The 144,179-nt window shown below is 44.2% G+C and overlaps 5 protein-coding genes and 1 long non-coding RNA gene across 8 annotated transcripts; 3 read left to right on the plus strand and 3 right to left on the minus strand.

Moving 5' to 3' along the window:
• Positions 1-11,323: 11,323 nt before the first annotated feature.
• Positions 11,324-62,687, minus strand: si:dkey-32e6.6 (extracellular matrix protein 2). Its single transcript, XM_042304120.1, has 10 exons — positions 61,752-62,687; positions 61,335-61,558; positions 60,245-60,457; positions 59,951-60,143; positions 53,368-53,483; positions 46,079-46,211; positions 45,114-45,271; positions 44,855-44,994; positions 17,773-18,099; positions 11,324-11,677 (listed from the first exon to the last, which is right to left on the minus strand). Exons 1-10 carry the CDS (start codon positions 62,080-62,082, stop codon positions 11,503-11,505), a joined length of 2,010 nt encoding a protein of 669 aa, XP_042160054.1. The 5' UTR covers positions 62,083-62,687; the 3' UTR covers positions 11,324-11,502.
• A 3,217-nt stretch (positions 62,688-65,904) lies between these two features.
• On the plus strand, positions 65,905-77,114 carry srpk3 (SRSF protein kinase 3). Its single transcript, XM_042303582.1, has 16 exons — positions 65,905-65,960; positions 67,423-67,594; positions 67,677-68,052; positions 68,320-68,428; positions 68,629-68,716; positions 68,996-69,083; positions 69,721-69,827; positions 70,378-70,543; positions 71,238-71,263; positions 72,974-73,172; positions 73,301-73,570; positions 73,733-73,830; positions 73,977-74,084; positions 74,233-74,302; positions 75,729-75,821; positions 76,412-77,114. The coding sequence occupies exons 1-16, from the start codon at positions 65,905-65,907 to the stop codon at positions 76,594-76,596; spliced, it is 2,211 nt and encodes a 736-aa protein (XP_042159516.1). The 3' UTR covers positions 76,597-77,114.
• tsr2 (TSR2 ribosome maturation factor) lies at positions 76,973-78,994 on the minus strand. The gene is made up of 5 exons (XM_024385119.2): positions 78,889-78,994; positions 78,512-78,602; positions 78,213-78,304; positions 77,932-78,084; positions 76,973-77,818 (listed from the first exon to the last, which is right to left on the minus strand). The coding sequence occupies exons 1-5, from the start codon at positions 78,964-78,966 to the stop codon at positions 77,696-77,698; spliced, it is 537 nt and encodes a 178-aa protein (XP_024240887.1). The 5' UTR covers positions 78,967-78,994; the 3' UTR covers positions 76,973-77,695.
• Positions 78,995-88,201: 9,207 nt separating this feature from the next.
• LOC121840462 lies at positions 88,202-89,712 on the plus strand. The gene is made up of 4 exons (XR_006079657.1): positions 88,202-88,315; positions 88,479-88,674; positions 88,764-88,812; positions 89,244-89,712. It is a non-coding gene; the product is annotated as an uncharacterized LOC121840462 (long non-coding RNA).
• Positions 89,713-91,900: 2,188 nt separating this feature from the next.
• cdk16 (cyclin-dependent kinase 16) lies at positions 91,901-119,028 on the minus strand. 3 transcript variants are annotated; one of them, XM_042304121.1, is made up of 18 exons: positions 118,618-119,028; positions 113,466-113,688; positions 109,759-109,935; positions 107,281-107,414; positions 107,016-107,141; positions 105,700-105,756; positions 105,178-105,292; positions 104,813-104,907; positions 104,581-104,643; positions 100,579-100,702; positions 100,169-100,289; positions 99,956-100,053; positions 99,680-99,785; positions 99,536-99,578; positions 99,305-99,395; positions 99,119-99,196; positions 95,818-95,910; positions 91,901-92,442 (listed from the first exon to the last, which is right to left on the minus strand). In XM_042304121.1, the coding sequence occupies exons 2-17, from the start codon at positions 113,584-113,586 to the stop codon at positions 95,873-95,875; spliced, it is 1,587 nt and encodes a 528-aa protein (XP_042160055.1). In that variant the 5' UTR covers positions 113,587-113,688; positions 118,618-119,028; the 3' UTR covers positions 91,901-92,442; positions 95,818-95,872. The 3 variants fall into 3 exon arrangements, with proteins under 3 accessions (XP_042160055.1, XP_042160057.1, XP_042160056.1); XM_042304122.1 differs by lacking the exon at positions 91,901-92,442 and adding an exon at positions 94,247-94,331 and having other exon boundaries at positions 95,201-95,910; positions 118,618-119,027; XM_042304123.1 differs by lacking the exon at positions 109,759-109,935 and having other exon boundaries at positions 118,618-119,027.
• A 5,815-nt stretch (positions 119,029-124,843) lies between these two features.
• On the plus strand, positions 124,844-131,441 carry comta (catechol-O-methyltransferase a). The gene is made up of 6 exons (XM_024385121.2): positions 124,844-125,153; positions 128,766-128,937; positions 129,145-129,262; positions 129,664-129,857; positions 130,022-130,153; positions 130,265-131,441. The coding sequence occupies exons 2-6, from the start codon at positions 128,767-128,769 to the stop codon at positions 130,442-130,444; spliced, it is 795 nt and encodes a 264-aa protein (XP_024240889.1). The 5' UTR covers positions 124,844-125,153; position 128,766; the 3' UTR covers positions 130,445-131,441.
• The last annotated feature ends 12,738 nt before the right edge of the window (positions 131,442-144,179 follow it).

The following is a 144,179-nucleotide window of genomic DNA, read 5'->3' on the forward strand; positions in this document are numbered from 1 at the left end:
TCCATTGCCAAACTGGCTGGCAACGTTCTTATCCCTTGCTGGCCAACTACGGCTAACTTAGAGTCACGTCAAACAGTGGTGACAGAATAACAACAGTAGCTGCATTTGTTAAAGCTGTTTTCTAGTGACATTTATTTGGATACATCCATAAAAATGAGCTAATGAGGCACGATTTTGCCTGGCATAGAAATGTGCTCTCTCGTTAGTACACTGTTGTTCATAGGAGTTAGCCAACAACACAGCTACCACAATAACTTCAAACTGAAGCTGGAAAGACTGCAAACTAGCTTTGTTTGACCTTTCTTTCAATTGACATTTCTTTGTATATATTCATAAAAATGATGCCAGCTGATTCTTGATTTTTGACTGGCTGAGAAACGCTGCCTTCCTCTTTCTGTCTCTCTCTCGTCCCGACTCCCGAGCCCTACACGTTCATTACTATTGGACAGTTGGAGATCGACTTTGAATATTAAAACAGTATTGCAAATGTCGGAGAGACAGCCAGCAAGGTTTATATCCGCTGTTGAAAACTAAATGTCAGTCTAAAAGAAATGTGAGATCATGTCTAGATGCTTTTCACAGTGGAGATCAAGTTTATCATTTACCTTCCTGGGCTGATGACACAGTGGATTGCGCTGTCAGATGGAACAGAGTAAATAGGCATTTTAACATCATAGATTTAGCAGGTGGTTCCAAAACGCATTCCAGCATTCAGTATTAGACCCACCCCTTGTATAATGGCAGATCATTTGAAAATGAATGTAATCATTACACTAAAACTGTCTGGCTAGTTAGCTAATGAACATATAGTGCAGATAAATTGTTCAATTGCATTGTTTTACACTATTTTAGACCAACTCCCTTACCAAAATGGCTGAACTTTTAATCCATCAATAGAAGGTTCATGTCCATTTTAGTATTCTAATTCCTAATTATTGGTATGGATATATCTCTGTTTTTACATTAACTGTCATGTCTGTGGGGCTCATCTACCTGTCCCAGTCCCTCTCCTTCTCCCTGTCCCCGTCCCTCCCTCCATCCCTGTCCCTCTCATTTTCTCTCTCCCTGTCCCCGTCCCTCTCCATCTCCCTCCCTGTCCCTCTCATTTTCTCTCTCCCTGTCCCCGTCCCTCTCCATCTCCCTCCCTGTCCCTCTCATTTCTCTCTCCCTGTCCCCGTCCCTCCCTCCATCCCTGTCCCTCTCATTTTCTCTCTCCCTGTCCCCGTCCCTCTCCATCTCCCTCCCTGTCCCTCTCTTTTTCTCTCTCCCTGTCCCTCTCCATCACCCTCCCTCCCTCTCTCTCTGCCTCTCACTGTCCCTCTCCATCTCCCTCCCTCCCTCTCTCTCTCCCTCTCTCCCTCTCTCCCTCTGCCTCCCTCTCCATCTCATTCCCTCCATCTCCTTCTCTCTCTCCCCCCACCTCTCTCAGTCTGTTTTGTATTTGTCTTTGGCAAGCTGTAGTGTTATTCTATGACTGGTCTTTTGATTTCCCCCTCCTCCACAATGCCAGCAACACCCAGATCCCAAGATAAGAGTTAGTCCACAACACTATCCTCTATGTTGGCACCAAGCATCCCATACAATGAGTTAGTTCACAGCACTATCCTCTATGTTGGCACCAAGCATCCCATACAATGAGTTAGTTCACAGCACTATCCTCCATGTTGGCACCAAGCATCCCATACAATGAGTTAGTTCACAGCACTATCCTCCATGTTGGCACCAAGCATCCCATACAATGAGTTAGTTCACAGCACTATCCTCTATGTTGGCACCAGGCATCCCATACAATGAGTTAGTTCACAGCACTATCCTCTATGTTGGCACCAGGCATCCCATACAATGAGTTAGTTCACAGCACTATCCTCTATGTTGGCACCAGGCATCCCATACAATGAGTTAGTTCACAGCACTATCCTCTATGTTGGCACCAGGCATCCCATACAATGAGTTAGTTCACAGCACTATCCTCTATGTTGGCACCAGGCATCCCATACAATGAGTTAGTTCACAGCACTATCCTCCATGTTGGCACCAAGCATCCCATACAATGAGTTAGTTCACAGCACTATCCTCCATGTTGGCACCAAGCCTCCCATATAATTGTATTTTTTATTTCACCTTTATTTAACCGGGTAGGCTAGTTGAGAACAAGTTCTCATTTGCAACTGCGACCTGGCCAAGATAAAGCATAGCAGTGTGAACAGACAACAGAGTTACACATGGAGTAAACAATTAACAAGTCAATAACACAGTAGAAATAAAGAGAGTCTATATACATTGTGTGCAAAAGGCATGAGGAGGTAGGCGAATAGTTACAATTTTGCAGATTAACACTGGAGTGATAAATGATCAGATGGTCATGTACAGGTAGAGATATTGGTGTGCAAAAGAGCAAAAAAAGTAAATAAATAAAAACAGTATGGGGATGAGGTAGGTAAAATTGGGTGGGCTATTTACCGATAGACTATGTACAGCTGCAGCGATCGGTTAGCTGCTCAGATAGCAGATGTTTGAAGTTGGTGAGGGAGATAAACTTCAGCGATTTTTGCAATTCGTTCCAGTCACAGGCAGCAGAGAACTGGAACGAAAGGCGGCCAAATGAGGTGTTGGCTTTAGGGATGATCAGTGAGATACACCTGCTGGAGCTCGTGCTACGGGTGGGTATTGCCATCGTGACCAGTGAACTGAGATAAGGCGGAGCTTTACCTAGCATGGACTTGTAGATTACCTGGAGCCAGTGGGTCTGGCGACGAATATGTTGCGAGGGCCAGCCGACTAGAGCATACAGGTCGCAGTGGTGGGTGGTATAAGGTGCTTTAGTAACAAAATGGATGGCACTGTGATAAACTGCATCCAGTTTGCTGAGTAGAGTGTTGGAAGCTATTTTGTAGATGACATCGCCAAAGTCGAGGATCGGTAGGATAGTCAGTTTTACTAGGGTAAGTTTGGCGGCGTGAGTGAAGGAGGCTTTGTTGCGGAATAGAAAGCCGACTCTAGATTTGATTTTAGATTGGAGATGTTTGATATGAGTCTGGAAGGAGAGTTTACAGTCTAGCCAGACACCTAGGTACTTATAGATGTCCACATATTCTAGGTCGGAACCATCCAGGGTGGTGATGCTAGTCGGGCGTACCGGTGCAGGCAGCGAACGGTTGAAAAGCATGCATTTGGTTTTACTAGCGTTTAAGAGCAGTTGGCAGCCACGGAAGGAGTGTTGTATGGCATTGAAGCTCGTTTGGAGGTTAGATAGCACAGTGTCCAAGGACGGGCCGGAAGTATACAGAATGGTGTCGTCTGCGTAGAGGTGGATCAGGGAATCGCCCGCAGCAAGAGCAACATCTTTGATGTATACAGAGAAAAGAGTCGGCCCGATAATTTAACCCCGTGGCACCCCCATAGAGACTTCCAGAGGACCGGACAGCATGCCCTCCGATTTGACACAATGAACTCTGTCTGCAAAGTAGTTGGTGAACCAGGCAAGGCAGTCATCAGAAAAACCGAGGCTACTGAGTCTGCCGAAAAGAATATGGTGATTGACAGAGTCGAAAGCCTTGGCAAGGTCGAAGAAGACGGCTGCACAGTACTGTCTTTTATGAGCTGAGGGGGTCGGTAGCAGGCGGCAACAGTGAGAGACTTATTTCTGGAGAGAGTGATTTTTAAAATTAGTAGTTCGAACTGTTTGGGTATGGACCTGGAAAGTATGACATTACTTTGCAGGCTATCTCTGCAGTAGAATGCAACTCCTCCCCCTTTGGCAGTTCTATCTTGACGGAAAATGTTATAGTTGGGTATGGAAATCTCAGAATCTTTGGTGGCCTTCCTGAGCCAGGATTCATACACGGCAAGGACATCAGGGTTAGCAGAGTGTGCTAAAGCAGTGAGTAAAACAAACTTAGGGAGGAGGCTTCTGATGTTGATGTGCATGAAACCAAGGCTTTTTCGATCACAGCAGTCAACAAATGAGGGTGCCTGGGGACATGCAATGAGTTAGTTCACAGCATTCTTCTCCATGTTGGAACCAAGCATCCCATACAATGAGTTAGTTCACAGCACTATCCTCTATGTTGGCACCAAGCATTCCATACAATGGAATTACTCCTCGGAACTCTCTATACCAACCAGACCTACTTAAAAGTATTTGAGGTGCGCTTGATTTGATGATGGAGGAACTTGAATGCACACTCACAGTAATTTCAACTGCTGTATACTGTACTGTTCTCCCTTGTTATTGCTCCACCTCTCTCTCTCTCTCTCTCTCTCTCTCTGTCTCTCTCTCTCTCTCTCTGTCTCTCTCTCTCTCTCTCTCTCTCTGTCTCTGTCTGTCTCTGTCTCTTCTCTGTCTCTCTCTCTCTTTCTCTGTCTCTGTCTGTCTCTCTCTCTCTCTCTCTGTCTCTGTCTCTCTGTCTCTGTCTCTGTCTCTGTCTCTGTCTCTGTCTCTCTCTCTCTCTGTCTCTGTCTCTCTCTCTGTCTCTCTCTCTCTCTCTCTCTCTCTCTCTGTCTCTCTCTCTCTCTCTCTCTCTCTCTCTGTTGCTCTGTCTCTCTCTCTGTCTCTCTCTCTCTCTCTGTCTCTCTCTCTCTCTCTCTCTCTCTCTCTCTGTTGGTTGATGATACAGGTCTGCTCTTTTTGTCTTCTGTTCTGTCAAAAGTACATTTCTCTAGAGATAAGCATAACTGTGTGTGGTATTTGGACCCCTCTGTGTGACCTCTCACTTTCTCTGTCAGTTTCTTCTTTTAACCTCTCTCTCTACTTCTCTGTCCTCTATTTATTGTCCTCTGAGTCAAATTGAGGAATGCTTTGCCAGCCCCACTAGCTGCCCTTGTGTCTCTCTCTCTCGCTCTGTGTGTGTGTGGTGGATGTCTGAGAGAGAGGAATGCTTTGCCAGCCCCACTAGCTGTGTGTGTGTGTGTGTGTGTGTGTGTGTGTGTGTGTGTGTGTGTGTGTGTGTGTGTGTGTGTGTGTGTGTGTGTGTGTGTGTGTGTGTGTGTGTGTGTGTGTGTGTGTGTGTGTGTGTGTGTGTGTGTGTTTGTTTGAGAGAGAGAGAGAGAGAGAGAGAGGAATGCTTTGCCTGTCCTGCTAGCTTCCCTGCACTGTGTGTGTACTGACCATTTTTTATTTTATCAGTGAGGGCTCCCCTCCTCCTCCAATAACAAACACAGGAAGCGGCTGTCGCCGGGTAGAACAGACATGGCGAGGGGGAAGAAAAGCATGTCGTTTCTCAGGTCAAACTCTGACTAAACTCTGAAACACTGTTGCTCTCTCTTTACGACAAAATTAAACATCTGTTCAGAGCTGGAGAATGTTGGTTCAACACTAATATGTTAATTGGATGTGTGGAATGAGTAAGGTTGAAGTAGCAGGTCTGTTAAATTACAATTATTTCAATTCATATTCAGTTCAAGTTACTGTTTTGGCCATTTACTGACATTTTTTGTGAGTAGAAACGAGAGGTATGTGTGTGTAGTGTCTGTGTGTGTAGTGTCTGAGATTGCGTGTAAATGTGCATGCATGCTTGTACTTGTATGTGTGTGTAGTGTGTGTGTGGAGTGTCTGTGTCCAAGTTTGCGTGTGCGTGTGCGTGTGCGTGTGCGTGTGTGTGTGTGTGTATGCGTATGTAGTGTGTGTGTATTGTCTGTGCGTGCTATGTCAGGTGTGTAAATGTGGATGCGTCGCGTGGTGGTTTCTTAGACAGTAGTGTACTCTGCCTCAAAATGACTATAATTATGGAGACTTCACCACATGCACAAGACTAAGAGGTCAAATATAACGACGTGTGTGTGTGTGAGCGTGTGTAGAACGGAGAATAGAACTAGACAATGAGACGCTCTCACTGTACTCACCTCTCCCCTCTCCCTTTCACATACTGTACTCACCTCCCTCCCTTTCACATACTGTACTCACCTCTCTCTCTCCATTTCACATACTGTACTCACCTCTCTCCCTTTCACATACTGTACTCACCTCTCCCCTCTCCCTTTCACATACTGTACTCACCTCTCCCCTCTCCCTTTCACATACTGTACTCAACTCCCTCCCTTTCACATACTGTACTCACCTCTCTCCCTTTCACATACTGTACTCACCTCCCTCCCTCTCACATACTGTACTCACCTCTCTCCCTCCCTTTCACATACTGTACTCACCTCTCTCTCTCCCTTTCACATACTGTACTCACCTCTCTCCACTCTCCCTTTCACATACTGTACTCACCTCTCTACCTCCATTTCAAATACTGTACTCACCTCTCTCCCTTTCACATACTGTACTCACCTCTCTCCTCTCTCCCTTTCACATACTGTACTCACCTCTCTCCATTTCACATACTGTACTAACCTCCCTCCCTTTCACATACTGTACTCACCTCTCTCCCTCCCTTTCACATACTGTACTCACCTCTCTCTCTCCCTTTCACATACTGTACTCACCTCTCTCCTCTCTCCCTTTCACATACTGTACTCACCTCTCTACCTCCATTTCAAATACTGTACTCACCTCTCTCCCTTTCACATACTGTACTCACCTCTCTCCTCTCTCCCTTTCACATACTGTACTCACCTCTCTCCATTTCACATACTGTACTAACCTCCCTCCCTTTCACATACTGTACTCACCTCTCTCCATTTCACATACTGTACTAACCTCCCTCCCTTTCACATACTGTACTCACCTCTCTCTCCCTTTCTCCCTTTCACATACTGTACTCACCTCTCTCTCTCCCTTTCACATACTGCACTCACCTCTCTCCCTTTCACATACTGTACTCACCTCTCTCCCTTTCACATACTGTACTCACCTCCCTCCCTCTCACATACTGTACTCACCTCTCTCCCTCCCTCTCACATACTGTTCTCACCTCTCTCCCTCCCTTTCACATACTGTACTCACCTCTCTCTCCCTTTCACATACTGTACTCACCTCCCTCCCTCTCACATACTGTACTCACTTCTCTCCCTTTCACATACTGTACTCACCTCCCTCCCTTTCACATACTGTACTCACCTCTCTCCCTCCCTTTCACATACTGTACTCACCTCCCTCCCTTTCACATACTGTACTCACCTCTCTCCCTTTCACACACTGTACTCACCTCTCTCTCTCCCTTTCACATACTGTACTCACCTCTCTCCCTCCCTTTCACACACTGCACTCACCTCTCTCCCTTTCACACACTGTACTCACCTCTCTCTCTCCCTTTCACATACTGTACTCACCTCTCTCCCTCCCTTTCACATACTGCACTCACCTCTCTCCCTTTCACACACTGTACTCACCTCTCTCTCTCCCTTTCACATACTGTACTCACCTCTCTCCCTCCCTCTCACATACTGTACTCACCTCTCTCCCTTTCACATACTGTACTCACCTCTCTCCTCTCTCCCTTTCACATACTGTACTCACCTCTCTCCCTCCCTCTCACATACTGTACTCACTTCTCTCCCTTTCACATACTGTACTCACCTCCCTCCCTTTCACATACTGTACTCACCTCTCTACCTCCATTTCACACACTGTACTCACCTCTCTCCATTTCACATACTGTACTAACCTCCCTCCCTTTCACATACTGTGCTCACCTCTCTCTCTCCCTTTCACATACTGTACTCACCTCTCTCTCCCTTTCACATACTGCACTCACCTCTCTCCCTTTCACATACTGTACTCACCTCTCTCCATTTCACATACTGTACTCACCTCCCTCCCTTTCACATACTGTACTCACCTCCCTCCCTTTCACATACTGTACTCACCTCTCTCCCTCCCTTTCACATACTGTACTCACCTCTCTCCCTCCCTTTCACATACTGTACTCACCTCTCTCCCTTTCACATACTGTACTCACCTCCCTCCCTTTCACATACTGTACTCACCTCTCTCCCTCCCTTTCACATACTGTACTGACCTCCCTCCCTTTCACATACTGTACTCACCTCTCTCCCTTTCACACACTGTACTCACCTCTCTCTCTCCCTTTCACATACTGTACTCACCTCTCTCCCTCCCTTTCACATACTGCACTCACCTCTCTCCTCTCTCCCTTTCACATACTGTACTCACCTCCCTCCCTTTCACATACTGTACTCACCTCTCTCTCCCTTTCACATACTGCACTCACCTCTCTCCCTTTCACATACTGTACTCACCTCCCTCCCTTTCACATACTGTACTCACCTCCCTCCCTTTCACATACTGTACACACCTCTCTCCCTCCCTTTCACATACTGTACTCACCTCTCTCCCTCCCTTTCACATACTGTACTCACCTCTCTCCCTTTCACATACTGTACTCACCTCTCTCCCTTTCACATACTGTACTCACCTCCCTCCCTCTCACATACTGTACTCACCTCTCTCCCTCCCTTTCACATACTGTACTCACCTCTCTCCCTTTCACATACTGTACTCACCTCTCTCCCTTTCACATACTGTACTCACCTCCCTCCCTCTCACATACTGTACTCACCTCTCTCCCTCCCTTTCACATACTGTACTCACCTCTCTCCCTCCCTTTCACATACTGTACTCACCCCCTCCATTTCACATACTGTACTCACCTCTCTCCCTTTCACATACTGTACTCACCTCTCTCCCTCCCTTTCACATACTGTACTCACCTCTCTCCCTCCCTTTCACATACTGTACTCACCTCTCTCCCTTTCACATACTGTACTCACCTCTCTCCCTTTCACATACTGTACTCACCTCCCTCCCTCTCACATACTGTACTCACCTCTCTCCCTCCCTTTCACATACTGTACTCACCTCTCTCCCTCCCTTTCACATACTGTACTCACCCCCTCCATTTCACATACTGTACTCACCTCTCTCCCTTTCACATACTGTACTCACCTCTCTCCCTCCCTTTCACATACTGTACTCACCTCTCTCCCTTTCACATACTGTACTCACCTCCCTCCCTTTCACATACTGTACTCATCTCTCTCCCTTTCACATACTGTACTCACCTCTCTCCCTTTCACATACTGTACTCACCTCTCTCCCTCCCTTTCACATACTGTACTCACCTCTCTCCCTCCCTTTCACATACTGTACTCACCTCTCTCCCTCTCCCCCTCTCCTCTACTCACCTCCTCTCTCCCATTACTCACCTCCCCCTCTCATACTATTCTCACCTCCTCTCTCTCTCTCCCCCTGCCTCTCCCATACTATACTCACCTCCTCTCTACCTCCCACATACTATACTCACCTCACCCCTCTCCCTTTCTATACTCACCTCCTCTCTACCTCCCTCTCCACGGTAAGGGTGGTGTGTATGTAACAATTGTGTCCGTGGAGGTCCTTCTGTTCTTCATTTAAACCCTGACAGAGAACTGCTTATGAAACGCAATGCCTCAACTTTGCCAGAGCAATTGCACCGCCTGTATTTTTTTATTTAACCTTTATTTAACTAGGCAAGTCAGTTAAGAACAAATTCTTATTTACAATGACGGCCTACCCCGGCCAAACCCAGACGGCGCTGGGCCAATTGTGCGCCGCCCTATGGGATTTCCAATCACAACCGGATGTGACACAGCCTGGATTTGAACCAGGGACTGTGGTGACGCATCTTGCACTGAGATGCAGTGCTTAGAACGCTGCACCACTCAGGAGCCTGTAAAGCAATGTACATTTATTTCATGTCCATGACAGTATATGTGGATTCTGATCATTTGTTATGTAAATTATATAATTTATGCACACACTCACACATGCACGAAAACACACACAGCTCAGCTAGGATGTCCTACAACTGGGAAGCACAGGCAGAAGAATGGGTCATTGTGAACTTCTTTATAACTGTTGAATACATGTAACAGAGAGAGAGAGGGGGAGGGAGAACAACCGAAAGAACATTGAGATTCGTAAAGTCACTTTGTCAATAAGGTTGGCAGGACACCAGGGCTCCTGCGGCTTCAGTTCCCAAATAGGAGAGCAGCTCAGAACCCACTCCAGCTGTCCAACTCCCTCTGTCTCTCTCCTCCCTTCTCACTCTCCTTTACTGCCCACTTAACTCTCTGTGAGAGAATACTGCTCCAGTTCTGAGCTCAGAACACATCTCCTCTCTTCCCTCCTATCTTCGCTCTCCTCTGCCCTCTTCTCCTCCTCTCCTCTGCCCCCCTCTCCTCTGCCTCCTCTCCTCTGCCCTCCTCTCCTCCTCTGCCCTCTTCTCCTCCTCTGCCCTCCTCTACTCCTCTCCTCTGCCCTCCTCTGCCTTGCTCTCCTCCTCTCTTCTACCCTCCTCTCCTCCTCTGCCCTCCTCTCCTCCTCTCCCCTCCTCCTCCTCTGCCCTCCTCTCCTCCTCTGCCCTCCTCTCCTCTTCTGCCCTTGTTTCCTCCTCTCCTCCTCTGACCTCCTCTCCTGCCCTCTTCTCCTCCTCTCCTCTGCCCTCCTCTCCTCCTCTGACCTCCTCTCCTCTTCTGCCCTCGTTTCCTCCTCTCCTCCTCTGACCTCCTCTTCTGCCCTCTTCTCCTCCTCTCTTCTGCCCTCTTCTCCTCCTTTCCTCCTCTGACCTCCTCTCCTCTTCTGCCCTCTTTTCCTCCTCTGCCCTGCTCTCCTCCTCTCCTCCTCTGCCCACCTCTCCTCCTCCTCAGCCCTCTCCTCCTCTGCCCTCCTCTACTCCTCTGCCCTCCTCTACTCCTCTGCCCTCCTATACAGTGTATTTGTATTCTCTCAACAGGGCAGCTAGTCTGAACAGCTCCCTCTTTCTTGTCTTTCTATGTTCATGTCTCTCTCTTTCCCCTTTTCCCTCTTTCTCTCCAGCTGCTAACACAAATAATGAATCCTGCTCACACACTCCCTGCCTCTAACCCTCTCTGACGTGCACAAACACACACGCACACATACACACAGACACAAAGGTGCACACACACACAAACTGTCTTCCGCCCTTCCTCCAACACAAACACACTCCCATCCACCACGTGCCACAGAGAAATGATGCCAGCCCTGTCAGCTCAGACACACAGAGAAAGACTCCCTCCCCAACCCTAACCCTGCCACCCAGGCTGACCTGACCTTCTATGTTTTCACATGACAGGACGCGTCAGATGCTGCAGGAGATGTTTATATGGCTGGACTCAGGGTGGAGAACATGTATGATGTTTATATTCTTTCCCAATGTTCCCTCAGATCTCCCACTGACACTGTTACCCTGTTGCCCCTGGTATACGTCTAACCTGCCCCAAGACTAACCACCCCCAGACCCTTAAATACACAGGTTGGAATAGCTGTTTTTTAATATTCTCTCTCAACCGCTAGAGCATTTTCATACACAGACATCAGTAGTTTAATTTCTGTTAGAGTAAGGTAACACAACTGTACTGGTACAAATTAGTATCTTTATCATCATCATCATCATCATCGACTGTGACATCACAAACACGAGTTTACATACATGACGAGATGACATAGGTGATTAGTGAAGAAAGGGAGGTGGGGAAATAGGGGGAAATAGGGAGGTTTAATGATGGTTCAGTGGAACATCTATACATGGAGAAGCTGGTCTACACTTCCTGTATGTGTTCCTGGGGCTGTGTGACCACACTACTAGGGTCTTGAATACAGTTGAAGGTAGTGGAGGGGATGTCTTCTTCTATAAGGTTGTTCTCCAGGTGGAGAGAGGCCAGGGCCGAACGCACCGCCACACGAGAGTGACACACCGACCCCACCGCCACAGACCTGCGAGCAACACACACAGTGTAAAAACGTTATTTAATGTGTACTCTTGTGAATACGTGTCTGTCCTTGTCTGACGGCCCCTCTGGGCACCCTGCCAAAACAATCATTCTGATTGGATAATTAGCCTGAGATTAGTTCTGTGCTCTAACAGGACGGCAACGTGAGTTCACTCACCGATACTGGGCTCTGTGATTGGTTCTTACATAGCCTCGGGGAGAGGGCAGTGCCAGACGAACTCAACTGATCCTGACGCTGTGGTTGCTTCAGTCTGAGGTTTTCCTTTGATTTATTGTGGTAATAGCTAAAGCCATCATGGTCTTAATATACTCAAACCTGATTTTACATTTATACAGTACCAGTCAAGAATTTGGACACACCTACTCATTTATATATTTGTACATACTTTGAATACACAGTGAATACATCAAAACTATGAAATTACACATATGGAATCATGCAGTAACCAAAAAAGTGTTAAACAAATCAAAATATATTTTATATTTGAGGTCCTTCAAAGTAGCCACCCTTTGCCTTGATGACAGCTTTGCACACTCTTGGCATTCTCTCAACCAGCTTCATGAGGTAGTCACCTGGAATGCATTTCAATTAACAGGTGTACCTTGTTAAAAGTTCATTTGTGTTTTTAATGCATTTGAGCCAATCAGTTGTGTTGTGACAATGTAGGGGTGGTATACAGAATATAGCCCTATTTGGCAACAGTCCATCATTACTTAAGACATGAAGGTCAGTCAATACGTAAAATTTCAAGAACTTTTAAAGTTTCTTCAAGTGCAGTCGCAAAAACCATCAAGCGCTACAATGAAACTGGCTCTCATGAGGACTGCCACAGGAAAGGAAGACCCAGAGTTACCTCTACTGCAGAGGATAAGTTCATTAGTTACCAGCCTCAGAAATTGCAGCCCAAATAAATGCTTCACAGAGTTCAAGTAACAGACACATCTCAACATCAACTGTTCAGAGGAGACTGTGTGAATCAGGCCTTCATGGTCAAATTGCTGCAAAGTAAGCACTACTAAAAGACACCAATAAGAAGAGGAGACTTGCTTGGGCCAAGAAACACGAGCAATGGACATTAGAAGGGAAGAAATCTGGTCTGATGAGTACAAATTTGAGATTTTTGGTACCAACTGCCGTCTCTTTGTGAGACGCAGAGTAGGTGAAAGGATGATCTCTGCATGTGTAGTTCTCACCGTGAAGCATGGAGGAAGAGGTGTGATAGTGCTTTGCTGGTGACACTATCGTGATTTATTTAGAATTCAAGGCACACTTAACCAGCAGGGCTACCACAGCATTTTGCAGCAATACGCCATCCCATCTGGTTTGTGCTTTGTGGGACAGTCATTTGTTTTTCAACTGGACAATGACCCAACATTTTGTCTGTCATAGTTGAAGTGTACCTATGAGGAAAATTACAGGCCTCTCTCATCTTTTTAAGTGGGAGAACTTGCACAATTGGTGGCTGACTAAATACCTTTTTGCCCCACTGTACAGGTCTCAGTGGTGGGTAGTATATGGGGCTTTGGTGACAAAACGGATGGAACTGTGATAGACTGCATCCAATTTGCTGAGTAGAGTGTTGGAGGCTATTTTGTAAATGACATTGCCGAAGTCAAGGATCGGTAGGATGGTCAGTTTTACGAGGGTATGTTTGGCAGCATGAGTGAAGGATGCTTTGTTGTGAAATAGGAAGCCGATTCTAGATTTAATTTTGGATTGGAGATGCTTAATGTGAGTCTGTAAGGAGAATTTACAGTCTAGCCAGACACCTAGGTATTTGTAGTTGTCCACATATTCTAAGTCAGAACCGTCCAGAGTAGTAATATTGGATGGGCGGGGCGGCGATCGGTTGAAGAGCATGCATTTAGTTTTACTTGCATTTAAGAGCAGTTGGAGGCCACGGAAGGAGAGTTGTATGGCATGAAGGAGAGTTGTATGGCATTGAAGCTCTTCTGGAGGTTAGTTAACACATTGTCCAAAGAAGGGCCAGAAGTATACAGAATGGTGTAGTCTGCGTAGAGGTGGATCAGAGAATCACCAGCAGCAAGAGCGACATCATTGATGCATACAGAGAAAAGAGTCGGCCCAAGAATTGAACCCTGTGGCACCCCCAGAGACTGCCAGACATCCGGACAGCAGGCCCTCCGATTTGACACACTGACCTCTGTCTGAGAAGTAGTTGGTAAACCAGGCGAGGCAGTCATTTGAGAAGCCAAGGCTGTTGAGTCTGCCGATAAGAATGTGGTGACTGACAGAGTCGAAAGCCTTTGCCAGGGCGATCAATACGGCTGCACAGTATTGTCTTTTATCGATGGCGGTTATGATATCGTTTACGTCCTTGAGCGTGGCTGAGGTGCTCCCATGACCAGCTCGGAAACCAGATTGCATAGCAGAGAAGGTACGGTGGGATTCGAAATGGTCGGTGATCTGTTTGTTAACTTGGCTTTCGAAGACCTTAGAAAGGCAGGGTAGGATAGATATAGGTCTGTAACAGTTTGGGTCTAGAGTGTCTCCCCATTTGAAGAGGGGGACAACCCCCTCAGCTTTCCAATTTTTGGGGATCTCAGACGATACAAAAGAGAGATTGAACAGGCTAGTAATAGGGTTTGCAACAATTGCGGTGGATAATTTTGAAAAGAGAAGGTCCAGATTGTCTAGCCCTGCTGATTTGTAGGGGTCCAGATTTTGCAACTCTTTCAGAACATCAGTTATCTGGATTTAGGTGAAGGACAAATGGAGGAGGCTTGGGCAAGTTGCTGTGGGGGGTGCAGAGCTGTTGCCTGGGGTAGGGGTAGCCAGGTGGAAAGCATGGCCAGCCATAGAAAAATGTTTTTTGAAATTCTCAATTATCATGGATTTATCAGTGGGGACAGTGTTTCTCAGTGCAGTGGGCAGCTGGGAGGAGGTGCTCTTATTCTCAATGGACTTTACAGTGTCCCAGAACTTTTTGGAGTTTGTGCTACAGGATGCAAATTTATGTTTGAAAAGGCTAGCCTTTGCTTTCCAAACTGCCTGTCCCTAACTTCTCTGAAAAGTTGCATATCGCGGGGGCTATTTGATGCTAATGCGGTACACCACAGGATGTTTTTGTGCTGGTCAAGGGCAGTCAGGTCTGGAGTGAACCAAGAGCTATATCTGTTCCTGGTTCTATATTTTTTGAATAGGGCATGCTAATGTAAGATGGTGAAGAAAGAACTTTTAAAGAATAACCAGGGATCCTCTACTGACGGAATGAGGTCAATATCCTTCCAGGATACCCGGGCCAGGTCGATTAGAAAGGCCTGCTCGCTGAAGTGTTTTAGGAAGCGTTTGACAGTGATGAGGGGTGGCCGTTTGACTGCAGACCCATTACGGATGCAGGCAATGAGGCAGTGATCACTGAGATCCTGGTTGAAGACAGCAGAGGTGTATTTAGAGGGCAGGTTGGTCAGGAGGATATCTATGAGGGGGTTGTACCTGGTTTGAGGTTGTACCTGGTTGGCAGACTGCTAAAGCAGTGAATAAAACAAACTTAGGGAGGAGGCTTCTAATGTTAACATGCCTGAAACCAAGGCTTTTACGGTTACAGAAGTCAACAAATGAGAGCGCCTGGAGAATGGGAGTGGAGCTAGGCACTGCAGGTCCTGGATTAACCTCTACATCACCAGAGGAACAGAGTAGGAGTAGGATAAGGGTACGGCCAAAGGCTATAAGAACTGGTCGTCTAGTGCGCTCGGAACAGAGAGTAAAAGGAGCAGATTTCTGGGCACGGAAGAATAGATTCAAGGCATAATGTACAGACAAGGGTATGGTAGGATGTGAATACAGTGGAGGTAAACCTAGGCATTGAGTCACGATGAGAGAGGTTCTGTCTCTAGAGACACCATTTAAACCAGGTGAGGTCACCGCATGTGTGGGAGGTGGAACAAAAGGGCTAGCTAAGGCATATTGAGCAGGGCTGGAGGCTCTACAGTGAAATAAGACAATCACTAACCAAAATAGCAATGGACAAGGCACATTGACATTAGGGAGAGGCATGCATAGCCGACTCATCACAGGGACCAGTGAGTAGCTAGGCGAGCTGGTGACACGGCGATTCAGACAGCTATCGGGCTAGCAGGCTAGCAGAAGGGTCTCAGGGGGGGGGGGCGTCGCGATGAAAGAGTCTTGTAGCCCCCTCGGACGGTTACGTCGGCAGACCAGTTGTGATGGATCAGCAGGGCTCTGTGTAGACAGTAAAAGGTTCCAGGCCAATTGGCAAAATAGGTATTGTAGCCCAAGAAATTGGCTGATGGACCTCTTCAGCTAACAGTCTGATATGCTCTAGGCAGCTAGCAGGGTAAGGCTAGCAGGCTAGTGTATGGTCCATCAGGGGAATTCGCGACAGAGGGGCCTGTTGAAACCCCCTCGGGCGGATTACGTCGGTAGACCAGTCGTGATGGATCGGCGGGGCTCTGTGTCGGCAGTAAAAGGGGTCCAGGCCAATTGGCAAAATAGGTATTGTAGCCCAAGAAGTGGCTGATGGACCTCTTCAGCTAGCTGGGAGATGGGCCTAGCACCAGGCTAGTTCCCGGCTAACTGGTGCTTGCTTCGGGATAGAGACGTTAGCCAGGAGTAGCCACTCAGATAGCAGCTAGCTAGCTGCGCTGATCCAGGTGAAAAGGTTCAGAGCTTGCGGAAGGATGAGGAGATGTGGAGAAAAAGCAGTCCGATATGCTCTGGGTTGAATCGCGCTGTGGAGACTGGCAGGAGTTGACCGGGCTAAGGTTAGCTGATGACCACTGGCAGTGTCTAACTGACTACCAGCTAGTAGCTAGTTAGCTGGCTAGCTTCTGTTAGGGGTTCCGGTTCGTGTTAATGGACAGTCCAGCAGGCATCAGCTGTGTGGCCGAGTGATCATAGGGTCCATTGAGCAGCATTAGATGAAACAAGGAACAGTTCGGTAGTCGATTACTACGTTGAGCAAGCGGGAGACACAGCGTTTGGTGCTAGCAGATGGATCATCACCAAACATCCTCGACGCAGAGGCCGGTTGAGAGCACATCGACCGAGTTACGTCAGCAGACCTGCAGACCAGTCGGGATGGATCGGCGGGGCTCAGTGTCGACAAAGGGTCTAGGCCAATTGGTAAGAGAAGTGTTGTAGTTGGTGTTCTTCGTTTGCTAGCCGGGAGATGGGCCTAGCTCAGGGCAAACTGTTGCATGCTTCTGGACAAGGGCGTTAGCCAAAATAGCTCCTCTGTAGCAACTACCTAGCTGCGAAGATCTGGTGTAATGGTTCAGAGCTTGCGGCAGGAGTCCGGTTTTGTAGTGGAAAAAGCAGTCCAATATGCTCATGGCTAGTATCGTGCTGTGCAGACCGGCAGGTATTACCCGGGTTATCTAGGCTAAAATGTCAGGAGTCCGAGCTAAAGGTAAAGACCGCTAGCAGTGGCTAACAATGACTAAATAGCTAGTAGCTAATTACTTGGCTAGCTACTGATGGAGGTTCCAGTTATAAGGTCTAAAAAAAATAGCTGATCCGTACCACATTGGGTGAGGCGGTTTGCAGGAATGTATATTTCTTTCAAAACTTGAAAAAAGAGACTGAAATGTATGCAAAAAAATTTGAAAAAGACCATATTTACATGGGACGAAAACAAACACGTCTTACTGCTGCACCATCTTGGATATATTGAGATGGTTTGGGAGGAGTTGGACCGCAGAGTGAAGGAAAAGCAGCCAAAAAGTGCTCCGAATTTGTGGGAACTCCTTCAAGATTGTTGGAAAAGCATTCCAGTTGAAGCTGGTGAAGAGATTGCAAGAGTGTACAAAGCTGTCATCAAGGCAAAGGGTGGCTACTTTGAAGAATCTCAAATAAATGATTTGTTTTAACACTTTTTTGGTTACTACATGATTCCATATGTGTTATTTCATAGTTTGGATGTCTTCACTATTATTCTACAATGTATAAAATTGTTAAAATAAAGAAAAACCTTTGAGTAGGTGTTTCCAAACTTGGTACTGGTACTGTAGGTGGTGGTTCAGTTTGGCCGCATTTACCCTTGGTGAGCACAGTACCTACAGCGGTAGAGAAGATTGGTAACACTGGAGTCATACCTGATTTGGTTGTAGTCGAGCCTCAGCACCTGCAGGTTCCTAAACTGCCACACGCTGTGAGGCACCGCCCCCAGACGGTTATTGTCCAATAGGAGCTCAACAAGCGATCGGTACATGCCCACAAAAGAAACTCCTTGCACTCCTTCGTCCCCTAGTGCATTGTGGGATAGACGGAGGGACTCTAGGCCGGGGCGCAGGTGGCCAAAGACATACGCAGGGATTCGACCAATGGAGTTGTGTTGCAGGGTCAGCTGACGCAGAGGGCGGGGTAGGTAGAGGGGGACTGAAGTGAGGCTGTTATGAGAGAGGTCCAAGGCTTCAAGAGAACTAAGAGAGAGAGAGAGAAACAGAAACATATTTGGTTATTCAATATACTAAGTTTTATAAAGCAGCATCAGAGCTATAGGACCAGTCTAATGGCTACTCTAACTACGTATTATAAAGCAGCATCAGAGCTATGGGACCAGTCTAATGGCTACTCTAACTACGTTTTATAAAGCAGCATCAGAGCTATAGGACCAGTCTAATGGCTACTCTAACTACGTTTTACAGAGCTCTTGGGTCAGATATAATGCGGAAAGTAGAGTTTACTGAGAAGCAGTAGACTTGGGAGTTTCCAGTGTTTTGGCTGTTAGATTGAGGAGTGGAGAGGTGTTGTTCTCTACAGAAACACATGCACGCTAGGAGTGGAAGGGTGTACTCTCTCCCCAATGATTTGGCAGGAGAGGGCCCCTTGCTCCATCATTAACACGGAGCCATGTGGGAGGTAGTGAGGGTCCATAGGACGTGGAAATTGAGTGGTTAGGGCTATGTGGCCAAGTGGAGTAACAGAACATAGACCATTAAAGCCAGGGGGTGAGGAACGGGATGCTGTGTTTGGGGGTAGTAGTGGGGTAATATAACACAGGAAGACAGGGGGTAGAGGGTGGTAGGGGGTAATATAACACAGGAAGACAGGGGGTAGAGGGTGGTAGGGGGTAAGAGAACACAGGAAGACAGGGGGTAGAGGGTGGTAGGGGGTAAAAGAACACAGGAAGACAGGGGGTAGAGGGTGGTAGGGGGTAAAAGAACACAGGAAGACAGGGGGTAGAGGGTGGTAGGGGGTAATATAACACAGGAAGACAGGGGATAGAGGGTGGTAGGGGGGTAAGAGAACACAGGAAGACAGGGGTAGAGGGTGGTAGGGGTAATATAACACAGGAAGACAGGGGATAGAGGGTGGTAGGGGGTAAGAGAACACAGGAAGACAGGGGATAGAGGGTGGTAGCGGGTAAGAGAACACAGGAAGACAGGGGGTAGAGGGTGGTAGGGGGTAATATAACACAGGAAGACAGGGGGTAGAGGGTGGTAGGGGGTAATATAACACAGGAAGACAGGGGGTAGAGGGTGGTAGGGGGTAAGAGAACACAGGAAGACAGGGGATAGAGGGTGGTAGGGGGTAAGAGAACACAGGAAGACAGGGGGTAGAGGGTGGTAGGGGGTAAGAGAACACAGGAAGACAGGGGGTAGAGGGTGGTAGGGGGTAATATAACACAGGAAGACAGGGGGTAGAGGGTGGTAGGGGGTAATATAACACAGGAAGACAGGGGATAGAGGGTGGTAGGGGGTAAAAGAACACAGGAAGACAGGGGGTAGAGGGTGGTAGGGGTAAAAGAACACAGGAAGACAGGGGGTAGAGGGTGGTAGGGGGTAAAAGAACACAGGAAGACAGGGGGTAGAGGGTGGTAGGGGGTAAGAGAACACAGGAAGACAGGGGGTAGAGGGTGGTAGGGGGTAATATAACACAGGAAGACAGGGGGTAGAGGGTGGTAGGGGTAATATAACACAGGAAGACAGGGGTAGAGGGTGGTAGGGGGTAAGAGAACACAGGAAGACAGGGGGTAGAGGGTGGTAGGGGGTAAGAGAACCCCAAGCAGCTGGTGTGAGTTTACAGGGCAGGTCAAAGCAGGACAAATATCTAATTTCCTGTTACCTTACTGCCATTTACGCACAGCAAGGTGAACAGCCAATGAGCACAACACACTGGAGGCTGAACAACCAACAGGCTCAAAGCAGAGTAGGGTGTATAGCCAATGAGAAGAAAGATAAACAGGGGCCCCTGGTGAGGTTGATAAGAGAGGCGTATGTGTGACTCACGTTATAATGTCAATTTCATATACGGTACCTCAACCCTCCTGCTCATCGTGACCATCTTTGTACTCTTTGGGACATTAAGCAACAAAACGTTCATGTTTCTCCACATAAATCTGTTTTTATTTAAATAAACCCTAATTGTTGTTGTGCAGGGAAATCTGGGATTTGATTATTACTGTTTGTATTAACAAAAGTTTGTTCTCTTGTTCAAGCTGTTATTCATATAGCAGAGGCTCAGCGAGGTCCAAAAATGATTTCAGGAATTCTTTGCTGAGTATTAGGGGTATTAAGTCAACAGGGGTGTCGTAAAATCCTACATTAATACAGCCGTAAAGGTTTTACTGAAAACAGTGCAGCACCACAGGGGACTGAACACAATGACAGATTTAACCAAAAACACACTAACACATTCGCAGATATGAAAACACACACACACAGTACACACACACACACACACACACACTATGTGTTAAAAAACACATTGCAGATAGACTGTATTGTCCCAAAATGTAAGAACATTATATGTAGAATCATGTTTTTTTTAAATGTACACCGGAAACTCTGTGACCAGGATTGATGGAATGGAGCTCTAGCATAGAGTGAATTTATGACAGCTTACTAAACTCTGTTCTGAAATATAGCCAGCCAGGCTGCATCTGCCTATCTCCATATGCTATTAATGAGAGGAGAGGAGGAGAGGAGAGGAGAGGAGAGGAGAGGAGAGGGCGAGGCGAGGCGAGGCGAGGCGAGGCGAGGCGAGGCGAGGCGAGGCGAGGCGAGGCGAGGCGAGGAGAGGAGAGGAGAGGAGAGGAGAGGAGAGGAGAGGAGAGGAGAGGAGAGGAGAGAGAGAGGAGAGGAGAGGAGAGGAGAGGCGAGGCGAGGCGAGGCGAGGCGAGGCGAGGCGAGGCGAGGCGAGGGAGGAGGAGGAGAGGAGAGGAGAGGAGAGGAGAGGAGAGGAGGAGGAGAGGGAGGAGGGAGGAGGAGAGGAGAGGAGAGGAGAGGAGAGGAGAGGAGAGGAGAGGAGAGGAGAGGAGAGGAGAGGAGAAACACCCAGTCCCACACACTTGTGCTGCCTTTTGACTGGTGTCTACACCCTAATGTTGTTCTGGAGACATTGTGTTTCCATATCTAGGGCTGACAATGAAGAGCAGAATCAACAGCCTCTGCATCATCAAAAACAGTTGCTTTGTGAGAAGGTGTTACAGTTCGCAGACATGTAAATGTCATCTCAAAAGTACCAGTGGTCTCTGGCTTTGGCCCCGAGGCAGAGGAGGACCGTTGTAGCCATGGCCCAGAGAGACACCAGTGACGGCCCGCACAGATGGTGGCTTTTGGGGTAAAACATTGTGGTAAATCCTGTATGGAAATGCACCATTGGAATCATCTTATCAACTTAATTGTCTGATTATGTTAAACAGGTTAGAGTGAGTAGGAGAGATTACTATTGAATCAATACTGTCTTTGTTGATTGTTTTAGATAAGTGTTCTTTCCCATTGACTTCAAACCAGGGATGTTTACTGACTATCAAGTGGACCTGGCTAAGGCTCTGTGTGTGCTTTGACACGGACAAGAGTAATCAATCTGATGGTCCGTTCCTCCTCAGGGAGCTGAGATCTAATGAGAACCAGGAGAGGGAGCTGGTGGCGGCCACACACAAACACACACAAAAACACACACACACACCCTGTCTCCTCTGTTTCATCTGCCTGGGGCTGAGACGTACCATGCCAGTGTTATACAACCAGGCTTATGCAAGTTGCTCGCTAGCCAGACTAACCACACTGCTCCCGAGTGGTGCAGAGGTCTAAGGCACTGCATCTCCGTGCTAGAGGTGTCACTACAGACACCCTGGTTTGAATCCAGGCTGTATCACAACCAACTGTGATTGGGAGTCCCATAGGGTGGCGCACCATTGGCCCAGTGTCAACCGGGTTTGGCTGGTGTAGGCCGTCATTGTAAATAAGAACTGACTTGCCAAATAATACAAAAACTAACCAGGATTAACTACACTAAACAGGTTAATCACACCAACCATGTCCCCCCCAAAAATGTTGGGGACTGAGCAAATGTCAGGTCTGCTGAGCACAAACTTGAACGTTGTGCAACTTCCAGAGAGCGTTTACTGTGAACACTGAGGCTCTACCCACTGTAATGTACAGTTTCAACAGAGGTCGAGTAGGCTACTGTGGCTATTTGTTCATAACGAAGGCCTACCAGAGTGGCCTACCATCAAAAGAAATGGAGAAAATACATCCCATAACATTTTAACATGGAAATAGCTTTTCTATCATTCAGCCTACAGTAGCAGCTAATGTGTGGTGTTCAATGTAGGCCTACGGTCCATGAGCCTTTTGAAAAAACATGCATGGCTTTGCATCAACCTGTTTATCCACTTGTCCTTCAGACAAGGAGGTGACTGAAAATGTTGCCTTGTTTGATGCAAGAATCTACTTTACAAAATAAAATGCATTACTATTCCCATACCATTATTACAGAGAATCAGACAAATCATGCTACCCTCTGCCTATTGGCTACTTAGCTTATTCAAACCAGTCTCAAAATACAACACTGCCCCTTTTAAGACAAAAAAGCTCCTGACTTGCTTTTCAAAGATGTCTAGAAATGTACATGTTTTGTGCTCTTGTAGGAAGCAATCACTCCCCTATTGCTGACTACAAATTAGCAATAACTGGGCTACTAACTCACTAACTATTAAAGGATATGAACAGAATGTGCAAACGTAGATACAAGCAGCTCTCGCTTTGATCTCAAAACAAGCACATCTACTCACGACCGCTCATCCTGTAAACACAGTCCAGTTCAAAGTAAATGGCACAGATCCATACACTACCAGTCAAAAGTTTGTACACACCTTCTCATTATAGGGTTTTTCTTTATTTTGACTACTTTCTACATTGTAGAATAATAGTGAAGACATCACAACTATGAAATAACACATATGGAATCATGTCGTAACCAAAATTGTTATAATGATTTGTTTATATTTTATATTTGAGATTCTTCAAAGTAGCCACCCTTTGCCCTGATGACAGTTTTGCACACTCTCAACCAGCTTTATGTGGTGGTCAACTGGAATGCATTTCAATTAAAAGGTGTGCTTTGTTAAAAGTTCATTTGTGGAATTTCTTTCCTTCTTAATGCGTTTGAGCCAATCAGTTGTTTTGTGACAAGGTAGGGGTGGTATACAGAAGATATACCTATTTGGTAATGCTGATGCTCCAGATACTCAACTAGTCTAAAGAAGGCCAGTTTTATTGCTTCTTTAATCAGAACAACAGTTTTCAGCTGTGCTAACATCATTGCAAAAGGCTTTTCTAATGATCAATTATCCTTTTAAAATGCTAAACTTGGATTAGCTAACACAACGTGCCATTGGAACACAGGAGTGATGGTTGCTGATAATGGGCCTTTGTACGTCTATGTAGATATTCCCTAAAAAAAATAGCTGTTTCCAGCTACAATAGTCATTTACAACATTAACAATGTCTACACTGTATTTCTGATGAATGTTATTTTAATGGACACATTTTTTTTTGCTTTTCTTTCAAAAACAAATACATTTCTAAGTGACTAAGTGAACTTTTGAATTTTAACCACACTAACCAGGCCAGTAACACTAACCACACTAACCAGGATAACCACACTAACCAGGATAACCATACTAACCAGGCCAGCAACACTAACCAGGACAACCATACTAACCAGGCCAGCAACACTAACCAGGATAACCACACTAACCAGGCCAGCAACACTAACCAGGCCAGCAACACTAACCAGGACAACCATACTAACCAGGCCAGCAACACTAACCAGGATAACCATACTAACCAGGCCAGCAACACTAACCAGGATAACCACACTAACCAGGCCAGCAACACTAACCAGGATAACCACACTAACCAGGCCAGCAACACTAGCCAGGATAACCACATTAGAGACACTAACCAGGCTAGCTAGGGTAGTCAGGATAAGAGGGAACATTGCACACAAACCATACTAACCAGGCTAGCCACAATAACCAGGCTAGCCACACTAACCAGGCTAGCCAGGATAACCACACTAATCAGGCAGGCCACACTAGCCAGGATAACCACACTAACCAGGCTAGCCAGGATAACCACACTAATCAGGCTAGCCACACAAACCAGACTAGCCAGGATAACCACACTAACCAGACTAGCCAGGATAACCACTCTAACCAGGCTAGCCAGGATAACCACTCTAACCAGGCTAGCCAGGATAACCACACTAACCAGACTAGCCTGGATAACCACACTAACCAGACTAGCCAGGATAACCACACTAACCAGACTAGCCAGGATAACCACTCTAACCAGGCTAGCCTGGATAACCACACTAACCAGACTAGCCAGGATAACCACACTAACCAGACTAGCCAGGATAACCACTCTAACCAGGCTAGCCTGGATAACCACACTAACCAGACTAGCCAGGATAACCACACTAACCAGACTAGCCTGGATAACCACACTAACCAGACTAGCCAGGATAACCACACTAACCAGACTAGCCAGGATAACCACTCTAACCAGGCTAGCCTGGATAACCACACTAACCAGACTAGCCAGGATAACCACACTAACCAGACTAGCCAGGATAACCACACTAACCAGACTAGCCAGGATAACCACACTAACCAGACTAGCCAGGATAACCACACTAACCAGACTAGCCAGGATAACCACACTAACCAGACTAGCCAGGATAACCACTCTAACCAGGCTAGCCTGGATAACCACAGTATCTAGCCACTAACTGCGATAAGGATTTCATTAAAAACAGGAAGCATCATCAGGATGTGCCAGGGATTACCACATGCCTATTCAATTAAACACTGTAACCAGATAGCCATTACTAATAAAAAAAACATCCAAGCAAATGTGTCATCATCACAGAACTTGATATTAGTTCTTTGAAGCAATAGTGACAGAGATTAAGTTTCATAATAACTTACATAAACACACAATCACACAAACAAACATACACACCCATGAACTGTACACAATGTAAAACACAGAATGAGTTATGTTATGTGAAGACAGCAAACTTTAGGGGATAACCATGGCTCACCTTTTAGTAGGTGTACAATACATAACACAAACACACACAGAGTGGATGGATTCCTCTGATCAGCGCTCTTATTATTGGAACCAGACTCTTCATCCAACCGGGCTCAGCCTACGGCTATGATAACTGCTAGGAGCTTCTATAGCCTCAGTAACGGCTGTAGTTTATGGGGGTATTTAAGGGGGTAGGTGGTGAGGATATGACAGAGATTTTTATTTATTTGTATGTATTAGGGGATTCCCATTAATCTTCCTGGGGTCCAAACACATTAAGGCACTTACATTACACAAAACACAAGATACAACAGCATTCATAGAACGCTAAACATTAGAGATTGCAGGGTTATTTAGATGGTTGGTGATTGAGAACGCTAAACATTAGAGATTGCAGGGTTATTTAGATGGTTGGTGATTGAGAACGCTAAACATTAGAGATTGCAGGGTTATTTAGATGGTTGGTGATTGAGAACGCTAAACATTAGAGATTGCAGGGTTATTTAGATGGTTGGTGGTTGAGAACGCTAAACATTAGAGATTGCAGGGTTATTTAGATGGTTGGTGGTTGAGAACGCTAAACATTAGAGATTGCAGGGTTATTTAGATGGTTGGTGATTGAGAACGCTAAACATTAGAGATTGCAGGGTTATTTAGATGGTTGGTGGTTGAGAACGCTAAACATTAGAGATTGCAGGGTTATTTAGATGGTTGGTGGTTGAGAACGCTAAACATTAGAGATTGCAGGGTTATTTAGATGGTTGGTGGTTGAGAACGCTAAACATTAGAGATTGCAGGGTTATTTAGATGGTTGGTGGTTGAGAACGCTAAACATTAGAGATTGCAGGGTTATTTAGATGGTTGGTGATTGAGAACGCTAAACATTAGAGATTGCAGGGTTATTTAGATGGTTGGTGATTGAGAACGCTAAACATTAGAGATTGCAGGGTTATTTAGATGGTTGGTGATTGAGAACGCTAAACATTAGAGATTGCAGGGTTATTTAGATGGTTGGTGATTGAGAACGCTAAACATTAGAGATTGCAGGGTTATTTAGATGGTTGGTGATTGAGAACGCTAAACATTAGAGATTGCAGGGTTATTTAGATGGTTGGTGGTTGAGAACGCTAAACATTAGAGATTGCAGGGTTATTTAGATGGTTGGTGGTTGAGAACGCTAAACATTAGAGATCGCTGGATTATTTAGATGGTTGGTGGTTGAGAACGCTAAACATTAGAGATCGCAGGGTTATTTAGATGGTTGGTGGTTGAGAACGCTAAACATTAGAGATTGCAGGGTTATTTAGATGGTTGGTGGTTGAGAACGCTAAACATTAGAGATTGCAGGGTTATTTAGATGGTTGGTGATTGAGAACGCTAAACATTAGAGATTGCAGGGTTATTTAGATGGTTGGTGATTGAGAACGCTAAACATTAGAGATTGCAGGGTTATTTAGATGGTTGGTGATTGAGAACGCTAAACATTAGAGATCGATGGATTATTTAGATGGTTGGTGATTGAGAATGCTAAACATTAGAGATTGCAGGGTTATTTAGATGGTTGGTGATTGAGAACGCTAAACATTAGAGATCGATGGATTATTTAGATGGTTGGTGATTGAGAATGCTAAACATTAGAGATTGCAGGGTTATTTAGATGGTTGGTGGTTGAGAACGCTAAACATTCGAGATTGCAGGGTTATTTAGATGGTTGGTGATTGAGAACGCTAAACATTCGAGATTGCAGGGTTATTTAGATGGTTGGTGATTGAGAACGCTAAACATTAGAGATTGCAGGGTTATTTAGATGGTTGGTGGTTGAGAACGCTAAACATTAGAGATTGCAGGGTTATTTAGATGGTTGGTGATTGAGAACGCTAAACATTAGAGATTGCAGGGTTATTTAGATGGTTGGTGATTGAGAACGCTAAACATTAGAGATTGCAGGGTTATTTAGATGGTTGGTGATTGAGAACGCTAAACATTCGAGATTGCAGGGTTATTTAGATGGTTGGTGATTGAGACTGACAGGTTCCAAAGGAGAGAGAAGTGTGTGTGTGTGTGTGTGTGTGTGTGTGTGTGTGTGTGTGTGTGTGTGTGTGTGTGTGTGTGTGTGTGTGTGTGTGTGTGTGTGTGTGTGTGTGTGTGTGTGTGTGTGTGTGTGTGTGTGTGTGTTAAGATGAAAGCGAGCAGAGGGAGTTGTGCCCTAGAGGAGGAATGGCTAATTTCACAGCTTTCACTGCAACAGGATTTATGCCTGGATAATAGAATGTTACTGCAGGGGCCTGGTTACATTACACACCTACTGTATATGCACACATATTATCACATGCACACAGGCAAACTTAAGAGCTGTGTGTCTCACACACACACACACACACACACACACACACACACACACAGAAAACACAAATAAATAATGAGGGAGAGAGAGAGAAACAGAGACGGAGAGAGAGAAACAGAGGGAGAGGGAGAGAGAGAGAAACAGAGGGAGAGGGAGAGAGAGAGAAACAGAGGGAGAGGGAGAGAGAGAGAAACAGAGGGGGAGAGAGAGAAACAGAGGGGGAGAGAGAGAAACAGAGACCGAGAGAGAAACAGAGGGTGAAAGAGAAACAGAGGGAGAGAGAGAGAAACAGAGGGAGAGAGAGAGAAACAGAGGGAGAGAGAGAGAAACAGAGGAAGAGAGAGAAACAGAGGGAGAAAGAGAAACAGAGGGAGAGAGAGAAACAGAGACCAAGAGAGAGAAACAGAGGGAGAGAGAGAGAAACAGAGGGAGAGAGAGAGAAACAGAGGGAGAGAGAGAGAAACAGAGGGAGAGAGAGAGAAACAGAGGGAGAGAGAGAGAGAGAGAGAAACAGAGGGAGAGAGAGAGAAACAGAGACCAAGAGAGAGAAACAGAGGGAGAGAGAGAGAAACAGAGGGAGAGAGAGAGAAACAGAGGGAGAGAGAGAGAAACAGAGGGAGAGAGAGAGAAACAGAGGGAGAGAGAGAGAAACAGAGGGAGAGAGAGAGAAACAGAGGGAGAGAGAGAGAAACAGAGGGGAGAGAGAGAGAGAGAGAGAGAGAGAGAGAGAGAGAGAGAGAGAAACAGAGGGAGAGAGAGAGAGAGAGAGAGAGAGAGAGAGACCAAGAGAGAGAAACAGAGACCAAGAGAGAGAAACAGAGACCAAGAGAGAGAAACAGAGACCAAGAGAGAGAAACAGAGAGAGAGAGAAACAGAGGGAGAGAGAGAAACAGAGGGAGAGAGAGAGAAACAGAGGGAGAGAGAGAGAAACAGAGGGAGAGGGAGAGAGAGAGAAACAGAGGGAGAGAGAGAGAGAGAGAGAGAGAGAGAGAGAGAGAGAAACAGAGGGAGAGGGAGAGAGAGAGAAACAGAGGAGAGAGAGAGAGAGAGAGAGAGAGAGAGAGAGAGAGAGAGAGAGAAACAGAGGGAGTGAGAGAGAGAGAGAGAGACCAAGAGAGATAAACAGAGACCGAGAGAGAGAAACAGAGGGAGAGAGAGAGAAACAGAGGGAGAGAGAGAAACAGAAGGAGAGACAGAGAGAAACAGAGGGAGAGAGAGAGAAACAGAAGGAGAGAGAGAAACAGAAGGAGAGAGAGAGAGAAACAGAGGGAGAGAGAGAGAAACAGAAGGAGAGAGAGAGAGAAACAGAGGGGAGAGAGAGAAACAGAAGGAGAGAGGGAAACAGAAGGAGAGAGAGAGAGAAACAGAGGGAGAGAGAGAGAAACAGAAGGAGAGAGAGAAACAGAGGGAGAGAGAGAGAAACAGAAGGAGAGAGAGAAACAGAAGGAGAGAGAGAGAAACAGAGGGAGAGAGAGAGAAACAGAAGGAGAGAGAGAAACAGAGGGAGAGAGAGAGAAACAGAGACCAAGAAAGAGAAACAGAGGGAGAGAGAGAAACAGAGGGAGAGAGAGAAACAGAGGGAGAGAGAGAAACAGAGGGAGAGGAGAGAGAGAGAAACAGAGGGAGAGAGAGAAACAGAGGGAGAGAGAGAGAGAGAGAGACAGAGGGAGAGAGAGAAACAGAGGGAGAGAGAGAGAGAGAGACAGAGGGAGAGAGAGAAACAGAGGGAGAGGGAGAGAGAGAGAAACAGAGGGAGAGAGAGAAACAGAGGGAGAGGGAGAGAGAGAGAAACAGAGGGAGAGAGAGAAAGGTAAAGAGGAATAAAGAGGGAAAGAGAAATAGAGAGAGTGAAAAAGAAAGAGAAAGAAAGTAAGTCAAAAATAATGTGTTCCAAAAAAGGTCCAGTCACCAGGACCAGAAATACAAATTCCATCTAGACACCGTCGCCCAAGAGCTCATAAACTATACATACCTCAGCCTCAACATCAGCGCCACAGGTAACTTCCACAAAGCTGTGAACGAGATGAGAGACAAGGCAAGAAGGGCCTTCTATGCCATCAAAAGGAACATAAAAATTCAACATACCAATTAGGATCTGGCTAAAAATACTTGAATCAGTCATAGAATCCATTGCCCTTTATGGTTGTGAGGTCTGGGGTCCGCTCACCAACCAACATTTCACAAAATGGGACAAACACCAAATTGAGACTGCATGCAGAAATCTTGCCGATACGCGCTAATTATCAAAATCCAGAAAAGAGACGTTAAATTCTACAACCACCTAAAAGGAAGCCATTCCCAAACCTTCCATTACAAAGCCATCACCTACAGAGAGATGAACCTGGAGAAGAGTCCCCTAAGCAAGCTGGTCCTGGAGCTCTGTCCACAAACACAAACAGACCCCCCCAGAGCCCCAGGACAGCAACACAATTAGACCCAATCAAATCATGAGAAAACTAAAAGATACAAAAAAATGATCATTGGACACATTGAGAAAAAAATACAAAAACAGAGCAAACTAGAATGCTATTTGGCCCTAAACAGAGAGTACACAGTGGCAGAATACCTGACCACTGTGACTGACACAAACTTAAGGAAAGCTTTGACTATATACAGACTCAGTGAGCATAACCTTGCTATTGAGAAAGGCCGCCGTAGGCAGATCTGGCTCTCAAGAGAAGACAGGCTATGTGCACACTGCCCACAAAATGAGGTGGAAACTGAGTTGTACTTCGTAACCGCCTGCCAAATGTATGACCATATTAGAGACACATATTTCCCTCAGATTACACAGATCCACAAAGAATTTGAAAACAAACCCAATTTTGATAAACTCCCATATCTATTGGGTGAAATACCACAGTGTGCCATCACAGCAGCAAGATTTGTGACCTGTTGCCACAAGAAAAGGGCAACCAGTGAAGAACAAACACCATTGTAAATACAACCCATATTTATGTTTATTTATTTTCCATTTTGTACTTTAACGATTTTCACATCGTTACAACACTGTAGAGATGCATAATATGACACTTGTAATGTCTATATTCTTTTGGAACTTCTGTGAGTGTAATGTTTGCTGTTGTCACTTCTTTTATTATCAACTGCATCTGCTTTGACAATGTTAACAGTTGTTTCCCATGCCAATTGAGAGAGATACAGAGAGACATAGAGAGAGACAGAGAGACATAGAGAGAGACAGAGAGACATAGAGAGATATAGAGAGATATAGAGAGATACAGAGAGACATGGAGAGATACAGAGAGACATAGAGAGATACAGAGAGACATGGAGAGATACAGAGAGACATAGAGAGAGACAGAGAGACATAGAGAGATACAGAGAGACATAGAGAGAGACAGAGAGACATAGAGAGAGACAGAGAGACATGGAGAGATACAGAGAGACATAGAGAGATACAGAGAGACATGGAGAGAGACAGAGAGACATAGAGAGATACAGAGAGACATAGAGAGAGACAGAGAGACATGGAGAGATACAGAGAGACATAGAGAGATACAGAGAGACATAAAGAGATACAGAGAGACATGGAGAGATACAGAGAGACATAGAGAGAGACAGAGAGACATAGAGAGATACAGAGAGACATAGAGAGATACAGAGAGACATAAAGAGATACAGAGAGACATAGAGAGATACAGAGAGACATAGAGAGAGACAGAGAGACATAGAGAGATATAGAGAGATATAGAGAGATACAGAGAGACATGGAGAGATACAGAGAGACATAGAGAGATACAGAGAGACATGGAGAGATACAGAGAGACATGGAGAGATACAGAGAGACATAGAGAGATACAGAGAGACATAGAGAGATACAGAGAGACATAGAGAGATACAGAGAGACATAGAGAGAGACAGAGACATAGAGAGAGACAGAGAGACATAGAGAGATACAGAGAGACATAGAGAGATACAGAGAGACATGGAGAGATACAGAGAGACATAGAGAGATACAGAGAGACATAGAGAGAGACAGAGAGACATAGAGAGAGACAGAGAGACATAGAGAGATACAGAGAGACATAGAGAGATACAGAGAGACATGGAGAGATACAGAGAGACATAGAGAGATACAGAGAGACATGGAGAGATACAGAGAGACATAGAGAGATACAGAGAGACATGGAGAGATACAGAGAGACATAGAGAGATACAGAGAGACATGGAGAGATACAGAGAGACAGAGAGATACAGAGAGACATAGAGAGATACAGAGAGACATGGAGAGATACAGAGAGACATAGAGAGATACAGAGAGACATAGAGAGAGACAGAGAGACATAGAGAGATACAGAGAGACATAGAGAGATACAGAGAGACATAGAGAGATACAGAGAGACATAGAGAGATACAGAGAGACATAGAGAGATACAGAGAGACATAGAGAGATACAGAGAGACATAGAGAGATACAGAGAGACATAGAGAGAGACAGAGAGACATAGAGAGAGACAGAGAGACATAGAGAGAGACAGAGAGACATAGAGAGATACAGAGAGACATAGAGAGATACAGAGAGACATAGAGAGATACAGAGAGACATAGAGAGATACAGAGAGACATAGAGAGATACAGAGAGACATAGAGAGAGACAGAGAGACATAGAGAGAGACAGAGAGACATAGAGAGATACAGAGAGACATAGAGAGATACAGAGAGACATAGAGAGATACAGAGAGACATGGAGAGATACAGAGAGACATAGAGAGATACAGAGAGACATAGAGAGATACATAGAGAGAGACAGAGACATGGAGAGATACATAGAGAGAGACAGAGACATGGAGAGAGACAGAGACAGAGACATGGACAGAGACATGGAGAGAGACAGAGACATGGAGAGAGACAGAGACATGGAGAGATACATAGAGAGAGACAGAGACATGGAGAGAGACAGAGACATGGAGAGAGACAGAGACATAGAGAGAGAAAGAGACATGGAGAGAGACAGAGACATGGAGAGAGACAGAGACATGGAGAGAGACAGAGACATGGTGAGAGACAGAGACATGGGAGAGACAGAGACATGGAGAGAGACAGAGACATAGAGAGAGACAGAGACACGGAGCGAGACAGAGACACGGAGAGAGACAGAGACACGGAGAGAGACAGAGACATGGAGAGAGACAGAGACATGGAGCGAGACAGAGACATGGAGCGAGACAGAGACATGGAGCGAGACAGAGACATGGAGCGAGACAGAGACATGGAGCGAGACAGAGACATGGAGAGAGACAGAGACATGGAGAGAGACATGGAGCGAGACAGAGACATGGAGAGAGACATGGAGAGAGACAGAGACATGGAGAGAGACATGGAGAGAGACAGAGACATGGAGCGAGACAGAGACATGGAGCGAGACAGAGACATGGAGCGAGACAGAGACATGGAGCGAGACAGAGACATGGAGCGAGACAGAGACATGGAACGAGACAGAGACATGGAGCGAGACAGAGACATGGATCGAGACAGAGAAATGGAGCGAGACAGAGACATGGAGCGAGACAGAGACATGGAACGAGACAGAGACATGGAACGAGACAGAGACATGGAGAGAGACAGAGACATGGAGAGAGACAGAGACATGGAGAGAGAAATGGAGAGAGACAGAGATGTGGAGAGAGACATGGAGAGAGACAGAGACATGGAGAGAGACAGAGACATGGAGAGAGACATGGAGAGAGACAGAGACATGGAGAGAGACATGGAGAGAGACAGAGACATGGAGAGAGACAGAGACATGGAGAGAGACAGAGACATGGAGAGAGACATGGAGAGAGACAGAGACATGGAGCGAGACAGAGACATGGAGAGAGACAGAGACATGGAGCGAGACAGAGACATGGAGAGAGACAGAGACATGGAGAGAGACAGAGAGACATAGAGAGATACAGAGAGACATGGAGAGATACAGAGAGACATGGAGAGATACAGAGAGACATAGAGAGATACAGAGAGACATAGAGAGATACAGAGAGACATAGAGAGATACAGAGAGACATAGAGAGAGACAGAGACATAGAGAGATACAGAGAGACATAGAGAGATACAGAGAGACATAGAGAGATACAGAGAGACATAGAGAGAGACAGAGAGACATAGAGAGAGACAGAGAGACATAGAGAGATACAGAGAGACATAGAGAGATACAGAGAGACATGGAGAGATACAGAGAGACATAGAGAGATACAGAGAGACATAGAGAGAGACAGAGAGACATAGAGAGAGACAGAGAGACATAGAGAGATACAGAGAGACATAGAGAGATACAGAGAGACATGGAGAGATACAGAGAGACATAGAGAGATACAGAGAGACATGGAGAGATACAGAGACATAGAGAGATACAGAGAGACATGGAGAGATACAGAGAGACATAGAGAGATACAGAGAGACATGGAGAGATACAGAGAGACAGAGAGATACAGAGAGACATAGAGAGATACAGAGAGACATGGAGAGATACAGAGAGACATAGAGAGATACAGAGAGACATAGAGAGAGACAGAGAGACATAGAGAGATACAGAGAGACATAGAGAGATACAGAGAGACATAGAGAGATACAGAGAGACATAGAGAGATACAGAGAGACATAGAGAGATACAGAGAGACATAGAGATACAGAGAGACATAGAGAGATACAGAGAGACATAGAGAGAGACAGAGAGACATAGAGAGAGACATAGAGAGATACAAAGAGACATAGAGAGATACAGAGAGACATAGAGAGATACAGAGAGACATAGAGAGATACAGAGAGACATAGAGAGATACAGAGAGACATAGAGAGATACAGAGAGACATAGAGAGAGACAGAGAGACATAGAGAGAGACAGAGAGACATAGAGAGAGACAGAGAGACATAGAGAGATACAGAGAGACATAGAGAGATACAGAGAGACATGGAGAGATACAGAGAGACATGGAGAGAGATACAGAGAGACATAGAGAGATACATAGAGAGAGACAGAGACGTGGAGAGAGACAGAGAAATGGAGAGAGACAGAGACATGGAGAGATACATAGAGAGAGACAGAGACATGGAGAGAGACAGAGACATGGACAGAGACATGGAGAGAGACAGAGACATGGAGAGAGACAGAGACATGGAGAGATACATAGAGAGAGACAGAGACATGGAGAGAGACAGAGACATGGAGAGAGACAGAGACATGGAGAGAGACAGAGACATGGAGAGAGACAGAGACATGGAGAGAGACAGACATGGAGAGAGACAGACATGGAGAGAGACAGACATGGAGAGAGACAGAGACATGGAGAGAGACAGAGACATGGAGAGAGACATGGAGAGAGACATGGAGAGAGACAGAGACATGGAGAGAGACATGGAGAGAGACAGAGACATGGAGAGAGACAGAGACAGAGACATGGAGAGAGACATGGAGAGAGACAGAGACATGGAGAGAGACATGGAGAGAGACAGAGACATGGAGAGAGACAGACATGGAGAGAGACAGACATGGAGAGAGACAGACATGGAGAGAGACAGACATGGAGAGAGACAGAGACATGGAGAGAGACAGACATGGAGAGAGACAGAGACAGGGAGAGAGACAGACATGGAGAGACAGAGACATGGAGAGAGACAGAGACACGGAGAGAGACAGACATGGAGAGAGACAGACATGGAGAGAGACAGAGACACGGAGAGAGACAGACATGGAGAGAGACAGACATGGAGAGAGACAGAGACACGGAGAGAGACAGACATGGAGAGAGACAGAGACATGGAGAGAGACAGACATGGAGAGAGACAGACATGGAGAGAGACAGACATGGAGAGAGACAGACATGGAGAGAGACAGACATGGAGAGAGACAGACATGGAGAGAGACAGACATGGAGAGAGACAGACATGGAGAGAGACAGACATGGAGAGAGACAGACATGGAGAGGAGACAGAGACACGGAGAGAGAGACAGACAGACATGGAGAGAGACAGACATGGAGAGAGACAGACATGGAGAGAGAGAGACATGGAGAGAGACAGAGACATGGAGAGAGACAGAGACATGGAGAGAGACAGAGACATGGAGAGAGAGACAGAGACACATGGAGAGAGACAGAGACATGGAGAGACAGACATGGAGAGAGACAGAGACATGGAGAGAGAGAGAGACATGGAGAGAGACAGACATGGAGAGAGACAGAGACATGGAGAGACAGAGACATGGAGAGAGAGACATGGAGAGAGACAGAGACATGGAGAGAGACAGATGGAGAGAGACATGAGAGAGACAGAGACATGGAGAGAGACAGAGACATGGAGAGAGACAGAGACATGGAGAGAGACAGAGACATGGAGAGAGACAGACACATGGAGAGAGACAGACATGGGAGAGAGACAGAGACATGGGAGAGAGAGACATGGAGAGAGACAGAGACACGGAGAGAGACAGACATGGAGAGAGACAGACATGGAGAGAGACATGGAGAGACATGGATGGAGAGACAGAGACACGAGGAGAGAGACAGACACGGAGAGAGACAGAGACATGGAGAGAGACAGAGACATGGGAGAGAGACAGAGACATGGAGAGAGACAGAGACATGGAGAGAGACAGACATGGAGAGAGACAGAGACATGGAGAGAGACAGAGACACGGAGAGAGACAGAGACATGGAGAGAGACAGAGACATGGAGAGAGGAGAGAGACAGAGACATGGAGAGAGACAGAGACATGGAGAGAGACAGAGACATGGAGAGAGACAGACATGGAGAGAGACAGACATGGAGAGAGACAGAGACATGGAGAGAGACAGAGACATGAGAGAGACAGAGACATGGAGAGAGACAGAGACATGGAGAGAGACAGAGACATGGAGAGAGACAGAGACATGGAGAGAGACAGAGACATGGAGAGAGACAGAGACACGGAGAGAGACAGAGACATGGAGAGAGACAGACATGGAGAGAGACAGACATGGAGAGAGACAGAGACATGGAGAGAGACAGAGACATGGAGAGAGACAGAGACATGGAGAGAGACAGAGACATGACATGGAGAGAGACAGACATGGAGAGAGACAGACATGGAGAGAGACAGAGACATGGAGAGAGACATGGAGAGAGACAGAGACATGGAGAGAGACAGAGACAGACAGAGACATGGAGAGAGACAGAGACATGGAGAGAGACAGAGACATGGAGAGAGACAGAGACATGAGAGAGAGACAGAGACAGACATGGAGAGAGACAGACATGGAGAGAGACAGAGACATGGAGAGAGACAGAGACACGGAGAGAGACAGACACGGAGAGAGACAGAGACATGGAGAGAGACAGAGACATGGAGAGAGACAGAGACATGGAGAGAGACAGAGACATGGAGAGAGACAGACATGGAGAGAGACAGACATGGAGAGAGACAGACATGGAGAGAGACAGAGACATGGAGAGAGACAGAGACATGGAGAGAGACAGAGACATGGAGAGAGACAGAGACATGGAGAGAGACAGACATGGAGAGAGACAGACATGGAGAGAGACAGAGACATGGAGAGAGCAGACAGACATGGAGAGAGACAGACATGGAGAGAGACAGACATGGAGAGAGACAGAGACAGACATGGGAGAGAGACAGACATGGAGAGAGACAGAGACAGAGACATGGAGAGAGACAGACATGGAGAGAGACAGACATGGAGAGAGACAGAGACATGGAGAGAGACAGAGACATGGAGAGAGACAGAGACATGGAGAGAGACAGAGACATGGAGAGAGACAGAGACATGGAGAGAGACAGACAGACATGGAGACAGAGACACAGAGACATGGAGAGAGACAGAGACATGGAGAGAGACAGAGACATGGAGAGAGACAGAGACATGGACAGACAGAGAGAGACAGACATGGAGAGACAGAGACAGACATGGAGAGAGACAGAGACATGGAGAGAGACAGGACATGGAGAGAGACAGAGACATGGAGAGAGACAGAGACATGGAGAGAGACAGAGACATGGAGAGAGACAGAGACATGGAGAGAGACAGAGACATGGAGAGAGACAGAGACATGGAGAGAGACAGAGACATGGAGAGAGACAGACATGGAGAGAGACAGACATGGAGAGAGACAGAGACACGGAGAGAGACAGACATGGAGAGAGACAGACATGGAGAGAGACAGAGACAGAGACAGGATGGAGAGACAGACATGGAGAGAGACAGAGACATGGAGAGAGACAGACATGGAGAGAGACAGACATGGAGAGAGACAGAGACATGGAGAGAGACAGAGACATGGAGAGAGACAGAGACATGGAGAGAGACAGAGACATGGAGAGAGACAGAGACATGGAGAGAGACAGAGACATGGAGAGAGACAGAGACATGGAGAGAGACAGAGACATGGAGAGAGACAGAGACATGGAGAGAGACAGAGACATGGAGAGAGACAGAGACATGGAGAGAGACAGAGACACGGAGAGAGACAGACATGGAGAGAGACAGAGACATGGACATGGAGAGAGACAGACATGGAGAGAGACAGACATGGAGAGAGACAGAGACATGGAGAGAGACAGACATGGAGAGAGACAGACATGGAGAGAGACAGACATGGAGAGAGACAGAGACACGGAGAGAGACAGACATGGGAGAGAGACATGGAGAGAGAGACATGGAGAGAGACAGACATGGAGAGAGACAGACATGGAGAGAGACAGAGACACGGAGAGAGACAGAGACATGGAGAGAGACAGAGACATGGAGAGAGACAGAGACATGGAGAGAGACAGAGACATGGAGAGAGACAGAGACATGGAGAGAGACAGAGACATGGAGAGAGACAGAGACAGAGACAGAGACATGGAGAGAGACAGAGACATGGAGAGAGACAGAGACATGGAGAGAGACAGAGACATGGAGAGAGACAGACATGGAGAGAGACAGAGACATGGAGAGAGACAGAGACATGGAGAGAGACAGAGACATGGAGAGAGACAGACATGGAGAGAGACAGAGACATGGAGAGAGACAGAGACATGGAGAGAGACAGAGACATGGAGAGAGACAGAGACATGGAGAGAGACAGACATGGAGAGAGACAGACATGGAGAGAGACAGAGACACGGAGAGAGACAGACATGGAGAGAGACAGACATGGAGAGAGACAGAGACACAGAGGAGAGAGACAGAGACATGGAGAGAGACAGAGACATGGAGAGAGACAGAGACATGGAGAGAGACAGACATGGGAGAGAGACAGAGACATGGAGAGAGACAGAGACATGGAGAGAGACAGAGACATGGAGAGAGAGACAGAGACATGGAGAGAGACAGAGACATGGGAGAGAGACAGAGACATGGAGAGAGACAGAGACATGGAGAGAGACAGAGACATGGAGAGAGACAGAGACATGGAGAGAGACAGAGACATGGAGAGAGGAGACAGAGACAGAGACATGGAGAGAGACAGAGACATGGAGAGAGACAGACATGGAGAGAGACAGAGACAGAGACATGGAGAGAGACAGAGACATGGAGAGACAGACAGAGACATGGACATGGAGAGAGACAGAGACATGGAGAGAGACAGAGACATGGAGAGAGACAGAGACATGGAGAGAGACAGACATGGAGAGAGACAGACATGGAGAGAGACAGAGACACGGAGAGAGACAGACATGGAGAGAGACAGACATGGAGAGAGACAGAGACAGACATGGAGGAGAGAGACAGACATGGAGAGAGACAGAGACACATGGAGAGAGACAGAGACATGGAGAGAGACAGACAGACATGGAGAGAGACAGAGACATGGAGAGAGACAGACATGGAGAGAGACAGAGACATGGAGAGAGACAGAGACATGGAGAGAGACAGAGACACGGAGAGAGACAGACATGGAGAGAGACAGAGACACGGAGAGAGACAGAGACATGGAGAGAGACAGAGACATGGAGAGAGACAGACATGGAGAGAGACAGAGACACGGAGAGAGACAGACATGGAGAGAGACAGAGACATGGAGAGAGACAGAGACATGGAGAGAGACAGAGACATGGAGAGAGACAGAGACATGGAGAGAGACAGACATGGAGAGAGACAGAGACATGGGAGAGAGACAGAGACATGGAGAGAGACAGACATGGAGAGAGACAGAGACATGGAGGAGAGAGACAGAGACATGGAGAGAGACAGAGACATGGAAGACAGAGACATGGAGAGAGACAGAGACACGGAGAGAGACAGACATGGAGAGAGACAGAGACACGGAGAGAGACAGAGACACGGAGAGAGACAGAGACATGGAGAGAGACAGAGACATGGAGAGAGACAGACATGGAGAGAGACAGACATGGAGAGAGACAGACATGGACAGAGAGACAGAGACATGGAGAGAGACAGAGACATGGAGAGAGACAGAGACATGGAGAGAGAGAGACAGAGACACGGAGAGAGACAGACATGGAGAGAGACAGAGACATGGAGAGAGACAGAGACACGGAGAGAGACAGAGACATGGAGAGAGACAGACATGGAGAGAGACAGAGACACGGGAGAGAGACATGGGAGAGAGACAGAGACACGGAGAGAGACAGAGACATGGAGAGAGACAGACATGGAGAGAGAGACATGGAGAGACACGGAGAGAGACATGGAGAGAGACAGAGACACGGAGAGAGACAGAGACATGGAGAGAGACAGACATGGAGAGAGACAGAGACACGGAGAGAGACATGGAGAGAGACAGACATGGAGAGAGACAGACATGGAGAGAGACAGACATGGAGAGAGACAGACATGGAGAGAGACAGACAGACATGGAGAGAGACAGACATGGAGAGAGACAGACATGGAGAGAGACAGAGACACGGAGAGAGACAGAGACACAGAGACAGAGAGACAGAGACACGGAGAGAGACAGACATGGAGAGAGAGAGACACAGAGACAGAGACATGGAGAGAGACAGACATGGAGAGAGACAGACATGGAGAGAGACAGAGACACGGAGAGAGACAGACATGGAGAGAGACAGACATGGAGAGAGACAGACATGGAGAGAGACAGAGACATGGAGAGAGACAGAGACATGGAGAGAGAGACAGAGACATGGAGAGAGACAGACATGGAGAGAGACAGAGACATGGAGAGAGACAGAGACATGGAGAGAGACAGAGACATGGAGAGAGACAGAGACATGGAGAGAGACATGGAGAGAGACAGAGACATGGAGAGAGACAGAGACACGGAGAGAGACAGAGACATGGAGAGAGACAGAGACACGGAGAGAGACAGAGACATGGAGAGAGACATGGAGAGAGACAGAGACATGGAGAGAGACAGACATGGAGAGAGACAGAGACATGGAGAGAGACAGACATGGAGAGAGACAGAGACAGAGACACGGAGAGAGACAGAGACATGGAGAGAGACAGAGACATGGAGAGAGACAGAGACATGGGAGAGAGACAGAGACATGGAGAGAGACAGACAGACAGAGACATGGAGAGAGACAGACATGGAGAGAGACAGACATGGAGAGAGACAGAGACATGGAGAGAGACAGAGACATGGAGAGAGACAGAGACATGGAGAGAGACAGACATGGAGAGAGACAGAGACATGGAGAGAGACAGAGACACGGAGAGAGACAGAGACATGGAGAGAGACAGACACGGAGAGAGACAGAGACATCGAAAGGAAGAGCGAAGAGAAAGAGACATGGAGAGAGACAGAGACATGGAGAGAGACAGACATGGAGAGAGACAGAGACATGGAGAGAGACAGACATGGAGAGAGACAGAGACATGGAGAGAGACAGACATGGAGAGAGACAGAGACACGGAGAGAGACAGAGACATGGAGAGAGACAGACACGGAGAGAGACAGAGACATGGAGAGAGACAGACACGTAGAGAGACAGAGACACGGAGAGAGACAGACATGGAGAGAGACAGACATGGAGAGAGACAGAGACACGGAGAGAGACAGACATGGAGAGAGACAGACATGGAGAGAGACAGAGACACGGAGAGAGACAGAGACACGGAGAGAGACAGACATGGAGACAGAGACATCGAAAGGAAGAGCGAAGAGAAAGAGACATGGAGAGAGACAGACATGGAGAGAGACAGACATGGAGAGAGACAGACATGGAGAGAGACAGACATGGAGAGAGACAGACATGGAGAGAGACAGACATGGAGAGAGACAGAGACACGGAGAGAGACAGACATGGAGAGAGACAGAGACACGGAGAGAGACAGACATGGAGAGAGACAGAGACATCGAAAGGAAGAGCGAAGAGAAAGAGAGAGGAAGAGTGAAACAAAAGACAGACTGAGACCCAGACAGAGGTGAAAGAACTGTGGTGAATGAAAGAGAAGCTTTAATACAGAAATACTCTTCTTTATCCACGAAGCTCAGGAGGGGAAATTAGAAAAAGATTGCCAAGAAAAGTAATATTTAACACACATACACGCACGCACACAAAACACACACGCATGCACACACACACACAATGGAACACGAGTATGCACATACACACACAAACACATCCCCTGACAGACACAAAGCTCAGTTTATGTGGGAGAACAGAACGACCTGAAGCCCAGGCAGTCTCAGGAGCAAACCAGGGTTGGGGTCAATTCCATTTCAATTCAGGAAGTACACGGAAATTCCAATTCCAATTCTTTTCAATGCTTTTCAATAAGAAACATTTGGAATTGGAATTTGGTTTACTTTCTGAATTGACTGTAATTGAAATGGAATTGACCCCAACCCTGGCACAAACTCATGCACACACCCCTCACCTCTGATCCCCAGACTCGGGTGAAATACTGACTCCACTCAATGAAAACATTGAGGAGCAAAGTGGGAAAATCAGTCTCCAAGCATTATGTCAGTATGGACTACATTACAAGGTGTGAGAAAAGTCCTCTTTCTTAGGATATTGTGCACTACTTATCGCCAGACACACACGTCTCTCCCTCTCTCAACAGAGCTCTGCTTGCCACACTATTGCTGTTGTATTAGTCGGGCCTGGCCTTCATTTACATTCATAAACCTGTCAGATGGCCCGAACTCTAACCATGTATCTAACCTCTGACCTCTACTAACCCCTACCTACAGAAGGTGCCCTACCCAATTAACCCCTGACCTTATTAACCCATGGGCCCTGACACTAAACACAGCCAATAGGCATCCAGGAAGTACCTGATAGGTTTATCCGTTTTACATTACTGGTACTTTGGCAACATTATGCAAACACACAGTTTCTCTCTGCCTTTCTTCATCCTCCTCCCTTCTGCTCTCTTCATCCTCCCTTCTGCTCTCTTCATCCTCCCTTCTGCTCTCTTCATCCTCCCTTCTGCTCTCTTCATCCTCCCTTCTGCTCTCTTCATCCTCCTACCTTCTGCTCTCTTCATCCTCCTACCTTCTGCTCTCTTCATCCTCCTCCCTTCTGCTCTCTTCATCCTCCTTCCTTCTGCTCTCTTCATCCTCCTCCCTTCTGCTCTCTTCATCCTCCTCCCTTCTGCTCTCTTCATCCTCCCTTCTGCTCTCTTCATCCTCCTCCCTTCTGCTCTCTTCATCCTCCTCCCTTCTGCTCTCTTCATCCTCCTCCCTTCTGCTCTCTTCATCCTCCCTTCTGCTCTCTTCATCCTCCTTCCTTCTGCTCTCTTCATCCTCCTCCCTTCTGCTCTCTTCATCATCCTCCCTTCTGCTCTCTTCATCCTCCTTCCTTCTGCTCTCTTCATCCTCCTCCCTTCTGCTCTCTTCATCCTCCTCCCTTCTGCTCTCTTCATCCTCCCTTCTGCTCTCTTCATCCTCCTCCCTTCTGCTCTCTTCATCCTCCTCCCTTCTGCTCTCTTCATCCTCCTCCCTTCTGCTCTCTTCATCCTCCCTTCTGCTCTCTTCATCCTCCTTCCTTCTGCTCTCTTCATCCTCCTCCCTTCTGCTCTCTTCATCATCCTCCCTTCTGCTCTCTTCATCCTCCCTTCTGCTCTCTTCATCATCCTCCCTTCTACTCTCTTCATCATCCTCCCTTCTGCTCTCTTCATCCTCCTTCCTTCTGCTCTCTTCATCCTCCTCCCTTCTGCTCTCTTCATCCTCCTCCCTTCTGCTCTCTTCATCCTCCTTCCTTCTGCTCTCTTCATCCTCCTCCCTTCTGCTCTCTTCATCCTCCTCCCTTCTGCTCTCTTCATCCTCCTCCCTTCTGCTCTCTTCATCCTCCCTTCTGCTCTCTTCATCCTCCTCCCTTCTGCTATCTTCATCCTCCCTTCTGCTCTCTTCATCCTCCTCCCTTCTGCTCTCTTCATCCTCCCTTCTGCTCTCTTCATCCTCCTCCCTTCTGCTCTCTTCATCCTCCTCCCTTCTGCTCTCTTCATCCTCCTCCCTTCTGCTCTCTTCATCCTCCCTTCTGCTCTCTTCATCCTCCTCCCTTCTGCTCTCTTCATCCTCCCTTCTGCTCTCTTCATCCTCCTCCCTTCTGCTCTCTTCATCCTCCCTTCTGCTCTCTTCATCCTCCTCCCTTCTGCTCTCTTCATCCTCTCTTCTGCTCTCTTCATCCTCCTCCCTTCTGCTCTCTTGTCATCCATTTTCTTGCTGCCTTTGCCCTTTCTACCTTCTTTTCCTCACCGCTCTCACACACCCTTTCTTTCTCTCTCTCCTCTCTGTGTGTATTTTTTCTCCCGAAGCTCTTGCTGTGGTTCGCAAGGATCCCACGGAGCAAGGGATAAACCCACTGGAATTCACTATATTTAAACAAGACTCACTCACACACACACACACACACACACACACACACACACACACACACACACACACACACACACACACACACACACACACACACACACACACACACACACACACACACACACACACACACACACACACACACACACACACACACACACACACACACAAAACACCCTTTCCTTCCTCCTTCCCTCCATCACATATTTGTTCTCCTGAGTACACAGGGTCAGTTGTCACAGTCTATCGGACTCACGTGCGCGTGTGTGTGTGTGTGTATGTGTGTGTGTGTGTGTGTGTGTGTGTGTGTGTAGCTGTCAAGATAATAATGACAGGTTTGAACCCTGTGTACTGTATTGATGCTTATCTGACTAAACAGCAGGAATTCACACACATACGTGTGTGTACATCAGCACAAGCAGGGGAGTAATGATTTTACATCAAACAGAACAAATCAGGAAAATCTGAGGTGCTGATTCTCAAGCACAGCACACCCTCCGGTGGGTGATGTAGGTACTACAAAACATTCTATAACAAATGGTGTTTGTTATATTAATCAATTGTTGATATAGCCCCAAAATGTTTTGCATGTCAGCAATCAAGTTTTCAAGATATATAACTTTCGAAATACAGAAATACAGCCGGTATGATGCTTTTCGTGTCCTATGATCCTGCATTAATTCATTTTTGGAATGGGTGGGTGAATGGATTGATTGATTCTTTTCTTAATTCATTTCTTAATTGAACTCACGTTAGTTTGACCCAGGCCCGGTTTGAGATGCTGCCCTCATGCAGCAGGTTGTGACTAAGGTCTAAAACTCTCAGTTTGGCCAATTCACTCAGAACCCCCTCTGGTACCTCCTGTAACTGGTTATCACGCATCCTCAGCTCCTACACACACACACACACACACACACACACACACACAGACACATTTAGTCGCACATAATATAGAAACCCACAAGAATGTATTGTAAGAATGTTCTAGATGGTGATGAGGAGACTCTGACCTGTAGGGAGCGGGGCAGGCCGAGGGGGAGGGAGTGGAACCTGTTCATGTCCAAGCACAGGTACTGGACCCTCTTCAGCGGCTTGAAGGTCAAAGGGGACACGTTGCCGTCATGGAAAAGGTTCTCCTCTAGCTCCAGAGACAACAGATGGAACAGACCTGGGACCCACACACATAAACACGCACACAAAAACACACACACACACACACACACACATATACAGATAAACACACACAAACACACACACACACACACACATACAGATAAACACACACAAACACACGCACACATACATACACACACACACACACACATACAGATAAACACACACACACACACACACATACAGATAAACACACACAAACACACACACACACACACACACACATACAGATAAACACACACACACACACACACACACACATATACAGATAAACACACACAAACACACACACATACAGATAAACACACACAAACACACGCACACATACATACACACACACACACACACATACAGATAAACACACACACACACACACACACATACAGATAAACACACACAAACACATGCACACATACATACACACACAAACACGCACACACACAAACACACACACACACATACAGATAAACACACAAAAACACACACACACACACACACACATACAGATAAACACACAAAAACACACACACACACACACACATACAGATAAACACACACAAACACACGCACACATACATACACACACAAACACGCACACACACACACACAAACACACACACACACACACACACACAGACATACACACACAAACACGCACACACACAAACACGCACACACACAAACACACACACACAGACATACACACATACACAAACTGATGATACTTATGAGTGTCACAAAGAAGTGTGTGTGTTATTTACGGGGGGATTAAATCAACCTTGGACCTCTCTCCAACACACACCTTTGAAGCTGTAAGGGGTGAGTCTGGTGATCTTGTTGCCATTCATCGTGAGCTCCCCCAGTGAATGTGGCAGCAGGGGGATCCGTGTCAGCTGGTTATCATCGAGGTTGAGCCTCCTCAGCCGGGTCAGATTCTACCAGGGAGTAGAGATAAAACAAGAGGAGGTTTAGATTACTGTTAAAAATGGTCATTTTCTGGAACTCTAGCTTGACCCTGATCTTTATTTAGTGCATGTATTGGTCTGGTCTGTTTGATCTGTAGCCAGTGAAAGCAGTGAGCTGTGTCAGTCGCCCAGTAACTCCGCCCTGTTCCTCCTGCCTCTGTCATTACTGGATGAACGGATATCATGAAATAATTCATTCTTAAAATAATCTCTTCGTCTCAATCCCATTGGCTGTAGTCATGTTACTGTATTTCACTTGAACATGTGTACACACACACACACACACACACACGCGCACACACACACGCACACACACACACACACCTAGCTGATCCCTTACAGTTCTTGACAATTGCTTACGCAATTTCTGAAACTATGGCTCCTTTTCTCTAGACTCTACACACAATCCAAAACACGCACACACACACACACACACAACCCCAAAACACGCACACACACACACACACACACACAACCCCAAAACACACACACATGCAAAACATCACACATCTCTTGCAAAAAATCTTTTGCATCAAAACTCTCCACACAAACCAATTGATTAGCACTTATACACGCCAACTACACAAGGACGTGACAAATGTAAAACACTACTCTCGTCTTTTGCAGGTTCACTGTGCAGTGGAGTCCACAACAGTTTGTCATAGCACTCACACGTACATGTATGTGCAAAAATGTATACAGTATGTATAAATATTCAGTATATATTTACCCTAGAAACAGAAGCATAAAATGAATTTCTTTCTCAAAACATTGTATTTTCATCCATATTTCAGGATGAACAGTAACAGACAAAACAAATACAATAGAAGATAAACAAATAGGTTTGTTACTATAAAGAAAAAAAAATTAGGGTGCATCCTGTCTCCTATTTGGGTCTGATCACAGCGCCACATCAACATCACAAGTGATCTCTCTGGAAAAGCAGCCGGGGAAGTAGCGTCTGGAGTGGCGTATCCAGCCCTGGCATGTCCCCTCGTCTATGTCACCACAGGCCTCCTCCATCGCCTGGAAAAGGGGTATGTGCTGATGAGGTTGCCGATCGTACACATTCCGACACCATGCCGAAAATAACTCTTCTATTGGGTTTAGAAATTGAGAATATGGTGGCAGGTTGAGCATCAGCTTGCGGATGGTCAATTAACCAATTGCGGACCAGAGCAGCCCGGTGGAAACTTACATTGTCCTAGATGACAACAAACCTGGACTGCTCTGGCCCATTCCTCTGGTCATTGGGAATGAGGATATTAGGCAGGGTGTCAAGGAAGGTGATAATGTGGGGAGTATTGTAAGGACCAAGAGTGTCATGATGATGAAGGACACTGTTCTGATTAATGGCTGCACACATTGTGACACTATCCAGGGACATTGACGATGGCGCGGTGTTTCTGTCCCCTGCAGTATGAGGTTTCTTCCCCTGCGTCTTGTTTTGGCTATGTTAAGGCCGACCTCATCAACGTAGACTAAATCCTGATGCTCTGCAGCAGCATCTAGTTCCGTAACTCTCTGACACAGACAAGACAAAACATTATTGTATGACAGTATGAATAGACATAGAGCAGTCAATATGTAGCACAATACACTGGAATACAGTACCAATGACAGGATAGTATAGCTTACTTGTACGTATTCATAGCGCAGTTGTTTCTCTGTCAGAATTTGGCTCAAATGGTCTGTAGAGCTGCTTCACACGAATCTGATGGCGTTTCAGGAGACGGCCAAGTGAGGATAAACTCACCCTATTTATGTTACTGAACGTTGTGTTGTCAGTGACGATGTGGTGTTGTTGTTTGAAATGACCTCATTCACTATGTGTTGTTCCTGCTCTGCTGCGAACAGACCGTTTCTTCCTCCATTGAAAGATCGTCTAGCAATTCTGCCAAAACATGATGTGAATGGTTCGGGTGCAGGATTTCTTTCAGTAGGAAATGAAATGTCACTGTAGTGCTGTAAGTACAGTAACATGGTATGGAGGGTAGGTTTACTTACCTGTTCTCATTTCAAAATGTCCGGATGATACTAGATGCAGTAGCTCAAGTTAGGCTGGACCCTCTGCCCAGCCTCCCTCAGACTCAAACCATGACCACATAATCAACCAAAGTGGCCCGGATCTCATCTGTGATTGTTTTCCTTCCTCCTCTTCCTTGTCCCACTCCTCGTCCTTGTCCTCTTCCCCCTCCTCGTCCTTGTCCGTGTCCTCCTCCTCGTCATCGTCCCCCTCTTACTCTCACTCCTCTTCCTCTAACTCTCTCTCCTTTAATTGGCCTCCATTGTTGTCCAAACCAAGAAACATAACCTTAAGCCTATTTATAGTGCTCAAGCTCTGATTTCTAAGTGAAGAAATGAGCTATAAGTGTTTTCATATGTGAGCACTGGGTTTAGGTATTCGGTAAATGAGTGTGACATTTGGTATGGCAGTGTTTTCCAAACGAAACATAAGACCTGTTAGTTTTGAATGATGTGTCTAATGTAAATAACTGTGTTTAGTATTTTGCGATAAGTGTGTTTAACAATTGCAAACTGAGTGAAAAGCACATAATGTGCTTGCAGTTTTGCAGACTTGGTATGAAGATCAGGTACATGAGTTAATGGTTTCACCGAGAGTGCCTCAAGTACCACATTTAAGTGTGTAAGAGATTGTGAAAAGCTGTAAGAGGAGCCAGGACACCAGAGTGTGTTCCTGCTGTAGTCTGTTAGCCAATTACCAGCTGCTATTATAGAGTATACATGTACTGACTCAGCTACTGACAACCAGTTACCAGCTGCTATTATAGAGTACACATGTACTGACTCAGTTACTGTCAGCCAGTTACCAGCTGCTATTATAGAGTATACAGACTCAGCTACTGACAACCAGTTACCAGCTGCTATTATAGAGTATACATGTACTGACTCAGCTACTGTCAGCCAATTACCAGCTGCTATTATAGAATACAGACTCAGCTACTGTCAACCAGTTACTATCTGCTATTATAGAGTATACATGTACTGACTCAGTTACTGACAACCAGTTACCAGCTGCTATTATAGAGTATACATGTACTGACTCAGCTACTGACAACCAGTTACCAGCTGCTATTATAGAGTATACATATACTGACTCAGCTACTGTCAGCCAGTTACTAGCTGCTATTATAGAGTATACATGTACTGACTCAGCTACTGACAACCAGTTACCAGCTGCTATTATAGAGTATACATGTACTGACTCAGCTACTGACAACCAGTTACCAGCTGCTATTATAGAGTATACAGACTCAGTTACTGTCAACCAGTTACCAGCTGCTATTATAGAGTATAAAGACTCAGCTACTGTCAGCCAGTTACCAGCTGCTATTATAGAGTATACGTGTACTGACTCAGTTACTGTTAGCCAGTTACCAGCTGCTATTATAGAGTATACATGTACTAACTCAGTTACTGTCAGCCAGTTACCAGCTGCTATTATAGAGTATACATGTACTGACTCACCTACTGTCAGCCAGTTACCAGCTGCTATTATAGAGTATACATGTACTGACTCAGTTACTGTCAACCAGTTACCATCTGCTATTATAGAGTGTACATTTAATGACTCACCTACTGTCAGCCAGTTACCAGCTGCTATTATAGAGTATACAGACTCAGTTACTGTCAGCCAGTTACCAGCTGCTATTATAGAGTATACATGTACTGACTCAGTTACTGTCAGCCAGTTACCAGCTGCTATTATAAAGTATACAGACTCAGTTACTGTCAACCAGTTACCAGCTGCTATTATAGAGTATACAGACTCAGCTACTGTCAGCCAGTTACCAGCTGCTATTATAGATGATACATGTACTGACTCAGTTACTGTCAGCCAGTTACCAGCTGCTATTATAGAATATACAGACTCAGTTACTGTCAGCCAGTTACCAGCTGCTATTATAGAGTATACAAGTACTGACTCAGCTACTGTCAGCCAGTTACCAGCTGCTATTATAGAGTATACATGTACTGACTCACCTACTGTCAGCCAGTTCCCAGCTGCTATTATAGAGTATACAGACTCAGTTACTGTCAGCCAGTTACCAGCTGCTATTATAGAGTATACATGTACTGACTCAGCTACTGTCAGCCAGTTACCAGCTGCTATTATAGAGTATACAAGTACTGACTCAGCTACTGTCAGCCAGTTACCAGCTGCTATTATAGAGTATACTGACTCACCTACTGTCAGCCAGTTACCAGCTGCTATTATAGGGTATACATGTACTGACTCACCTACTGTCAGCCAGTTCCCAGCTGCTATTATAGAGTATACAGACTCAGTTACTGTCAGCCAGTTACCAGCTGCTATTATAGAGTATACATGTACTGACTCAGTTACTGTCAGCCAGTTACCAGCTGCTATTATAGAGTATACATGTACTGACTCAGTTACTGTCAGCCAGTTACCAGCTGCTATTATAGAGTATACATGTACTGACTCACCTACTGTCAGCCAGTTCCCAGCTGCTATTATAGAGTATACAGACTCAGTTACTGTCAGCCAGTTACCAGCTGCTATTATAGAGTATACATGTACTGACTCAGCTACTGTCAGCCAGTTACCAGCTGCTATTATAGAGTATACTGACTCACCTACTGTCAGCCAGTTACCAGCTGCTATTATAGGGTATACATGTACTGACTCAGTTACTGTCAGCCAGTTACCAGCTGCTATTATAGAGTATACAAGTACTGACGCAGCTACTGTCAGCCAGTTACCAGCTGCTATTATAGAGTATACATGTACTGACTCACCTACTGTCAGCCAGTTCCCAGCTGCTATTATAGAGTATACAGACTCAGTTACTGTCAGCCAGTTACCAGCTGCTATTATAGAGTATACAGACTCAGTTACTGTCAGCCAGTTACCAGCTGCTATTATAGAGTATACATGTACTGACTCAGCTACTGTCAGCCAGTTACCAGCTGCTATTATAGAGTATACAAGTACTGACTCAGCTACCGTCAGCCAGTTACCAGCTGCTATTATAGAGTATACTGACTCACCTACTGTCAGCCAGTTACCAGCTGCTATTATAGGGTATACATGTACTGACTCACCTACTGTCAGCCAGTTACCAGCTGCTATTATAGAGTATACATGTACTGACTCAGTTACTGTCAGCCAGTTACCAGCTGCTATTATAGAGTATACATGTACTGACTCACCTACTGTCAGCCAGTTCCCAGCTGCTATTATAGAGTATACAGACTCAGTTACTGTCAGCCAGTTACCAGCTGCTATTATAGAGTATACATGTACTGACTCAGCTACTGTCAGCCAGTTACCAGCTGCTATTATAGAGTATACAGACTCAGTTACTGTTAGCCAGTTACCAGCTGCTATTATAGAGTATACATGTACTGACTCAGCTACTGTCAGCCAGTTACCAGCTGCTATTATAGAGTATACAAGTACTGACTCAGCTACCGTCAGCCAGTTACCAGCTGCTATTATAGAGTATACTGACTCACCTACTGTCAGCCAGTTACCAGCTGCTATTATAGGGTATACATGTACTGACTCACCTACTGTCAGCCAGTTACCAGCTGCTATTATAGAGTATACATGTACTGACTCAGTTACTGTCAGCCAGTTACCAGCTGCTATTATAGAGTATACATGTACTGACTCACCTACTGTCAGCCAGTTCCCAGCTGCTATTATAGAGTATACAGACTCAGTTACTGTCAGCCAGTTACCAGCTGCTATTATAGAGTATACATGTACTGACTCAGCTACTGTCAGCCAGTTACCAGCTGCTATTATAGAGTATACATGTACTGACTCAGTTAATGTCAGCCAGTTACCAGCTGCTATTATAGAGTATACTGACTCACCTACTGTCAGCCAGTTACCAGCTGCTATTATAGAGTATACATGTACTGACTCAGTTACTGTCAGCCAGTTACCAGCTGATATTATAGAGTATACTGACTCACCTACTGTCAGCCAGTTACCAGCTGCTATTATAGGGTATACATGTACTGACTCACCTACTGTCAGCCAGTTCCCAGCTGCTATTATAGAGTATACAGACTCAGTTACTGTCAGCCAGTTACCAGCTGCTATTATAGAGTATACATGTACTGACTCAGTTACTGTTAGCCAGTTACCAGCTGCTATTATAGAGTATACATGTACTGACTCAGTTACTGTTAGCCAGTTACCAGCTGCTATTATAGAGTATACATGTACTGACTCAGTTACTGTCAGCCAGTTACCAGCTGCTATTATAGAGTATACATGTACTGACTCAGTTACTGTCAGCCAGTTACCAGCTGCTATTATAGAGTATACTGACTCACCTACTGTCAGCCAGTTACCAGCTGCTATTATAGGGTATACATGTACTGACTCACCTACTGTCAGCCAGTTCCCAGCTGCTATTATAGGGTATACATGTACTGACTCACCTACTGTCAGCCAGTTCCCAGCTGCTATTATAGAGTATACAGACTCAGTTACTGTCAGCCAGTTCCCAGCTGCTATTATAGAGTATACATGTACTGACTCAGTTACTGTCAGTCAATTACCACCTGCTATTATAGAGTATACAGACTCAGTTACTGTCAGCCAGTTACCACCTGCTATTATAGAGTATACATGTACTGACTCAGTTACTGTTAGCCAGTTACCAGCTGCTATTATAGAGTATACATGTACTGACTCAATTACTGTCAGCCAGTTACCAGCTGCTATTATAGAGTATACATGTACTGACTCACCTACTGTCAGCCAGTTACCATCTGCTATTATAGAGTATACATGTACTGACTCACCTACTGACAGCCAGTTATCAGCTGCTATTATAGAATACAGACTCACCTACTGACAGCCAGTTACCATCTGCTATTATAGAGTATACATGTACTGACTCAGCTACTGTCAGCCAGTTATCAGCTACTGTTATAGGAATATACTGACTCAGCTACTGTCAGCCAGTTACCATCTACTATTATAGGAATATGCTGACTCATGCAAGACTGTTCTGGTCATTTAGCAGATGCATCTAGAGATCTCGAACCCCCAACCCTTACTCTCCAGCAGGTCAATCATACAACATGGTAGTGGTGAAAATCTGGTGAGACTTACAGAGAAGAGGTGGTGGCTGAGTGAGTCGTCATCAAGTCGGTTTTTGCTCAGATCTATACTCTCCAGGTTGGGAAGACCAGAGAAACCCCGCGAGGCAATAAGACTGATGTTGTTCTCTGTCAGGCACACATATAGAGGTACAATCACACTAACATTTACAATAATATACTCACTAATATATACAATAATATACACACTGACATATACACTAATATGCACTCTAATATATATACTAATATATACACTGACATATACACAATAATATACACACTAATATATACACTAATATACACACTGACATATACATTAATATACACACTAATATACAGTTGAAGTCGGAAGTTTACATACACCATAGCCAAATACATTTAAACTCAGTTTTTCACTATTCCTGACATTTAATCCTAGCAAAAATTCCCTGTCTGAGGTCAGTTAGGATCACCACTTCATTTTAAGAATGTAAAAATGTCAGAATAATTTTTTAATTTAATTTTTTTATATCAGCTTTATTTAACCAGGTAGGCCAGTTGAGAACAAGTTCTCATTTACAACTGCGACCTGGCCAAGATAAAGCAAAGCAGCGCGACACAAACAACAACACAGAGTTACACATGGAATAAACAAGCATACAGTCAATAACACAATAGAAAAAAAAGTGTGCAAATGGTGTGAGGAGGTAAGGCAATAAATAGGCCATAGTAGCAAGTAATTACAATTTAGCAAATTAACGCTGGAGTGATAGATGTGCAGATGATGTTGTGCAAATAGAAATACTGGTGTGCAAAAGAGCAGAAAAGTAAATAAAACAATGTGGGGATGAGGTAGGTAGATTGGATGGCCTGTTTACAGATGGGCTATGTACAGCTGCAGTGATTGGTTAGCTGCTCGGATAGTTGATGTTTAAAGTTAGTGAGGGAAATATAAGTTTCCAGCTTCAGCGATTTTTTCAATTCGTTCCAATCATTGGCAGCAGAGAACTGGAAAGAAAGGCGGCCAAAAGAGGTGTTGGCTTTGGGGATGACCAGTGAGATAAACCTGCTGGAGCGCGTGTTATTGGTGGTGTTGTTGTCGTGACTAGTGAACTGAGATAAGGTGGCGCTTTACCTTTTAAAAATAGTAGAGTGAATGATTTATTTCAGCTTTTATTTATTTCATCACATTCCCAGTGGGTCAGAAGTTTACATAAACTCAAATAGTATTTGGTAGCATTGCCTTTAAATTGTTTAACTTGGGTCAAACCTTTTGGGTAGGCTTCCACAAGCATCCCACAATAAGTTGGGTGAATTTGGCCCATTCCTCCTGACAGAGCTGGTGTAACTGAGTCAGGTTTGTAGGCCTCGCACATGCTTTTTCAGTTCTGCCCACAAGTTTTCTATAGGATTGAGGTCAGGGCTTTGTGATAGCCACTCCGATACCTTGACTTTGTTGTCCTTAAGACATTTTGCCACAACTTTGGAAGTATGCTTGGGGTCATTGTCCATTTGGAAGACCCATTTGCGACCAAGCTTTAAGTTCCTGACTGATTTCTTCAGATGTTGCTTCAATATATCCACATAATTTTCCTACCTCATGAAGCCATCTATTTTGTGAGGTGCACCAGTCCCTCCTGCAGCAAATACTATTATACGCAATATACTTGCGTACTATTGTTTGTGCAGATGAACGTGGCACCTTCAGGCATTTAGAAATTGCTCCAAAGGATGAACCAGACTTGTTGAGGTGTACAATTTTTTTCTGAGGTCTTGGCTGATTTCTTTAGATTTTCCCATGATGTCAAGCAAAGAGGCACTGAGTTTGAAGGTAGGCCTTGAAATACATCCACAGGTACACCTCCAATTGACTCAAATGATGTCAATTAGCCTATCAGAAGCTTCTAAAGCCATTAAGTCATTTTCTGGTATTGTCCAAGCTGTTTAAAGGCACAGTCCACTTAGTGTATGTAAACTTCTGACCCACTGGAATTGTGATACTGTGAGTTATAAGTAAAATACACTCTCCTTCCGTGGCCTCCAACTGCTCTTAAATGCAAGTAAAACTAAATGCATACTCTTCAACCAATCGCTGCCCGCACCCACCCGCCCTTCTCGCATCACTACTCTGGATGGTTCTGACTTAGAATATGTGGACAACTACAAATACCTAGGTGTCTGGTTAGACTGTGTCATGACGTGGCCCTCTTTGGGTATAGCGTGCCTTCCCCCTCTCTGTCTCGCCTACACCCAGGCTGCTGTTATCTCAGGTCATAGATTCCTGGAGGAGATTCTCTTCCTCATGGCCAGACAGTATAGAGAGAGAGAAGGTTTCACAGGAGAACAAAGGAACCTCTTCTCCAGCATAGAACTTGAGAACTGAACAATGTACATGTTTTGGAGAAGGTGTACACGGTCGGGGAAGAATCCAGCTACGACCGGTCCATTTTGTTTAATGTTTGTGAAACTCATGAGAGACAATACAGCCACATTACCATAACTCTGTTTATGCAAGAGTCTCAGTTATGAGGATTGTATCTAATTGTTGTATAAAATGAATGAGTAAAGATTAAACTATTTGTGAAATTATGTAATGTGATTATAAACTGTTTAATGAAAGGGAACCCAATTCCCTTTAAAGTTAACTAAGTCATTGGCCGGCCCCATGAGCACAGACATTGATCTGGCATCATGGGACAGCCTTTTTCTGCTCTTTCGAATATAACCCCCACCTGGAGAATCACCTTCAGACCAGCTTACCTCGATAACTGAGAGGGCTAAGGTTTGAGTAGATTGCTGAATTCTTAACCATACCACGTGACTATTGATACTGACAGAATAAGAACAAATCTTTGATGCTAATTACTAGTCTGCAGCTAGGAATTCTGTACCATTGAACGCAAAGACCGACAACCACCGAAACATCTATCTACAAGAACATTTCTGAAATGGGACTCTGAAGTATCCATACTAACCACGAAAGACGATCAGACAAACTCTCCAACAGAAAGACGGACGATTCCAACAGAGATCACGACGACAAACTGAGCGTAAATATATATTGAATCTATTTATTCCTGAATGAGTGAGCGTTCATGTGCAAACGATTAGCATTTCAATTAATATAATTATCAATAGTGTAGTGAATAATTTGCATAATTCCCGCCTTTCTCAGTCGACTCCCACTTCACTTTTGTCCACCAAGCTGCAATACTGGTTTATCCCACTAGGGAAACTCCGCTATATTGTTTCCTTGTAACCATTGTAACTATTCCTTGTAACTATCTACTGTTTGTTTGTTTATGCATTTCTGTGATTATTTAGTTAGTAAATAAATTATTTAAGACAATTGATGTATGGATGATTCATAGTGAAGACTGGGTTCGTGCAGATAACCAAAAATGTACGACGTTTGGAATGAGACTAACGTGAGGTAATGAATAATTAATTAATTAGATATTAAAATAGCGAAAAGTTACATTAGGAAAATTACAACTTTGTAATCTGAATATTTTCCTTGGTGCCCCGACTTCCTAGATAATTACATTTACATGATTAAGTTAGTTTAATCACTGTTTATTATTTTCCATTTTTTTTCTCTCTTGTTTGTGCATGCCTGTTAAATGTGGGTTGATGGGGGGTAAGTGTTGGGGAAATTAGGGGAATAGGGTGGGAAGTAAAGGTGCTTGCAGGGGGGAGGGGTGGGTTGGATATTGCTCGGGTGTAGGTGCTACATATGCTGATCGTGATGGCTTGGTGCGCTTTGTTACCTTTTTATTGAGTTACATGTTATGCGGGCCAACATAGGAACTACAAACGAGAGGAGGGCGGAGCTTACATTCACTTCCTGGAATGTCAAGGGTTTAAACTAAACAATTAAGAGAGGCAAGGTCCTAGCCCACTTGAAAGCACTCTCATCTGATATTATATTTTTGCAAGAAACCCATCTGAAAAATAACTCTCATAGCAAACTTAATTGTAGGTGGGTGGGGCAAGTGTATCACTCTAACTTCTCTGCCAAAACGAGAGGCACAGCGATTCTGGTACGGAAAGGAATTCCCTTTCTACACAAAACCACTATTGCGGATAAAGAGGGTTGTTATGTGATCGTAATAGGAGAAATCCACTCTACTTCAGTAACTCTACTAAATATCTATGGGCCAAACATTGATAACCCCTCTTTTTTCAAAAGAGTCCTTGCCCTGATTCCAGATATCTCTCATACTAACCTGGTCATTGGAGGGGACCTTAACTGTGTGCTAGACCAATATCTGGATAGATCCTCTACCCGGCGAACCCCTATCTCCTATTCAAGCGAATTCTTGAATACCTACATAAAAAATTCTAACTTATTTGATATATATTTGATATATGCAGGATCGCTAACCCTACGGGTAGGGAATACTCCTTTTACTCTCATGTTCACAATGTTTACACTCGAATTGACTACTTTTTGGTGGATGCTAGACTACTCCCCTATACCTGTAATGTGAGGTATCATGATATTATAATCTCGGAACACAGTCCACTCACCTTCTCCCTGAGATTGGGTGACATTGTACCAAACGAGAGGGTCTGGAGGTTGAATCCTCAGCTCCTCACAGAACCAACATTCTGTGAATATCTTAAAGACCAAATTACATTTTTCTTTGATACCAACGACAACACAGAGACTTCCACAGCATTATTGTGGGAAACACTGAAGGCTTATCTGAGAGGCTGTATCATCTCCTTTCAGGCTGCCAGGAGTAGGCAAAACAGAGGAAAACTGGAAGAACTGGAGGGACAAATTCACTTACTGGATAGGGAGAATGCTAGCCATCCATCTATGGAGAAACATTTTAAAAATTACCTCTTTAAAATTTGAATATAATCAGATTCTCTCAGCTAAAATTGCTAAATCTTTTCTCTATGCCAAGCAAAAATATTTTGAGTTTGGTGACACACCACATAAATTACTCACCAGACAACTTCGAAAAAATGTGAGTGACCGAATGATTCACAAAGTTAACTCTGCATCTGGGGAATTACTCTCTTCCCCCAAAGACATCAATGACAGATTCCGTCAGTTTTATGAGACTCTATATACATCCTAACCCCTTAATTATGCAAACATTTTTGGAGAACTGTAATCTTCCTGCCCTGAACAAGGAAGATTCTAACTTCCTGAATAAGGAAATATCTCTTGATGAAATTCGAGAAACAATTAAATCTCTAAAGAGTGGCAAGACCCCGAGCCCAGATGGATACCCTGGTGAATTGTATAAAACATTCAGCAACATGCTCTCTCCCTACCTGCACAAAATGTTGGTTCAGGCCAATGGGGATGGAGCTCTCCCATCTACTTTGGATGAAGCGTTCATTACAGTTATACATAAGAAGGGTAAGGATCCGGAAGAGGTAGGGTCATACAGACCAGCTGCCAGAGCAGCTTACCGATTATTGCACCTGTACACAGCCCATCTGTAAATATCCCACCCAACTACCTCATTCCCATGTTATTTTTTTGTTTGTTGCTCCTTTGCACCCCAGTATCTCTACTTGCACATCTATCACTGTTGCTAATTGCTAATTGTTAATTTGCACGCACTGTATATAGATTTTTCTATTGTATTATTGACTGTATGTTTGTTTATTCCACCTGTTACTCTGTGTTGTTTGTGTCGCACTGCTTTGCTTTATCTTGACCATATCGCAGTTGTAAATGAGAACTTGTTCTCAACTAGCCTACCTGGTTAAATAAAGGTGTTCTCAACTAGCCTACCTGGTTAAATAAAGGTGTTCTCAACTAGCCTACCTAGTTAAATAAAGGTGTTCTCAACTAGCCTACCTGGTTAAATAAAGGTGTTCTCAACTAGCCTACCTGGTTAAATAAAGGTGTTCTCAACTAGCCTACCTGGTTAAATAAAGGTGTTCTCAACTAGTCTACCTGGTTAAATAAAGGTGTTCTCAACTAGCCTACCTGGTTAAATAAAGGTGTTCTCAACTAGCCTACCTGGTTAAATAAAGGTGTTCTCAACTAGCCTACCTGGTTAAATAAAGGTGTTCTCAACTAGCCCAGCTGGTTAAATAAAGGTGTTCTCAACTAGCCTACCTGGTTAAATAAAGGTGTTCTCAACTAGCCCAGCTGGTTAAATAAAGGTGTTATCAACTAGCCTACCTGGTTAAATAAAGGTGTTCTCAACTAGCCTACCTGGTTAAATAAAGGTGAAATTAAAATGAAAAAATGAAAAAATCTGTCTGTTAATAATTGTTGGAACAATGACTTGCGTCATGCACAAAGTAGATGTCCTAACCAACTTGCCAAAACTATAGTTTTATAGTTATTTCCCACTATAATTTGCAAAGAAATTCATTAGAAATCCTACAATGTGATTTACTGGATTTTTTTTTCTCATTTTGTCTGTCATAGTTGAAGTGTACCTATGATGAAAATTACAGGCCTCTCTCATCTTTTTAAGTGGGAGAACTTGCACAATTGGTGGCTGACTAAATACTTTTTTTGCCCCACTGTACATACTCACTAATGTCATAGATACACAATACATGATTTTATACAGTACATATGATCTTTTACAACACTCATTTCATATTACTCCCTCCCACCCGCTCACCTGCCAGGTCCAGGGTCGTGACCCCAAGGTCGGTGATGATTGGGAGGTGATTCATGCCAATACCCCTGCAGTTTATTTGTCCGTTAGACGTTTGACACGTCCCTGGGAGAGACTCTGTGAAGCTGGTCCTTGCTACTGTCTGATTGGTGGGAGACTCTGTCCCCTCTTCTTCCTCCTCCTCTTCCTCTTCCTCCTAGAAATACAAATAAAAATCATCAACATAATCATCATCATCATTATTGTCATCCTCATGCTTTGCCTGATGAAAGGATCCTGTTCATTACGATCCCGCACCTCCTCCTCTTCCTCCTCTTCAGAATCATCTTCCTCTTCATCGTCTTCTTCATCTTCCTCCTCATCTTCCTCTTCCTCTGCCTTCTCTGTGTCCATCAGTCTGTCCTTATCACCGTGTAGTTCCTTTAGTATGGTCCTGAGAACACCTTCCTGTTCAGCTCCCCCATTTGTACCTCGCTTCTTCCAGCCAGGTAGGGGGCGCCCCAGACCTGCCTGCATGAGGGGAGGGAAAAGGAAGAACCAATAGAAAAGGATGAATAATTCTTAAAAGGTTCTAAACTGACATATGGAATTGTTTTAAGATGGTCATACTATGAATCCTTTAGGTATTTGATTTGGAATTTTATGACCCCTTTAGGTATCCCACAATCTTTTAAATATTTTTTAACTATTTGATAAAATATTGAATTTGGCCTTTGCTACTATAGCCCAGAGAAACGCATTGAATAACACATTCCATTCATAAATGGCAAAAAAAACAGTCAACAAAATAAATCATAAGAAGCAAGGTTTTAAAGTGTCTGACGTATATCAAGGAGAGATAAGAAAGCTCAGGTAATATATATATATATATATATATATATATATATATATATATATATATATATATATATATATATATAACATACATATTTAACCCCTTTTTTGTTTGGCACAAAACTACCTTCATACTTTTTTAACCAGTACCGATTACCTTCAGACAAGTCCTGTGACACGTGTGGGGGTCATAGAGCAAAATGGAGAACACCATCGTATTCGTGAGAATCTCCCCTTTCCATAGTGTAGACCAAATGGTTTGGACGCTACAAACAGACGTTTTCAGGTCAACTGTACCGACTTCAGATGAGTCCCCTGACACTTGTGGGGGTCCCCTTTCCATGGAGTGGTCAGAATAGTTTGTAGGTCAAACCGTTCGGATAATACAGACATATTCGTGAGAAGACCGATTTTCGGGATGTCTCGCTCTAACTCTGCCACCTTTCAACGCAGATGTGGAAATGTTACATCGCCGGATGTCGGGGATTAAGAAGCATCCAATGCAAAACACGGTGTGTCAATGAAGCAGAATTGAAGAGGTCTGTATACCTACCATTCTGTACGCAGTGGCCTCTACAGTTGCTGCATGTCTCCTTCCCGTCACTCCTCTCCTCCCTCTGCTCGCCTCCATCTCTCTGTCCTTTCTCATCTGCTCATCCCTCACTCTCTCCTTCTCCTCCTCCTCCCCCTCCTCTTCAATTCTTGGATTCTTGTCCTCCCTGCCTTTTTCCTGATCCCTGCCTTCTTCATCATTTGGTAATGAGGTGAGGGGTAGGGCTGAGAGAGACACTTAGATTTTAGAATTAGAGATTAAGGTTAAAATATATTTTAGAAAGGACATTTCAAGGATTTAGACTCTTAAAATCCTCACTGTTTTGGTGGATTGCAAGTTTTTTTTTTACAGACAGCTATGTCAACTATAGAGAGCACTCAGAGAATGCATAGAAGAGGCATACAGAGAATGACTCACCTGATGAAAGACATGTGGCGACCACAGGTACGTCTGACTCCGTAATACCTGTACCTATCACAGTTGTTTCTGTAAGAGGTATGTCTGTCAGAGTTGGGACTGTGGCACATGTGTCCATTATAGGAGTGTATGTGGCAGGTTGGTGGGTTGCTAGAGTCTCTGCATAGATTTTATCGGGTTCCCTCGCTTCATGTTCCATGGTCCATGTTCCATGCACATGTTCCACGTCGTGTTGTACCTCATTTTCTATCTCGTGTTTTTGGGGGATCAGAGTTAGAACGTCTACACTGAGAACACTCACACACAGACACAGAACCCAAAATCTCAGCATCGCCACGTCAGGTTTCTGGATCTGAGCCCACGGCTGGTCAAATCCAAAACCCAGGATTGGAGACTGTACTAGTCCAAGACAAACTAACTGGGATAGTCCAAGACAAACTAACTGGGATAGTCCAAGACAAACTAACTGGGATAGTCCAAGACAAACTAACTGGGATAGTCCAAGACAAACTAACTGGGATAGATAGTCCAAGACAAACTAACTGGGATAGATAGTCCAAGACAAACTAACTGGGATAGATAGTCCAAGACAAACTAACTGGGATAGTTAGTCCAAGAAAAAAATGACTATAGACAAGGAAAAATTTTGAGACCTGGGCTGTGTTTCTGAAACCACCTCCAGTCCAGTCTTGGAGTAAAGAAAAGTAACAAAGATCCTCCTGAGTATAGCAGCACCTGCAGGAGCAAAAATCAGGCAAAGAATAAACCTGTGAAGCAGAAGAGGAGACGTGGACAACAGAACTCCCATGAGACTCCGGACTCCTTAAGCACACTCCCCAGAGGATACTGTACCAGCAGAACTAAAAGTGAGAGGTGAGAATGAATAGAGAGTGAGAAAAGAGGGGATGGAAGAGGAGAAGGAGGAGTGCACAGAGAGGAGAGAGAGGTGGGGAGAGTGAGAGAGAGGGGATGGAAGAGGAGAAGGAGGAGTGCACAGAGAGGAGAGAGAGAGGTGGGGAGAGAGAGAGAGAGAGAGAGAGAGAGAGAGGGGATGGAAGAGGAGAAGGAGGAGTGCACAGAGAGGAGAGAGAGAGGTGGGGAGAGTGAGAGAGGTGGGGAGAAAAGTATGTTCTCACATTCTAAACAAAGGCCTTCGTTCATCTCTCCAGAAAACACAGATCACCCCTCCTCTCCTGTCCTCTGCCCTCCTCTCCTTTCCCCTTCTGTCCTCTCCTGCCCTCTCTAGTCCTGTCCTCATTGCCTTAAACTAACAAACACCTGGGTGGAGAGAGAGAGGTGGGGCGATAGAGAGAGTGAGAGAGAAAGAGAGAGATGGGTGGGGGGAGAGAGAGAGGTGAGGAGATACATTAAAGAGAGAGATGGGGAGATTGAGAGAGAGAGAGAGGGGGTAGGGGGAGAGAGAGAAAGAAACAGGTGGGGAGAGGGAGAGACAGGAAGGGGGCAACTAGAAAGAGAAATAGGGAGGGAAATCATCAGAAATGATCTTACACACAATGGTGAGGATGACATCATTTGTGTTTGCAGGAGACAGTGGTCTGTCATGCTATTTTGTCTGTCATAGACAAATGGGTTTGGTGGGGTGTTCCTGGTCGATATAGGGAGTAAGGGTGAAGCTTCCCCCAGACTCCGATCTATGGTTAGTATTTACAGGAGGCTGCTGAGGGGAGAACGGCTCATAATAATGTCCAGAACGGAGCAGATGGAATGGCATTAACCACATGGAAACCATGTGTTTGATGTATTTCTTATCATTTCACTAATTCCATTCCAGTCATTACCACGAGCCCATTCTCCCCAATTATGGTTCCACCAACCTCCTGTGTCAGTTTTGCGTTCTTTGAGCAAACTAATCCTGGATCTGTGCCTACATAAGAGAAAGCAGACAGTATCTGCTCTGGTTGGAGTCACCCCTGTCTGGCCTCCTTCCATTGGCATCTACAATATCTACGAAGAGGGGTAAGACCACTTTAAAAATGAAAAATAGCCTTGTCAAGGCTGTAACACACATACAATTGCTAACAAACCCCATCTCCCTCAAACACACATATTATACAATCTCTGCATATGTACAGCACACACACCAACACACACTGACTGAACCAAGCAGGTGCCACTTTTGTTGACCAACCTCACACTGCAGAGTGAACTGCCACTCTCTGTTTGCATAGTAAATACACACACACACACACACTGTATATATATTAGCTGTGTGTATATGTCATTGCCAAGCACTTGCTCAGACGTCATCTGTTATAACCTCAGCAACACACACAAGCATCTTTACAATGTGTGTATATTCATCCCACACTGTATATCACAGACAACAACTATGCAGAGTTACAAGGTGTGAATTTACAGAAATATCAAATGATGTGAATATAAACCCTATATGATATTCTAGAGGAGTCCCAGGTCAAAAACCAACACAGCCACTACATGCCCATATTTAGTGTGAGTGAGTGACTGACTGAGTGACAGACTGAGTGAGTGAGTGAATGAGTGACTGAGTGTATGTGCACAAGAGTGCTTTTGTGTGATTTTTGTTTGTGTGTGCCTGTGTGTGTGTGCGTGCATTAACGACTAGTCCTATAACGTCATAGTGGGTCACAATCCCAGCACATCCAGACCTCCAGTCCAAAAGGTCCATTTGGGAGCAGACAGAGGTGTTGTTCTTTTTACAGTAAACACTCAAACAGACAGATGCTTGTCCTGAAGTGACTTACCAGAGTAAACACTGGAGAGACACGAGACAACAAACCTAAATTTGACTGTCTGACAAGAACATGCAGTAAACCACAACTCTAGTCTTCCCAATCTTTCCTCTCACCTCATCTCCCTACCTCTTCTCAACCCTCCCTCCCCTCACTGTCTACTTTCCTCCTATCCTCTATTGTTTCCTTGCCTCCATTTGTATTTGTTTTTGATGAGTCAACCACCTAATTGCGCACAATCCCAGACACCCAAGCCAGAAAGTTCACCATGTTCTTACGTCTCTTATTTTTGTCTCCTATTTCTCCTCCCTTTCCAATGTCTATCAAAATGTGTCCTTCCTCCCACATTTCCCCTCTTGCTGTAGCTCCTCATACTCTGTCCTTGCCACAACAGGGTTGTAGACACAGACAGGAGTCAGTGTGGCAGAGACAGACAATCTGACCCGTGCCAACCCCTTCCAGTATATGACATTTATATTACAATTCCCCCAAATGTATCACATTCAACATTCTTATGCTAAACCTCTGTCCAGCCAAACATCACCATTACTCAGTACAATCCTACATCGAAAAACAAACATCGTTGGGCCAAGCTATTATTTCAGCATAACCATGATAAACAAGCCATGAGTTGGAACAAGCAACCAGGAAGCCTCAATCTATTGGTAACTATACTGGTCTTCCACACCACAGCCCATCCACTTGGTTTGGTATAGCCAAAGCTGAGGGGTGGGGCTGGGGAAATGTAACCACCATCATTGCATATTAAATTCATTGATGGAGCTATGATGGAGCTATGAATGCAAGGATTTACAGTCCATGAGATAGGCAAAATCACTATACTATACATTGTTTTGTTACCAACAAAAACAATGGAATAGGCCACAGATGTTATACTAAATCTCATTAGGGATTTATTTATATTTAAGTTATATTCTTTAAAAACATTCTTTCAGTTAAGAACAAACTATTATTTACAATGAAGGCCTACACCGGCCAAACATGGCCCAATTACAGCCGGTTGTGATTTTAAATTGAACCTTTATTTAACTAGGTACGTCAGTTAAGAACAAATTTGTGTTTGCATTAAGGGCCTACCAAGGAACAGTGGGTTAACTGCTTGTTCAGGGACAACATATTTTTAATTTGATCCAGCAACCTTTCGGTTACTGGACCAATGCTCAAACCACTAGGCTACCTGCTGCACTGTGATACAGCCTGGATGGTAGATACATGCCAGGTTAATCGAAATGACAATTGACCAGGGTAGATTTGACAGATTATGTTTAATTAAATGACTTGCCATACCCATATCCCCCTGGCCAGTGACCACTGTTCCATGGCCCTACCACCGCTCAGCTGACCCCACCACTGTTCCCAAAGCTCTTGTGCTCATAACTACAGCGCAGGCGCGAACCTAAATGCAGCCTGCCAGCAGTGTGCGCGGTGACAGCTGCACTGATGATATCAATGAACGGTGAGAGTTTTAAAACATGCCAAATATTATGTTTGTATCTACCGTTTAACACAATGTAAATGATAAAGATGGTCGCATGACTACTAATTTATCTCATCGTTGAGTTAGAATTGATTTGTATGTTTCTGTCATTGTATAATAAAAAAAGCCTAGCTAACGTTAGCCAGCCAGCTGTCTGGCGCACGCAAGCTAACCAGCTAGCACAGACACTCCTTGCTAGCTAAACTAGCTAGCTAATATGTTAAAAATATTTCCAGTGGCAATGTGTTTTCTTTCCAATATTTGTCCGTATTGTTACTAAGTTTTACACGTCAACGACATGTATTCAGATTTCACACAAAAATAAGTCCGCAGCTGGCAAGTAACGTTAGTCCAATTTACAAATGGAAATGTAATATTTCCAGTTAGCGCTAGCTGATTGCTCCTTGCAACTCTGGATCCCTTGGACGTACCTAAGTCACCCCATTGAATGGTGAAATCAAGGTTTTAGGTTAGGGTTATATAAGGGTTGTGGTAGGGGGTTAGGGACGTCCCAAGGATCCCGTATTGCACTAACACTAGCGTTTTGTCCATGCGATTGAGAACTGCAGATACTACAAGGGAGCTCTATGATAGCCGTAACGTTAGCCTTGTGGATATATGGTAGTTAATGATATATTCCCTGATCGCCAGCAGTGTCCAGCGGTAATAACAACCCGCATAGCACCCACAGTAAGAAGCATAAGAAGAAAGGAAAGAAACATCGAAAAGGATCCGGTGACAACCTCCCCAGTTTGGATATTGGGTGAGCAACGTTGGCTACTCTAACGTTATTCCCATTCCCTGCCTATGCGTCGGCTACCAGCATGTATCAGTTCTTGCAGCTGGTTCTGTCTAGCTAGTAGTTATGTCTGTGCTATAAATACATGGGGGCGGTGGAGCGACTCACCTCTCCAGATAAGCACATTGACTCATGCCTCCCCCTTTCCTGCTCTGTGCCTATTTCAGTTTAACCCTGGCAAACCTTAACAATACCCATTTCACTGCTGTTACAAATACGTGTGGGGACCGTACAAATGTAGATATAAGGGGTGCACTACTTGGACAATCATTATCCCTTGGTAATTGCATAATCCCCCCCCAATGAATTTTGGAGACAGGCCACAGTCAGCACTCCACTTTAATTTAATGTGACGCACGTCTCACTCATAATAAAATACAAACCCCTCATTGCCTGTGTTGAAGCGCACGCATGCTTCTGTTTACAAGAGAATCACAGTATTTACATTGCTGAGTGTCAAGTCAGTCTTTTAGATGACTAGTTAAATATAACTGATGTAATTAGTCTATTTTTTTTCAGATAAAGGGATATTTTGCTGGTTGTTATTGTTTAGGAAAAGGCATCGTCACCACCTTCCTAAAGGCAAACAGAAACCATATTGAGACGGTTGTTTCATCAGGCTGTTCTGTGTTTTTGTTTCAGGTCCCAGATTCCCACTGCAGATGAGTTGTGTCACATCCTCACAATACACAGGCCTGCGACTCCAACAAAAACCTCTCCCACCCCTCCCCTCAACCTGTCCCATAGGCCCCCGGACCTCCAACCCCCTGCCCCACTCAACCTGTCCCATAGGCCCCCGGACCTCCAACCCCCTGCCCCACTCAACCTGTCCCAAAGGCCCCCGGACCGCCAACCCCGGACCTCCAACCTCCTGCCCCACTCAACCTGTCCCATAGGCCCCCGGACATCCAACCCCTGCCCCACTCAACCTCTCCCAGAGCCCTCCCCATCTCTTACGTCCTTCCACTTTAACCACCAGGCCACTTCCTATACCACTAACTCCCTCCTCTGACTCTCTGTCCACCCCCGTACTGTCCACCCCTGTACTGTCCACCCCCGTACTGTCCACCCCCGTACTGTCCTCTCCCATAGCACCCTCACTAGGGATCCCTCCAATTCTGTTCTCTACTCCACCTAAACCACTGACCTCCTCATCTCAGACCACCTCTCCGCAGGCTCTCAGCCCACCCCCACCTGACTTCACCCCTCCACCAACAGAGCTGCTCGGATCAGATGATGAGGAGCAGGAGGACCCATCGGATTACTGCAAAGGTAGGCTATATAATTGTCTAATGGATCGATGCAATAGTGTGGCAGATTAGGAAAGTGAGGGTCAAGGTCATTCTATTTGAAAAATCAGCAGGGAGTGGAATTACTTGTGTTGGTGGTTATGTAATGAATGCAGTCACCACATGGATTTTGTAATAATACTTATGATATTGTAGATGCAGTATGTCAACCTCACAATATAATTGATCAACGAGGATGATGCAATAATGCTGATAAGCCTGTGTGAGTGAAAGTCTATGTATATTTCAGGTGGGTACTACCCAGTGAAGATTGGAGACTTGTTCAACGGCCGATATCACGTAGTCAGAAAGCTTGGTTGGGGTCACTTCTCTACTGTATGGCTATGCTGGGACCTGCAGTAAGTGACAGATTTTTCGAGTGTATCTGTTAATCTATACCAGTAATACACAAACGAGAAGCCTAATGATATTTATCCTGTTTTAATGTTTTTCATTCATATCTTGTTTAATTCAGTGCTGAATGGTTAAGTTTTCATTATTGGATGTTTTTTTTCTTTTTCTTCAGTTTGAGTCATGACATGATTGTGTTTGTGTGTAGGAGGAAGCGCTTTGTGGCACTGAAAGTGGTGAAGAGTGCTCTGCATTACACAGAGACGGCGCTGGATGAGATTAAACTGCTCAGATGTGTGAGTGCATTCCTATTTATTTCACCCTCAGACAGACAGCACACCCACAGACATCATTCATTAATGGCTACAAGCCCAAGGGCATCCAAAGCAAATGGCATAGTTGTTTGTTGAAATTGATTGATGTCATAATCATTGTACTGTGTAGATGGCTAAGCTAGCCCAACACTCCGGGGAGTCGTAGTCTAGTACATTCTAACAAACATCTCTAGCATATACGGATAGATCACACTGTTTCTGAATTGAAGTAACTTTTCTGAGCTTATTTTGTGGCTTAAGGTGCGAGACAGTGACCCTACAGACCCCAAACGAGAGACCATTGTACAGCTTATTGATGACTTTAAGATATCCGGGGTCAATGGCGTGCGTATCCTTTCTGCTGCTTACCGGCTGCAACTGGGTTTGGTGGGCCCTGTAATCGACTGGGTTTGGTGGGCCCTGTAATCGACTGGGTTTGGTGGGCCTTGCACATCTTGTTCCTCTCCTCCTACTTGCCTGGACTACTATTTTCCCTGTTTTCCTTCACCCATTTCAGACAGAAGATGTGGTATGTTACCTGTAAAAAAGAATATAAGGCCATGCTTATATGACCCCCTTTCAAACAGCCCCTAATTTACTTCTTATTTTGCAAGTAGACCCCTTTTATACTAATCTGTAGGGAACTGGCCAATTGGTAGGGGGGTTTAAACCATGGGGGCTGTTTGCAGTTCAAATTAAGGAGGTGTTAAACAATGGAAGTGTTGAATTTATGAATTTACCTGCAAAAAAGGAGAACCATTCACACGGACACAATACCTGTGTTTTGGTCACAGGGTCTGTGAAAATGCAGGAATCATGACTAGGTCATTAGGTGGCTTTTAATTTGTCCATGTTTTTTTTACACACTACTTTCAGATATATAAAAATGCAGGCCTGGTAAATAAATATGATTTTGTTCTGCGTATTAAAGGGATCTTTCATGTGTAAGTTTGAGTGAATCCGCTTCTCCTTAACTGGTGTGTCAGATGTGTGTATGGTGCTGGAGGTTCTGGGTCACCAGCTGCTGAAGTGGATCATCAAGTCCAACTACATGGGTCTTCCTCTAGTCTGTGTGAAGAGCATTCTCCGACAGGTACAGTGGTATACCACAGCTCTTTCCCCTTTTGTTTATAGCACATCAAGCAGGTTTGACACGGCGTCTATTCTATGTGAAGAGCATTCTCCGACTGGTAAGGAATACCACAGCACTTTCTCCTGTGTTTTATAGCATATCAAGCCGGTTTCACAGGTGCAGTGTTTAGAAAACAGCCAGTTAACCTGGAAAATATGATCAACGTATTAGATATTACCATTGCTAGCAGTTATGTTAATAATCCAGTAGTCAGTAACGCTTTACTAGAAACCCGGCCAGTTCCACGTATCCATTTCAACCACCCCTATACATACTGGGTAGCCTAGTGGTTAGGGGCGGCTGGGTAGCCTAGTGGTTAGAGCATTGGACTAGTAACCGGAAGGTTGCAAGTTCAAACCCCTGAGCTGACAAGGTACAAATCTGTCGTTCTGCCCCTGAACAGGCAGTTAACCCACTGTTCCTAGGCCGTCATTGAAAATAAGAATTTGTTCTTAACTGACTTGCCTAGTTAAATAAAGGTTAAAAAAAAAAAAAACTCCCTCCTCCACAGGTTCTGCAGGGCCTGGACTACCTGCACACCAAATGTAAGATCATCCACACTGACATCAAGCCGGAGAACATCCTGCTGGATGTAGATGAGGTGTATGTCAGACGGCTGGCTGCAGAGGCCACTGTGTGGCAGCAGTCAGGAGCCCCTCCTCCCTCGGGCTCCTCAGGTGAGCTGGTTGGTTCATTATGATGAAAACATCTAGACTTTCAACTTAAACATACGTTTTGTTACTAGTCAAACTTGTTCTGAGGGGTTCTAGCATAGGGTCATCTTGTGAGTGCTTCATGTGTGTCTGTATGTGTGCTGTAATTGTTAACATTTTAATTGGACTTGACAAATTACTGACTTCACAGTAATGTGAACGTTATACTGTACACCAGGGGTATGGATGACCATTTTTACTGGTTAAAACCAAATAGAAACTGTAGAAATGATAATCGGTCTACATATAGTCTCTTCATAATGCACAGAGGAATTTTGATGGCAAGGAAATTTAGAAAATGTCAGTGTGGTCTTCTGGACCCCGCTGAAAACACTGTTGATGTTTGTAACCCCTGCTGTACACATATAGACAACTATCTATATTCACTTTGACTCCATCAAAAGCCTTTGCTCTCTCAAATTTAGCCAAAACTGTCGATGTAAATCTGTGGTGATTTGTTACTTGCATGTTTAGATGTTTCCTATGCGTCTGTCTCTTCTCTCTTTGGCATACTTTCTGCTATCAAATCTGCTCATCGTCATTTCTTCTGTCTCTATTTGGTTTCTAACTTTGTCCTGTTTTTCTTGTGTGTTTGTTTTTGTGGTCATTACGGTTTACTGTCCCTCCCTTCCTTTTTTACCTCGTTTTCTGATGGCAGTTAGCACCGCCCCAAGGGAGAACCAGGTATGTTCAGACTGAAGTCCTGCCTGCCTGCCACAGAAGGGATAGTCTTGCAAAAAAAATAAAAAATCACTTTTGGTGAATAGTGCTTTAACATTGATCATAACTCACCTCAGCTTTTGTGTGATGTGATCATGTTGCCTAACGATGATTTTCTGGCGTTGTGATGTTTGGTGTGTGTGTGTCTTTAGTGGTTCGTCTCCTACTCAGGTAGTGTATCATCTGTCTCTGCATGTCAAAACAGTAGTTGGCTTTCTAAATGACATGTAAAAAATCAAGGAGAGGGAATGGGGTCTTGGTGACTGAATCGTCACAGTCAGACACTTCACAGTAATACCTTGTCACCGGACAATGCTTTGCCCCATGGCTGACTTGTGGTTTCTATGTAAGCATCGTTTCAGCCTCCTGTTGCTGTCCAACAAAGAACCTAATCATTTACCCAGTTTCTTTATTGGGTTTGTAGGGTTTTCACACCATTTTTTTTTGTTGATGTGAGGAAGTGTCAGCACTTTGACTTGATACAGTTTTAGCCGATAGGCTCCCTCTTTACAGCTGCCCTCCTTTCATATGGATCTAATTTGAGTACTTTTAAAAATTGGTATTTGAAATAGGAAATGTTCATCACGGCAGGTGAAAACAACCTGTTTCTCTGCAATATTACCCCCAGTACCAGGAAGGCGTCTAGCCCACTGTATGCAGTTCTTAGAATGTTTGTTTTGAACAATGCAAACAGGCCTCATGAATGATCACAATTGGCATTTGGCACTTAGAGCACCATACTTTGATGTATTCCTGTAGCGTAGACAGCATTTCATACCAAATCCATTAACAAGTAGACTACAGTATATGCAGTGGTATAAACAACCTCAAGGACTTTTGAACTGGAGCGTGTGCTGTTGTGCCCCCCCGCCATGGCTGGGGAAGTTTAAAGCCGTAGCACTGTTATTCAGTTGGAAAACAGAATGCCATCTGATCCCTTGTGGTACAGTTGGCCCTTCCTCAAATTCCAGGCGTGGCTCACGTTAGCTGCCTCAGCAGATCACCGCAAAGCTAGCTAACCCACTGAGCCAAAGCCTGTTCAGACAGCCGTGGGCGCATGAGTTCACCAGGTCAGCTTTGAGGGATACTGTCAAATGGGATGGACTTTCTGTAAGAGACCTACTGGAGAACTGTCAACGGTAACATGCTGGAGCTCAGAATAGCATGGTCATCTAGCTAGCAGGATATAGAGAGGTTGCGGTGGGATCATGTTTAGTCTGCTTCCTAAGTGCCCACAAGTTTTACTTGCAATCAAAACTCTGTTTGTTGTAGGGCAGTGATTCTGCCATGGAAATGAGGATTAGAATCAAAAGTAATCATGTGAAATGTAATTGAGCCCCATTGTAGATAGATACAGTTATTAACGCCATCTGAACTCCATAATATTACTACAACGTATTAAAGCTCACCTGTCTGAGGAAGACTTGTTGTGTGAGAGAGACTGAAGACGGGCTAACACTGAATATTTCTCCGTTTGGTACTTCCTTTCTGCACACTCTGCTATTTTTCTGCCGGGCATGTACTCTCTGTGTTGGACCCTCTGGTCCTGTGCCCTGGAGTCATCTGTGTCAGGGAGCATCACATGGTCAGTCAGGCTGGCATCATGATTGGGAAAGCTCCAGACGTCCTGGCCTAACCCTGTATCTCTCTCTCTATGTCCATCTGTGTGTCTAGAACGGCAAGGTGACCAAGAACAAGAAGAAGAAGCTGAAGAGGAAGGCCAAGAGGCAGCAGCGTCTGCTGGAGGAGAGACTGGTGGACCTTCAGAAGATGGAGGATCTGGACGGGACTTCTCCACCAGACCCTTCCAACCCTCTACGCACCCCCTGCGGACAGGACGACGACGCTGGGGACCCAGAGAGGAACGCCAACAGTGAGTGGTTCACCTCTACTAGTGACACTGCAATGCCAATCCCTTCATAACAGTGATTTGGTAGCAGCTGTATTTCCTGGTTGAGTTTCTGTATTAAATCCATATGTTGATACCATTTCTTCTGCCAGACTCCTCTGTGGTGAAGGGGAATGAAAACGGGAACTGCTACACCCACGTCTCGTCCACGGCTAACACCAAGGCCAACCCGGAGTCTGGCTCGTTGTGGATCGAGGAGGGTTGGAACGGCCACAACCCCATGCGTTTCTGCAGCCCTGGCTCTGGGATGTCAGGGATGTCGGCTGGCTCCATACTGTCAGCCACGTCTGAGTCAGCACTGTCTACCCTGTCAGGCTACTCCACCGGGAGAGACAGCCAACGCTCCGGACTGTCCCCCAGCAGTCAGTATCTCACTAGGCATCTCTCTCGTCTGTGATCCTGTCTGTCACTTCTGTTGCCCTGTGTATATCTGGCACCAGCATGCAGTTGCTTTACTGTTCTCTGTATTTAGATGGTGAGGTAGTTGTGATTATGAGCTAAATTGTATGTCTGTGTCACTCTAGTGTTCAGTGCAGCAGATTTCCTGGTCAATCCCCTGGAACCACAGAATGCTGACAAAATACGCATTAAGATAGCAGACCTGGGAAATGCCTGTTGGGTGGTAAGTGACTGTTTTCAGCGGGAATAACAAGCTCTGTATGTTCGGTTCTCATGATAACCTGGACTTGGAGCTGTTTTCTTGTGATGTGTGGAGATGGCACAGAACAGCATGGTGTTTATCAGCCCCCCCCCCCTCTACTTCCCCAGCACAAACACTTCACAGAAGACATCCAGACACGTCAGTACCGTGCCCTGGAGGTGTTGATAGGGGCAGAATACGGCACTCCAGCAGACATCTGGAGTGTAGCCTGCATGGTAAGCTAGGAAACCGTGACGGGACCACTCAAACCACCACCACCTTCACATCATCCTATGTATGTGTCCTGTTTCGTCTCAGATCTCCCACTGTAACGTTGCCCTTCTGTGGATTGTATTTTTGATCAGCGTGACACTTTTGTTGCAGGCGTTTGAGTTGGCTACAGGGGACTACCTGTTCGAGCCCCACTCAGGAGAGGACTACACTAGAGATGAAGGTCTGTACCAGGGGTATTCCAATAATAATAAAAGGGTGGATTCTCTTTAAAATTGCAGATTGTTGCTTCCATCAATGTAATTGTCTACATCATTTCCAATACCCCATGTTTTGTTTTTGTTTTTTTAAGTTTGTGGTCACTAAATGTCTTTATTTTTTTAAGAAAAAGTATTTTTGTCCATTTTAAAATAACATCAAATTGATCAGAAATACAATGTAGACGTTAATGTTGTAAATGGCTGATTTAATGGAATATCTACATTTATCAGCAACCATCACTCGTGTTCCAATGGCATGTTATGTTAGCTAATCCAAGTTTATCATTTTTAAAAGGCTAATTGATCATTAGAAAACCCTTTTGCAATTATTAGCACAGCTGAAAACTGTTCTGATTAAAGAAGCAATAAAACAGGCCTTTAGACTAGTTGAGTATCTGAAACTCTTCAGCCTATTCTTGTACTGAGAAATTAAGGCTATTCAATTCTATGAAGGCTATTCCATGCTAGAAATTGCCAGGAAACTGTCTCTAACCAGAATAGAAAGAGGAATGGGAGGCCCCGGTGCACAACTGAGCAAGAGGACCAGTACATTAGTGTCTAGTTTGAGAAACAGACGTCTCACAAGTTCTCAACTGACAGCTTCATTAAATAGTACCCTCAAAACACCAGTCTCAACATCAACAGTGAAGAGGCGACTCCGGGATGCTGGCCTTCAAGGCAGATTTAGTCTGTCCAGTGTCTGTTCTTTCGCCCATATTTTTTCTTTTTATTGGCCAGTCTGAGAGATGACTTTCTTTGCCACTCTGCCTAGAAGGCCAGCATCCAGGAGTCGCTTCTTCACTGTTGACGTTGAGACTGGTGTTTTGATGGTACTATTTAATTAAACTTTCTGATATTTTAATGGACAAAATGACTTTTTTCTTTCAAAACAAGAATTTCTAAGTGAGCATCTCTATCTCTGATAATTTGTTGCACCCACCTGGTGTCCCAGGTCTAAATCAATCCCTGATTTTAGACGGGAACAATGCAGTGGAACTGGCTTCGAGGTCCACAGTTGAGTTTGAGGGATCTGTACTCTCCTTGTATCGTCTAGGCCTGTGGTTCTCAAACCTCTTAACCGGGGATGCCAGCCATTCGATCTATTCCAGGGCTAGCACACCTGATTCCAATAGGCAACTTATCAAAAAGCCCTTACTAGGTGAATCAGGTGAGCTTGTTCAGGACTACAACAAAATTGTGAAATACCTGATCTGGACGTCCACAAGGAGAGGTTTTGTATGTTTCATGCTTGTATGTAAATCAGCTGTTCGAGCTAGACAATTTCTGATTCCACACAGAACAGGAAGCCATTCATTTGTAAATTGTTACATAGTGAGTTATTTTAATGAGAATTTAACAGGGACGTAATGCTCTCTTTTGTTCTCTCAGATCACATTGCACACATCATTGAGTTAATGGGAGCCATTCCGCCCCCTTTTGCTCTGTCTGGGAGATATTCACGAGAATACTTTGACAGGCGAGGTAAGTCTGACAGTAAAATGGGTGCAAAAAAAGTCAAATGTATCCGTAATGGTTTTGTACTGTATGTAAAAGTTATGTCACAGAATTGTCTGTGGTTCAAGAGAAAAATGCCTCGTTGAGCAATGCGTCAACAAGAAATATCAGACTGATTTAGATGTGAATTGTAGTACTGTAGCATGTCCTGTCTCGTATTACTCATCTGCTTAGAATGTACCACAATATATTTTCCTTCAGTGTTCCTAGAACAGATGTCGACAGAAATATCCTCAAAATGACTAGCACAAGCTGACATCTGTATGGTGCCTAATAAATAATAAATCCTAACTCGGCAAGTTACAGGCAGTTAAAGAAACCATTCTTATTTACAATGAAGTTAAACCCTAACCCAATTGTGCGCCACCCTATGGAACTCCCAATCACATCCGGTTGTGATACAGCCTGGTCTGTATTGACGCTAGCACTGAGATGCAGTGCCTTAGAGTGCTACGCCACTCTGCAGCACCCAAAATGATGATCTGAGAGACTATGTCCCTATTTTTGTGGTTGAATGTTTAGCTCACTGGAACAATGTATTGTTTTCCCTCCTGAAGGTGAGCTGAGGCACATAGCCAATCTGAAGCCATGGGGTCTGTTTGAGGTGCTGTTGGAGAAGTATGAGTGGCCACTGGAGCAGGCGGCCCAGTTCAGTGACTTCCTCCTCACCATGCTGGACGTCACACCAGAGAAGAGAGCCACTGCCGCTCAGTGTTTGCAGCACCCCTGGCTCAACTTGTAGACTACTGTCCACCACCACAACACAACTACCATGCGTCTAACCTTTACTGTATACCACTGAGTCCATACTGTACCACTAAGTCAGTGTGGTTATTCTCAGCCTAGATGGAGATCTTTTCTAAATGAAACGTTGAGTATTTATCTAAAGTTAATATAAACTGACGTTACCATTACTCTGAGCACATAAGTAGCAGTAACCTAAATCTACAGATTCTTTGTATTTATTAAAGCAGCATTACAGGTTCTATAAATGGTTGGGATGAATATGATATCTGTAGTTTGTTTTAAAATGGATGATCTACTTCTCATTGTGCTGAGTCACATTTGTTAAAATAGTGCCTTGATATGCCAGGTGTACAAAAAAAGTCTACAAAAAAAATCCTTCACTTTGTTTTATACATGTCGCCAAACTGTATGTGGAATGCTTATTTTGTGAACATAAAATGTGTTTAAACATGACTGAAAGAAAGACCAGATATCTTACAACCTGTATTCTTCAGAATAAATCTTTAAACCAGATTCAGAGTACTGTATGCCACTGTCATGCGGCCAAGAGATGGTGAATTAAGTACATTAAATAAATTCACCATTCTTAAGTTGGCTGTTTTAAGTTTTATATTTAGCACTGCTGACTACTATAGCAGGTAGACCTCTATCAATTTCATATGAAAATAGAACATGGATCAGTGCAAAGGAACGCTTTCTATCCCTTACTCAGTAATACATACTATTGGAAAGGGGATACCTAGTCAGTTGTTCAACTGATATCTTCCGCATTTAACCCAACCCCTCAGAGGGGTGGGGGCCTGCCTCGGCATTGTAGGTGAGTGATGTGTGTGTATATATACACTATAGATGGTTATTTAATCGCTACTGGATTTCCATGTACCAAAAACAATGAAATTCCTGTAAACAGTGACACTTCCTCAGATGCCCTAATAAGAGTGAACTCGAGGTATAGGTTACGTGTCCAGGTTTATCAGAACATATGTCCGTCCTCCCAATATGACAGAACCATCGGAGAGACACGTATAAAACAAAACGGCGACAGTGTTAGGAGGCAGTAAAATCCTAATTCACTCAGCACTTCCACAGTAATGTCACTTCCTGCGCACCACTGTCGTCCAACCATCGTTTTCCTCTTGAGACTGGGGTTGATCTGTCTGTTTGGGTGCCGATCTACGCGGGGGGGTTGTTGACGTTGCTGCTCCACACTCCATGAACTAGATTACAATGACAAGATTTACAATGCCACAATCACAACCTTTTCAGAATTGACACGACTGACTAGCATTCAAATAGTCAATTTGACATCTTATACCAATAAAATCCTTACCTCTGTTTCATCGCCATTACACTCTTCAGCGTTTGGTTGAGGTGTGACCTTGGCTCGTTCTGCACTCTTGTTAAGTTTGACTATCTGATCTTTGACCTCTGCAAGCTTTCCTTGTTGACACTGTGTAAAGATCTGGCTAACCTTCTGTGCCACCTGATCAATGAAAAAAAGCATTGATTTAGAGACATTTTGACATTAGTTGAAAATGAAACAGACCTTCAGGTAGCCCCAATATTGTGTGTTGACATTTTAAATGTTTGGATTGAAAACTAAATGTGCACCTGAGGTAAACTGCCATCATCCACCACTGTATCAAACTCATTGTTCATAAGGTCTGCTATGTAGTCCTCCACTTCATCTGGCTGCAGGTTTGCTGTAAACAAATACGTTTCAATTAGATTGAACTGAAAGTCTGCCTGGGACTGTTCAGCATGTCAACAAGTAACCTGAACAGAGCAGACACGGGTGCTTCATACTAGCAGTTGTGCGGTAACGCAAAGAGGAAGATGCGACGTATATAATAATACAACAGCTATTTGGGTAACGTTAGGCCATGTATGGAAATCATGGGTCAGGTTACCGTTGTCATGAAAATATTGTTGGACCACATCCACCATCCAATCTGCCTTCTGTTGGCCGTACACGCCTCCAAATCCATTATCAACTGCGATCTGCAAAACAACGTTTGTACACTATTTGTTACACACGTAACTACAAACATCGGTATACTGCTTAATTAGATCTCTAGGAAGCTGACATGCTTATAACGTTGTCGCTATAGAGCTAGCTAACCAAACAGCACAGTCCAACAACTACAGCTAGCTAACGCAGTTACATTTAGTAGCCAGCTATCAGCACGGCCCATGAATGTCCTTATTGCTATCTACGATTGAATAATTACACCATTAGAGCCTGTGTTCGAATATATAGTGTTTGATATATGAGATATTCACCTACCTGTAAAACAGGCCAAGTTTCTAGGACTGCTCTCACTGCTTCAGTGAAAAGTTCACGTGCAGTCTTCTGCGCTTCCATTTTGAAAATAATCAGGCATTACATGACGAGTGACCAGTGAGTGATTCGAATTTGCTTAAGCAAGGTAACGAAATTGATCCCAGATGTCATCGAACATCATTCCCCACCATCAGAATAGATGAGGCAAATTTTGTTTTGGGACAAATGATGCATATAAACCATGGACAAAATTATATATATTTACATAGTTGTAGTGGGGAAAATAACATTAGTCATCTCCAAATAGTATACCTTAAGGTTAAAGGTTTGTATATATTTTTTGCTCACATAAAAATATAATTTAAATGTATGAATTAAGAGGCCTGTAATATAATAAACCTGGACAAAAAAAGCTTGTAGAGATTAATAAATGCATTTCTATATAACTTCCAAAATATGTTTTACAATAGAGCCAAGATGGAGGCACGGTGGCTTCAACACAGCGCCCTCTGTCAGTCATCTAGTGTATACTGTATATACATTGAACAAAAATATAAACGCAACCTGCAACAATTTCAAAGATTTTACTGAGTTACAGTTCATATAAAGCTACAGTTCGTAATACATTAATTAGGTCCTAATACATGGATTTCACATGACTGGGAATACAAACATGCATCTATTGGTCACAAATCCCCCCCTCCCCCCAGTCAGTATCTGGTGTGCAGCATAACACATCTCCTTCACATACAGTTGACCAAGCTGTTGATTGTGGCCTGTGGAATGTTGTCCCTCTCCTCTTCAATGACCATGTGGAGTTGCTGGATATTGACGGGAACTGGGACACTCTGTCATACACGTCGATCCAGATCATCCCAAACACGGTCAATGAATCAAATCAAATCAAATCAAATTTTATTTGTCACATACACATGGTTAGCAGATGTTAATGCGAGTGTAGCGAAATGCTTGTGCTTCTAGTTCCGACAATGCAGTAATAAAAAGCAAGTAATCTAACTAACAATTCCAAAAAAAACTACTGTCTTATACACAGTGTAAGGGGATAAAGAATATGTACATAAGGATATATGAATGAGTGATGGTACAGAGCAGCATAGGCAAGATACAGTAGATGATATCGAGTACAGTATATACATATGAGATAAGTATGTAAACCAAGTGGCATAGTTAAAGTGGCTAGTGATACATGTATTACATAAGGATGCAGTCGATGATATAGAGTACAGTATCAACGTATGCATATGAGATGAACAATGTAGGGTAAGTAACATTATATAAGGTAGCATTGTTTAAAGTGGCTAGTGATATATTTACATCATTTCCCATCAATTCCCATGATTAAAGTGGCTGGAGTAGAGTCAGTGTCATTGACAGTGTGTTGGCAGTAGCCACTCAATGTTAGTGGTGGCTGTTTAACAGTCTGATGGCCTTGAGATAGAAGCTGTTTTTCAGTCTCTCGGTCCCAGCTTTGATGCACCTGTACTGACCTCGCCTTCTGGATGACAGCGGGGTGAACAGGCAGTGGCTCGGGTGGTTGATGTCCTTGATGATCTTTATGGCCTTCCTGTAGCATCGGGTGGTGTAGGTGTCCTGGAGGGCAGGTAGTTTGCCCCCGGTGATGCGTTGTGCAGACCTCACTACCCTCTGGAGAGCCTTACGGTTGAGGGCGGTGCAGTTGCCATACCAGGCGGTGATACAGCCCGCCAGGATGCTCTCGATTGTGCATCTGTAGAAGTTTGTGAGTGCTTTTGGTGACAAGCCGAATTTCTTCAGCCTCCTGAGGTTGAAGAGGCGCTGCTGCGCCTTCCTCACGATGCTGTCTGTGTGAGTGGACCAATTCAGTTTGTCTGTGATGTGTATGCCGAGGAACTTAAAACTTGCTACCCTCTCCACTACTGTTCCATCGATGTGGATGGGGGGTGTTCCCTCTGCTGTTTCCTGAAGTCCACAATCATCTCCTTAGTTTTGTTGACGTTGAGTGTGAGGTTATTTTCCTGACACCACACTCCGAGGGCCCTCACCTCCTCCCTGTAGGCCGTCTCGTCGTTGTTGGTAATCAAGCCTACCACTGTTGTGTCGTCCGCAAACTTGATGATTGAGTTGGAGGCGTGCATGGCCACGCAGTCGTGGGTGAACAGGGAGTACAGGAGAGGGCTCAGAACGCACCCTTGTGGGGCCCCAGTGTTGAGGATCAGCGGGGAGGAGATGTTGTTGCCTACCCTCACCACCTGGGGGCGGCCCGTCAGGAAGTCCAGTACCCAGTTGCACAGGGCGGGGTCGAGACCCAGGGTCTCGAGCTTGATGACGAGCTTGGAGGGTACTATGGTGTTGAATGCCGAGCTGTAGTCGATGAACAGCATTCTCACATAGGTATTCCTCTTGTCCAGATGGGTTAGGGCAGTGTGCAGTGTGGTTGAGATTGCATCGTCTGTGGACCTATTTGGGCGGTAAGCAAATTGGAGTGGGTCAAGGGTGTCAGGTAGGGTGGAGGTGATATGGTCCTTGACTAGTCTCTCAAAGCACTTCATGATGACGGATGTGAGTGCTACGGGCGGTAGTCGTTTAGCTCAGTTACCTTAGCTTTCTTGGGAACAGGAACAATGGTGGCCCTCTTGAAGCATGTGGGAACAGCAGACTGGTATAGGGATTGATTGAATATGTCCGTAAACACACCGGCCAGCTGGTCTGCGCATGCTCTGAGGGCGCGGCTGGGGATGCCGTCTGGGCCTGCAGCCTTGCGAGGGTTAACACGTTTAAATGGCTGCAGTGAAGGAGAGACCGCATGTTTCCGTTGCAGGCCGTGTCAGTGGCACTGTATTGTCCTCAAAGCGGGCTAAAAAGTTATTTAGTCTGCCTGGGAGCAAGACATCCTGGTCCGTGACTGGGCTGGGTTTCTTCCTGTAGTCCGTGATTGACTGTAGACCCTGCCACATGCCTCTTGTGTCTGAGCCGTTGAATTGAGATTCTACTTTGTCTCTGTACTGGCGCTTAGCTTGTTTGATAGCCTTGCGGAGGGAATAGCTGCACTGTTTGTATTCAGTCATGTTACCAGACACCTTGCCCTGATTAAAAGCAGTGGTTCGTGCCTTCAGTTTCACACGAATGCTGCCATCAATCCACGGTTTCTGGTTAGGGAATGTTTTAATCGTTGCTATGGGAACGACATCTTCAACGCACGTTCTAATGAACTCGCACACCGTATCAGTGTATTCGTCAATGTTGTTGTCTGACGCAATACGAAACATCTCCCAGTCCACGTGATGGAAGCAGTCTTGGAGTGTGGAGTCAGCTTGGTCGGACCAGCGTTGGACAGACCTCAGCGTGGGAGCTTCTTGTTTTAGTTTCTGTCTGTAGGCAGGGATCAACAAAATGGAGTCGTGGTCAGCTTTTCCGAAAGGGGGCGGGGCAGGGCCTTATATGCGTCGCGGAAGTTAGAGTAACAATGATCCAGGGTCTTTCCACCCCTGGTTGCGCAATCGATATGCTGATAAAATTTAGGGAGTCTTGTTTTCAGATTAGCCTTGTTAAAATCCCCAGCTACAATGAATGCAGCCTCCGGATAAATCGTTTCCAGTTTGCAGAGAGTTAAATAAAGTTCGTTCCGAGCCATCGATGTGTCTGCTTGGGGGATATATACGGCTGTGATTATAATCGAAGAGAATTCTCTTGGTAGATAATGCGGTCTACATTTGATTGTGAGGATTTCTAAATCAGGTGAACAGAAGGATTTGAGTTCCTGTATGTTTCTTTCATCACACCATGTCACGTTAGTCATAAGGCATACGCCCCCGCCCGTCTTCTTACCAGAAAGATGTTTGTTTCTGTCGGCGCGATGCGTGGAGAAACCCGCTGGCTGCACCGCTTCGGATTGCGTCTCTCCAGTTAGCCATGTTTCCGTGAAGCAGAGAACGTTACAGTCTCTGATGTCCCTCTGGAATGCTACCCTTGCTCGGATTTCATCAACCTTGTTGTCAAGAGACTGGACATTGGCAAGAAGAATGCTAGGGAGTGGTGCACGATGTGCCCGTCTCCGGAGTCTGACCAGAAGACCGCTTCGTTTCCCTCTTTTTCTGAGTCGTTTTTTTTTTTGGTCGCTGCATGTGATCCACTCGGTTACACTGGTTGTAAGGCAGAACACAGGATCCGCATCGGGAAAAACATATTCTTGGTCGTACTGATGGTGAGTTGACGCTGATCTTATATTCAGTAGTTCTTCTCGGCTGTATGTAATGAAACCTAAGATGACCTGGGGTACTAGTGTAAGAAATAACACGTAAAAAAACAAAAAACTGCATAGTTTCCTAGGAACGCGAAGCGAGGCGGCCATCTCTGTCGGCGCCGGAAGTAGGTCAAATAGTTGACTTCAGCAAACCGCTTGCCCACACAACACCATACACACATCTGCCCAATACAGTAGAAACTGTGATTCATCCGTGAAGAGCACACTTCGCCGACGTGCCAGTGGCCATCAAAGGTGAGCATGTGCCCATTTGCCCACTGCAGTCAGGTCAAGACCCTGGTGAGGATGACGAACACGCAGATGAGCTTCACTGAGACGGTTTCTGACAAAATTATTTGGTTGTGCAATACCAGTTTCATCAGCTGTCCGGGTGGTTGGCCTCAGACGATAACGCAGTTGAAGAAGCCGGATGTGGAGGTCCTGGGCTGGCGTGGTTACACGTGGTCTGCGGTTGTGAGGCTAGTTGGATTTACTGCCAAATTCTCTAAAATGAAGTTGGAGGTGGCTTATGTTAGACAAATTAACATTACATTCTCTGGCAACAGCTCTGGTGGACATTCCTGCAGTCAGTATGCCAATTGCACACTCCCTCAAAACTTGAGTCACCTGTAGCATTGTGTTGTCTGACAAAAACTGCATATTTTAGAGTGACCTTTTATTGTCCCCAGCACATTTGTGTAATGATCATGCTGTTTAATCAGCTTCTTAATTTGTCACTCCTGTCAGGTGGATTAATTTGGCAAAGGAGAAATGCTCACTAACAGGGATGTAAACAAATTTGTGCACAAAATTTGGGAGAAATAAGATTTTTGTGAGTATGGAACATTTCTGAGATATTTTATTTCAACTCATGAAACATAGGACCAACACTTTACATGTTGCGTTTATATTTTTGTTCACTATAAATCATTGATTGGGACATATTATTATAAGATAAAATCTCTTCATCTTGAATATATCAACTGTATCTGTAAAATTGTTTTATTGTATCTAAAAAGAAGTTCAGCAGGTGAACCGGTCTGTGAAGATTCCCAGCCAACTCATGATTGATCAGATATACCCCCAAAAAATTACCAACTTTTTATTGAGTTTAAAACATTTTTCCAGAGGGTTACATGTACAAAAAAAACAATGAAAGAAATGCACACAAATATAACCCCCCACACACACTTCCCCGACCCGAAGAAAGCATGCCTCCCACCCCACCCAGCAACTGAAGTTGCGTATCAGTCCCGCGCCCACCAATCCATCCCATGTCTCCCCTTACATTCCCCCCGCCCTCCCCCACAACGATCAGTACCACCCCATTCCCGTGGGCCTGAAAGCAAGGAAAATAACAAAAGTCTAAAGTTTGTATGTGTTGGGCTTTAGCTGAGATTGTTCTTTACAGAGTCAAGTATATTTGTCCAGGGCTCAATTGTTCCTTCATAGCACCTTGACCTGACTGCAGTGGTGTTGATAATTCTGTTATAACTTCTAATAGTAACTGTATCCACTGGTTACATTTTTTATTTTACCTTTATTTAACCAGGCAAGTCAGTTAAGAACAAATTCTTATTTTCAATGACAGCCTGAACCTGCAACCTTCCGGTTACTAGTCCAACGCTCTAACCACTAGGCTACCCTGCCGCCCAAAATGGGAGAAAGTGAGGTGGTGCCAGCAGTAATCTGCTCTGACTGATTGAGAGATTCAATGAGTTATCATCGTTAAGTAACTATAGATGAAAAGCATTGAATATTTAAAATGTATGTACTTCAAACTGAATTTTGTAACTTTGCCCCAGAAGCATTTAACTGCAGGGCACTCCCACATCATATGAAGGAATGTGTCTGATTTAGGGGACACTGGGAACTGTTGGGAGTTGGGGCCAATTTCATCGTAAAAAAAGTTTCCTTGGTGTTAAATACAGTCTGTTAAGAAAATAAACATGTTTAAATTGATGGTTCGGATTTAGGATTACAAGGTCATATTTTCAAATATTCTATTTCTGTCACGATCGTCGTAAGAAGCGGACCAAAGCGCAGCGTGGTGTGAAGCATGATTTAATGAAGACGGGAAAAAACACGAAATACACTAAAACAAACAAACTAACTAGATGAACGTGACCGCTATAGAAACAGAGTGCTAACATGCAACATCACATAGACAATAACCCACAAACCACAATACAACACAGGCTACCTAAATATGGTTCCCAATCAGAGACAACGACAAACACCTGCCTCTGATTGAGAATCATATCAGGCCAAAACACATAGGAACAGACTAACTAGACATGCAACATAGAATGCCCACTCATATCACACCCTGACCAACCAAAACATAGAAACAAACAACGCAAATAATGGTTAGAGTGTGACAGTTTCAGTTGAAGAGTTGTTCAGACTCAATTATCGGTGGACTTTTTTAATGGCTAGCTCAGAATATGAGCTTTCCAAAAGTTGTTTATATATTAAATAAGTTCAGTCCTTTCGGGAGCCCAGCATTTATTTAAATGTGATACACAATATTGAATAACACCACAAACCAGATAACAATCTTGAGAAATGTACAACTTTATTGAGCTATATATTTTTGAATACAGAGAATTAACATCTTACAACATTTATATATTCAAGATACTTTTCCATACTTAAATCGTAACAAGTACAGTGCAGTGAAAAAGTATTAGCCCCTTTTATGATTTCTTTACATTTTTGCATATTTTTGATATTGAATGTTATCAGATTTTCAACCAAAACCTGTGTACACAAATAACAATTTGATACTTATTTAATAAAGTTATGAAACACTCAATGCCTCTGTGTAAAAAAAGTAATTGCCACCGTACACACTCAACAACTGGTTGTGCCACCTTTAGCTGCAATGATTGTAACAAAACGCTTCATGCAGTTGTCATCAGTCTCTCACATCGCTGTGGAGCAATTTTGGCCCACTCTTCCATGCAGAACTGCTTTAACTCAGCAACATTTGTGGGTTTTCAAGCATGAACTGCTCGTTCCAAGTCCTGCCACAACAACTCAATCAGGATTAGGTCTGGACTTTGACTCGGCCGTTCCAAAACATAAAATGTGTTGCTTTTCAACCATGTTCATGTAGACTTGATTGTGTGTTATGGATCATTGTCTTGCTGCATGATCCAGTTGCGCTTCAGCTTACGGATGGATGGCCTGACATTCTCCTGTAGAATTCTAGAATTCTCTGATACAGAGCATCATTCCTCTAATGATGACAAGTCATCCAGGTCCTGAGGCAGCAAAGCATCCCCAAACCATCACACTACCACCACCACCACCACCACCACGCTTGACCGTTGGTAAGAGGTTCTTACTGTGGAATGCAGTGTTTGGTTTTCGCCAGACATAATGGGACCCATGTCCTCCAAAAAAGTTGACTCAAGTTTGCCAAATAAGTACCTGGAGGATCATCAAGATGCTCTACGGACAGATGACTCAAAAGTAGAACTTTTTGGACGACATGGGTCCCGTTATGTCTGCCGAAAACCAAACACTGCATTCCACAGTAAGAACCTCATACCAGTGGTCAAGCATGATGGTGGTAGTGTGATGGTTTGGGGATACTTTGCTGCCTCAGGACCTGGATGACTTTCCATCATTGAAGGAACCATAAATTCTGCTCTGTATCAGGAGAATGTCAGGCCAGCCTTCCGTGAATTGAAGCTGAAGCACAGCTGGGTTATGCAGCAAGACAATGATCCAAAATACACAAAACAAGTCTAGATCTGAATAGTTGAAAAGCAACAAATTTGAAGTTTTAGAATGTTCTAGTCAAAGTTCAGACCTGATCCTGATTGAAATGTTGTGGCAGGACCTGAAATGAGCAGTTCATATTTGAAAATCAACAAATGCCAGAGTTAGAGCAGTTCTCAACGGAGGAGGGGGACAACATTCCTCCACGGCGATGTGAGAGACTGATCAACAACTATATGAAGCGTTTGGTTGCAGTCAATGTAGCTAAAGGAGGCACACCCAGTTATTGAGTGTAAGAGGGCAATTACTTTTTTACACAGGGCATTGGGTGTTGCATAACTTTGTTTATTAAATAAACAATATATGTAATTGTTGCGTTATTTCTTCACTCAAGTTTTGGTTGAAGTTCTGGTAACATTCAATGTCAAAAATAGAGAAAATCAGAAAGGGGCATAGACTTTCACAGCACTGTATGTGGACTCAATAAAGCAATTTATAGTTTGCAGTTACTTGGAAGGAAATGGCTGACTTAAAGACACACAGAGCAATTTGACAGCTTCTGAGCAAAGTTCGGAAGAATCATATCATGCAATATTGCAGATAACTTTGGTATTGGACTGAGGCAAAAGCTGATGGCAACCAAAAGCAAAGCTCTTTTACAATACACATTGAGGCGTGCATTTATAGCTGTGTTGTACACATTTGTTTGTTGATTAACAGTATATCAACCGATAGAGGACTATGAAATATCTTAATAAATCCAGTCAAAAGGTAATAACATTTTAAATGTACAGATGCGGACAATATAGCATAGCGTTATATCACCAAAATATGTTTTATAAAAGGAGAATTACACAACCAATGCTGTAATCATCTGTTCAAAATTGTGGTTTGTAAATGTTTTGCCTTTAAAATGAATTCTTCTTTAATGGGGAATATACTAACAGCTCATATAACCAAGTTCCTCAGGTTGTGTTAAATGAATCAAAATAATCTCTCTAGAGTATTATGGTCTTAATCCTCCCAATTCACTGGGGTGAGCTAGAATCGTGATGTGCTGAAGAACATTATACGGCCATTTAATTGAAGTGAAACTTTGGCTAAATCAAACCCCAGGAGGACAATCACATTCATAAAATACTATTCCGAAAGGCATTATTTGTAGATAAGTGTTTGCAGTACAGTTACATTAAAAGATTCAGACACTCAAAAGAGTGGATAAATACAGGAGCAAACATTACATTGGCCAGTGACTGTCATGATGTAGTTGTGAAAAAATAAAGCATTTGCGTGAATGATTTTGCTTCCATAAAGCAAATGTGCCAAGCTCTGTTTTTTGCTGTGTCTAGTCCATCTGACAAGTCCTGGAAGATTGTGTATCACTACCCAGAAGGGAGCGCTCAACTCTCAGCCAGATATCTGTGGTATTTCAGTGTGTCACCGATATGATAACCACAGGTTCATGATGGCGTGGTATTTCAGTGTGTCACCGATATAATAACCACAGGTTCATGATGGCGTGGTATTTCAGTGTGTCACCGATATAATAACCACAGGTTCATGATGGCGTGGTATTTCAGTGTGTCACCGATATGATAGTGTGTCACCGATATGATAACAGGTTCATGATGGCGTGGTATTTCAGTGTGTCACCGATATGATAACCACAGGTTCATGATGGCGTGGTATTTCAGTGTGTCACTGATATGATAACCACAGGTTCATGATGGCGTGGTATTTCAGTGTGTCACCGATATGATAACCACAGGTTCATGATGGCGTGGTATTTCAGTGTGTCACCGATATGATAACCACAGGTTCATGATGGGCGTGTCACCGATATGATAACCACAGGTTCATATTTCATGATGGCGTGGTATTTGTGTCACCGATATGATAACCACAGGTTCATGATGGCGTGGTATTTCAGTGTGTCACCGATATAATAACCACAGGTTCATGATGGCGTGGTATTTCATTTCAGTGTGTCACTGATATAATAACCACAGGTTCATGATGGCATGTGGTATTTCAGTGTGTCACTGATATAATAACCACAGGTTCATGATGGCGTGGTATTTCAGTGTGTCACTGATATAATAACCACAGGTTCATGATGGCGTGGTATTTCAGTGTGTCACTGATATAATAACCACAGGTTCATGATGGCATGTGGTATTTCAGTGTGTCACTGATATAATAACCACAGGTTCATGATGGCGTGGTATTTCAGTGTGTCACTGATATAATAACCACAGGTTCATGATGGCGTGGTATTTCAGTGTGTCACTGATATAATAACCACAGGTTCATGATGGCGTGGTATTTCAGTGTGTCGATATAATAACCACAGGTTCATGATGGCGTGGTATCATAATAACCACAGGTTCATGATGGCGTGGTATTTCAGTGTGTCACCGATATGATAACCACAGGTTCATGATGGCGTGGTATTTCAGTGTGTCACCGATATAATAACCACAGGTTCATGATGGCGTGGTATTTCAGTGTGTCACCGATATAATAACCACAGGTTCATGATGGCGTGGTATTTCAGTGTGTCACCGATATAATAACCACAGGTTCATGATGGCGTGGTATTTCAGTGTGTCACCGATATAATAACCACAGGTTCATGATGGCGTGGTATTTCAGTGTGTCACCGATATAATAACCACAGGTTCATGATGGCGTGGTATTTCAGTGTGTCACCGATATAATAACCACAGGTTCATGATGGCGTGGTATTTCAGTGTGTCACCGATATAATAACCACAGGTTCATGATGGTGTGATATTTCAGTGTGTCACCGATATAATAACCACAGGTTCATGATGGCGTGGTATTTCAGTGTGTCACCGATATAATAACCACAGGTTCATGATGGTGTGGTATTTCAGTGTGTCACCGATATAATAACCACAGGTTCATGATGGCGTGGTATTTCAGTGTGTCACCGATATAATAACCACAGGTTCATGATGGCGTGGTATTTCAGTGTGTCACCGATATAATAACCACAGGTACATGTACATGATGGCATGGTATTTCAGTGTGTCACCGATATAATAACCACAGGTTCATGATGGCAGGTATTTCAGTGTGTCACCGATATAATAACCACAGGTTCATGATGGTGTGATATTTCAGTGTGTCACCGATATAATAACCACAGGTTCATGATGGTGTGATATTTCAGTGTGTCACCGATATAATAACCACAGGTTCATGATGGCGTGGTATTTCAGTGTGTCACCGATATAATAACCACAGGTTCATGATGGTGTGATATTTCAGTGTGTCACCGATATAATAACCACAGGTACATGATGGCATGGTATTTCACTTGACAATTTACACTGTAGTCCTTTCCAAACCGCTGCTCAGATGGGAAAAATAATAACTATTGCCCCAATCCAAAGAGCTTTGAATATCCAAATCCAGTTTTTACACACAGTGGACGGAGCCAATCAAACAAAACATATTGAGCATTTACATATTCATACAATATACACACAGATCTAAAACATATTCAGATGTGCAGCCATGAAGAACGTGTCAGAGAAAAATGCCAGTCTAATGTGTTGGTTGCTCCATAGGCTACATTCCATTTATATCTGCAACTTCCTGTAGTGTTATACCTACTGAATATGGACCTGTTTTCCCAACCAACTATAGGAAAAACATATCACAATGCTGTGTACTGTAGCCTCCGCATAACATGCCATTCCTAAATGCTATCAGAGCACCAACTTGTTTGGCAGGCTTCTGCATCAGACATTTGCCAAATGTATTGCTTGTGTTTGTTTAGATTCCTTTTCAAATGGTATGTTTTACAGTACAGTACCTACATATGTACACACACACACACACACACCAGTTTACAGTACATGTTCATACCTTTTCAACCTCATCAACACATCACATGCCCATTAGATATGCTGGGCTGTATGGTAAAGCTGCTTCAAAACCAAGTCTCATTGCATTGTCCAATCTGTAATCCAACTCTCCTTGACAACTGAAGAACATCGTCTTAACCTCGGCACATACACTACACCTTAGAATTGAACTTGTTTTGCTTTATAAAGAAATGTCAAACAGTTTTATCAATACTGAAAATTACAAGAAGTTTCTTGTTTCTTGGCTCAATAAAAAAAACAAAGCGCTTTGTCAACAGTGATATCAAAATCTCACTATTTGAATCCAATTGTAAAAGTGACAATGGGCAATAAAACAGTCTCCAGTATTTTTTTTGGTTCTACTTAAAGTTGTGACTTCATTGTTTTTGTGTTAGATATAAAGTATTCAATCCACTGGTAAATTTGGACAGGGATCACGTACTGTACAACTTGTTATTGCGTAGTACAACAGTTATTGCGAAATATAAAATGGGACAAGTGGCGACTTCACGACCAACCTATTAGCCCTTCCATGGCAACATATCCATGCTTCTTCTGACAACGTATATGGAAGAGCCCCTTTCACCATCAGAGAAAACAAATGATAAACATAAAATCCAAATATCTACACTGATTATGTATTCTATGATCAAATAAACCTTTTCTCATTAAAAGAATAAGAACACAATAACAATATAATCAATGATCATCGTAAGAAAACTATATTCTTATCTTCAAAATGACATAATGAGAAGAGTATCCTCATCTCATTGCACAGTCCTCTGCTCGGTTCCGTAAAATAATCTAAGGTTATTTACAACATACCATATTCTTTTTCCACAATATAACATTGCCGTGCTTCACGACACATATCCTCTGCTCTGACTCTCTCACTCTGGCTCTCTCATACACACACACACACACAGACAGCACACGCTCACTCATTCACACTTACTAAGTTCACAACATCTCGCTGCTAGGATCACACCCCAACCCACCAAACTAACCCAATGGTTGAGATGGTGAGAATTCATAACCAACTGCATTTCTCTCCAAGTTACCGCCTCAATCCAAAAATGTATACTTTGGTTATTTGAGGTTTGAAACACATCATCTATCCCCATTCAAAACGACGAGCCAGACATTTCAGATGACAGTTTTATGCATGTTCACTTTGGTTTTCACAGATTCCACATACTGAAGTGCTTTAGAACAGTGGTTCCCAACCAGGGGAACTTGGCCTATCCACAGGGGGTACTTGAGAAGACTCATGAGACCATAGGCCTACTGGTAAAATGTACATGGGTAAAAGGTTGGGAACCACTGCTTTAGAACAACAGCCGTGGTTAATAGGTGGGCTAACTACATCAGCAGGCGGTGTAAAAGTAGTGACACTGTGTCTGGTGCACTCTCTCACTCTCCTCAGAATGATGACCACACATCACCCTGTACATAGTGGGGAAATTTGCAGACCGTCTCTTTCACTCCAAACAGGTAGATGTGTAAACACAATTACATTATACCCAACAATACTGTACCCTGTGCCCTAAAGAGTCATTAAACCTATCAGGGTTGTGATGTTTCACTGTGGAAGCTCAATTTGTATTGGATGCATGTCTATATAATCAATAAAGAGAACGCCATCTCCAGGTTTTTGGTACAACGGTTCCCCAAATTCCAGAATTCCTGCAAGAATGAGGAGAATTCCTGTAAGTGCTATGGATTCCTCAGAGAACTGCAAAACGTTGTGTGAAAATAGAACAGAAGTGCTGTTCTTTCAAACCATTGTACCATATCAGCCAAGCACAGCATTATGAAAATAAATAAATAAATACAACATGAGGATTTCCCCCAAATGCCACCATGACACTGTTGGGATTAATCTACCTGGTACTAAACTAATATCCCCCTTCAATGATTACGGAGATGGGAGGGATAGACTGTAATACCTTGGATTGATGGAAATGGGAGGGATAGACTGTAATACCTTGCTGTGGTAGAAATGGGAGGGATAGACTGTAATACCTTGGATTGATGGAAATGGGAGGGATAGACTGTAATACCTTGGAGTGGTGGAAATGGGAGGGATAGACTGTAATACCTTGCTGTGGTAGAAATGGGAGGGATAGACTGTAATACCTTGGATTGATGGAAATGGGAGGGATAGACTGTAATACCTTGCTGTGGTGGAAATGGGAGGGATAGACTGTAATACCTTACTGTGGTGGAGATGGGAGGGATAGACTGTAATACCTTGGATTGATGGAGATGGGAGGGATAGACTGTAATACCTTGGATTGATGGAAATGGGAGGGATGGACTGTAATACCTTGGATTGATGGAGATGGGAGGGATAGACTGTAATACCTTGGATTGGTGGAGATGGGAGGGATAGACTGTAATACCTTGCTGTGGTGGAAATGGGAGGGATAGACTGTAATACCTTGGATTGATGGAGATGGGAGGGATAGACTAATACCTTGGATTGATGGAAATGGGAGGGATGGACTGTAATACCTTGGATTGATGGAGATGGGAGGGATAGACTGTAATACCTTGGATTGATGGAAATGGGAGGGATGGACTGTAATACCTTGCTGTGGTAGAAATGGGAGGGATAGACTAATACCTTGGATTGATGGAGATGGGAGGGATAGACTGTAATACCTTGCTGTGGTAGAAATGGGAGGGATAGACTGTAATACCTTGGATTGATGGAAATGGGAGGGATAGACTGTAATACCTTACTGTGGTGGAAATGGGAGGGATAGACTGTAATACCTTGCTGTGGTGGAAATGGGAGGGATAGACTGTAATACCTTGGATTGATGGAAATGGGAGGGATAGACTGTAATACCTTGGATTGATGGAAATGGGAGGGATAGACTGTAATACCTTGCTGTGGTGGAAATGGGAGGGATAGACTGTAATACCTTGCTGTGGTGGAAATGGGAGGGATAGACTGTAATACCTTGCTGTGGTGGAAATGGGAGGGATAGACTGTAATACCTTGCTGTGGTAGAAATGGGAGGGATAGACTAATACCTTGCTGTGGTAGAAATGGGAGGGATAGACTGTAATACCTTGCTGTGGTGGAAATGGGAGGGATAGACTGTAATACCTTGGATTGATGGAAATGGGAGGGATAGACTGTAATACCTTGCTGTGGTGGAGATGGGAGGGATGGACTAATACCTTGCTGTGGTGGAAATGGGAGGGATAGACTGTAATACCTTGGATTGATGGAAATGGGAGGGATAGACTGTAATACCTTGGATTGATGGAGATGGGAGGGATAGACTGTAATGCCTTGGATTGATGGAGATGGGAAGGATAGACTGTAATGCCTTGGATTGATGGAAATGGGAGGGATAGACTGTAATACCTTGCTGTGTTGGAAATGGGAGGGATAGACTGTAATACCTTGCTGTGGTAGAAATGGGAGGGATAGACTGTAATACCTTGCTGTGGTGGAAATGGGAGGGATAGACTGTAATACCTTGCTGTGGTGGAAATGGGAGGGATAGACTGTAATACCTTGGATTGATGGAAATGGGAGGGATAGACTGTAATACCTTGGATTGATGGAGATGGGAGGGATGGACTGTAATACCTTGGATTGATGGAGATGGGAGGGATAGACTGTAATACCTTGGATTGATGGAAATGGGAGGGATAGACTGTAATACCTTGCTTGATAGAAATGGGAAGGATAGACTGTAATACCTTGGATTGATGGAAATGGGAGGGATAGACTGTAATACCTTACTGTGGTGGAAATGGGAGGGATAGACTGTAATACCTTGCTGTGGTAGAAATGGGAGGGATAGACTGTAATACCTTGCTTGATGGAAATGGGAGGGATAGACTGTAATACCTTGCTTGATGGAAATGGGAGGGATAGACTGTAATACCTTGCTTGATGGAAATGGGAGGGATAGACTGTAATGCCTTGGATTGATGGAAATGGGAGGGATAGACTGTAATGCCTTACTTGATGGAAATGGGAGGGATAGACTGTAATACCTTGGATTGATGGAAATGGGAGGGATAGACTGTAATACCTTGCTGTGGTGGAAATGGGAGGGATAGACTGTAATACCTTGCTGTGGTAGAAATGGGAGGGATAGACTGTAATGCCTTGGATTGATGGAAATGGGAGGGATAGACTGTAATGCCTTGGATTGATGGAAATGGGAGGGATAGACTGTAATGCCTTGGATTGATGGAAATGGGAGGGATAGACTGTAATACCTTGGATTGATGGAGATGGGAAGGATAGACTGTAATACCTTGCTGTGGTGGAAATGGGAGGGATAGACTGTAATACCTTGCTGTGGTGGAAATGGGAGGGATAGACTGTAATACCTTGCTGTGGTGGAAATGGGAGGGATAGACTGTAATACCTTGCTGTGGTGGAAATGGGAGGGATAGACTGTAATACCTTGCTGTGGTGGAAATGGGAGTGTGGAAGACCAAGGTGAGACACTACAGCCTCACCGTATTATTATTCCCCCCTCAATTAGAAGACAACTCTAATCAACTTATCACTTATTCAAGCCTTGTCATTTTTCAAATTATTCCTTCATTGTGGTATTATACAATAAAACTTAGAAAGGTTCTAGCTAGGGGTATTACAATAGCATTGTGCATAATTTAAGTGAGTCGAAAACTTTGGTCCAAATCCATTAAAATGTACGGGTGATGATTATTGCATTCAAAGAATGTCCTGACATGTCTAAATTTAATTATACAGGGCTGCAATTATGTCAGCCTGTAAACTAAAGATCACAGTAGTTAGCTATACAAGGAAAAATGGTAAGGCTTTCTTTGCCTGTCAGCATTTACAGTATACGTGATGGTAAAAGTGTGTCTGTGACAGTAAACTGTTCTATATAGAGGAGAGAGTGCATATTGAGAGCAAACACAGAAGAAAAACAGGTATCCTCCTCAGCCTCATCTTACATGTAAACAGCTAGTGAACCTCTCTCAACACTAAATGGACCAACAATGACAATTCAAAAGGTATAAAGATGATGAATGTGTATCCCTTCATCGCACACGGAAATGTCTCAGCTTCCCGTCCTCTCGTTCGTCCGTCTCTCTCTCACTCCACTCAGAAAAGCAGGCTCTGTCGTCGAGATATGCTGTTCACTGTGAGGAGAGAGAGAGAGAGAGACAGTGAGAGGAGTGACAGACAGATCCCAGGAGGAACACTCATCATCACAGGTACTTGAACAGAGACCAGAGGGAGAAGGTTCCATCGGGGTAAGAGAGCTGCTGACAAAGGAGATACCGTATGAAGACAAACAGCACACACAGTGATACGTTGACAACGGAAATAAGTAGCACTTGCGTCAAAATTCAACACAAATGTGTGTTTTGTATCCGCATCATTACATTCCAAACCATCATTAATTACCGCTGCCCTCCATGGACGTCACAAAAATATTTAAAATAAATTCAAGTACAGATATCAGGAGCATTATGGTATTATTTGACACTAGTGCCGTATTTTCACTTCGCATTGTCAAAACAGGGCCCACAATACAAATTCAGTGTGGAAACAGATGAATGTGTTTGGTAACCATGCTGAATGATCTATCAGGGCGTTGGCCCAAAGAGAGAGAGAGAGAGAGAGAGAGCGAGAGCGAGAGCGAGAGAGAGAGAGAGAGAGAAGGAACAAACATAGGGCTTTCATACAGGACAACTCAGTGGGTAAGGTCCCTACAGGCAATATGTCACATCAGCATTCCCCTTTGGTGTGTCAGGAAGGGCAGAAATGTAAATGACTCTGAACTCAAATACATCAAGTCCTGGGAGGCCGAAAGTGGTACATTTTTTGCATGTAAAAAAAACGATAAAACTATACAGAGTATTGCACAATATTAACGTCAAACATAGTTGAAGTAAACTGTACTTTTCCCTTCCGCATTGTTGATAAGCTTCAAGTAGATAGAATAGCAGCAGTGTTGTAAATGAGAATGAGTCAGAGATCCACCCTCTCATTATCACCCCACTCCTGACTCCTCAGGCTAAATCAGGAGTTATCTACAGGACGGTTAACCCTTCCTCTGTCATATAACAGGAACGAGTTTAGGGTGAGAGAGCAGAACGCCCCTCAGAAAGACATATGAATAATTAATGCAGGAAATTATGTAATCATGAATTTCTCATTATAACTGTGTTACAAAACAACACACATTTTATCCATGGCTGATATTTGGATTATGTAAGCAACAGGCCAATTGATTTCTCTTCACATTTTTTACTGCATATGTGTATTGGGCATAATTTGGATATTGATTTTCATTGTTGAGCAGGGGTTTAGTAGTCTGTGTTTTATTACATTTGGTAAAGGAATTGTTTTCCTCAGTAAAAGACAGCATTGCCTCCCGAGTGGCTCAGCGGTCTAAGGCATCACTACAGACCCGGGTTCAATCCCAGGCTGTGTCACAGCCAGCACACAATTGGCCCAGCGTCGTCCGGGTTAGGGAAGGGTTTTGCCGGCCGGGATTTCCTTGTCCCATCGCTCTCTAGCGACTCCTTGTGGCGAGCCAAGTGCCTGCAAGCTGATTTTGGCCGCCAGCTGGACAGTGTTTCCTCCGACACATTGGTGAGGCTGGCTTCCGGATTAAGAGAGCAGTGTGTCAAGAAGCAGTGTGGCTGACTACAATGCATAATGACCAGGTCTGACGTGGGCTGACTACAACGCACCAGGCCTGAGGTGGGCTGACTACAACGCATAATGACCAGGCCTGAGGTGGGCTGACTACAACGCATAATGACCAGGTCTGAGCTGGGCTGACTACAATGTATAATGACCAGGCCTAAGGTGGGCTGACTACAACGCATAATGACCAGGCCTGAGGTGGGCTGACTACAACGCATAATGACCAGGCCTGAGGTGGGCTGACTACAACGCACCAGGCCTGAGGTGGGCTGACTACAACGCACCAGGCCTGAGGTGGGCTCACTACAATGCATAATGACCAGGCCTGAGGTGGGCTGACTACAACGCACCAGGCCTGAGGTGGGCTGACTACAACGCATAATGACCAGGCCTGAGGTGGGCTGACTACAACGCATAATGACCAGGCCTGAGGTGGGCTGACTACAACACATAATGACCAGGCCTGAGGTGGGCTGACTACAACGCACCAGGCCTGAGGTGGGCTCACTACAATGCATAATGACCAGGCCTGAGGTGGGCTGACTACAACGCACCAGGCCTGAGCTGGGCTGACTACAACGCATAATGACCAGGCCTGAGGTGGGCTGACTACAACGCATAATGACCAGGCCTGAGCTGGGCTGACTACAACGTATAATGACCAGGGGACTGAATGCTCCTGAGTCAGAGCAGAGGGCAGGCATGTTTTCAACAAATCAAACACAACCAGGAAGAACAAGGGACCAACCAGAAACAGCTATTTTAGCAAATAAAACCTATAACCATTCAGAGGTGGAGTACTGTGCACTAGCCCTGTTGATGTGATGTGACTTGGTGTTTGTTCGAGGATAGTCTTGTATTCAAGGTGCTGTTCAGTGATGCATGCTGTTTGTGTTAATTTCTAACAAATGTCTGAGGCTATGTTCATGAGCCCAAAAAAATTGGCATAAAAAAGCTCGCCTAGCATGCTTAAATATCTGAGAGCACTGCTCTTGCTACTCCTTTCTTTACATTATTGTGTATGAGTGTGTATTACAATGAACAGTGGGAATTTCCATTGAAAGTAAAGACCACCTAATGTGCTCTGTATGGATGTACACATGTAAATAAATGTCAAGTATCGTGTAAAGTAGTCTTGACATAATGTAAAGTAGTCTTGACATAGTGTAAAGTAGTCTTGACATAATGTAAAGTAGTCTTGACATAGTGTAAAGTAGTCTTGACATAGTGTAAAGTAGTCTTGACATAATGTAAAGTAGTCTTGACATAGTGTAAAGTAGTCTTGACATAATGTAAAGTAGTCTTGACATAGTGTAAAGTAGTCTTGACATAGTGTAAAGTTCTCAATATAATGTACAGTACTCTTGACATACAATATTCTTCTAGCCTCAAAATCTAAGGAGGTGTTTTGAGAATGGTTACATATTCATTGTTAAAAGCCATGGGATGATAGACTGACACATTGAAGTGCATCAGAGGGGAAAGGAGGGGATGGTTCGCGGCCTCCTCATGAGAGAAGGAAGTGAACTGAATATACCTAAGGTGTGCCGGAACCTTAGGCATCCCTGTACGAGCTCTGGAACACAGTGATGTAGCCATTAAGTTTACATTTTGTACAAAGAAGTTGGGACATTAAAATAAGACATTTCGTTTATGGGATGAAATACAACTGTAAAGAGAGGAACTTACCTGAGTCAGACAAGGAGCTGCTTCTACAGCCGGGCTCCTTCTCCAGCTGAATGTCTTGAAGTGAAAATATTGATGTAGCTAGGAGAGGATATGTTCATATTATACAATTATTTACCAATGACATGGGACTACACTGCTGTTAATAATGTGTGTGAGTCATGTGTGGAGGAGTGAAGGCCAACTCACTGTCAGGCAGTGTGATGACTCGGTCTCCCAGACTGTGGAAGTATAGATGCCTCATGGCCTCCTCTGCTGAGATGCGCTTCTTTCCCTCAAACTGAAACACAGACGGACACACAGCTTCACTCTACTGTCGCTAATGGCAACGAACACCTCCAGGACGATCAGAAAGATTATCTAAAAAGGTGAGATGGGAGTTTGTCAATGACGACAATGTTGCCACAGGGGTGGTCTCACCTGCAGCAGTTTGGACAGCAGTTCCACTCCTTCATTGTCCAGTCTAGGAATAAACAACAAATACACAATAAATTAAGGTAACTCTCATTGAACGAGCAGGTCTAACGTGTCATAAAACAGTCACAGTGCCGAGCACTGCATCACCTTGGTGTGTGATTCCGTAGACAGTCGGCTCTGTACCGGGGGTAGTTGTATGAGATGAATTCCTCATTGGAGGTGATTCCAGGCCAGGATGTCTCATTGGGTGTACCTGGAGCAGACACAAACAAGTGCTTCAACTCTCAAGACATTGAAAAGGGATGTTTTATATCCTTAGCCGTCTCAATGGTGCCAAAAGGCATTTCTCCCCGTCTCCTCTCCTTCAAAAGGGCAGGGCCACACCATGGACCAAGTTGGGCAGTGACGGGGGTACAGCCTCACCTAGCAGTTTAAAGATGAAGTGCAGCTCCTCCTCCACTGTAGAACCAGGAAACAGGGGGCGGCCTGTAGACATCTCATAGAAGATACAACCCACTCCCCTACAGAGTCAAAATATAACGTTACTATAACAACTTCACTGACATTTTAGAACAGAATGTTATAACGAAACATCAATATCAACCCGATTGGCTAAGACCAATAGTTTATTCTTACCACATATCTATCTGCGTTGAGTAGTCAGTGCTTCCTAGGAGGATGTCTGGGGGACGGTACCATAGCGTCACCACCTCGTTGGAGTATGTCTTGGTGGGAATGGACTTAGCCCGGGCCAGGCCTGAGACAAAAGCATGATTCACTATTCAACAAAACGTTTGAAAGTAGCTTAACATTTTTACATGACAGTTTGTGGGGGAGGCTCTTGGGGCATATTGGCTTATTACACTGGCAAAACTCTGTCGTACTACCAACAAAAAGATGGATGTTCTTTTTTTCTGAACACATCGTTTAGTCGTTACTCTCAATTATTGAGAACGTTAAACTGAAGCACGACAGATAACACTCTGGTTCCACAGAGACTTCTGAGGTGTGGTGATAAGACTGTCTGTACAGTTGGAGGTACTGACCAAAGTCAGCCAGTTTGAGCTCTCCGCGGTCGTTGATGAGCAGGTTCTGGGGTTTGAGGTCTCTGTGGAGGACTTTGCGGCGGTGGCAGTAGTTGAGGCCGCGCAGCAGCTGGAACAGGAAGAGCTGAGGAGGAGAGGCACAGTAACAGACATGAGATAAGAAGTCTGCAAAGACATGACAATACTACAGACCACCCAGAGACACAGACCACCCAGAGACACAGGGACACACTGAGACACTGGGACACAGGGACACACGGAGACACAGGGACACACGGAGACACAGGGACACACGGAGACACAGGGACACATGAGAGGTATACTGTAGGTGAGAGAGACACAGGGACACACTGAGACACAGGGACAAACAGACATGAGAGGTATACTGTAGGTGAGAGAGACACAGGGACACACGAGAGGTATACTGTAGGTGAGAGAGACACAGGGACACAGGGAGGGACACAGAGACACAGGGACACACAGAGACACACAGAGACACACAGGGACACACTGGGACACACAGGGACACACTGAGACACACAGGGACACACTGAGACACACAGACACAGGGAGACACAGGGACACACAGACACAGGGAGACACAGGGACACACTGAGACACAGGGACACACTGAGACACACTGAGACACAGGGACACACTGAGACACACAGACACAGGGACACACTGAGACACAGGGACACACTGAGACATGAGAGGTATACTGTAGGTGAGAGAGACACAGGGACACACTGAGACACAGGGACACACAGAGACATGAGAGGTATACTGTAGGTGAGAGAGACACAGGGACACACAGACACACAGACATGAGAGGTATACTGTAGGTGAGAGAGACACAGGGACACACGAGAGGTATACTGTAGGTGAGAGAGACACAAGGACACAGGGAGGGACACAGGACACACTGAGACACAGGACACAGGGAGGGACACAGAGACACACTGAGGACACACAGGGACACACTGGGACACACAGTGACACACAGACATGAGACATACTGAGGTGAGAGAGACACACTGGGACACACGAGAGGACACACAGGTGACACACTGAGACACAAGGACACAGGGAGGGACACAGAGACACAGGGACACACAGAGACACACAGGGACACACTGAGACACACTGAGACACACTGAGACACACTGAGACACACAGGGACACACAGGGACACACAGAGACACACAGAGACACACAGAGACACACAGAGACACACTGAGACACACTGAGACACAGGGACACACAGACACAGGAGACACACAGACACAGGGACACACTGAGACACAGGGACACACAGACACAGGGATACACTGAGACACAGGGACACACTGAGACACAGGGACACACTGAGACACAGGGACACACTGAGACACAGGGACACACTGAGACACAGGGACACACAGACATGAGAGGTATACTGTAGGTGAGTGAGACACAGGGACACACACTGAGACATGAGAGGTATACTGTAGGTGAGAGAGACACAGGGACACACAGAGACATGAGAGGTATACTGTAGGTGAGAGAGACACAGGGACACACTGAGACACAGGGACACACTGAGACATGAGAGGTATACTGTAGGTGAGAGAGACACACAGGGACACACTGAGACACACAGGGAGACACTGAGACACACAGGGACACACAGGGACACACAGGGACACAGGGATACACTGAGACACAGGGACACACAGACACAGGGACACACTGAGACATGAGAGGTATACTGTAGGTGAGAGACACAGGGACACACTGAGACACAGGGACACACTGAGACATGAGAGGTATACTGTAGGTGAGAGAGACACAGGGACACACAGGGACACAGGGACACACTGAGACATGAGGGACACAGGTGAGAGACACAGGGACACACAGACACAGGGACACACTGAGACACACTGAGACACAGGTGAGACACACAGGGACACACTGAGACACACTGGGACACACTGAGACATGAGAGGTATACTGTAGGTGAGAGAGACACACAGGGACACACTGAGACACAGGGACACACAGACACAGGGACACACTGGGAGACATGAGGACATACTGAGACAGAGGACACACAGGGACACACTGAGACACAGGGAGACATGAGAGGTATACTGTAGGACACAGAGGACACAGGGACACACTGAGACACAGGGACACAGACACAGGGACACACTGAGACATGAGAGGTATACTGTAGGTGAGAGAGACACAGGGACACACTGAGACACAGGGACACACTGAGACATGAGAGGTATACTGTAGGTGAGAGAGACACACGAGAGGTATACTGTAGGTGAGAGAGACACACTGAGACACACAGGGACACACAGACACACTGGGACACACTGGGACACACAGGGACACACTGGGACACACAGGGACACACTGGGACACACTGGGACACACTGGGACACACTGGGACACACTGAGACACAGGGACACACTGAGGGACACACTGAGACACAGGGACGAACACACTGAGACACAGGGACACACAGAGACATGAGAGGTATACTGTAGGTGAGAGAGACACAGGGACACACTGAGACACAGGGACACACTGAGACATGAGAGGTATACTGTAGGTGAGAGAGACACAGGGACACACTGAGACACACTGAGACATGAGAGGTATACTGTAGGTGAGAGAGACACAGGGACACACTGAGGTGAGAGGACACACTGAGTAGGTGACAGGGACACACTGGGACACACTGAGACACACTGAGACACAGGGACACACTGAGACACAGGGACACAGGGACACACTGAGACACAGGGACACACTGAGACACAGGAACACACTGAGACACAGGAACACACTGAGACACAGGAACACACTGAGACACAGGAACACACTGAGACACAGGGACACACTGAGACATGAGAGGTATACTGTAGGTGAGAGAGACACAGGGACACACTGAGACATGAGAGGTATACTGTAGGTGAGAGAGACACAGGGACACACTGAGACATGAGAGGTATACTGTAGGTGAGAGAGACACAGGGACACACTGAGACATGAGAGGTATACTGTAGGTGAGAGAGACACAGGGACACACTGAGACATGAGAGGTATACTGTAGGTGAGAGAGACACAGGGACACACTGAGACATGAGAGGTATACTGTAGGTGAGAGAGACACAGGGACACACTGAGACATGAGAGGTATACTGTAGGTGAGAGAGACACAGGGACACACTGAGACATGAGAGGTATACTGTAGGTGAGAGAGACACAGGGACACACTGAGACATGAGAGGTATACTGTAGGTGAGAGAGACACAGGGACACACTGAGACATGAGAGGTATACTGTAGGTGAGAGAGACACAGGGACACACTGACACACAGACATGAGAGGTATACTGTAGGTGAGAGACACAGGGACACACTGAGACATGAGAGGTATACTGTAGGTGAGAGAGACACAGGGACACACTGAGACATGAGAGGTATACTGTAGGTGAGAGAGACACAGGGACACACTGACACATGAGAGGTATACTGTAGGTGAGAGAGACACAGGGACACACTGAGACATGAGAGGTATACTGTAGGTGAGAGAGACACAGGGACACACTGAGACACTGAGACAGAGGTATACTGTAGGTGAGAGAGACACAGGGACACACTGAGACATGAGAGGTATACTGTAGGTGAGAGAGACACAGGGACACACTGAGACATGAGAGGTATACTGTAGGTGAGAGAGACACAGGGACACACAGAGACATGAGAGGTATACTGTAGGTGAGAGAACCATAGGGAGACGATGTGCAACGACAAGACACCAGTGAAGACCCTACTAATCACTAACTACACGTTTAAAAACTATTGGCACCGTGCCATTTGATCTACTGTTAAGTAGATGTATACATCGGACTGGAATGATAGAATTCCGGTTCATGATACATGCTAAAGAAGGTAAGGGAAATCATGTATCAAGGTATTGTAGGCTGATGAGTGCCTCACCTTCACATTGTGCATGTGGATAGAGTTGCCACAATCCTCCAGATACTGCTTAAGGTCTTTATCCTGCGTGACAAATCACAAATCATTTACACAACTTTGACACTGGCACAAACAAATTCATTTGGATTTGTTTTCATTCAAAATGTAAAGGAGTCGACAGATGAACAGTGTGTGTGACGCGCTGTCAGATGCTCTTATGCTTCTCCTCCTTTCTGTGTGGACGATGACTCACCAGGTACTCAAACACCAACGTGAGAGACTTCTGCGTGTGGATGATGTCATGGAGGGTCACTATGTTCGCGTGTTTCAGATCCTTCAGCAGAGACACTGGGGGAGAGAGATAACCAATGCATGATTTTAAAATATATACTTATACAACATGCCTCAACTCTTTCCATATCAGAGGTCAGCAGCAGCAACTGTGGTTGACTGATGTCAATCCTGTAAATAGCCAGTGCTCCCTTGGCTTGCTCTGGTTTCCACTTCCCAACCTGTTGGGTTTTATTTTTAGCTGGCGGCCCAGGCTCAGGCCCACCCGACACAAAGGTGTTTGGGCACTATGCCCAGTGCCCACCCTGTGGTGGTGTGGTGTCTCACCTTCTCTGATGGCAGTGCAGGGAGCCCCCTCCTCATGCTCCAATCGGATCTCTTTCAGAGCCACCAGGTTGTCAGTCAGCTTGCTGCGTCCTTTGTATACCGTGGCATAGGTTCCCTGGGAGAGAGATAATACTTACAGACAGACTACAGTAGGAGCACATAGGTTCCCTGGGAGAGAGATAATACTTACAGACAGACTACAGTAGGAGCACATAGGTTCCCTGGGAGAGAGATAATACTTACAGACAGACTACAGTAGGAGCACATAGGTTCCCTGGGAGAGAGATAATACTTACAGACAGACTACAGTAGGAGCACATAGGTTCCCTGGGAGAGAGATAATACTTACAGACAGACTACAGTAGGAGCACATCATAAAAGCAGTGCATACAGTACATGTGAACAGTGGCAGAAGAAAACCTCAACACTGCCAGGACAAATGTTTGGCAGCAGAGGTTAAGAGCAAATAAACAATGAGTAAGGGGTAGGGTAATGTTAATGTATATGTTTGTAACAGCATACCTCTCCTAGCTTATCCAGCTTCACATAGGTCTCCAGCTTCCCAAAGCCAATCTCGGACTGAGAGAAAAAACACATTGTATCTTTAGACGATTCTAGAAGTCTTACCACATGTAAAATCACAGAATGAGAACATGCTTTGTTATTCACAAATATGACAGACAGACAGACTCCAGAACATTGTTACAAACTACGAGACTGGCTTTATCCAGGAAGATGAACTACGAGACTGGCTTTATCCAGGAAGATGAACTACGAGACTGGCTTTATCCAGGAAGATAATACAAAGAAGGTCAATCTCATCAGGACACGTGCAACCACTTCTGTTGAGATGTCTGGCAGTGAATGTGTAAGCTCTGACCTTGAATAAATATCAATGAAAGAAAATGGTGGAGGAACAGTATAGCAAGGCATAACCGCAAGGGAGAACTAAATTGTAGTGCACATGAAAATACAAGAACTAAAATGCAAGAGGGAGAGTCTTACGAGCTCAACACACACAGGGACAAGACAGCTCATGAAAAAAGCATGGGCCAGACAGAGTGAGCATGAGGACAGAGGACGAGGAGGACAGAGAGGGAGGGGGCAGTAACCTACCAGGGATACATAGAGGAGGACAGAGAGGGAGGGGGCAGTAACCTACCAGGGAGACATAGAGGAGGACAGAGAGGGAGGGGGCAGTAACCTACCAGGGATACATAGAGGATGACAGAGAGGGAGGGGCTGGCTTTATCCAGGAAGATGATACAAAGGAGGTCAGATCTCAGGGGGCAGTAACCACTTCAGGGATTAGAGATGACAGAGAGGGAGGGGGCAGTAACCTGACCAGGGATAAATATCAGGAGGACAGAAAATGGTGGAGGAACAGTAATAGCCAGGGAGACATAGAGGAGAACAGAGAGGGAGGGGCATGAAAATACAGGGAACTAAAATGACAGAGAGGGAGGGGGCAGTAACTTACCAGGGAGACATAGAGGAGGACAGAGAGGGACAGAAGCTCAGGGAAAAAGCATGAGGACAGAGAGGGAGGGGGCAGTAACCTGCAGGGAGACATAGAGGAGGACAGAGAGGGAGGGGGCAGTAACCTACCAGGGATACATAGAGGAGGACAGAGAGGGAGGGGGCAGTAACCTACCAGGGATACATAGAGGAGGACAGAGAGGGAGGGGGCAGTAACCTACCAGGGAGACATAGAGGAGGACAGAGAGGGAGGGGGCAGTAACCTACCAGGGAGACATAGAGGAGGACAGAGAGGTAGGGGGCAGTAACCTACCAGGGAGACATAGAGGAGGACAGAGAGGTAGGGGGCAGTAACCTACCAGGGAGACTCTCCTTAGCCTCCGGCTCAGAGGTTTGTCAAAAAGAGGACTGTTCAGACAGAACTTCTCCAGGTAGCCATCTGGGAGACGGATGTCCGCAGGCAAGGACAACCGCTTGTTTATATCCTAACAGAAAATATAAAAAGGTAAGAGGTTGAAGATTAGAGGTTAAAGGTGAGAAGTTAGGATAAAACACCTCATGTGTTACTAGTGTTATAAGAGAGAGTGTGAGTGCGTGAGTCTGTGTGTGTGAGAGTGTGTGTACCTCGGTGGATATCTTGCGTACAGAGTTGTTCCTGAGGCGGACCCTGACAGGACTGTGTACTTCATCAGAAGAGGTGGCCGAGACCTGGTCACTCTCCCCATCAGAGCCGATCTTCACATCTTCATGAACTATCTCTGTACAAACACACAGCAACACTCTCAACTCCTGGTCCACATGGAAGAGTGCTAGGGTTACCAGCTCTCAATGTCCTATCGCAATCTAACGATCATAATCTTACTACCTTTGACAATAATGTTTTACTCGCCCTGTGTCTGTTAACTTTCATTCTACGTTTGCTTCCTGGGAAACGTATTGGTTCAAAGGCACCTGGAGGGGAGCATGCGGTACCATCACAGTAAGATTTGAGAGGTAAAGCAATTCTTCGCTGATGTCTTATCATTTTGTTTTCTCGCTGTTGTCTCCCACTACAACTATTAGAGGTTTCGCTCACTGTTGTTAACTTGTTATACAGCACTGGTGTGATGTGCTTATCAGCTTTTAAAATCTACTCTCCAAACAGTATTCAAATTATGTAATTAACTTAATCCCATATTAGGACAAAAAAACAGGCATATATAATGTCTTCAGAAAGTATTCATACCCCTCGACTTATTGCATATTTTGTTGCGTTACAGCCAGAATTCAACGTGGATTAAATATAAAATGTTTTACCCATCTTCTTGCGTTACAGCCTGAATTCACCATGGATTAAATATAAAATGTTTTACCCATCTACACACAATACCACATAATGACAAAGTGAAACGTTTGCAAATATATTGAAAAATGAAATACAGTATGTAAAATAAATATTTCAGTAAGTAGCCACACCCCTTTGCTATGACAATCCAAATGGAGCTCAGGTGCATCCTGTTTCTATTGATCATCCTTGAGATGTTTCTTCAACATGATTGGAGTCCACCTGAGGTAAATTCAATTGATTGGACAGGATTTGGAAAGTAACACACCTGTCTATATAAGGTCCCACAGTTGACAGTGCATGTCAGAGCAGAAACTATACCATGAAGTCCAAGGAATGGTCCATAGATCTCCAAGATAGTATTGTGATGAGGCATATATTGGGGCAGCAGGGTAGCCTAGTGGTTAGAGCGTTGGTTGCAAGTTCGAATCCCCGAGCTGACAAGGTACAAATCTGTCGTTCTGCCCCTGAACAGGCAGTTAACCCACTGTTCCTAGGCAGTCATTGAAAATAAGAATTTGTTCTGACTTGTCTAGTTAAATAAAAAATATCTGGAGAAGGGTATAAAACAATTTCTAGAGTGTTGAAAGTTTCCAAGAGCACAGTGGTCTCCATCATTGAGAAAAGATGTAAATACCTAGACCTAGAGCTGGCTGTCTGACCAAACTGAGACATTGGGCAAGAAGGGCCTTGGTCAGGGAGATGACCAAGAACCCAATGACCACTCGGACAGAACTACAGAGTTCCTTGGCTGAGACGGGAGAACCTGCCAGAAGGACAAGTCTCTACAGCACTTCACCAATCTGGGCTTCATGGGAGAGTGACCAGACGGCAGCCACTCCTGAGAAAAGGCACATGACAGCACGCCTGGAGTTTGCAAAAAGGCATGTGAAAGACAGATCATACGGCAAAAGATGCTGTGATCTGATGAAACAAAAATGTAACTCTGACCTGAATGAAAAGTGCTATCTAACACCATCCCTACCGTGATGCATGGTGGTGGCAGCATCATGCTATGGGGATGCTTTTCAGCAGCAGGGACTAGGAGACTGGTAAGGATAGAAGAAGCCAAATAGAGCCAAATCCTTGATGAGAACCTGCTTCAGAGTATAAACGACCTTAGACAGGGGGTGAAGATTTTACGTTCCAACAGAACAATGGCCCCAAGCATACAACCAAAGCAATGCTGGAATGGCTTCAAAACAAGAATGTGAAAGTCCTTGAGGGGCCCAGCCAAAGCCCAGACCTGAATCCCATTGAAAATCTGGAGAAAGACTTGAAGATTGCTGTTCACTGCAGCTCCACACCTAACTTAACATAACTTGAGAAAATCTGCAAGGAAGAACGAGAGAAAATCCCAGAATCCAGATGTGCGAAGCTGATACAGACATACCGAAGACGACTGAAAGCTGTAATCGATGCCAAAGGTGATTCAATAAAGTATTGACTCAGGTGTGTGAATACTTATGTAAATGTGATATTTCCTTTTCAACACATTTGAAAACATGTTTTCACTATGTCATTATGGGGTATTGTGTGTAGAAAAAATATATATATTTAGTCAATTTTGAAATCAGGCTGAAACAAGAAAATGTGGAATAAGTCAAAGGGGTGTGAATACTTTCTGAAGGCTCTGTAAGTCTATAACATGACCAGTCATAACACGACACACCCTTAACATACACACTCACACACTTGTAACCAGAGGTGACAAACACACTCCCAGAGCAGATACACACACACATTCCCCTTCCCTGTGTGGGCCAAGTGTTTTGTACCCAGGCGTGTGGTGTGGTTGAGATAGGAGCTGAGGCTGCGGCCCAGGCTGTGTGGTCGGCGCAGGGCGGAGCCGTACGACTGGAGCAGGGAGTGCATGCTGAACGAGCCTCCACCACCACTGCCTCGCACTGAACCCCGCAAACTGCCAGTGCCACTGCCCCGCACTGACATGGTCTCTGGGAGAGAGAAGGGTGGGGAGGCAGAGACACAGGGGAGACACACACAGGAGGGAGGAATGGGGTACGGGTGGGAGTCACGAAGGACAATGCAGGTGGAGGTGGTTGTGAGGTGGACGGGGGACACAGGGCACGGCAGGGCACGGTATGATCGGGGACAGGGGTTCAAAGCAAAACGAAAGAGGAAACAGATCATGATTGGGATGAAGACGGGACAACAAAAGGGGGGAAGGGGTGTAGAAAGAAGGAAGAGACAAATCAAACAGAAAAACAAATTAAAGTCATGGATGAAGATGTAGTATTGGGGAGAAAAGTAGAAATGTTACAGAAGTAAGCAGTAACATTTGGTAGAGAAGAACAGAGTAATGGTGGTTAAGATGAGAAGAAACAGGTAAGGAAAGAAAATAGCCGGTAACTTGAAATTAAAGGATTAACCAAATGAACAGGGAAAACACGTACAAATGTCCATCTTTCAGAGCATGCGATTCACTTTCCAAAAGAGGTTAATACACACTGGAAGACAAAAAAATATGGGGTCAATTGACAAGGAAAACCTTCAGTATTAGTAACAGGGTTACTGAGAAGTTTCTGAGCTGCATGAACTGGTATCATTGCATTGTACAGGCCAGATGTGGCCCATGCTTACTGCCTCTAATAATCTCTTATGGACACAGTTGATGGTCAATTATATTACGCAACAGCACTTTATTCATTACTTCACAAAGCCAAATTAATTTTCCATTCTAAACAGTTTTTCTATGGATTTTTTAAATTTAAAATGTTGATTGGTTTTATTGCACAAATTCTTAAGTTTTTTTCCACCAGGGAGTCAAGTGGAGGAGAATAGACTGAAGTTGTTTCATTGAAACCTCCTGAGACAGCATCAATACAGCCAGTATTAGAACACAGAGAGCCATGCTGGAAGAGACATGCGTCGGATTAAATTAAGAATAGCAAGCAGGAACCAGAAGCACCGTTATCACACAAACACCCACCCCATCATCACCAGATCCTTCAGGGTGGAGCCATATAGGATTTGGAAAAGTGTAGCTATGGCCTATTTTGTGTGTGAATCTGTGGGTGCGTTCGTCAATTCACTCTGGCTATATCTACTCCAATTTCAGAGCACTCTCGTCCGAGTGTGCCAGAGCGCAGAATAACTGATGAATTTACGAGCGCACTCTAAGCACTCCAGATTGAATTTAGGAACACACACTGTGGAGTGATGGTAAGGTAAGACCTACCACTACCCTAAACCATGTATCCCAAGTAGCAGAGAAGCCATAAAAGGGTGTAATGTTTGCACTGCAGAGCTTTGCACAAGAGTGACACTACTCTGTTGCATGTACAGTACTCCCACAAATGATACTGAGTCATCATTGGTTTCAGGTCACCCAGTCATTGTGTGGCATGCTTGTATAAGAAAGAAAGAAAACGTAACCTTTTACAGCAGACCTAATTGAAATATGTATGAGTACAGTTGTAAACATTTGGAGATGACACATTACGTCTCTGGTAAGAAAACAGTTGAATCAGTAAATTTGAGAGCTTTTCATCGCACCATTTTGGTTTTTCATATCACCATTATGAAAAGAAGGATAAAATAACTCCCGCCTTGAGCATAAAGATGGTCCAAACTAAACTAAATATTCTGCACATTGAACTACACAGCTGTCTGCAGTTTCACTTGTTATTACTTCTTTGACAATTAGGCCAAATTGGTCAAAGATACTGCCATATTGGTTGTTGCAGTATAATCATTCAGGGGTGAAGTATCCTACAGTTGTATGGTATAGGTAACTTGGTAGTGGTCAGCCTATACTGGAGTCATTGTATTGTATAGGTAACTTGGTAGGGGTCAGCCTATACTGGGGCGGCAGGGTAGCCTAGTGGTTAGAGCGTTGGACTAGTAACCAAAAGGTTGCAAGTTCAATTCCCCGAGCTGACAAGGTATCTGTCGTTCTGCCCCTGAACAGGCAGTTAACCCACTGTTCCTAGGCTGTCATTGACAATAAGAATTGGTTCTTAACTGACTTGCCTAGTAAAATAAAGGTAAAAAAAAAAATACTGGAGTCATTGTATTGTATAGGTACAGTGGGGCAAAAAAAGTATTTAGTCAGCCACCAATTGGGCAAGTTCTCCCACTTAAAAAGATGAGAGGCCTGTAATTTTCATCATAGGTACACTTCAACTATGACAGACAAAATGAGAGAGAAAAAAATCCAGAAAATCACAATGTAGGATTTTTAATGAATTTATTTGCAAATTATGGTGGAAAATAAGTATTTGGTCAATAACAAAAGTTTCTCAATACTTTGTTATATACACTTTGATGGCAATGACAGAGGTGAAACGTTTTCTGTAAGTCTTCACAAGGTTTTCACACACTGTTGCTGGTATTTTGGCCCATTCCTCCATGCAGATCTCCTCTAGAGCAGTGATGTTTTGGGGCTGTTGCTGGGCAACACGGACTTTCAACTCTATGGGGTTGAAATCTGGAGACTGGCTAGGCCACTCCAGGACCTTGAAATGCTTCTTACGAAGCCACTCCTTCATTGCCCTGGCGGTGTGTTTGGGATCATTGTGTCATGCTGAAAGACCCAACCACGTTTCATCTTCAATGCCCTTGCTGATGGTAGGCTTTGTTACTTTGGTCCCAGCTCTCTGCAGGTCATTCACTAGGTCCCCGCGTGTGGTTCTGGGATTTTTGCTCACCATTCTTTTGATCATTTTGACCCCATGGGGTGAGATCTTGCGTGGAGCCCCAGATCGAGGGAGATTATCAGTGGTCTTGTATGTCTTCCATTTCCTAATAATTGCTCCCACAGTTGATTTCTTCAAACCAAGCTGCTTACCTATTGCAGATTCAGTCTTCCCAGCCTGGTGCAGGTCTAATATTTTGTTTCTGGTGTCCTTTGACAGCTCTTTGGTCTTGGCCATAGTGGAGTTTGGAGTGTGACTGTTTGAGGTTGTGGACAGGTGTCTTTTATACTGATAACAAGTTCAAACAGGTGCCATTAATACAGGTAACGAGTGGAGGACAGAGGAGCCTCTTAAAGAAGAAGATACAGTTCTGTGAGAGCCAGAAATCTTGCTTGTTTGTAGGTGACCAAATACTTATTTTCCACCATGATTTGCAAATAAATTCATTAAAAATCCTACAATGTGATTTTCTGGATTTTTTTTCTCATTTTGTCTGTCATAGTTGAAGTGTACCTATGACGAAAATTACAGGCCTCTCTCATCTTTTTAAGTGGGAGAACTTGCACAATTGGTGGCTGACTAAATACTTTTTTGCCCCACTGTAACTTGGTAGGGGTCAGCCTCTACTGGAGTCATTGTATAGGTAACTTGGTAGGGGTCAGCCTATACTGGAGTCATTGTATTGTATTGTATTGTATTGTATTGTATTGTATTGTATTGTATAGGTAACGTGGTATGGGTCAGCCTCTACTGGAGTCATTGTGTTGGTTTGTGTCAGTCACTGTACCAGAGTCATTGTGTGTGTTGTTTTGTATCAGCCACTGTACCGGAGTCACTGTGACTGTGCGCTGTGTCCTGAGGGCTGATGGTCTCACTGGTCTTATCCCCACTGTTGCCCCCCCTCAGGGTGAGGGACAGCTGCCGCTTGATCTTCCTCATGCGGTCCATCAGAGGGGGCAGCGGGGGGCGGGATGCGGAGGGTGGGGGGCGAGACGTGGAGGGCGGGGGCCGAGACGCAGAGGGCGGAGGGGTAGCCACAGTTCAAGCTCTCTGAGGGCACAGACAGACAAACAAACAAACAAACACATTGTTAAACAGTTGTTAACCTGTCCTGTAGGGGGAACTACTAACAAAGATTGACACATCATATTCATTATCCTCTACAACAGTCAAAGGATGACAGGTCATTCACTCCTCAGTAGTCAAATAAGAGAAATGTTTAGGCCTCGAGAAGAGAAGCTGCTTCATTTGGATGAAAAACTGATGAGAACTCAGTGGTTGGACACTAATGATAGTCTTTTGCTATTAAGGGAGCTCTCATCATTCAGACTTTGCCTATACTGGGCATCACACAAAGACTGTATATATGAATGGACAAAGCCATTGATCACGTGAAACCATTCTTTCCTATGTGAAGATTCAATAGCGCATTGAAGCCAAATAAAATCGGTTAAGATAACGATTAATTGAGACAACATGCGCAGTTTGAGCTACTCCTGGAAATTACGTTGAGGTTAGCTCAATGCTGACCCCTCTCATTGAGTAACTCAAGTTGAAGCTTGACCAGGGTACTGCAGGCTTCCATTAGCAACTAAATTATCCTTGTAACTTCTTCTGTGTGTGACAGAAGGAGGACATACATCTGGTGTTTCAGAAGCAATTACTGGTACCATGATAGTCTTAAAAATATATATACAGTACCAGTCAAACGTTTGGGCACCTGGGCCTCCCGGGTGGCGCAGTGGCTAAGGGTGCAGTACTGCAGCACCAGCTGTGCCACCAGAGACTCTGGGTTCGTACCCAGGCTCTGTCGCGACCGGGAGGTCCGTGGGGCGACGCACAATTGGCCCAGCGTTGTCTGGGTTAGGGAGGGCTTGGCCGGTAGGGATATCCTTGACTCATCGCGCACCAGTGACTCCTGTGGCGGGCCGGGCGCAGTGCACGCTAACCAAGGTTTCCAGGGGCACAGTGTTTCCTCCGTTTCCTCCAGTGTTTCCTCCGACACATTGGTGCGGCTGGCTTCCGGGTTGGATGCGCGCTGTGTTAAGAAGCAGTGCGGCTTGGTTGGGTTGTGTATCGGAGGACGCATGACTTTCAACCTTCGTCTCTCCCGAGCCCGTACCGGAGTTGTAGCGATGAGACAAGATAGTAGCTACTAAAAACAATTGGATACCATGAAATTGGGGAGAAAAAGGAGTACATTTTACATTTTAATTTTTTTTTAAAGAAAGTTTGGGCACCTACTCATTCAAGGGTTTTAGGTAATTTTTACTATTTTCTACATTGTAAATAGTGAAAACATCCAAACTATGAAATAACACATGGAATTATGTCGTAACCAAAAAAAAGTGAAAGACAAATAAAAATATTTTGCATTTGAAATTCTTCAAAGTAGCCACCCTTTGCCTTGATGCACTCTTGGCATTCTCTCCACCAGCTTCACCTGGAATGCTTTTCCAACAGCCTTGAAGGATTTCCCACATACTGTTTGCAGCTTTTCCTTTACTCTGCGATCCCACTCATCCCAATTTGGTTGAGGTTGGGTGATTGTGGAGGCCAGGTGATTGTGGATGCAGCACAATCACTCTTCTTCTTAGTCAAATAACCCTACCCAGCCTGGAGGTGTGTTTTGGGTCATTGTCCTGTTGAAAATCAAATGATAGTGGGACTAAGCACAAACCAGAAGGGATGGTATCGCTGCAGAATGCTGTGGTAGCCATGCTGGTTAAGTGTGCCTTGAATTGTAAATAAATCACAGACAGTATCACCAGCAAGCACCCCCACACCTCCTCCTTCATGCTTCACGGTGGGAACCACATATGCGGAGATCATCCGTTAACCTACTCTGCACCTCACAAAGACACGGCGGTTGGAACCAAAAATATAAAATTTGGAATCATCAGATGAAAGGACAGATTTCCACAGGTCTAATGTCCATTGCTTGTCTTTCTTGGCCCAAGCAAGTCTCTTCTTATTGGTGTCCTTTAGTAATGGTTTCTTTGCAGCAATTTGACCGTCACAGAAAAGGAAGACCTGATTCACATAGTCTCAATGAACAGTTGATATTGAGGTGTGTCTGTTAGTATGCAGTTAACTCTAACTTATCCTCTGAAGCAGATAATTCTGGGTCTTCCTTTCCTGTGGCGGTCCTCATGAGAGCCAGTTTCATCATAGCTCTTAAATCGTTTTTGCGACTGCACTTGAAGAAACTTTAAAAGTTCTGATGGACGGTTGTTTCTCTCTGCTTGTTTGAGCTGTTCTTGCCATAATATGGACTTGTCTTTTACCAGATAGGGCTATCTTCTGTATACCACCTCTACCTTGTCACAACACAACTGATTGGCTCAAACACATTAAGAAAGAAATTCCACAAATTAACATTTAACAAGGTACACCTGTTAATTGAAATGCATTCCAGGTGACTACCTCATGAAGCTGGTTGAGAGAATGCCAAGAGTGTGCAAAGCTGTCAGCAAGGCAAAGGGTGGCTACTTTGAAGAATCTCAAATATAAAATAAATGTTGATTTGTTTTAACACTTATTTGGTTACTACATGATTCCATATGTGTTATTTCATAGATGTGATGTCTTCACTATTATTCTACAATGTAGAAAATAATAATAAATAAAGACCCTTGAATGAGAAGGTGTGTCCAAACTTTTGACTGGTACTGTATATTTAAACAAAGACTGACCACAAAGACTGGCATTTTTTCATTCACTATAATGGAGAATCTTGTTTTCTGCTAACAATGCCTGCAGAACCGCGGTCGGACTGAAACTTCCGTGGCTTCAATAATAAGGGACAGTCGTTCTCCCCTGGCATCACAGCACATGTATTGATTTCACTCTGCATTGCAATATAAAGCAAACCACTAGAAAACAGACATGTTCAATGACCTTGGAAACTACATCTCAACTTATCTTTCAAATAGTACTGAAAAAGCAAATACTAAATACCAATGGAAAAAAATAGCAGTTAGTCCCTTGAGCATCTGGGAGATATTCAGGACTGGGCCGACTACTAAAGTTGTGCCAAACCTCCAGAAGCCCATGTTTTTGCCTTGTGACTAATGACTCAATTTGGCACGACGATGCCCAACAGTTTCAGCTCCAAAGCTTCTCTTTTGAAGGCTAGACGCTTGGTGACCCATTAAATTGCATATTGGCCTAAAAAGGGACTTCTTCTGTATGCACTCTGAACGCTGTCCATCCGAAGAAAATGGGCACTTCTAGGCTATCTGGTGACAGTTGTGTTAGTGCTGTAGACTTTGGAGGCATGGGGTGAGCAGGAGGGCGGACAGGGTAATCTTATGGGGCTTAGATAGCCCTGGTGTAAGAATTTCTTTGTTTATACTAAGACCCTGAGGTATGTTGAGAATGTCATCATTATCTCAACAATCTAAAGTGGTTCTACTGTTGTTGGAAAGGCTATTGGGTATGTCACTGATTGACCATTAGCTAAACTAAGTCATATTTTTCACAAAGGATTCACAGAGAAAACATTTGAAATAGTTGGAATACTTTGGATGGTGAGAGTGGAGTAAGGTTCTCCTCCTCTGGCATCCATTGCAGGGAAATGTAGAAGTGAAATCTTAGATGAAGACACTCCAAAAAGGTATTTGATTTTAAGAGGCTATTTACTTTGTGTTTGAAACATTAAACTTAACTTGTCCTGTGCAGTTAGGCTAAATATAAAATAAAACAAAGTGCCTGTCTGAATAATGCTTAGAAATCATTTTTTAGGCAAGCCTGGCCTTAATAATAATGATGATAATAATTCAATGGGATCTAGCGCTTTTCAAGGACCCAAAGTCGCTTTACAATTGTAGAAATAAAACAAAACAACAGCACGAGCACAGAAACTGGCCGGGTGCACTGGCATCCTCTCAGATAGGTCTAGTTGTCCCTATGTGTCTGTGTTCACATACTTTTAAAACTGGTGCATCATGAACCTTGTTGACATGGAGCAGTGTGACCATGCGAATCCGACAGTGCTGCCTGCCCGCCTGGTACTGATGGGACAGCTCAACATCAAGATGACGTTTTGAAGGCAATGCCAGGTTGTCAACAGCAGGTGACTAGCACCCTGGAGGTTTGTGACTGCAGTTAATCAACAACATAGCAGCTAGTCGTGCATCCTTAGCTCATATGTAACCGGGGTAATCATGACAAAAACAAGCAAGACACTAGAAATTACATGCAAGCAGACAAATTAGCTATTCACACAGTGTAGAGGGTCTCCCCAATGGCATCCCAAAAGACCCTTAAGTTTGCTGGGTTCCCATCTGACAAAAACTAAACAAACTGACTATAGCTAGCTGACCAGGATAGGAACATACCCGGTAGCGTTACGTCCATCACATTATGTACGCACGATTCATTTTGAAGGGATATCCTAAATAAGGATTTGTGACCTAGCTTTAGCTGGTTAAGCTGTTTAGCTTTATGAGGTTTCGTAGCTATAATGCAAGAATCATTCAGCTAATGTGTGCAATAGAAACCAATGGTACACGACAGAAAAGTAATCGCCGTTAACAAGTTAATAAATGATCTAGTTAGTTAGCTATAGCTATCAAGCTAGCGTCAGTGGCTGCGCACAGCTCGGCCCTTCCTAGCTAAACTACAGCTAGCTCGCAACATGTTTCATTTACGCATGATTATGCATTGGAATGAAAGCGATTCAAAGTCTAAGAATGATTAGAAAGCGGTGATCACGGACATGCCATTTGGACATGTTTTATTCTTCAACAAAGACAATGTTGAATTATTGTAATACGTGTGATTGAAGAGCTTTAAAAGTGGGAGGTACAGTAAACCGATCTTTTGACATCAACAGTGGTTGCTGCAACAAGCTATCAAGTATTTTCGGCGGAACGTAGCTATTGACAAAAACATTTTTTAAATTCGTATTCTAGCTAACCAACCCGGTGTAAATACCGTTTTGCGCAACAAGAACAGACTGCTTTTGTCGCTTACCCGAGGACGCGAGATCCCGTATGCCCTTGTAATCTTAGCAAAAATATCCCAAAGCCAGTGTGCTCTCCCAATAGTCCTCAGCCATTATTCTGCTGGTTGAGATACAGCACCGGTTCGCCCCTGTCTGACAGCATGCCCTGTGCGCATTCTGAAAAATTGTTCAAACGTTTTAGCAGCTGTTCAGTTCCAAATGCGGAGGGTAGTAGAGCAGCTGCGAATAGATTCTGGAGTCACTCACTCCGGCTGATTGGAGAGGTGGAGATCCGTTAATTACGCATTCGCTTACCAGCCCCAAGTCAGGTCGTGTGACATTCCACAGTGTTTTTATTATTTCCGTTATGTCTGGGTATTTTTAACTAAGTCTCTATCAATGGAAGCTATTCAAAATGTATATAAATTCCTCATATTACCCTAATAGAATAGGAAAAGCTTACAGTGGAATGACCCAAATTCCATTCAACAAGCTAAGACTGTGGACTGTACCATTGCCTTGGCCCACTCAGGGGATATTGAGTGCAGGGGCGCATTCATCGGGACACAGCGTTTTGGAACATTCAGATAGACGTTATATATAGAAGAAATATGCTTCTATGGCTTGTAAAACAAGGACTCATGTCGGCTCTATTAATTTAATTTATGTCTGCAACGTTCGACAACGTTTGACATCTGAATGTGGCCCTGGTAAGAACGAGCAAAAACCGTTCTTTGTGAATAGGGGATTGACGTAAATGTTTAGATCTGCTGAACTTCTATGTTTTGACCTGTAAAAACGCTAAAAGACGCAGGAAATAGGGTTTCAAATGAGCGTTAAACCTGTGAAGACCTAGACCTTTTAAATGGTAGGTATAGCAGATACAACTGCATTGGATTGGAGCATGCACAATTTCAATGTTGTAAATAAACAAACACTGGAGATAACTGATCAATTCATTATAATGATCTCAATATGGAAGAACTTGGGTGATTGATTGCAAAAATTCCCGGTCAGTGCTATCCGGGATCCTTGGCATGCCTGCCCTAAACACAAACCTTAACCCTTACCGGGTGTGTTTACGGACATATTCAATCAATCCTTATCCCAGTCTGCTGTTCCCACATGCTTCAAGAGGGCCACCCTTGTTCCTGTTCCCAAGAAAGCTAAAGTAACTGAGCTAAACGACTACCGCCCCGTAGCACTCACTTCCGTCATCATGAAGTGCTTTGAGAGACTAGTCAAGGACCATATCACCTCCACCCTACATGACACCCTAGACCCACTCCAATTTGCTTACCGGCCCAATAGGTCCACAGACGACGCAATCGCAATCGCAACCACACTGAACACTGCCCTAACCCATCTGGACAAAAGGAATACCTATGTGAGAATGCTGTTCATTGACCACAGCTCAGCATTTAACACCATAGTACCCTCCAAACTCGTCATCAAGCTCGAGACCCTGGGTCTCGACCCCGCCCTGTGCAACTGGGTACTGGACTTCCTGACAGGCCTCCCCCAGGTGGTGAGGGTAGGTAACAACATCTCCACCCCGCTGATCCTCAACACTGGGGCCCCACAAGGGTGCGTTCTGAGCCCTCTCCTGTACTCCCTGTTCACCCACGACTGTGTGGCCATGCACGCCTCCAACTCAATCATCAAGTTTGCGGACGACACTACAGTGGTAGGCTTGATTACCAACAACGACGAGAAGGCCTACAGTGAGGAGGTGAGGGCCCTCGGAGTGTGATGTCAGGAAAATAACCTCACACTCAACGTCAACAAAACTAAGGAGATGATTGTGGACTTCAGGAAACAGCAGAGGGAGCACCCCCCTATCCACATCGACGGGACAGTAGTGGAAAGGGTAGTAAGTTTTAAGTTCCTTGGCGTACACATCACGGACAAACTGAATTGGTCCACCCACACAGACAGCATTGAGTGCCCGAGTAGTGCAGCGGTCTAAGAGGCATCACTACAGTCCCTGGTTCGAATCCAGGCTGTATCCTAACTGGCTGTGATTGGGAGTCCCATAGGGCGGCGCACAATTGGCCCAGCATCGTCCGTGTTTGGCCGGGATAGGCTGTCATTTTAAATAAGAATTTGTTCTTAACTGACTTTCCTGTTTAAATAAAATAAAAAATGAAAACAATAAGGAGACTGTATACAAGGGGTACTGGTTCCAGAGTCAATGTGTAGGAGTACAAGGTAATTGAGGTAATATGTGCATGTCGGTATGGGTAAAGTGACTTGGCATAGATAATAAACAGAGAGTAGCAGCAGGGTGTGTGTGTTGGAGTGTCAGTGTGGTATGTGTGTGGTTAGAGTCCATTGAGTATACATTGAGCCTGTGCAAGAGAGTCAGTTCAAAAAAGTATTATAATAAAATAAGGGTTCAATGCAAATAGTCCGGGCAGCCATTTGATTAACTGTTCAGCAGTCTTATGGCTTGGGAGTAGAAGCTGTTAAGGAGCCTTTTGGACCTAGACTTGGGGCTTCGGTACCGCTTAACGTGCAATAGCAGAGAGAACAGTCTATTACTTCGGTGGCTGGAGTATTTTACCATTTTTAGGGCCTTCCTCTAACACCGCCTGGTATAGAGGTCTACCCTCTATAGCGCCTTGCGGTTGGATGCCGAGCAGTTGCCATACAAAGCGGTGATGCAACTAGTCAGGATGCTCTCGATGGTGCAGGTTTAGAACTTTTTGAGGATCTGAGGTCCATTGCTAAATCTTTTCAGCCTCCAGAGGGGGAATAGCCATGGTCGTTCTCTCTTCACAACTGTATTGGTGTTTTTGGACCATGATAGGTTCTTAGTGATGTGAACACCAAGGAACTTGAAGTTCTCGACCCGCTCCACTACAGCCCTGTCGATCTGAATGGGGGTGTGATTGGCCCTCCGTTTCCTGAAGTCCATGATTAGCTCCATGGTCTTGCTCACGTTGAGGGAGAGGCACCATACTGCCAGGTATCTGACCTCGGTGATCAGGCCTGCCATCGTTGCGTTGTTGGCAAACTTAATAATGGGTTTGGAGTCTTGCGTGGCGGATGTGTTGTTGCCTACCCTCAGCACCTGTGGCGGCCCATCAGGAAGTCCAGGATCCAGTTGCAGAGGGAGGTGTTCAGTCCCAGGGTCCTTAGCTTAGTGATAAGCTTGGAGGCCACTGGTGTGTTGAACGCTGAGCTGTAGTCAAGCATTCTCACGTAGGTGTTCCTTTTGTCCAGGTGGGAAATTGCAGTGTGAAGTGCAATAGAGATTGCTTCATCTGTGTGTAACCGATGTGAAATGGCTAGCTAGTTAGCAGTGGTGCGCACTAATAGCGTTTCAATCGGTGACGTCACTCGCTTTGAGACCTTGAAGTAGTGGTTCCCCTTGCTCTGCAAGGGCTGCGGCTTTTGTGGAGCGATAGGTAACGATACTCGTGGGTGACTGTTGTTGATGTGTGCAGAGGGTCCCTGGTTCGAGCCCAGGTTGGGGCGAGGAGAGGGACGGAAGCTATACTGTTACATGTGGATCTGTTGGGGCGGTATGCGAATTGGAGTGGGTCCATGTTGTCTGGGATGAGGGTGTTGATGTAAGCCTTTCATGGCTACAGTTGTGAGTGCTACAGGGCGATAGTTACAGGGCGACAGGTTCCCTTGGCGTTCTTGGGCACACAGACTATGGTGGTCTGCTTTAAACATGTAGGTATTAAAGACTGGGTCAGGGAGACGTTGAAAATGTCAGTGAAGAAACTTACCAGCTGGTCAGCTCATGCGCTGAGTATGCATCCTGGTAATCCATCTGGCCCTGCAGCCTTGTGAATGTTAACCTGTTTAAAGGTCTTACTCGCATCGGCTCTGGATGGCATGATCACACAGTTGTCCGGAACAGCTGGTGCACATATGCATGATTCAGTGTTGCTTGCCTTGAAGCGACCATTTAGCTGGTCTGGTAGGCTCGCGTCACTGGGCAGCTCATGGCTGGGTTTCCCTTTGTAATCCGTTATAGTTTGCAAGCCCTGCCACATCCGACGATCTTGAGAGCCAGTGTAGTAGGATTCGATCTTAGTCCTGTATTGACACGTTTCCTGTTTGATGGTTCATCGGAGGGCGTTGCAGGATTTTTTATAAGCATCCGGATTAGTTTCCCACTCCTTGATAGCGGCAGCTCTAACCTTTAGCTCAGTGCGGATGTTGCCTGTAATCCATGGCTCTTGGTTGGAATATGTATGTACGATCACTGTGGGGACGAAGTCATCAATACACTTATCAATGAAGCCGGGGATTGATGTGGTATATTTCTCAATGCTGTCAGATGAATCCCAGACCATATTCCAGTCTGTGCTAGCGAAACATTCCTGTAGCTTAGCATCCGCTTCATTGGACCACTTCCGTATTGAGCGCGTCACTGGTACTTCCTCTTTTAGTTTTTGCTTGTAAACAGGAATTAGAAGGATAGAGTGATGGTCAAATTTGCCAATTGAGGGCAAGGGAGAGGTTTGTCCGCATCACTGTGTGTGGAGTAAAGGTGATCTAGAGTTTTTTCCCTCCAGTTGCACATGTGACATGCTGGTAGAAATGAGGTAAAACGGATTTCAGTTTTCTTGCATTTAAGTCCCCGGTCACTAGATTAGCATTTTCTTGTTTGCTCATGGCCTTATAATTTCAACTTCAATGGGGTAGGTATGTCCCAAGGATCCCGGATAGCACAGACCAAAAATTCTCTGGGCCAGTTTCAAACAAGTTAATACAGAAAATAAACTCCCTGACTCTACTCATTCAATCTGAAATAACCTATGATTTGAAAACAGACCTAAAAGTTATCTTAATAACCATGGTGACGTCCAGTCAGTCACTCCTGTGTTCTTGTCCAGGCAGAGACATCCCTGCAGCACTTCTCTCTAAACATGCCACAGAGACTTGACAGAAAACCGTAAACGTGGAAAACCCTTGACCCCGGAAGACGAGGGCTAACATACCAACCATGACTGTTGAGCTCAGCAGTCCAGTATTACTTATAATCCTGGCAAGTCCTGTACTCTGCAATGGGCTGTAGTTATATAGAGCACATAGCTTTATAGTTTATGTTTATTTTTTGTTGTTGCTGAGAACTCATTCCAACTGATATATTCAGTGGACTGAACAACAGCAAAATACAGTGCTATAGATGGTTTATTAATCAGAATAATGGAATAATGAAAAACACTGGGACGAGTAGCTAAGTAAACATGCAAATGTCAACCTGGAGTGCAGTATCATAGGATAATACATCCACTGGCCACAAGAGGTCACTGTTTAGCCTGGACTAGGCTCAGAATAAAATATCAATAGCGTGCATGTGTGTGTGTGTGCGTGTGCGTGAGTGTGTGTGTGTGAGTGTGTGTGTGCGTGCGTGCGTGCGAGTGTGTGTGTGTGCGTGCGTGTGTGTGTGTGTGTGTGTATCAATATCACACAAGCAATAAGGCTGCCTCTCTTCCTACCGATATGTGTAATGCGGCATCTTTATGAAAAACCTGGATTTATCTCTCTATGCTGCAGATAATGACAGTATTATTATTTATTACAGGTGAAAATGCACTACAATGCAGCATATTAGTTAAATAGAGATTATTATCAAGTGTAGAATGTGTTGTGCTATCATGTTTTAGAGGCAATCTCACAAAATAACAGTGTGTTTTTCCAGTGTGTGGGGATGTGCTAGCTGGGAGGGAGCATCTGTGTTCAAGTGTGATGGAGATTGCGGATGGCAGGTACAGAGAGAGAATGAGGCTGTGCCTCTCCACCCTCTGGCCCTCCTGGTAGAGGCCCATAAGGTCAGGCAGGGTACGGTGGTCTCTAAAAGAGAATCCAGGGACACTTACATGGAACTGACATTATTGATTCTATTTTAACCATGTTTTCATATTTTATGTTTCGAGACAGTTTTTCTTTTCTTCTAATTTTGTTGTAATAATGAAGTGTTATTCAAGCTCTTTCCATTCTGGCATATCCTGAGTATGACAAAATGCAGTCCGTACAGGGTGTAGTTCTCCTGCTGCTCTCTCTTGGTCTATTTTACAGAATATATGAATTACTGTAGAAGGGGAGGGTAGAGAGGGGGAGGGGCAGAAAGCTCTAGATAGGATAGGAAGAGAGAGACAGGAGCATGGCAAGGGGAAGAAAAAGAGAGATAGGATGAGAGAGAGAGGAGCATGGCAAGAGGAAGAAAGAGAGAGATAGGATTATTGCATGATTGGCTAAAGAGGGATTTAAAACTCTGCCCAGTTGGCTGTTGATTAGCCTTTCTCTCTTTGTGTGGGTGTGTTTTGGGGCTTATGCTATGTCACTGTGTGTGTGTGCAACTGAGCCAAGCTCTGCAGTTTGACCTAAAGCTGCACATTCCTTTCAGCTCACGTCAAATCTGCCTGGGAGAGTAATAGCGAGAGAGTACAGAGCGAGAGAAAGAGAGAAAGAGAGAGAGTGAGAGAGAGTGAGAGAGGAGCGTGCCCCGTAGTGTGGTGAGGGACTTAAAGGGGAAATAGGCAACAAAGGATAAGAGGTTGTGGAGAAGCAGCTCTTAGCGTGGAGACATCAGCAGGAAGTAAGATATGGCTCTATTGGAAATTATGTTCAACAGTTTGTCTGTCCTTTCTTTGTTGTGTTAAATTCCATGAAAAGCCATGGTGAGATTGCTTTCTGTGTGTGTGTGTGTGTGTGTGTTGCTGTTTTGAAAATGTGAAAAATGTTAACTTGAAACTCCCCCCACCACAATAACAGTATTGTTTGTGGTGCTTTGCCATGACCTGAAATAAGAGGGAAACCTTGTTACGACTTTTACTACCTCTAGATAGTCAAGTTTGATCGTCTTCTCGGAGAACATCTGAGAACATGTATAATATGTTAGTGTAGAATTACTTAAATTCATATGTATATATTAAATATAGATATATTTTATATTGCATGAAATCTATATTTTTTCTTGGTAATTTGCAGAGCTAAATATTTTTACTTGGCCATGTAATGAAGCTTGAACATGACTTCCCCAAAGAGATTAGGATCAAATCATCACATGCTTTATTATCTGTGTGTACACTAATATTGTCTCAGCTGACAGATTCACCGCCTGTCTGCTACTGCTTATGCTATTGCTGCTATCTCATCTACCTGCTCAGTTCAACGTCTATTTTCAATTAATATTTGTTTGTGAACTAACGTGAATTCAAGGTGAAACCAACAACAAATGTCCCCATGTCATTGGATTTAGGTTAAAAGTTGGGTGGGAAAAAAACCCGAAATGTCCTTTATGTTGATACATTTCTTTGTTGTGAAATGACATGAAAACAACATTGATTCAACCCGTTTTTTGCCCAGTGGATGATAGCGTCTTTAATTCACCGTGTGAACATTTCTCAGGCACCTCTATTGTTCTTTTGAAGTCGTGGGCTCTTAAGTCCTCAACAACAACTGAAAGGAAACTCCAGTCCAAAGTGTATTGCTGCCTACTAATTAGGGAGGGTTGTAAATGGGACTAATTTGTCAACATGTTGTGTTGTTGTTCTATATTGGCCAACCCCTGATATTTTAATAGGAGCACAATTTGATTTCCTTACTAGTTCGATTTACATCTGTTAAATTTTGGAGTAATAACACAAATGATTGCAACACCTTAAACACATTTTAGGACAATTAGGATTTTCTGAAACGGATGCCACAAATGCTCAAGTCTAAGGTCATCAATCCTTTAAAAATAATTTACTGAAGTGATATGATTAATCATTTTGATCACAATGTAATTTCCCTTCATTTAAATTGACTAACACCAAGAGACACTAGACTCACCAAATGACCAATGGAATCCTCACATTTATGACATAGTAAAAGGGTGTGATTAGCTAATCCTTTTCTTTGTAGACCCCTCCTCAGGTAATAGTTTGCCACCGGAGAGAATGCTCAAGGTCCTTACATATCTTTGTATTCAGTGATTTTTAAGGTGGTAACACTAATGACATAAAACCAAGGGACACACCATACTAGTAAAAAAAGTATTTTAATAGCCTTCTTTGTTTTTATTGATATGTACAATATATTAAATATGTTTCCTCACTGTCTAGCCTTCCAAATATATATATATATATATATAAATCCCCAAAATATGTCACCACACCTCTTCACATTACCAGTGGGACAAGCCAACCTGCTAGCCCCCAGTAGTTTTTACAGTGTATACAAATAGATGTGTTGCAGTAAAAAGGACGTACACATGTTTTTAATAACAGTTCAATTAAACGGAGAATGTATTATTTGTAATGTTTTTGTCATTTTAAAGTGTTTCTACATGGTGTCAAAGTCAAGCATTTACCACCGCAGTTCAAGAATGACCCTATTGTCACTTTACTGTGACACGGATCTTAACCCTGGGCTTGAAGCCAGTTTTCACATAATACGTGCAGAAACAGCACATCTAGAACCAAGCAAAACAATTGCACCATTTCCTTCACATGCAAGGAAAGTGCTGACTGTGGTGCATTACACATTTTTCTTACTTTCCAGCAGCTCTTCCCACTGTAGTTTAATTTGAAATTTATATTTTAGTTCTATTTCATATTTAACCTTTATTTAACTAGGCAAGTCAGTTAAGAACACATTTTTAGTTACAATGACGGCCTAGGAACAGTGGGTTAACTGCCTTGTCCAGGGGGAGAACGACAGATTTTTACCTTGTCAGCTTGAGGATTTGATCTAGCAACCTTTCGGTTACTGGCCCAACACTCTAACCACTAGGCTACCTGTCGCCCCAATTTAATTGGGTCTACAGAGGGTTATTAGAAATTATTTATGATTTTATATGTGTCGTGTACTGTCGGGATTCATAGGAGGAGTTGAAAAATATTAACCAAACACCAGTGAAGTACCATTCAATGCCAATAGGGTTTTATTTATGCTATTCATAATTCATGAGGCTGTTTATCTTCATAAGACTGTCTATTATCTTCATGCACAGTACTGTAGTAATCTTTACTAGCATGTTGTTCATCTTAACTATACATGTTGGACCAAAGGACACATTTCCACCAGTCTAATGTCCATTGCTCGTGTTTCTTGGCCCAAGCAAGTCTCTTCTTATTGGTGTCCTTTAGTAGTGTTTTCTTTGCAGCAATTCAACCATGAAGGCCTGATTCACAGTCTTCTCTGAAAAGTTGATGTTGAGATGTGTCTGTTACTTAAACTCTGTGAAGCATTTACTTGGGCTGTAATTTCTGAGGCTGGTAACTAATGAACCTATCCTCTGCAGCAGAGGTAACGTATTCCTTTCCTGTGGCGGTCCTCATGAGAGCCAGTTTCATCATAGCGCTTGATGGTTTTTGCGACTGCACTTGAAGAAACTTTAAAAGTTCTTGACATTTTCCACATTGACTGACCTTCATGTCTTAAGTAATCATGGACTGTCATTTCTCTTTGCTTATTTGAGCTGTTCTTGCCATAATGTGGACTTGGTCTTTTACCAAATAGGGCTGTCTTCTGTATACCACCTACCTTGTCACAACACAACTGATTGGCTCAAACGCATTAGGAAGGAAAGAAATTCCACAAATTAACATTTACGAAGGTACACCTGTTAATTTAAATGTATTCCAGGTGACTACCTCATGAAGCTAGTTGAGAGAATGCCAAGAGTGTGCAAAGCTGTCATCAAGGCAAAGGGTGGCTGTTTGAAGAATCTCAAATATAAAATATATTTTGATTTGTTTAACACTTTTTTGGTTACTACATGATTCCATGTGTTATTTCATAGTTTTGACGTCTTCACTATTATTCTACAATGTAGAAAGTAGTCAAAATAAAGAAAAACCCTTGAATGAATAGGTATTCTAAAACTTTTGACCGGTAGTGTATGTAATGTAAAGAGTTGAATTTTAAACTGGGAAATATCCAAATAAGGTTGAACAAATTCTCAAGTTGAATTGTATGTTCACTCAACTTAAAATTCAAAGTTGAGTGAACATTTCAACTTGAGAATGTATGTTGGTTCAGCTATATTCTCAAATGTTGAGCAAACTCACAATCCTATTGCAGCTAGTTGCCTTACAATTGTAGGTTGAACCAACATATTATTATTGTGTTGTCGCTACAGAGGCCTGCTGAGGACAAACATAGGGAAACAGTACCCTAGTGTGCTCTCCTATAACAGTGTGTCTGGTCTTTTCCTCCCCAGCATGTTGCTGTCTTTCCTGGCTTTGTGCTGTGGCGGAGCAGCTGTTCTGTATGCCCTGTACTCCTGGCTGATCCCTGCAGCTGTGCAGTACAATGCATGGTGGGCCCTGCTCTGGCACGACACCATTGTAGAGAGGGCGCTCAATATCGTCACCCGATCCACCCGACCCCAGGTGACCTCTCAGACCTTTCACCCTTTGGAACTCATGTTTACTCAGTTACATTCACTCGTTGTTTAATGCAGAAAAGTGATAGAAGATGAAGATATCATAGCTTCTTTAAAAAAAAACATCTTTCCCCTCTATTAATATCAGAAGTTTCTTCTGGTCTGGTTCTTTGTTTCTTCTCACTCAAACCCTCATTCTCCCTCTGATGCCCAGCGTCTTCTGAGAGCAGTTCAGAAGAAGGCAATCAAAGGAGACCCTCAGAGTGTCATCTCTACTATCGATTACTTCTGCAGGCATTCTGAATGGGCCATGAATGTGGGAGATGAGAAAGGTATTGTACTCCTTGTGTTCTGCTTTCACGTGCATTTCCTGGTTGCCTCCTCTCTCAGTGTGTTCTTACACACTCTCTTGAATGTTGACCTGTGGATTCTTCCCTCCCTCTACAAGTCTATCTTGTTTTGTGAGAGAATAGCCTTAAGACTTATCACAGCTCAGTCATGAATGTACTGTTTCTCTGGGTCAATAAGACATCTGCATGACTGCACATGCATAGAGGGGTACTTGACACACACACATGTGCCAGAAGCACATGCCACAAGCACAGGCAGTCAAATAACCGGTTACTTTTGAATATATACTGGTATGTGGTAATATGCCGTATGTTACCTAGGAAACTACACAAAGAACTGTGTAGTTATGTTAGTCACATTATTGTCCTGTCTGTGTATTTAGGGGCCATCTTGGACTCTGTGGTGTGCGAGGTCAGTCCATCCACTGCCCTGGAGCTGGGTACGTACTGTGGTTATTCCACTGTTCGTATTGCCCGCCTGCTGCCCCCTGGCACCAAGCTCATTACCCTGGAGTTCAACCCAGATTATGCCGCTGTGGCTCGTCAGATCATTGAGTATTCTGGGCTCCAGGACAAGGTGAGGGTGCTATGGACAGACAGGCTGAATTCAATAGAACACACATTGTGATCTTCATGTATGCTTAAACATTGCTCTGGTGTGTTGACTGAATTCCAAACAGGTATACAGTAGGCAGAGTCAATCATATTTATGTTATTCAAACTCCTATGACGTTTTGGCAGATTTGTCTGGTGGAAGGAGCCTCAGGAGATCTAATCCCCAAGATGCAGGAGCTATTTGGGATTAAAACGTTTGATTTTGTCTTCTTGGACCACTGGAAAGACCGCTACCTGCCTGATATCAAACTTCTAGAGGTAAAAAAACAGCTGTACATGTCTGCAATTACCCTGTACATGTACTGTATTACTTTGCATGAAAATGAACAGCAGCCAATTCTTCCCTTCTTCCTTTGCATCTTTCGTCAGGAGTGTCAGCTGCTGAGGAAAGGATCCATACTGCTAGCAGACAATGTCATCTGTCCTGGAACCCCTGACTACTTGGAGTATGTCAGAAACAGCCCCCGGTACGAGAGCAAATATTTCAAAGCCCACCTGGAGTACACTAAAGTGGAGGATGGCCTGGAGAAATCTGTGTTCTTGGGATAAAGACGTGACAGGCCGTGGTTCATATTCAATAACACCTACCACACCTATGTTTATCCAGTATCTTTGTTTACTTACCTACTGCCCATGTACACACTAAGGAGTGGCACTGTGAAAACAAAACATCTATCTGAAAGGGTCTGTGCAATTGGGATCCTTGGGACATCCCTGGTCCATTGAAGTTGACATTTAAAATGGTTATGGTTAAGGTAAGTGTTAAGGTTAAGGTTGGGTAAGGGTTACATTTTATGGTAGGGACATCCCAAGGATCCCGGATGGCACTGACCTGTCTGTAAGGAAGACCTACCTGCTACTTTTAGAGGACCCAGCACCATTTTGACACTACTGCGTAAATACTGCCATGTGGGTTTAATTGAAATGAGCTCTCTGTATCCTTCCGTCTGCCATAGAGGAGCACAAAAAGGAAGGGCGGGTGTATTGACCCTATTCACAAAGCCTTTATTTGACGGTTTAAAACTACTTAGTGTTATGTAATAGGAGTCAAACCAAGATGAATAAAATCAGGAAGTCATCTTATTACCATATTTCTGATGTGATTACAGCAAAATGCAGTGCTTTACATTATATTCTTTATGCTTCACATTTTGTAAAATTGTTGTATATTACATGTTATATGTTACATGTATATTACATCATTTAGTAGACACTTATACAGAGCAACTTACAGGAGCAATTAGGGTTAAATGCTTTGCTCAAGGGCACGTCGGTCGATTTTTCACCAAGTTGGTTCCGGGATTCAAACCAGCAACCATTTGGTTACTGGCCCAACGCTCTTAACCGCTACACTACCTGCTGCCCTATAAATTAATTTATCAATTGTAAACCTTGCTTGTCAGGCATCAATTGTTTAATACTTGCAAGATTTGCTGAACATTTGTATTTTTAATGATGGATTTTACTCAGATTATTTTGAACCCATCTTTGTAAGGAAGGGTTTGGAGTTGTGATAATAATGAAGATATTGAAAACAACGGACAAATGCTTAAATCCAATTAATGTCTTTATTAACATCGCAAAGGATGGGTCGTGCTCAGATGAATACCTTGCCAAACCTACATTTGACATCTCTCTAACTTAAACAACATGTACATCCTAAGATCAAAAACATTGGGTCAGTTACAGTGCCTTCAAAAAGTACTCATACCACTTGACTTATTTCCACATGTTGTTGTGTTACAGCCTGAATTCAAAATCAATAAAATGGATTGTTTTTCTCACCCATCTACACACAATACCCCATAATGACAAAGTGAAAACATGTTTTTAGAAATGCTTGCAAATGTATTGAAAATTAAATACAGAAATATCTCATTTATATAAGTATTCACACCCCTGAGTCAATACTTTGTAGAAGCACCTTTGGCAGCGATTACAGCTGTGAGTCTTTCTGGGTAAGTCTCTAAGAGCGTTCCACACCTGGACATTTTCCTAGTATTCTTTACAGAATTCTTCAAGCGCTGTTAATCATTGCTAGACAACTATTTTCAGGTCTTGCCAGAGATTTTCAAGTAGATTTAAGTCATAACTGTAACTCGGCCATTCAGGAACATTCACTGTCTTCTTGGTAAGCAACCCCAGTGTGGATCTGGTTTTGTGTTTTAGGTTATTGTCCTGCTGGAAGGTGAATTCATCTCCTGGTATCTGGTGGAAAGCAGACTGAACCAGGTTTTTCTCTAGTGTAAAAACAGATCTGAGTTGTGTTGGTAAAAGGACTGTATCTTGCTGTAACTGTTGGTTTGAGTTAGGGCGTGGTGCAGTTCCCATTAGAGATTGTGGTTTATTATTTCAGTTAAATTGGTGAAGATAATGATGACAGGTGATAACATGGTTGAGGATGTAAGGATGGGATGGTTACTTGGTCATAAGCATCCAAATACACAAAGGAAAGGGTTACAAGAGAAAAGGTGTCTTGTAGCAAACCACTTACAAACAGAAATGGTAAGATCTGCCACACTGATTAGTGACAGGTGTGGGTATTTAAAGGTTGTGAAGGAGCTGGAGTCCCTCCTCTGCTGAAGGGGGATTGGACAGGGGGATGTGGTTGGTGATAGGGTGAGGGGACTGTCGGTCAGGGTAGTGGCAATTAGACCACATCTAGGGTTTTGCCTGTGCTTAGCTCCATTCCATTTATTTTTTATCCTGAAAAACTCACCGGTCCTTAATGATTACAAGCATACCCATAACATGATGCAGCCACCACTGTGTTGAGAATATGTAGAGTGATACTCAGTAATGTGTTGTATTTTCCCCAAATTAAAGACTTACTGCCTTGTCTCTTTTATTCTGTATTGGCTTCCTTCTTTTCTACAATGTTGTTGATCCATCCTCAGTTTTCTCCTATCACAGCCATTAAACTCTGGAACTGTTTTAAAGTCCCCGTTGGACTCATGGTGAAATCCCTGAGCAGTTTCCTTCCTCTCCAGCAACTGAGTTAGGAACAACTTTGTAGTTACTGTGTGTATTTATACACCATCCAAAGTATAATTAATAACTTCACCATGCTCAAAGGGATGTTCAATATCTGCTTTTTAAAATTTTTACCCATTTACCAATAGGTGCCCTTTGTGAGGCATTGGAAAACCTCCCTGGTCTTTGTGGTTGAATCTGTGTTTTAAATTCACTGCTCGACTGAGGGACCTTACAATTATCTGTATGTGTGAGGTGCAGAGATGAGGTAGTCCTTCAGAAATCATGGTAAACACTATTATTGCACACAAAGTGAGTCCTGAAACCTGACTTGTTAAGCAAATTAGTACTCATGAACTTATTTAGGCTTACCATAACAAAGGGGTTGAATACGTATTGACGCAAGACATTTCAGCTTTTCATTTTTAATACATTTGTAAAAAAAAAAATCTAAAATCATAATTCCACTTTGACATTATGGGGTATTGTGCATACATTTAATTGATTTTAAATTAAGGCTGTAACACAACAAAATGTGGAACAAGTCAGGGGTTGTGAATACTTTCTGAAGGCACTGTACATATTCACTTTGGTCACCATAGCTTGGAGGTAATGTATGCATTGGTAAGTCTTCATTGTGTTCCATGAGTAGTACTGACTTGCCTAGTTAAATAAAGATTCAATAAAATAGCCCACGTTAACATACTGTATGTAGCCTAAGAAACAAGGTTCATGAAATTGATAACTTGCTAGTAACAGAAAACATTCATTTACTGACTATCTCTGAAGTCACTTAGATAATACAGTGATAACAATACATGGTTTCAACATCTTCAGATGCCAATGGTGGAGGTGTTGCCGTTTATGTTTAGAATTATATTCCTGTAGGGATTGGAGAGGATCTCATGTCAAATGCTGTTTAAGTCATATGGCTACAGGTTCACCTGCCTCACCTAAAGCCCATTCTTGTGGGAAGCTTATATAGACCACCAAGTACCAACAGATAATATCTGGACAATATGTGTGAAATGCTTGATAATGTATGTGATATCAACAGAGAGGTATATTTTCTCGGTTACCTAAATAGACTGGCTTGCATTAAGCTGCCCACTCAAGAAAAAGCTTCAAACTGTAACCAGTGCCTGCAACCTGGTTCAGGTTATTAGTCAACCTGCCAGGGTATTTACAAACAGCACAGGAATGAAATCATTCACATGTATTGATCACATCTTTACTAATGCTGCAGAAATCTGCTTTAAAGCAATATCCTAATCCATCAGATCTAGTGATCATAATATAGTAGCCATATCTGGGAAAACCAACGTTTCAGCATGCTTATAGGGAAGGGCATTCATCATGTACGGCACTTACACAAATGACTGATGATTGGCTGAGAGAAATTGATAAAACAGTTGTGGGAGCTGTTTTGTTAGACTTCAGTGCGACTTTTGACATTATCGATCATAATCTGCTGCTGGAAAAACGTGTGTTATGGCTTTACACCCCCTGTTATAATGTGGATAAAGAGTTACTTGTCTCACAGAACACAGAGGGTGTTCTTTAATGTAAGCCTCTCCAACATAAACCAGTTAGAGTCAGGCATTCCCCAGGCCAGCTGTCTATGACCCTTACTTTTCTTTACTAATGACCTGCCACTGGCTCTGAGTAGAGCCTGTGTGTCTATGTATGCTTTTAAAAATATTGTTTATGCAACCTTTATTTAACTAGGCAAGTCAGTTAAGAACAAATTCTTATTTACAATGATGGCCTACACCGACCAAACCTGGATGACGCTGGGCCAATTGTGCGCTGCCCTATGGGACTCCCAATCACAGCCGATTGTGAAACAGCCTGAATGCTGATGACTCAACATTATACACATCATAGCTACCGCACTTAACAAAGAGCTGCAATCAGTTTTAGAATGGGTGATAAGAAATAAGATAGTCCTAAATATTTCTAAAACTAAAAGCATTGTATTTGGGACAAACCATTCACTTAACCTCCTCTAAATCCTGTAATGAATAATGTGGAAATTTAGCAAGTTGAGGAAACGAAACTGCTTGGAGTAACCCTGGATTGTAAACTATCATGGTCAAAACATATTGATGCAACAGTAGCTAAGATGGGGAGAGGTCTGTCCATAATAAAGCACTGCTCTGCCATCTTAACAATTTTATTAACAAGGCAGGTCCTACAGCCTGGACTACTGTCCAGTCGTGTGGTCAGGTGTCACAAAGAGGGACTTAGGAAAATTCAAATTGGCCCAGAACAGGGCAGCACAGCTACATGGAGTGCTAACATTAATAAGACGCATCTCAATCTCTTCTCGCCAAAGTAGAGGAGAGATTGACTTCATCAACCCTTGTTTTGTGCGAAGTATTCAAATGTTGAATGCATCTGTTTATCAAATCAAATCAAATCAAATGTTATTTGTCACATACACATGGTTAGCAGATGTTAATGCGAGTGTAGCGAAATGCTTGTGCTTCTAGTTCCGACAATGCAGTAATAACGAACAAGTAATCTAACTAACAATTCCAAAAAACTACTGTCTTATACACAGTGTAAGGGGATAAAGAATATGTACATAAGGATATATGAATGAGTGATGGTACAGAGCAGCATAGGCAAGATACAGTAGATGATATCGAGTACAGTATATACATATGAGATGAGTATGTAAACCAAGTGGCATAGTTAAAGTGGCTAGTGATACATGTATTACATAAGGATGCAGTCCATGATATAGAGTACAGTATCTACGTATGCATATGAGATGAATAATGTAGGGTAAGTAACATTATATAAGGTAGCATTGTTTAAAGTGGCTAGTGATATATTTACATCATTTCCCATCAATTCCCATTATTAAAGTGGCTGGAGTAGAGTCAGTGTCATTGACAGTGTGTTGGCAGTAGCCACTCAATGTTAGTGGTGGATGTTTAACAGTCTGATGGCCTTGAGATAGAAGCTGTTTTTCAGTCTCTTGGTCCCAGCTTTGATGCACCTGTACTGACCTCGCCTTCTGGATGACAGCGGGGTGAACAGGCAGTGGCTCGAGTGGTTGATGTCCTTGATGATCTTTATGGCCTTCCTGTAGCATCGGGTGGTGTAGGTGTCCTGGAGGGCAGGTAGTTTGCCCCCGGTGATGCGTTGTGCAGACCTCACTACCCTCTGGAGAGCCTTACGGTTGAGGGCGGTGCAGTTGCCATACCAGGCGGTGATACAGCCCGCCAGGATGCTCTCGATTGTGCATCTGTAGAAGTTTGTGAGTGCTTTTGGTGACAAGCCGAATTTCTTCAGCCTCCTGAGGTTGAAGAGGCGCTGCTGCGCCTTCCTCACGATGCTGTCTGTGTGAGTGGACCAATTCAGTTTGTCTGTGATGTGTATGCCGAGGAACTTAAAACTTGCTACCCTCTCCACTACTGTTCCATCGATGTGGATGGGGGTGTTCCCTCTGCTGTTTCCTGAAGTCCACAATCATCTCCTTAGTTTTGTTGACGTTGAGTGTGAGGTTATTTTCCTGACACCACACTCCGAGGGCCCTCACCTCCTCCCTGTAGGCCGTCTCGTCGTTGTTGGTAATCAAGCCTACCACTGTTGTGTCGTCCGCAAACTTGATGATTGAGTTGGAGGCGTGCGTGGCCACGCAGTCGTGGGTGAACAGGGAGTACAGGAGAGGGCTCAGAACGCACCCTTGTGGGGCCCCAGTGTTGAGGATCAGCCGGAAGGAGATGTTGTTGCCTACCCTCACCACCTGGGGGCGGCCCGTCAGGAAGTCCAGTACCCAGTTGCACAGGGCGGGGTCGAGACCCAGGGTCTCGAGCTTGATGACGTTTAAACTACTAGCACACAGCTCAGACACCCATGCATACCCCACAAGAACACCAATGGACTCTTCACAGTCCCCAAGTCCAGAACAGACTATGGGTGGCACACAGTACTAGATAGAGCCAGAACAGACTATGGGTGGCACACAGTACTAGATAGAGCCATGACTACTTGGAACTCTATTCCACATCAAGTAACTCATGCAAGCAGTAACGTCAGATTTAAATAAATAAAATATTTAAAAAATACACTTTATGGAACTTTATGGAACAGGGCAGACTGTGAAAAGACACACACAGACACACACAGACACACACACATGATAACATAGCACTATACACACAGGTACACGTGGATTTTGTGTTCTTGATAAGTGGTAGTAGAGTAGTGGTCTGAGGGCACACACGTAATGTGTTGTGAAATCTGTTATGAAATGTATTGCAGTGTTTTTTAAATTGTATATAACTGCCAACATTTTGCTGGACCCCAGGAAGAGTAGCTGCTGCCTTGGCAGGAACTAATGGGGATCCATAATAAACCCCAGGAAGAATAGCTGCTGCCTTGGCAGGAACTAATGGGGATCCTTAATAAATACAAATACCTTTCTGAGAAAAGTTACCTAACAAACACGCAATGAACATAATACTACGTGACGTGTCCAAGCAAATATTCAAATCAAATCTAAGTTTATTTGTCACCTTACAGTGAAGTGCTTTACTTACAGGCTCTAACCAATAATGCAAAAAAAAGGTATTAGGTGAACAATAGGTAGGTAAAGAAATAAAACAACAGTAAAATGACAGGCTATATACAGTAGCGAGGCTATAAAAGTAGCGAGGCTACATACAGACACCGGTTAGTCAGGCTGATTGAGGTAGTAGGTACATGTAGATATGGTTAAAGTTACTATGCATATATGATGAACAGAGAGTAGCAGTAGCGTAAAAGAGAGGTTGGCGGATGGTGGGTGGGACACAATGCAGATAGCCCGGTTAGCCAATGTGCGGGAGCACTGGTTGGTCGGCCCAATTGAGGTAGTATGTACATTAATGTATAGTTAAAGTGACTATGCATATATGCTAAACAGAGAGTAGCAGCAGCGTAAAAAGAGGGGTTGGGGGGGCACACAATGCAAATAGTCCGGGTAGCCATTTGATTACCTGTTCAGGAGTCTTATGGCTTGGGGATAAAAACTGTTGAGAAGCCTTTTTGTCCTAGACTTGGCACTCCGGTACCGCTTGCCATGCGGTAGCAGAGAGAACAGTCTATGATTAGGGTGGCTGGGGTCTTTGAAAATTTTTAGGGCCTTCCTCTGACACTGTCTGGTATAGAGGTCCTGGATGGCAGGAAGCTTGGCAACAGTGATGTACTGTGCCGTACGCACTACCCTCTGTAGTGCCTTGCGGTCAGAGACCGAGCAGTTGCCATACCAGGCAGTGATGCAGCCAGTCAGGATGCTATTAGAGGGAAAATAATGTTTTTCAATGTTAACAGAGATGCATGCAGTTGAAGTCGGAAGTTTAATGAATAATGTGGAAATTGGTTGTTTGTGGAGTTTGTGGAGTGGAGTGGTTGAAAAACTCGTTTTTCAACCACTCCACAAATGTCTTGTTAACAAACTATAGTTTTGGCATGTTGGTTAGGACATCTACTTTGTGCATGACACAAGTACATTTTTCCAACAATTGTTTACAGACAGATTATTTCACTTATAATTCACTGTATCACAATTCCAGTGGGTCAGAAGTTTACATACACTAAGTTGACTGTGCCTTTAAACAGCTTGGAAAATTCCAGAAAATTATGTCATGGCTTTAGAAGCTTCTGATAGGCTAATTGACATCATCTGAGTCAATTGAAGGTGTGCCTGTGGATATACAGTGCCTTGCGAAAGTATTTGGCCCCCTTGAACTTTGCGACCTTTTGCCACATTTCAGGCTTCAAACATAAAGATATAAAACTGTATTTTTTTGTGAAGAATCAACAACAAGTGGGACACAATCATGAAGTGGAACGACATTTATTGGATATTTCAAACTTTTTTAACAAATCAAAAACTGAAAAATTGGGCGTGCAAAATTATTCAGCCCCCTTAAGTTAATACTTTGTAGCGGCACCTTTTGCTGCGATTACAGCTGTAAGTCGCTTGGGGTATGTCTCTATCAGTTTTGCACATCGAGAGACTGAAATTTTTTCCCATTCCTCCTTGCAAAACAGCTCGAGCTCAGTGAGGTTGGATGGAGAGCATTTGTGAACAGCAGTTTTCAGTTCTTTCCACAGATTCTCGATTGGATTCAGGTCTGGACTTTGACTTGGCCATTCTAACACCTGGATATGTTTATTTTTGAACCATTCCATTGTAGATTTTGCTTTATGTTTTGGATCATTGTCTTGTTGGAAGACAAATCTCCGTCCCAGTCTCAGGTCTTTTGCAGACTCCATCAGGTTTTCTTCCAGAATGGTCCTGTATTTGGCTCCATCCATCTTCCCATCAATTTTAACCATCTTCCCTGTCCCTGCTGAAGAAAAGCAGGCCCAAACCATGATGCTGCCACCACCATGTTTGACAGTGGTGATGGTGTGTTCAGGGTGATGAGCCGTGTTGCTTTTACGCCAAACATGACGTTTTGCATTGTTGCCAAAAAGTTCAATTTTGGTTTCATCTGACCAGAGCACCTTCTTCCACATGTTTGGTGTGTCTCCCAGGTGGCGATTGGCAAACTTTAAACGACACTTTTTATGGATATCTTTAAGAAATGTCTTTCTTCTTGCCACTCTTCCATAAAGGCCAGATTTGTGCAATATATGACTGATTGTTGTCCTATGGACAGAGTCTCCCACCTCAGCTGTAGATCTCTGCAGTTCATCCAGAGTGATCATGGGCCTCTTGGCTGCATCTCTGATCGGTCTTCTCCTTGTATGAGCTGAAAGTTTAGAGGGACGGCCAGGTCTTGGTAGATTTGCAGTGGTCTGATACTCCTTCCATTTCAATATTATCGCTTGCACAGTGCTCCTTGGGATGTTTAAAGCTTGGGAAATCTTTTTGTATCCAAATCCGGCTTTAAACTTCTTCACAACAGTATCTCGGACCTGCCTGGTGTGTTCCTTGTTCTTCATGATGCTCTCTGCGCTTTTAACAGACCTCTGAGACTATCACAGTGCAAGTGCATTTATACGGAGACTTGATTACACACAGGTGGATTGTATTTATCATCATTAGTCATTTAGGTCAACATTGGATCATTCAGAGATCCTCACTGAACTTCTGGAGAGAGTTTGCTGCACTGAAAGTAAAGGGGCTGAATAATTTTGCACGCCCAATTTTTCAGTTTTTGATTTGTTAAAAAAGTTTGAAATATCCAATAAATGTCGTTCCACTTCATGATTGTGTCCCACTTGTTGTTGATTCTTCACAAAAAGTACAGTTTTATATCTTTATGTTTGAAGCCTGAAATGTGGCAAAAGGTTGCAAAGTTCAAGGGGGCCGAATACTTTCGCAAGGCACTGTATTTCAAGGCCTACCTTCAAACTCAGTGCCTCTTTGCTTGACATCGTGGGAAAATCAAAAGAAATCAGCCAAGACCTCAGAGAAGAAATTGTAGACCTCCACAAGTCTGGCTCATCCTTGGGAGCAATTTCCAAATGCCTGAAGGTGCCATGTTCATCTGTACAAACAATAGTACCCAAGTATAAACACCATGGGACCATGCAGCCGTCATACCACTCAGGAAGGAGACATGTTCTGCCTCCTAGAGATGAACGTAGTTTGATGGGAAAAGTGCAAATCAATCCCAGAACAACAGCAAAGGACCTTGTGAAGATGTTAGAGGAAACAGGTACAAAAGTATCTATATCCACAGTAAAACGAGTCCTATATCAACATAACCTGAAAGGCCGCTCAGCAAGAAAGAAGCCACTGCTCCAAAACCGCCATTTAAAAAAAAAAGCCAGACTACGGTTTGCAACTGCACATGGGGACAAAGATCATACTTTTTGGAGAAATGTCATCTTGCCAGTATTTATGCTGCAGTAGTTTGTGTCAGGGGGCTATGGTCAGTTTGTTGTATCTGGAGTACTTCTCCTGTCCTATCCGGTGTTCTGTGTGAATTTAAGTATGCTCTCTAATTTTCTCTTTCTTTCTCTCTCTCGGAGGACCTGAGCCCTAGGACCATGCCCCAGGACTACCTGACATGATGACTCCTTGCTGTCCCCAGTCCACCTGACCGTGCTGCTGCTCCAGTTTCAACTGTTCTGCCTTATTATTATACGACCATGCTGGTCATTTATGAACATTTGAACATCTTGGCCATGTTATAATCTCCACCCGGCACGGCCAGAAGAGGACTGGCCACCCCACATAGCCTGGTTCCTCTCTAGGTTTCTTCCTAGGTTTTTGCCTTTCTAGGGAGTTTTTCCTAGCCACTGTGCTTCTACACCTGCATTGTTTGGGGTTTTAGGCTGGGTTTCTGTACAGCACTTTGAGATATCAGCTGATGTACGAAGGGCTATATAAATACATTTGATTTGGTCTGATGAAACAAAAACAGAACTGTTTGGCCATAATGACCATCGTTATGTTTGGAGGAAAAAGGGGGAAGCTTGCAGCCGAAGAATACCATCCCAACAATGAAGCATGGGGGTGGCAGCATCATGTTGTGGGGGTGCTTTCCTGCAGGAGAGACTGGTGCACTTCACAGAATAGATGACATCATGAGGTAGAAAAATTGTGGGTATATTGAAGCAACATCTCAAGACATCAGTCAGTTAAAGCTTGGTCGCAATTGGGTCTTCTAAATGGACAATGACCCCAAGCATCCTTCCAAAGTTGTGGCAAAATGTCTTAAGGACAAGAGAGTCAAGGTATTGGAGTGGCCATCACAAAGCCCTGACCTCAATCCTATAGAGAAAATTGACCCAACTTATTGTGGGAAGCTTGTGGAAGGCTACCCGACACGTTTGACCCAAGTTAAACAATTTAAAGGCAATGCTACCAAATACTAATTGAGTGTATGTGAACTTCTGACCCACGGGGAATGTGATGAAAGAAATAAAAGCTAGAATAAATCATTCTGTCTACTATTATTCTGACATTTCATATTCTTAAAATAAAGTGGTGATCCTAACTGACAGGGAATTTTTACTAGGATTAAATGTCAGGAATGGTGAAAAACGGAGTTGAAATATATTTGGCTAAGGTGTATGTAAACTTCTGACTTCAACTGTATATACTGAACAAAAATATATAAACGCAACATGTCAAGTTTTAGTTTCATGAGCTGAAATAAAAGATCCCAGAAATGTTTATAATTTTTTTCATTTAAATTGATTGATTTCCTTATGAACTGTATCTCAAATAAATCGTTGAAATTGTTGCATGTTGCGTTGATATTTTTGTTCAGTTTACCGTCGTGGCCAAAAGTTTTAAGAATGACACAAATATTAATTTTCAAAAAGTCTCCTGCCTCAGTTTGTATGATGTTAATTTGCATATACTCCAGAATGTTATGAATAGTGATCAGATGAATTGCAAAGTCCCTCTTTGCCATGCAAATTAACTGAATCCCCCAAAAAACATTTCCACTGCATTTCAGCCCTGCCACAAAAGGACCAGCTGAGATGTCAGTGATTCTCTCGTTAACACAGGTGTGAGTGTGGAGGAGGACAAGACTGGAGATCACTCTATCATACTGATTGAGTTCGAAATAACAGACTGGAAGCTTCAAAAGGAGGGTGGTGCTTGGAATCATTGTTCTTCCTCTGTCAACCATGGTTACCTGCAAGGAAACACGTGCCGTCATCATTACTTTGCACATAAAGGGCTTCACAGGCAAGGATATTGCTGCCAGTAAGATTGCACCTAAATCGACCATTTATTGGATCATCAAGAACTTCAAGGAGAGCGGTTCAATTGTTGTGAAGAAGGCTTCAGGGCGCCCAAGAAAGTCCAGCAAGCGCCAGGACCGTCTCCTAATGTTGATTCAGATGCGAGATCGGGGCACCACCAGTACAGAGCTTGCTCAGGAATGGCAGCAGGCAGGTGTGAGTGCATCTGGACGGACAGTGAGGTGAAGACTTTTGGAGGATGGCCTGGTGTCAAGGGCAGCAAAGAAGCCACTTCTCTCCAGGAAAAACATCAGGGACAGACTGATCTTCTGCAAAAGGTACAGGGATTGGACTGCTGAGGACTGGGGTAAAGTCATTTTCTCTGATGAATCCCCTTTCCGAATCGTTTGGGGCATCCGGAAAAAAGCTTGCCCGGAGAAGACAAGGTGAGCGCTACCATCAGTCCTGTGTCATGCCAACAGTAAAGCATCCTGAGACCATTCATGTGTGGGGTTGCTTCTCAGCCAAGGGAGTGGGCTCACTCACAATTTGGCCTAAGAACACAGACATGAATAAAGAATGGTATCAACACATCCTCCGAGAGCAACTTCTCCCAACCATCCAAGAACAGTTTGGTGACAAACAATGCCTTTTCCAGCATGATGGAGCACCTTGCCATAAGGCAAAAGTGATAACTAAGTGGCTCAGGGAACAAAACATCAATATTTTGGGTCCATGGCCAGGAAACTCCCCAGACCTTTAATCCCATTGAGAACTTGTGGTCAATCCTCAAGAGGTGGGTGGACAAACAAAAACCCACAAATTCCGACAAACTCCAAGCATTGATTATGCAAGAATGAGCTGTTATCAGTCAGGATGTGGCCCAGAAGTTCATTGACAGCATGCCAGGGCGGGTTGCAGAGGTCTTGAAAAAGAAGGGTCAACACCGCAAATATTGACTCTTTGCATCAACTTCATGTAATTGTTAATAAAAGCCTTTGACACTTATGAAATGCTTGTAATTATACTTCAGTATTCCATAGTAACATCTGACAAAAATATCTAGAGACACTGAGGCAGCACTTTGTGAAAATGTATATTTGTGTCATTCTCAAAACTTTTGGCCACGACTGTAGTTGAAACAAATCAGTACTGAGTGATTTTGATCCTGACTTGGTCTTATTTCTGTCCTTGACCAAATGATCTGTTCTTGTTAATATTACCAGGAGTCTGAATGTATTGAAATACATATTGTATACTGAACAAAATCATAGAATGCAACATGCAACAATTCCAAAGATTTTACTGAGTTACAGTTCATATAAGGAAATAAGTCAATTGAAATAAATTCAATAGGCCCTAATCTATGAATTTCATTTGACTAGGCAGGGGTGTAGCCATGGGCCCACCCAATGGGGAGCCAGGCCCAGCCAAACAACATTCGAGTTAGCTTATGGTAGAGAAATGAACAATCAATTATCTGGCAACATCTGTGGTGGACATTCCCAGTCAGCATGCCAATTGCACGCTCCCTCAAAACTTGAGACATCTATAGCATTGTGTTGTGTTGCAAAACAGCATATTTTAAAGTGGTCTTTTAATGTCCCCAGCACAAGGTGCACCTGTGTAATGATCATGCTGTTTATTCAGCTTC

Source organism: Oncorhynchus tshawytscha, linkage group LG22, assembly GCF_018296145.1.
Source record: "Oncorhynchus tshawytscha isolate Ot180627B linkage group LG22, Otsh_v2.0, whole genome shotgun sequence".
NCBI classification, from domain to species: Eukaryota; Metazoa; Chordata; class Actinopteri; order Salmoniformes; family Salmonidae; genus Oncorhynchus; species Oncorhynchus tshawytscha.

Bases quoted from the DNA above. Each gene is read 5' to 3' on its own strand.
- comta (XM_024385121.2), top strand. From the start codon at position 128,767: ATGTTGCTGTCTTTCCTGGCTTTGTGCTGTGGCGGAGCAGCTGTTCTG. The intron at 128,938-129,144 runs GTGACCTCTCAG...TCTGATGCCCAG, and splicing joins CCCGATCCACCCGACCCCAG to CGTCTTCTGAGAGCAGTTCA. The intron at 129,858-130,021 runs GTGAGGGTGCTA...ACGTTTTGGCAG, and splicing joins ATTCTGGGCTCCAGGACAAG to ATTTGTCTGGTGGAAGGAGC.
- si:dkey-32e6.6 (XM_042304120.1), bottom strand. From the start codon at position 62,082: ATGCTGAGATTTTGGGTTCTGTGTCTGTGTGTGAGTGTTCTCAGTGTA. The intron at 60,458-61,334 runs GTAGGTATACAG...CCCCTCATGCAG, and splicing joins AGGCCACTGCGTACAGAATG to GCAGGTCTGGGGCGCCCCCT. The intron at 60,144-60,244 runs GTGCGGGATCGT...TTGTATTTCTAG, and splicing joins AAGAGGAGGAAGAGGAGGAG to GAGGAAGAGGAAGAGGAGGA.
- cdk16 (XM_042304121.1), bottom strand. From the start codon at position 113,586: ATGGACCGCATGAGGAAGATCAAGCGGCAGCTGTCCCTCACCCTGAGG. The intron at 99,197-99,304 runs GTGAGTTGGCCT...ATCCTCTCCTAG, and splicing joins AGTCATCACACTGCCTGACA to CTACATCAATATTTTCACTT. The intron at 95,911-99,118 runs GTAAGTTCCTCT...CTCTCCTCACAG, and splicing joins CAGCTCCTTGTCTGACTCAG to TGAACAGCATATCTCGACGA.
- srpk3 (XM_042303582.1), top strand. From the start codon at position 65,905: ATGCAGCCTGCCAGCAGTGTGCGCGGTGACAGCTGCACTGATGATATC. The intron at 67,595-67,676 runs GCCCCACTCAAC...CCTGTCCCATAG, and splicing joins CCCCGGACCTCCAACCCCCT to GCCCCCGGACATCCAACCCC. The intron at 74,303-75,728 runs GTCTGTACCAGG...TTGTTCTCTCAG, and splicing joins GGACTACACTAGAGATGAAG to ATCACATTGCACACATCATT.
- tsr2 (XM_024385119.2), bottom strand. From the start codon at position 78,966: ATGGAAGCGCAGAAGACTGCACGTGAACTTTTCACTGAAGCAGTGAGA. The intron at 78,305-78,511 runs GTAACCTGACCC...ATTTGTTTACAG, and splicing joins ACAATATTTTCATGACAACG to CAAACCTGCAGCCAGATGAA. The intron at 77,819-77,931 runs GTAAGGATTTTA...ATTGTAATCTAG, and splicing joins GTAATGGCGATGAAACAGAG to TTCATGGAGTGTGGAGCAGC.